The sequence below is a fragment of the Vairimorpha necatrix genome, chromosome 5, assembly GCF_036630325.1.
Source record: "Vairimorpha necatrix chromosome 5, complete sequence".
In the NCBI taxonomy this organism is placed as follows: Eukaryota; Fungi; Microsporidia; family Nosematidae; genus Vairimorpha; species Vairimorpha necatrix.
Window position 1 is genome coordinate 630,440 of NC_088820.1, and position 104,724 is coordinate 735,163.

General features: G+C 28.3%; 44 protein-coding genes and 2 non-coding genes across 46 annotated transcripts; 29 read left to right on the forward strand and 17 right to left on the reverse strand.

The window, feature by feature from the left end:
• Positions 1-3,447: 3,447 nt before the first annotated feature.
• Positions 3,448-4,473, reverse strand: VNE69_05089 (ribosome biogenesis protein YTM1; the record flags this gene model as incomplete). The annotated part of the gene is made up of 1 exon (XM_065473571.1): positions 3,448-4,473. One exon carries the CDS (start codon positions 4,471-4,473, stop codon positions 3,448-3,450), a length of 1,026 nt encoding a protein of 341 aa, XP_065329643.1.
• A 167-nt stretch (positions 4,474-4,640) lies between these two features.
• VNE69_05090 (ribosome biogenesis protein FCF1) lies at positions 4,641-5,171 on the forward strand (the record flags this gene model as incomplete). The annotated part of the gene is made up of 1 exon (XM_065473572.1): positions 4,641-5,171. One exon carries the CDS (start codon positions 4,641-4,643, stop codon positions 5,169-5,171), a length of 531 nt encoding a protein of 176 aa, XP_065329644.1.
• A 359-nt stretch (positions 5,172-5,530) lies between these two features.
• VNE69_05091 (spore wall protein 26) lies at positions 5,531-6,178 on the forward strand (the record flags this gene model as incomplete). Its single annotated transcript, XM_065473573.1, has 1 exon — positions 5,531-6,178. The coding sequence occupies one exon, from the start codon at positions 5,531-5,533 to the stop codon at positions 6,176-6,178; it is 648 nt and encodes a 215-aa protein (XP_065329645.1).
• Positions 6,179-6,334: 156 nt separating this feature from the next.
• On the reverse strand, positions 6,335-7,921 carry VNE69_05092 (gamma-tubulin complex component 2; the record flags this gene model as incomplete). Its single annotated transcript, XM_065473574.1, has 1 exon — positions 6,335-7,921. One exon carries the CDS (start codon positions 7,919-7,921, stop codon positions 6,335-6,337), a length of 1,587 nt encoding a protein of 528 aa, XP_065329646.1.
• A 255-nt stretch (positions 7,922-8,176) lies between these two features.
• On the forward strand, positions 8,177-8,848 carry VNE69_05093 (origin recognition complex subunit 4; the record flags this gene model as incomplete). Its single annotated transcript, XM_065473575.1, has 1 exon — positions 8,177-8,848. The coding sequence occupies one exon, from the start codon at positions 8,177-8,179 to the stop codon at positions 8,846-8,848; it is 672 nt and encodes a 223-aa protein (XP_065329647.1).
• A 378-nt stretch (positions 8,849-9,226) lies between these two features.
• On the reverse strand, positions 9,227-9,841 carry VNE69_05094 (ubiquitin thioesterase OTUB1; the record flags this gene model as incomplete). The annotated part of the gene is made up of 1 exon (XM_065473576.1): positions 9,227-9,841. One exon carries the CDS (start codon positions 9,839-9,841, stop codon positions 9,227-9,229), a length of 615 nt encoding a protein of 204 aa, XP_065329648.1.
• Positions 9,842-10,016: 175 nt separating this feature from the next.
• VNE69_05095 (Rho GTPase-activating protein 12) lies at positions 10,017-10,721 on the reverse strand (the record flags this gene model as incomplete). The annotated part of the gene is made up of 1 exon (XM_065473577.1): positions 10,017-10,721. The coding sequence occupies one exon, from the start codon at positions 10,719-10,721 to the stop codon at positions 10,017-10,019; it is 705 nt and encodes a 234-aa protein (XP_065329649.1).
• Positions 10,722-11,000: 279 nt separating this feature from the next.
• On the forward strand, positions 11,001-11,651 carry VNE69_05096 (ribosomal protein L1; the record flags this gene model as incomplete). Its single annotated transcript, XM_065473578.1, has 1 exon — positions 11,001-11,651. The coding sequence occupies one exon, from the start codon at positions 11,001-11,003 to the stop codon at positions 11,649-11,651; it is 651 nt and encodes a 216-aa protein (XP_065329650.1).
• Positions 11,652-13,642: 1,991 nt separating this feature from the next.
• On the forward strand, positions 13,643-16,642 carry VNE69_05097 (uncharacterized protein; the record flags this gene model as incomplete). The annotated part of the gene is made up of 1 exon (XM_065473579.1): positions 13,643-16,642. One exon carries the CDS (start codon positions 13,643-13,645, stop codon positions 16,640-16,642), a length of 3,000 nt encoding a protein of 999 aa, XP_065329651.1.
• A 2,816-nt stretch (positions 16,643-19,458) lies between these two features.
• On the reverse strand, positions 19,459-20,814 carry VNE69_05098 (HECT domain-containing protein; the record flags this gene model as incomplete). The annotated part of the gene is made up of 1 exon (XM_065473580.1): positions 19,459-20,814. One exon carries the CDS (start codon positions 20,812-20,814, stop codon positions 19,459-19,461), a length of 1,356 nt encoding a protein of 451 aa, XP_065329652.1.
• A 5,753-nt stretch (positions 20,815-26,567) lies between these two features.
• VNE69_05099 (putative GPI-anchored wall transfer protein) lies at positions 26,568-27,872 on the reverse strand (the record flags this gene model as incomplete). The annotated part of the gene is made up of 1 exon (XM_065473581.1): positions 26,568-27,872. The coding sequence occupies one exon, from the start codon at positions 27,870-27,872 to the stop codon at positions 26,568-26,570; it is 1,305 nt and encodes a 434-aa protein (XP_065329653.1).
• A 132-nt stretch (positions 27,873-28,004) lies between these two features.
• VNE69_05100 (ribosomal large subunit pseudouridine synthase) lies at positions 28,005-28,933 on the forward strand (the record flags this gene model as incomplete). Its single annotated transcript, XM_065473582.1, has 2 exons — positions 28,005-28,146; positions 28,200-28,933. 2 exons carry the CDS (start codon positions 28,005-28,007, stop codon positions 28,931-28,933), a joined length of 876 nt encoding a protein of 291 aa, XP_065329654.1.
• Positions 28,934-29,103: 170 nt separating this feature from the next.
• Positions 29,104-29,757, forward strand: VNE69_05101 (ribosomal protein eS6; the record flags this gene model as incomplete). Its single annotated transcript, XM_065473583.1, has 1 exon — positions 29,104-29,757. The coding sequence occupies one exon, from the start codon at positions 29,104-29,106 to the stop codon at positions 29,755-29,757; it is 654 nt and encodes a 217-aa protein (XP_065329655.1).
• Positions 29,758-29,782: 25 nt separating this feature from the next.
• On the reverse strand, positions 29,783-30,418 carry VNE69_05102 (Baculoviral IAP repeat-containing protein 5 (BIRC5); the record flags this gene model as incomplete). Its single annotated transcript, XM_065473584.1, has 1 exon — positions 29,783-30,418. One exon carries the CDS (start codon positions 30,416-30,418, stop codon positions 29,783-29,785), a length of 636 nt encoding a protein of 211 aa, XP_065329656.1.
• A 144-nt stretch (positions 30,419-30,562) lies between these two features.
• On the reverse strand, positions 30,563-31,510 carry VNE69_05103 (U4/U6 snRNA-associated-splicing factor (PRP24); the record flags this gene model as incomplete). The annotated part of the gene is made up of 1 exon (XM_065473585.1): positions 30,563-31,510. The coding sequence occupies one exon, from the start codon at positions 31,508-31,510 to the stop codon at positions 30,563-30,565; it is 948 nt and encodes a 315-aa protein (XP_065329657.1).
• A 41-nt stretch (positions 31,511-31,551) lies between these two features.
• VNE69_05903 lies at positions 31,552-31,633 on the forward strand. Its single transcript has one exon. It is a non-coding gene; the product is annotated as a tRNA-Ser (tRNA).
• An 873-nt stretch (positions 31,634-32,506) lies between these two features.
• Positions 32,507-34,030, forward strand: VNE69_05104 (glucose-6-phosphate isomerase (pgi); the record flags this gene model as incomplete). Its single annotated transcript, XM_065473586.1, has 1 exon — positions 32,507-34,030. One exon carries the CDS (start codon positions 32,507-32,509, stop codon positions 34,028-34,030), a length of 1,524 nt encoding a protein of 507 aa, XP_065329658.1.
• Positions 34,031-34,283: 253 nt separating this feature from the next.
• VNE69_05904 lies at positions 34,284-34,354 on the forward strand. The gene has a single exon. It is a non-coding gene; the product is annotated as a tRNA-Asp (tRNA).
• A 271-nt stretch (positions 34,355-34,625) lies between these two features.
• On the forward strand, positions 34,626-36,719 carry VNE69_05105 (serine/threonine-protein kinase WNK3; the record flags this gene model as incomplete). The annotated part of the gene is made up of 1 exon (XM_065473587.1): positions 34,626-36,719. The coding sequence occupies one exon, from the start codon at positions 34,626-34,628 to the stop codon at positions 36,717-36,719; it is 2,094 nt and encodes a 697-aa protein (XP_065329659.1).
• A 284-nt stretch (positions 36,720-37,003) lies between these two features.
• On the forward strand, positions 37,004-37,483 carry VNE69_05106 (N-alpha-acetlytransferase 50 (NAT5); the record flags this gene model as incomplete). Its single annotated transcript, XM_065473588.1, has 1 exon — positions 37,004-37,483. One exon carries the CDS (start codon positions 37,004-37,006, stop codon positions 37,481-37,483), a length of 480 nt encoding a protein of 159 aa, XP_065329660.1.
• Positions 37,484-37,714: 231 nt separating this feature from the next.
• Positions 37,715-37,918, forward strand: VNE69_05107 (uncharacterized protein; the record flags this gene model as incomplete). Its single annotated transcript, XM_065473589.1, has 1 exon — positions 37,715-37,918. One exon carries the CDS (start codon positions 37,715-37,717, stop codon positions 37,916-37,918), a length of 204 nt encoding a protein of 67 aa, XP_065329661.1.
• Positions 37,919-38,054: 136 nt separating this feature from the next.
• Positions 38,055-39,119, forward strand: VNE69_05108 (Ran GTPase-activating protein 1 (rna1); the record flags this gene model as incomplete). Its single annotated transcript, XM_065473590.1, has 1 exon — positions 38,055-39,119. One exon carries the CDS (start codon positions 38,055-38,057, stop codon positions 39,117-39,119), a length of 1,065 nt encoding a protein of 354 aa, XP_065329662.1.
• A 2,193-nt stretch (positions 39,120-41,312) lies between these two features.
• Positions 41,313-42,158, forward strand: VNE69_05109 (zinc finger C2H2 protein; the record flags this gene model as incomplete). Its single annotated transcript, XM_065473591.1, has 1 exon — positions 41,313-42,158. One exon carries the CDS (start codon positions 41,313-41,315, stop codon positions 42,156-42,158), a length of 846 nt encoding a protein of 281 aa, XP_065329663.1.
• A 1,056-nt stretch (positions 42,159-43,214) lies between these two features.
• On the forward strand, positions 43,215-44,213 carry VNE69_05110 (zinc finger C2H2 domain-containing protein; the record flags this gene model as incomplete). The annotated part of the gene is made up of 1 exon (XM_065473592.1): positions 43,215-44,213. One exon carries the CDS (start codon positions 43,215-43,217, stop codon positions 44,211-44,213), a length of 999 nt encoding a protein of 332 aa, XP_065329664.1.
• A 16,050-nt stretch (positions 44,214-60,263) lies between these two features.
• Positions 60,264-61,100, forward strand: VNE69_05111 (zinc finger C2H2 domain-containing protein; the record flags this gene model as incomplete). Its single annotated transcript, XM_065473593.1, has 1 exon — positions 60,264-61,100. One exon carries the CDS (start codon positions 60,264-60,266, stop codon positions 61,098-61,100), a length of 837 nt encoding a protein of 278 aa, XP_065329665.1.
• A 2,328-nt stretch (positions 61,101-63,428) lies between these two features.
• Positions 63,429-63,932, forward strand: VNE69_05112 (uncharacterized protein; the record flags this gene model as incomplete). Its single annotated transcript, XM_065473594.1, has 1 exon — positions 63,429-63,932. One exon carries the CDS (start codon positions 63,429-63,431, stop codon positions 63,930-63,932), a length of 504 nt encoding a protein of 167 aa, XP_065329666.1.
• Positions 63,933-64,378: 446 nt separating this feature from the next.
• VNE69_05113 (Rho GTPase activating protein) lies at positions 64,379-65,227 on the reverse strand (the record flags this gene model as incomplete). The annotated part of the gene is made up of 1 exon (XM_065473595.1): positions 64,379-65,227. The coding sequence occupies one exon, from the start codon at positions 65,225-65,227 to the stop codon at positions 64,379-64,381; it is 849 nt and encodes a 282-aa protein (XP_065329667.1).
• A 911-nt stretch (positions 65,228-66,138) lies between these two features.
• Positions 66,139-66,369, reverse strand: VNE69_05114 (uncharacterized protein; the record flags this gene model as incomplete). The annotated part of the gene is made up of 1 exon (XM_065473596.1): positions 66,139-66,369. One exon carries the CDS (start codon positions 66,367-66,369, stop codon positions 66,139-66,141), a length of 231 nt encoding a protein of 76 aa, XP_065329668.1.
• A 130-nt stretch (positions 66,370-66,499) lies between these two features.
• VNE69_05115 (uncharacterized protein) lies at positions 66,500-66,763 on the forward strand (the record flags this gene model as incomplete). Its single annotated transcript, XM_065473597.1, has 1 exon — positions 66,500-66,763. One exon carries the CDS (start codon positions 66,500-66,502, stop codon positions 66,761-66,763), a length of 264 nt encoding a protein of 87 aa, XP_065329669.1.
• Positions 66,764-67,018: 255 nt separating this feature from the next.
• VNE69_05116 (sumo-specific peptidase 1 (SENP1)) lies at positions 67,019-68,224 on the reverse strand (the record flags this gene model as incomplete). Its single annotated transcript, XM_065473598.1, has 1 exon — positions 67,019-68,224. The coding sequence occupies one exon, from the start codon at positions 68,222-68,224 to the stop codon at positions 67,019-67,021; it is 1,206 nt and encodes a 401-aa protein (XP_065329670.1).
• A 653-nt stretch (positions 68,225-68,877) lies between these two features.
• Positions 68,878-71,004, reverse strand: VNE69_05117 (DNA replication licensing factor MCM6; the record flags this gene model as incomplete). Its single annotated transcript, XM_065473599.1, has 1 exon — positions 68,878-71,004. One exon carries the CDS (start codon positions 71,002-71,004, stop codon positions 68,878-68,880), a length of 2,127 nt encoding a protein of 708 aa, XP_065329671.1.
• A 502-nt stretch (positions 71,005-71,506) lies between these two features.
• Positions 71,507-73,117, forward strand: VNE69_05118 (nucleolar GTP-binding protein 1 (GTPBP4); the record flags this gene model as incomplete). The annotated part of the gene is made up of 1 exon (XM_065473600.1): positions 71,507-73,117. One exon carries the CDS (start codon positions 71,507-71,509, stop codon positions 73,115-73,117), a length of 1,611 nt encoding a protein of 536 aa, XP_065329672.1.
• An 83-nt stretch (positions 73,118-73,200) lies between these two features.
• On the reverse strand, positions 73,201-73,617 carry VNE69_05119 (anaphase-promoting complex subunit 10; the record flags this gene model as incomplete). The annotated part of the gene is made up of 1 exon (XM_065473601.1): positions 73,201-73,617. The coding sequence occupies one exon, from the start codon at positions 73,615-73,617 to the stop codon at positions 73,201-73,203; it is 417 nt and encodes a 138-aa protein (XP_065329673.1).
• Positions 73,618-73,917: 300 nt separating this feature from the next.
• VNE69_05120 (retrovirus-related pol polyprotein from transposon Pr125pol) lies at positions 73,918-77,547 on the forward strand (the record flags this gene model as incomplete). Its single annotated transcript, XM_065473602.1, has 2 exons — positions 73,918-77,061; positions 77,122-77,547. 2 exons carry the CDS (start codon positions 73,918-73,920, stop codon positions 77,545-77,547), a joined length of 3,570 nt encoding a protein of 1,189 aa, XP_065329674.1.
• Positions 77,548-77,904: 357 nt separating this feature from the next.
• Positions 77,905-80,808, forward strand: VNE69_05121 (DNA polymerase alpha catalytic subunit (pol1); the record flags this gene model as incomplete). The annotated part of the gene is made up of 1 exon (XM_065473603.1): positions 77,905-80,808. One exon carries the CDS (start codon positions 77,905-77,907, stop codon positions 80,806-80,808), a length of 2,904 nt encoding a protein of 967 aa, XP_065329675.1.
• Positions 80,809-80,890: 82 nt separating this feature from the next.
• Positions 80,891-81,907, reverse strand: VNE69_05122 (asparagine synthetase a (ASNA); the record flags this gene model as incomplete). Its single annotated transcript, XM_065473604.1, has 1 exon — positions 80,891-81,907. The coding sequence occupies one exon, from the start codon at positions 81,905-81,907 to the stop codon at positions 80,891-80,893; it is 1,017 nt and encodes a 338-aa protein (XP_065329676.1).
• A 2,622-nt stretch (positions 81,908-84,529) lies between these two features.
• VNE69_05123 (ADP-ribosylation factor-like protein) lies at positions 84,530-85,111 on the forward strand (the record flags this gene model as incomplete). Its single annotated transcript, XM_065473605.1, has 1 exon — positions 84,530-85,111. One exon carries the CDS (start codon positions 84,530-84,532, stop codon positions 85,109-85,111), a length of 582 nt encoding a protein of 193 aa, XP_065329677.1.
• A 176-nt stretch (positions 85,112-85,287) lies between these two features.
• Positions 85,288-86,223, forward strand: VNE69_05124 (uncharacterized protein; the record flags this gene model as incomplete). Its single annotated transcript, XM_065473606.1, has 1 exon — positions 85,288-86,223. One exon carries the CDS (start codon positions 85,288-85,290, stop codon positions 86,221-86,223), a length of 936 nt encoding a protein of 311 aa, XP_065329678.1.
• A 12-nt stretch (positions 86,224-86,235) lies between these two features.
• Positions 86,236-86,526, forward strand: VNE69_05125 (DNA-directed RNA polymerase III subunit (RPC9); the record flags this gene model as incomplete). Its single annotated transcript, XM_065473607.1, has 1 exon — positions 86,236-86,526. The coding sequence occupies one exon, from the start codon at positions 86,236-86,238 to the stop codon at positions 86,524-86,526; it is 291 nt and encodes a 96-aa protein (XP_065329679.1).
• Positions 86,527-86,750: 224 nt separating this feature from the next.
• On the forward strand, positions 86,751-87,740 carry VNE69_05126 (WD40 repeat domain-containing protein; the record flags this gene model as incomplete). The annotated part of the gene is made up of 1 exon (XM_065473608.1): positions 86,751-87,740. One exon carries the CDS (start codon positions 86,751-86,753, stop codon positions 87,738-87,740), a length of 990 nt encoding a protein of 329 aa, XP_065329680.1.
• A 141-nt stretch (positions 87,741-87,881) lies between these two features.
• VNE69_05127 (H/ACA ribonucleoprotein complex subunit CBF5) lies at positions 87,882-88,919 on the forward strand (the record flags this gene model as incomplete). The annotated part of the gene is made up of 1 exon (XM_065473609.1): positions 87,882-88,919. The coding sequence occupies one exon, from the start codon at positions 87,882-87,884 to the stop codon at positions 88,917-88,919; it is 1,038 nt and encodes a 345-aa protein (XP_065329681.1).
• A 205-nt stretch (positions 88,920-89,124) lies between these two features.
• VNE69_05128 (proliferating cellular nuclear antigen 1 (PCNA)) lies at positions 89,125-90,090 on the reverse strand (the record flags this gene model as incomplete). The annotated part of the gene is made up of 1 exon (XM_065473610.1): positions 89,125-90,090. The coding sequence occupies one exon, from the start codon at positions 90,088-90,090 to the stop codon at positions 89,125-89,127; it is 966 nt and encodes a 321-aa protein (XP_065329682.1).
• An 82-nt stretch (positions 90,091-90,172) lies between these two features.
• VNE69_05129 (ribonuclease Z) lies at positions 90,173-91,891 on the forward strand (the record flags this gene model as incomplete). Its single annotated transcript, XM_065473611.1, has 1 exon — positions 90,173-91,891. The coding sequence occupies one exon, from the start codon at positions 90,173-90,175 to the stop codon at positions 91,889-91,891; it is 1,719 nt and encodes a 572-aa protein (XP_065329683.1).
• Positions 91,892-92,232: 341 nt separating this feature from the next.
• Positions 92,233-93,582, reverse strand: VNE69_05130 (serine/threonine-protein kinase (RIO1); the record flags this gene model as incomplete). The annotated part of the gene is made up of 1 exon (XM_065473612.1): positions 92,233-93,582. One exon carries the CDS (start codon positions 93,580-93,582, stop codon positions 92,233-92,235), a length of 1,350 nt encoding a protein of 449 aa, XP_065329684.1.
• Positions 93,583-93,990: 408 nt separating this feature from the next.
• VNE69_05131 (uncharacterized protein) lies at positions 93,991-95,199 on the reverse strand (the record flags this gene model as incomplete). Its single annotated transcript, XM_065473613.1, has 1 exon — positions 93,991-95,199. The coding sequence occupies one exon, from the start codon at positions 95,197-95,199 to the stop codon at positions 93,991-93,993; it is 1,209 nt and encodes a 402-aa protein (XP_065329685.1).
• A 2,850-nt stretch (positions 95,200-98,049) lies between these two features.
• Positions 98,050-104,511, forward strand: VNE69_05132 (RNA-dependent RNA polymerase; the record flags this gene model as incomplete). Its single annotated transcript, XM_065473614.1, has 1 exon — positions 98,050-104,511. One exon carries the CDS (start codon positions 98,050-98,052, stop codon positions 104,509-104,511), a length of 6,462 nt encoding a protein of 2,153 aa, XP_065329686.1.
• Positions 104,512-104,724: the final 213 nt, after the last annotated feature.

Sequence of the window (104,724 nt, forward strand, 5' to 3'; positions counted from 1 at the left end):
ACATTCGATCACACTTGGTAGCTAAATGATCCACGGTCTTCCTATGAGATCCACAATGGGGACATTGTCCCTCTTGTCCACAGAAGATATTTCTATCCTGTAGGAAGCAGTAAATTGCTTCGGATCTAGCCTGATTGTTTCCTTTAACCAGCCAGGTAGAAGAGTCCCTAATGCTTACTAAATCATTGTCCCTAGCTTTAAACAACTTTCCATGGTTTGTCCTTATGTTAATTTTGTTGTAAAGCGCCTCTTTTTGGGATTCTATTAGCATCTTCTGGGTTATCTCTCCTACAAAGCTATACCTAATCCTTAGATACTCGTTTTAATATATATATATATATATATATATATATAAAATTTGGAAAATATTGTTTTAAATTTCTAAAATTTGCGAAGCGAGAAATATACATTAAAAATAGAAAAGATGTTAAAAAAATTCTGAAATGAGCATATTTGTAAAAATTATGATAAGAATTGAGTTAATATAGCATTATATTAGAGATTGATTTTTTTTGACAAAATATAGAAATCGCTTGACTAAATGATTAATTGTAAAATAACCTCTTTTTCCCAACTAAAGTGAAGAACGCTAAACTACAATATCTAAAAAAAACTTAATAATACGCTGCGATTAAAAATTAATTGCATCAATAATAGCGCATAATTTACAATTAGTAAATAATGTATTTAACGAACATTGAAAAATTCTTTATTTTATTCTTAGAAAAATTATATTATTTATATATTAAACAAAATAATGAACTAATTCTTAGTATCAACTTTTTTAATCATTGAATTTGCCACTATAATTTTATGTTTTCTGTGTTTTTGTTTATGTTATTTAGCTAAAATTTTAGCATCATCATCATCTATTACACACTTAACTTTTAACGCGATCTTACAGGTTTTTTAATTTTTCATCTCTTAGCATTTTACTTGTTATATGATCGTCGTCATTTCTTAAAGATTGAATTTCATATCTTCTCAAAAAATGTTAATGAACGTATGATTTAAGATATCCACTTCGTCTCCGATTTATCATGTATTTATGTTCTGTTAAAAAAAACTGTGCAATTGATATCGTTTAATCGCAATAAATATAAATATACTAAATTTTACTAAAATGACATAAAAACATATTACCTTATACCTACTTTCAGATCTCAATCAGGTGTTACAATTACATGTTTTTAAACAGAAAAAAATACAGTTTTTAAAGTTTATTTAGGGTATGATATGATTGTTTACAAACTTCTCAAGATGTATAAATTGTGATTTTAACCCCGGAGCACATTCTAAATTTTTTAAGAGAGTTTCCAAATATCTAGTACTGATCAGCGCCAAAAAACATATGTTCAACAAGATAAGCCTTTTATGAGTCATTTTAAGGACCTTTATACATATATAAGCTTCGGCCGGATTTATTTGTTACATCCTTTTGCATACGCTGTATAAATAATATAAATATTTTAAAACATCTAATATGTATGCTCTAACTTGTATTTGTAAGAAAAACTGTAGTATGTCCGCAATATATACTTTTTCTGCTTACGTCTCCATCGTATGCAGATTATAAAATCAGTAATATTGTCTTTAGATATGTTTATAGCCTCAATTTGTCTAAGAAATATCTTCCCAACAATCTATTAATAAATTACTCCAAAATCGATCCGTATCGCACGTTTCCTTACCTATATATGCCAAGATTGATTTGCTTAGCTAATTTAAATCATAGATCGAAATATAATTTGTGTTAATTTAGCGCGTTGTCGTGTATAATCAAAGTAGTAATTTATGCGATGAAGCCCACATGGCTCACAGTATTTGTTGCTTCACGACAGCTTTATAATTTTGTTTGCTTGTCGAGATAAATTTAAGTCCTGAAGTTCGGAAATTGGCTTTCTCTTATAAAAACTAGAAACTTACATTTTAAATTGATCGTAACATAAATTAATATTTTTTCTACTTTTGCGAAAATTGTGTGAAAAATATATAAAGAAGACTAGCGAGAGAGCTTCTTGAAAGATCATACATTAAAATGATCGAAATGAGAAAATTTTTAAGAAATTCGTCATTATGGGCGAAATTTCTACTATTTATATCACAACACCTAATCATCGTAAAGATCTCATATTATAAAAACCTTAGAGCTATTTACATGAAGTGAATTGTCAATACATTTAAATTTATCAATATATAAATGAAAACGACAAATGACCGTCTGAAACCCGCTTTGAAATTTAAAAGGACTCCATTTAAAAAATGGCAAAATTGGCAAAACCAATGTTTGTTGAAGCAGATGAGCTCTTTTGTGATGAAATGTAGTTATACATGGGAAACAAAGAAAAGTTCATTTTGGAAACATTTGATGCTGAATCGGCGAGCGCCTTGCTCACTTCTGTAACTAGTAGAAATACTGCTTTTTCTTGAGGTAATACAAGATAATGTTTAACCTGTTTCTATTATGATCTCTAATCAATGGGTAGCATATGGGGCCACATTAGACAAGCAAATGGATGAAGCACAGTACTATGAATTACTCCATCAATGCCGTAACCCCTAGCAATTCTGAGACACAATACCAAATAATTTAGTTGGTGTAGGTCAATTATAAAAGAAATATTCGATATATGCATGGAATAAACCAGGACGAACACTATGAGCACCTTTTACAGTTCCTCTGGGCTTTCAAAAATCGACGAATAAATCGTCTTCTTTCATTATTTAAAATAAATCGTTAAGTCCCTTTTTTTATCATTTATTTTATTTTTCTCTTTTTTGAATTTTTTAAAGCGTGTTCATTTTCCCAAAGCGGGTTTCAGACGGTCATGTATCATGTAAACTTATTACCGGGGTATAAGATTTACCCCAAAGTTGAATTTTACGATTTTTAAAGGAAGAATTGTTATGCTAGTTGAAGAGACTCGCCCATAGATAAAATCCCCATAGCCAAATGGTAAAAATTCAATTTTTTAAAAAAAAACCTCTAATATAATGACCCTTTAATTTTCCCAGTAATCTGCAACTTGAAAGTAGTCATACTTATGTTGCCATTGTTTTCACACAATTTTTGTAATCCTTTTAATTTTTCTTTAGCGTGTAAGATTTTTTTTTCATGGGGGTAAAGTTCAAAAAATTTTAAATATTTTATATCAATAGATAAGATCACATGGTTTTTTCTATGGGTAGATTTCTAGACCCGGAAACCCCGGTACTAAAAGCCTCATAAAAGAAATACGTAAAAAACTAAGTGGGGTGTTGTATTTAATCAATTTAAGACAATTAGATGTATTTTATAGGCGCCTGAAATTTTTAAAATAATTAAAAAAAAAAGAGTAGATGTTCTCCCCAAATAAAGAATTTAAAATGTTAATTAAATTTTTTTAATAAAATTTATGTATGACTTATTGTTGTAAATAAATTACATTTGTCAATATATTATTTTTTTCATTTAAGTAGTTGCCTTTTCTTATATATTTTACTACCCGTACTTATAAACATTTCCCCCTCAAAATACTCAATTCCACTCACCTCTTCACGAAATTTGAACTCGTTTATCAACCTATACGGCTCCAATTGTACAACTTGTACAATATACTGTCCCGATATTATCAACACATTCTCATTTATAACTCGTATATGATCAATATACCTTATATCAACATTATAACCCATTTCTTCATTCTCAACTCTTTTAATCAATTTATTAGTAGACGTACCTATAAAAATTTTATCTTGGTATATTTCTGCAGTTGTAATTTGGTAATCGTGTTTTATACATTTAGTATGATCATTAAAAATGTGTAGATCGCCATTTTGTACGAAAACTAAAAGAGATTGAGATGTTGACAATATTTTAACTATTTTGGCTTTAGAAGTTAATAAAAGCTTAGTGGTGTCTGATAATTCGTATAATTCGCCATTTTCGAGACCATAAAAAATTTTATCATTTTTTTTATGTATAGCAGTTATATTGCCTTGTACTAATTTTTCACAAGATTCGAAATCTATAAGTCCATGTTTTTTACTATAAGCAATTCCTTGTTCGATTATTCGTATATCATATCCAACTTTGTTTTCATCAAATTGGGTTGTAAAATTTTTTATTTCGTTTTTTTCATAAATCTTCATATCGTCTTTATAAATCCCTAAAACTACACCATTCCTTTTCTTACACACTCCCATACACGAAATATGTCCTTCTAAATCTATTTCTTCATCATATTTATTTTTTTCAATTTCGTATTCTACAAAAATTTTTGTCTCGTCGGTTATATTTTTATTTGTCATAAATGTCTCCAGATTTGTTTTTAATATTTCTTTATCAATATAGAATGTGTACAATTCGTTAGTATTGTTTATTGTGTTTAAATATGTTTGTAAATCTTCTGTTTTAAAAGATTTGTCAATATGAAGAGTATGAGAATTGTCTAGATTATTTATTTCAGATAATTGGACTAGAACATTGACCATAAATTAAAGGGGGGAAATGTAGTATTAAAATTTAACATATAATTTTATAATTATTTGCATTTTTCTTCTTACAATATATGCATTAGCTAGTAATTTTATAAAATATTTAATATTATTAATATACTTATAAATATTAGACATTTTAATATTTTTTTATCGTCACCCCAATGGGAAAATCGAAAAAATTAAAGAAGAAATATTTAAACATAAATTCCAATAGATCTGATAATTCCAAACAGCGTAAAGATAGATCTATAAATCTTCCTGTTTTTGATGAGAAATTCGCCTTTTCTCATTCCTTAAGGCCTCCTTACTCTGTTCTTCTTGATACTAATTATATAAATGACTGTATTCGTAAGAAGAAAGATATGAAGAATGAGTTATGGACAGTCTTAGATGGAAATATAAAGATGCATGTCACAGATTGTGTCATCTCAGAATTAGAGAAGCTTGGGCGTCCTTACAGAGTCGCCCTAGCTTTAGTAAGGAATGATGATATTATAAGATTAAGATGTGATCACAAGGGGTCTTATGCTGATGACTGTATAGTTAACAGGGTCAGTGAGCACAGATGCTATGTAGTGGCCACTAGTGATGTGGGCTTAAAGCAAAGGATAAAGAATATTCAAGGAGTGCCTATTGTATCATTTAGAGGACAAAGGTCTACAGTCGAGAGATTTATACCAGCCACATATTAAATAATAACTAATTTCATTATGATTTTACATTCTTAAAATCTAGTATTTTACATTTCTAAAATACAGTATTTTAGAAAGATAAAATTATATTTCACGCTATATGGTTTTAGTTCTTAATTTTGTTTACTCTTCTTTATTATTGTTTCATATTATTTTCTTTTGATTTTTATTTGTCTTTAGATTTGTGTATATTTTATTATACATTACCATATTCTTCATATTCTATTAAGATCTCCCATTATATTTAAAACTCTTTGGTTTTTCTTTTTTTTATTGATTTGATCTGTTACAATGTTTCATCTTTTTATATATATTTTTTCTTGAATATCTTTTTCTTTATGTTCAGTTTATATCTCTCAATGATATTTTCTTTCAGAGACCTTGACAAGACAGAAGCCAGTTTATTATTTGACAAAGAGGCACAATTAACAATCCCTACTAAATTTAAGGAGAATCCTTATGCAGATCCCTTAGATTCGACTGGTGAGGCTGATGCCCTAGTAGGGGAGATTTATTCCGAGTTAAGGAAAATATTAAGTCACTACTACGAGTTCTTTAAACAGAATTCTGAGGAGTTTAAAGCTTGGTATAATTCTGGAGATTTTGAGATGAATGATGACACTAAGATTAAGATCCTGAATATTCTCCTGGTACATGTCAAGTCCATAAAAGATCTCGAACCTTTCTGGCTATTCACAGAGGGGCCTTTTCTTAAGGGGAGACTGGCTTCTATTTCTAGTGGTATAAGGAAGTTACAGGCAATTATAAATTCCCAGAGTCCTACTTATAATAAGATTGAGGATACAGCTCTATTCAGTACTATCCCCCCTGAGAAGAGAAATATCTGGCTAATGAATAAGGCTATTTATATAGTCGAGAACTTCAGAGCGGGACTGAATAATTATGAAGGAAATGATCACACTCACGTACTTAAGAATTTCCTGACTGGGGTAGTGGAGAAGAAGAAGCTTGATAAAATCCTTGGGACACTAATACTAAGTCTATAAAATAAATAATAACTTAATAAAGTATTCCACAATATATGTATTCTATTTATGTAGTATCATATCTATAATCCCTTATACTATTTTATATATATTCTTTATACCTTTACTCTATATAATTGGAATATCATATCTTATTCTTAATTCTGTTCTATATAATTATTTGTGGATTAAAAGTGCTTCAAGTGTGTTAAAAAACCACCAATCATAATTCCCATTCCTTAACTTATTATACAATCTATTAATTATCAAATAAAACTTACTCTCAAATTCCTCAATATTGAGACACTCTTCTTTCTTGTCTAGTCCTATAAAATTAAAAGATAAATCTATAATCTCTGATAATATCAAATATATATCATCAGATACTAAAAAGAGACTACTAATATAATGCATAATAGTACTATTAAGATCATCAACAAGTCTGTCTACATTAGTAAAGACAATATTGTCTATATTGGAAAATATAGAAAACTTGAAATTCTGGATAAAGCAGAGCATTAATCTGCTAAATCTAAACTTGAGATCTTTCTGTAGAAAAAATTGAATAACAGAAAAAGCGAAGAGAAATCTGAAGATCAAGTCCAACTCTAAGAACTGCTTCTTAGTCAGAAGAAACCTCAAGATCTTCGGAGTAAACTCAATGGTAAGGAACTCTAAAATAGATTGGTTGTTCTTCATGTGAAGGGGCTTATTTATAATCTTATAGATTGTATTATTTAGATCTAAATCTGTAATTTTGAAATTTATCATGTCTATTTTCTTAAATAAATTTATCTTACGGAGAAACTTCTTATTCTCCTTAGAATAAATTATTATATCAAAGGACTTGTCATTATACAAGTCTGTAAATAAGTCACTGAAGAAGGACATGTCTCTCATGAGGATAAATCTCTCAAGAATAGACAATTCATAATTTATATTATGAGATAACAAATTGTAAATGAGATCATTAAGGTATAATAATGTACCAGATATCCCTCTAGTCTTAATAATTTCCAAATTGATTAGTGACTCATAATTAATATCTAGTTCGTTCAGTAAACTCGTCAATTTCCCGCATTTCAGAATAGTCATGTTATAATGATCTTTAGAGGAAAATTCAGAAGGCATATAACTTTCTTTAGACTCCCCTGTGTTATTCGATATTTTATTCTTAATGTTATATTTTGATTTCCAATATCCTTCGTCTAAATTCTCAGGATCATAATTCCTCGTCTCTATAAAAAATGAAGAAGGGGTTTCACCTCGCATGATCCAATTGATAATTTCTACATCATTTTGATCTTCTAATTCTTTCTTAAGTTTCTCGTAAAATGGTCCATCTAAGATGCTTTTTATATTATTAAATATTTCTGAGTCATTATTCTTCCTACATGTGTCAATTATATTTCTGAATTCTCTAAAATGCTCTATATCTTCTTGTATGCTCACATAAAGTGTCTCTATGTCTTTTGTATTTCTCAGTTTATTAATCTTCTGTAAATATCTCATTTTATATTCCAGTAGGAAATTACTAATAATCTTCTTAATAGAATTTTCTGATGAAATATTCTTAAAGATAAATTTATGGACTATTCTGACATTAATACAGATTTCCTCAAAAGGAAGTAGTAAATCCACAGAGAAACCTCCTTCATGTAGCAGAGAATATTTCTTATTCTTCATTCCTATGGACATCAGTGATGTGTCTATGCCGCATAGGAGAAATATCAGATTATCGATCAAGGGATTTGAATCATTCATTTAAGGGTATCGAAATAAAACAGGGAAAAGAGACCACATTTAGGATCCTCAATAAATATCTAATTGTAATATGCTGAATAAAGTCAATTATATGTGATCTAATCATGTGACATGTTATATAATTATCTTAACTTTCTTGTTTCCACATTAAAAATATCTATGTGGTGTATTATTAAACATATCTATATGGTGTATTATTCCAAATAATTTTATGTCATTTCAATGTCTTATTATATTTTCAAATAATCCCCAAATATGTTCCTGGAATCTTCTGAGAAATTATTAAACATCTTAAAAACAGAGAAGAACTTTAAAATCCAGGTAATAAGCAGAGAAGATATCAAAATATTCTTGGAAATCTTAGACTACAATGATATTGTCTACTCTTTCGTCTGTTGGAATTCCTTAGATGATAATCCAGATACAATACAAGTCTGTACATCTTCTAAGTACTTGTCCCCTGAAAACCATAAGTCTATTTTATATTCTAACTTAGTAAACACGGACTTCATTCAATTGTCCTTTGTGCCAACTTACAATGATAAACTAAAATATCTTACAAAGCCAAGAAATAAGAAAGAAGTCAAGAGAATACTAGACGCCTATAAATATTCATCCATACACGAATTACAGAGTAAAATACAAAGACCCCACTCTGTAATTGAGAAATATATTTCGGAATATTTTGACTATCTAGAAATTCTTCTAATTTATACAATATCTAAGTATTCTAATCTGATTGATATAATTAAACATGTGAAGAGTATGGAAGACACAGTAAAGAGCTCATTTGTCTTGAGGATGAAATTAAATGGACTGGTATCGAGGAAAATAGTTTCTGTTAAGTCGAATAATTATAGATTAAATATCAGTCACCATACTCTGTCATTAATATGCAAGAAAGTAGAAATAAATATTAATGCATAAAAACATAAGCAGCGCTTTTAAACGTGCACTTAAAAAGATTGACTACATTATTGAACAATGTCTTATTAATGCACTATGTTAAGTATAGAAAAGGCATAATATTCTTCATGCACTAATGTAAGTATAGAAGAGGCATAATATTCTTCATGCACTTGATTTATAATTTATAACGATGCCTTAAAAATGCATAATACCATATTAGATAAAACCACATGCCATGTGTCTATAGTTACTATACTCCTTTTCTCTTAACATATAAATTAAATCTACTCATATAAAATGATGACTCTCTTTTAATTCATATAAATTCATGCAAATTTTTTTATTTTATATTTTTAAAAAGTACTTTGTTTGTTAACAAACAAACTCCTTTAATTTTCAATACACAGGCTCAAAATGATTAGGAGTATGCAAGATCTCTATAAATTCTTCATTCTCCCCATAAATTCTATATTTATTACTTTCCTCTGTAGTATCATACATTTTCACATTTATTGGCATTATATTTACTAATGCTCCTATTTCTATATACCCTGCCTCCATAAAAAGAGGCTCAATACAATTTTTACAATATTTCTCTACACTCATGTCTACAATATAAGGCTGATATTCTTCAGAATTAAGTCTCATATGAGTTGATATAGCCAATCTGAATATGTATAATATTTCGTACCATGTATAAAGATCTATATCTTCTATTTTAGTATTATTATTTATTAAGTCACTGAATGTTTCTAAGTTGTCAATATAAACAAATTCTTCTATGTTTAGTTTAGTACAATAAGATTTTAAAGAAGTAGTAAATGTTTCCCATTTGTAAATTTGATCTTTTTTAGATCTAAAAAATTCGAGGATTTTTATAGAAATGCTTAAATACATGCAGTTTCCATCTCTTGGGATTTCTCTGTAAGAAGATAGAGATTTGAGTTTATCAGAATAAAATTCATGATTTGTAATTTGTAATTTTCCTGAGACGGCCGAAGATTTCTCCATTTTGGGTTACAAAAATAAGAAAGAATTTATATTTCAATATGATTTATATTTATTTATGCATACACACTAAATTATTTATGCAAGTATTTTATTTATGCTAAAAATGCATAAACTTAATTTTAAATATGAATAACTTATATTTAAGTTATGTTTAAATTATGTTTAAATATTTAAGTTAATTTTTATATATTTCTTCTTCTATGTGGTCGAAATCTGTATTTAAGACATCTTCTAATATTACCATTCTATGATATCCATGAATCTGTTTATCTTCAAGTTCCCCTTTAAAAACCATAGGCCCAAAAATGTGCAGTAAATCATTCCTTGAAGTTTTATTAATTTCTTTATTTTCTTCAATTTTATTAAAAAGTTCTTGTAATAATTTTAAGAATATTCTATTTCTTTTATTAATTATAAAAGGTATTCTTTTTACAATTTCTTTTTGTTTATTTGGATTATAACGAACATAAGAATTTAATAATTCTTTATTAATTTTCTCTGGTAACATTAATTTCTGATTATTATTTACAATTCTAATAAATATTTGGCCTACTAAATAAATATTAAGATTTTCTAAATTTATTTCTTCTTTTTTTATTAAGTCGCAGTTTTTTTGAATTTCTTGTTCCTCGAAATTTCCATAAAATATTTTGTAAGTCTTGCTTTTTTCTATGAGTTTGTTCATCATTTTGATGACTGCGTCAGTGCAAAAGGACTCATCTTTATTTATGCAGAAAATGTATTCTAGACAGATTAGTGGGCAGAATATTTCATAATTGTTTCCTGTGATGTCGTCTATACATTTCTGTTTTAGATCTTGTTTTTCTGTTTCTGAGAGTGTGTCGTAGACTGCGTGATTTTGATCAGTTTGGTTTTCCATATTTGAAACATTTTAATGATTTTAAATATTGATGTTACAAGTTGAAAATATAAAACAAGAAAAAAGCCAACGAACTAAAGGAAGAATTTATGTATAAGTACATTATTTACTATGTATAATTTATTTATTGCATAAGAATTATATTAATTATGTATAAGTAATTTAACTATGTATGATTTATTATAATAGTTGAACTATAGAAAGATAAAATTTCTTGCATAAAAAAAGAAATCAAAATTATTTTTTTCTATAAATAATTTTTTTTCTTGGAGGGGTCAAATGGCCGGAGAAGAGCAAAACCAATTGTTGTTTGTTGAAAGAACAAAAATTGACAGACTGTTGGAAGAAATAAAAGAAGAAAACAAAGACTTCACTGACACTATCCAAGTACAAGTAAGTCTAAAAGGCTTAGACGCCAGAAGGGACAACAAGATCACTAAAGACATTACCATGCCTTACAAGTCAAGATACTTAGGAAAGACTATCGTCTTAGCCGACAAGGACACTGCTCTCGTATGCGAAGAGAAACAAATCCCTTATGTCTTAATTGACGACCTCATGCAGGACAAAATGATAGCAGAAAAAAAGAGAATCTTTAAGACAAACAAGTACTTCATCTTGTGCAAAGGGTCTAATAAAATATTCCAGACTAAAATATTCTTAAGAGCTGGTAAGATTCCTTACATGCTTAAAGATGATGATAAAGTGGATGTCATCTACAATAATGCATTGAAGATGTACAGAATGAGAGTAAAAGACATGAGTGTCACATCCTTCCCAGTAGGGCATACTAAAATGGACAACTTGGAAATATTCGAGAATATTAAACATGGCATGACGATCATGACAGCAGCACTTAAAAAAGGAGAAGAGAATATTAAGAATGTTTATTTGAAGGGAGCACAAAAGGCACCAAAGAAACTTTATTAATAAATTATTTCTTTAAGATGCCATTGAACCTTTTTATAAATTATAAGAAACATTTTATATTTACATTTACATTTATAAAAGAATTAGTCTTTATGGGACGAAATTGTACCTAAAAAATAGACTCTGAACTGAAGCATATATACAGACAAGAAAACATTACTAAATATAAAACATAGTCTTGATAGCGACTAAATAGTGTGCATATTGTGAAATGTGTTATCATTATATTTATAATTATAATATTTCATTGGGGATCTTTTTAGTATTCTTTTTAAGCTGCTTGCCGGACTAGATGAAAAAGACTAGAGCACAGGCCCTTAAAGGAAGGACGCCTTGAACTAGTCATATTTTCTTGTGGTTATATAATAAGCGATACTAAAAAACAGTTAGGGTTTATTAGATATTTAAATATCTACAATTAAATCTGGGGTGCGCTTACTCCAGGCCAGCCCTTGGATATAAAAATACACATTTTTATTTTAGTCTGTTTTTTGAAAGTCTGTGTGTAAAAATAAAATCATAATAATTAACAATGTACACTAATAAATATTTTTATATTACTTTCTTGTTTATTGTGCATACCACAGACTTTGGAATCTATCGATTTTTCGTGTGGTCCAGGCGGGATGCAATAGCTGTAAATGCTTGGAATGTAAAGGCAACTGCCGAATAAAAGGTGTATGTAGACGAAAATGCTAGTAAAAAACGACCACTCTAGACATAAAAAATGATGATCTACAATGTCTCTTAAGAGTAAAATTCTACATGCATCGCAGGGATATTTATTGCTTATACATATAAAATTAAGATAAATTGGCATTTTGGTTGTTTAAATAGATTGTGTTTTTCAACTATTAGTTTCTTCCACTTATTGAAAAATAATTCGCTTGAGCGTGTATTTAAATGTATGATAAAGATGTGTTGATTAATTTGAACATAATAAATCTTTTATATATAAATTACAATATTCTAATTGAACTAATTCAAGAAATAAGTAATTATATAATAGACGAAAATGTACTTAATTTATGTGCTTGTGGCCAATGAATTCTTATAAAAACGTAGTCGTATGCTCTTTCTTTAAGTGTGACGGAAACCCAAATAAATGTTCTTAAAAAAAATTAATTTAATATTGTATAAAACAAGTAAGAAATCCTGAAATGCGTAAAAACATGATAAAAAAAGTAACGAACAATTTTAGATCAGTTTGAACAAAAATAATATAAATAGCTAAAAAAACATATTAAACGTTCATAGTGTGAACAACAACATTAAAAAGCTTGAATTGTATGTGAATTACAATAAATATCTTTTTTTAGCGCAGAGTACTTATTTTTTTATTTTTTTATTTTTTTTCTCCACGTCATTTGCGCCTCGACTTCCAAGAAACAAAACTAAAAATACAATATTTAGTATTTGTATCTAGAGAAGAAATTGAAGGTGAGTCTTAACATGGCATCCGGTTAAAAATATTCAAAACTATAAATAAAATATTTAATATTATATCTGGTGAATAAAAAGAAGCCAAGTATAAACATGGCATTCAGTTGAAAATATTCAAAAATAAAATATTTAGTTTTTAGAGAGAATAAATTGAAGGTAAGTCTAAACATGTCATCTAGTTAGAAATGTTTGATTTTTTTTTCAAAAAAATCAGAACTAAATTTATATTAAAATGACAGATCAAAATTACAATCACTGAGAACAGTATCTTAATAAATTGTGATTCATCACCATATGCCACTACTTAATTTCAATCAAAAATTAAATTCTATATTTTTCAAAGAAGTTCTCATTTCTTTATTGAATTTTTATTCGCAAATTTTTAAAAAATTTCATATATCAAAATTGATGACAAAAAAATGGAAAAAAATCGTAAGAAAAAAGTTCTTAGCTCTTTTTAACACATATACATATTCTCTGACTTTTTAATAAATCATTTCAATATGCTATGAAAATATAAATATTATTTTTTTCTTACCCCTTATATAATGTTCTACATATTAAACGTATTAGCATCATTCAATATTCTAGAACTAAGTGATTTAGAAGAAAACATAAAAGACGTGATAGTATTAAAAGAAAAAGATTTAATTTTTACAAAATACAAATTTTTAGAAAATAAAAAATCTTTTAACCTAAACTTATACGAACTTGAAAAAAACAATACGAAAAAAAAATATTTATTTTTCGAATCTTTAAATTCTACACCAGAATATCAAAATATTATAATTGTAATAAAATATCAAAACAGAAGAATTTCTACGATTGAAAACGTAAAATATAGAAAAAAAGATTGGCTTGATAAAAATATTTCTATACATAATTTTAAAAACGTAAGAGAGTTTGGTAAATATATAAGTAAAAAACATTTAAACAAAAGTGATATGTCACTTGACGAGTCTATGATAAAAGATTGTGTTGAATTTGAAAGTTTTGAAGAATTGAACAAAATAAATCTGAATAATTCGTTGCAAGAAGATGTAGAAAATAGGAGAATTTATAAGTTTAAAAAAAGTTATAGACAGAGATTGAGAAAGTTGGAGCCGGTTGGAAGTATAAAACAAAATGTAAATAATTTTTTGACTAAATATGCAAGAAATCAAATTCGATCACCTGATGAACAAAGCAATAAGACTTGTAGTACAGGTGATAATAGTGATCAAAGTACGGATATAGAAGATGAATTTACAGATCATGAAAGTTCTAAAGAAGAAAATATTAATGAGTCGGAAAACGAATATTCAGATGAAACTTCAAATATTTCTGACGAGAATACAGATAAAAAAAGCGAGAAACATGACGAAAAAAAAGATTTAAATGAAGAAAATCAAATTAGTATAAATTTGGATAAAAAATTGAAACCATCTGATGTAACAAACGAAGCCAAGCAAATGAGTCGGAATTTGGATGATAATATAAAAACACTTATTGCTTTAAAGTATACAAACGAAGACAGCAAAACAAGTTTGAATTTGGACGATAACTCAAAAACAACGGCTATGTTAAAAAATATACTTGAACCTTGCCAAATCAGTCCAAAATTGGAAGAAAACATAAAGAAAACTGATGTATCAAAAGATGAACACGAAGCCAGCCAAATAAGTCGAAATTTGGATGATATCATAAAAACAACTGATGTAAGAGATGTTAATGAAGTTAAAACAATAAATTTGAATGCTAATGAAAATACAAAGATACTTGACGAATCCAACACCGACTTGCCAAAAACCTTTAACGAAGTAAAGGAAATTAATGAAAATTCAGAAGAAAAGTCAAATTCAACTGATGAGGTAAAATTTTTAATCAAAGATTATAAAAAACCGTTAAAATTGGACAAAAACCTAAAAACAATTGACGAGACAAGCCTAGAAAATGACACAACTAATACGGAAAAAGTCCCAGTTTTACATGACGAGAAACAAAAAAGTCCCATCAATGACGAAAAATCAAAACTTTTTGAGGTAAAATTTGTAAACAAAGAAGATATAAAAAGAATGAAATTCTATAAAAGTGCAAAATCAATAGATGAGATAAAAGCCGGGATTGGAGACAAAAATCATAACACGGAAGAAGTACCAATGATTAACGACGACAAACTAAAAAAGCCCGATGATGACGAAACACCAAAGCCTTTTGAGCCAAAAAATGTAAACAAAGATAATGAAAAAAATTTGAAAACGGACGCAAAAATAATCGATGAGATAGAAATTGAGAACGGAGAAAAAACTATTAATAAGGAAGAAGTGCCAAAAATTCATGACAAGAAACAACAAAATCTTGATTATGACGAGACATTAAAGCCTTTTGAGGTGAAAAATGTGAACAAAGAGAATGAAAAAAATTTGAAATTGTCCAAAAAAATAAATATAAACGAGGAGATTATTTTGGGCCTTGAGAAAAGAGATAAAACTCACAAAAAGGAGGAAGTATCAATTGAGCACGACGAGAAACAAAATAGTCCGGATCCTGATAAAATATTAAAGCCAATTAAGATGAAAAAATTAAATAATGAAAATGAAAAAATTTTGAAATCGGTTGAAAAAATAAAAACAAATGAAGTGAGGACCATTGCTACCGAGAATGGAGAAAATACTCCTAAGAAGGAAGAGATATTGAAGATTTATGACAAAAAACAAATCAATCCAGATTTTGATAAAATATTAAAGCCTTTTGAAGTAAAAAAATTAATTAATGAAAATGAAAAAAATTTAAAACTGAACGAATTTGATAACATGGTAGACGAAAAAAATTATGAAAAGAAAAAGAAACTTAAGGTCTCAAATTTTGATGAATCATTCAAGACATCTGATGAGAAAAAACTTGTAACTGAAGCTCATAAAAGAAGTTTGAAATTTGAAGAAATGTCAAGTATGAATGACGAAACAAATTTTGTGAATGAACGTAATAAAAAAAATTTGCAACTTAATACAATGTTAAAGAAGACAAAAAATATTGTGGATGAGAATGGGGTAAGTTCGAGTTATATCAATATTAATAAGACAGACGAAGCGGACGAAATCAAGAAGGGATATAATCAAATCAAAACATACCCGCAGCTACACAAAGAATTTAATTTGCTCAGAGTAGAAGCACAGAAAGAAGATTTAAATATCTACAAAAAGCCATTAAATCTTTCTAAAGATTCTTCTGATCCAAATATGGATTTAGAGAGTTTAGAGGAAGACAGCATTAAGGCAAAAGAAGAGAATACTATTAAACGTAAATTGCCTGAAATTAATACAAGCAACCGAGCGGGCGCGAAATTAAATAATATAAATGATGAAAATAGAAGTGAGAGTCCTTCAGAAGACAGCGATGACGGAAATAGTAATAAAAAGGTAGAAAATAACAACGAAAAAAACGAATCTTATTCTGCGATCTTAGTCTATGGCATGATAGGGATAATGATAATAATATGTTTTGTATACAAGAAAACTATTACAAATAAGGCTAAATTATATTTTTCTAAGATGAATGGTAAAGATTAAAATTTTTAATATTATGTAAATTATATGAAAAAGTATAGTGTACTATATTTTTTTACAGGGAAAAACTTGATAAAAGTGTTAATTAAATTTTAATTTATAAAATGGGCATAATTGTTTAATTCAAAACTTTTATTTTTAGACGTTCTGGACCAGGTCTCGACATAAAGGAATAAAATGTTTATTGTGAAATACATGACAAGATGTTAAAATTTAACGGAGTTCTCTAAAATTAATTGAATTATAAACTTTTTGCTTTTTAGATGTTTTATTAAATATTTTACCCCATATGATACCTGACAATAAGTCAAAAAAATTCCAAGACCTACATCAGGCAATATGTTGGCTAATGGAGTTTTCCTAAAAAACGACGAAATATATGTATGACTCGTATAATTCATTAATTTATGAAATCCATTCATCGACTGTTACAGGTTTAAACGTATATCAAAACGGGATGTTGAAAAATACTTCAGGTTTCGACTCTCACAATACCACTACATAAACATTTAAACATTTTTATATTCTCTAAAACCCCAAACCCATTTAATCCTACAAAACTTCTTGTATGTCAGCCTACAATGTCATTAACCATAAAAAAAAAGGATCATGGGTATAATACGACATATTGCCACCTAGTGGGTATAATACGACATATCAAAAAAATAAAATTTTCGCAGATTTAGATATAAAATAAAAAATAAAGTAAAGAATTTATTCAAAAACAAACAGTAACCCAAGCAAAATAGTTAGAGTCCGGCTTCTATATTTATCTTTAAACATAATTTCATCTAGATAATATTGTAATACTTCTTTTTTTATACCTTTCATTTTTTTTATGTTGTATTTCTGTTTAGCCCAATATTCTTCTACATGTTGGGTATGAACTCCTGTGTTAGATTTTACAAAGTTAAGAGAATGGTTTACTGTGTGATGCTCGAAGCTTAATATTTCCTCTATTTTTTTGTAAGCCGCCCATTCATCGCTATATATAATAGTCCCCTCTTTACAAACACTTTTAATTATAGGCAGTAGAGTTTCGGCAGATCTATTAAGTAACTACCTTCATATATCCTTTTGCCGGTATGAGGCTTGTATCGACTATACCGAATACCCATACTTGATGATCTGACACCCTACCAACATGATATTTCTGCTTGTGACAAAATAATAATTCATCCACTTGACATACAATTCCAGTTCCCCCAAGCAAAACAGGATCCTCTAATAAGTGGTTTGATACTAAAATACGTAATTTAGAATATATTTTAGAAACAGTCTTTCGATTAATTCCATAACTATGAGAAACTGACATTATATTTTTATTCTCTAGCCACAAAATTATAACTGTCCAGACATTAGGTAAACTCAATTTAACATCATAAAAAAAAGAATTAGTGCGTATGCTATAGGTCGATAATGCTTTAACACATTTAGAATTATAACATACCCAAGCTCTTCCATCGATTACATCTTTTTTAATTCTTTCTGACATATATTCATGACAATACTTACACTTTAAACACGTAAGTAACAAATTTTTTCTTCTTAATATCTCGATCACATATTCTACTTCGAAGCTTCGAATTCTTAAAATTTGTTCCAATCTTGAAGTTCTATTTCTCATTTTGAGGGTAAAAAATAAAAACTATTTTTAACGGGTATAATACGACATAATATGTCGTATTATACCCATGATCCAAAAAAAATTTAAAAAGTATATGAAAGGATGACAAGAAACATCAAAAAAAATATAAGGAGCCGAGACATTTCACACGACCCTAAAGGGGTTTAAAAAAGATAAACTTTACATATTCCATCATAAAAATACGACATTGTTAAAAATTGTACTTGGACGTTATGTACTATAGACCTTTGAACCTTAGAAATAAGAATCGAAACAATACCTTGCCGTATAATTTTCAAAAAAAACAAGATTTTAAAAAATATATAAAAAACGAAACTATTTGTAATAATACTAAATGTTAAATTATTTCTAGAAAATATGATGCCTGATTTTCACCGAATCAAGTAAGGACGAGGATGTCCTATTTCTAAAAAATCAAAATTTGGATTATTTTTTTTAACAAATAATCAAAATTTTTAAACAATTAATTTTTTTTATTATATTTAAATAAGACTTGCTTGCATATCATATGGATTCTCTCTATAAATACAGACCGAAAATTATTCCTTACGCAATGACTTGGGATGGAATAGTAACTAATTTTCACCGCGCGCATATCAAAGAGCTCCGATTAGAACTCAGAACATAAGCATATATACAATCAACAGTCCTTAAAATGACTCTGGAAAGCCTAACTATGTCAATTAGGCATGGCCTTGATACAGAGCTGGAAGGGGGTATTCGAGGGCCCAATATGTGAATTACAAAAAGAAATCCAGGAACTGTCAGAAGAGATTGTGAGTGCATTTTATAAAAAGTAATTAGTAAGTAAGATATTATACACATATAAATTATATTTTTTTTATTGTTATTTACACGTAGGACAAGAAATCCCAGCCTCAGGACTTTGGCAAAAAAATTTATTTTAGCCCATCGAGATGGTATATAAAGTATGAAAATACTGTTGAAAATTTTATATATCACGAAATAAATTTTATAAATTAAACATTTATTGTTTTGATATATATTACAAAAATTATATTCTATAGTATAAAAAAGTTTAATAAACAGCTAAATGTGATTATAAAATCATAGTATGTTAATAACTTGACGCCGGTGGTTTCCCCCGATGGCTATATCTAAACAAATAATTTTTATAAAATTAATATTTTATTGGCTGCTTACTAAATCTTTAAATGATCAAAAAACCTTCTTGGCATTCAATAATTGCTTTAAATAGCTTCTCTTCTAATATCTTCTTGCTTTTATAAACGGGAAGTGATAAGATTTTGTTGCAAGTCCAAGCACTTGGCAATATTTTATCATCATCCGATAGACATTTTTGAATTGTGAATTTCCATGTTTTCTTGTCAGAATTTGATATGTTTCTAAACCCACCAGCGGGAAGCCTACGAGATCCCGTCACAAAATTTAATAATAAAACTTTTTTTTCTTGCGAAAAATTTTGTACAATTTCCCAAAACCACTTGATAATTAAATCCTCTTTTTTGTAATTTTTATATTTCGTAAATTTCTTCCAGTGTTCAACACTTATATCTTGTGTCCCACAAATCAAAAGTTCCAGATTTTCTGGTGAAAAATAATTTAATAAATCCCGGGGGATGATTTCATTCAATCCTTCTTTGATGGATTGACACTGAATATTTATCTTTGCATCGTATTTGTATTTTAACACTCTGTCAATATACAATTCCACGTTTTCTTCATCTACGTATATTTTTTTTCCATTTCTAATTAAATTCATTCCATCGTATTCAAATGTCAATGATAAATCTTCAAACTGTACATCATCTTCTTTTAAAGATAATAAGTTTCTATAAAAAACTGGATCTATATTTTTATAGTCGGAATCGGCACATGGCAAATCTAATATAAATTTCCATATAATTCCATGTAATCTAACATCTGCATTTACTTTACTTACAATCATTCGGCCTAAAACTCTACCTAAAAATTTATAGTATAACAAATCGGCGGTACTTAGATTTTTATCGACAGGAATCATCTTTGACAAATCTCCATTAGTGCATTCAAATAAATTAGTTTTTGCATCAAAAATTTCATCTATAATTAAAGAGATCCATTCTCTAGTTAAACCACCCTCGTCGGCGCCAATTTCATCTTTAAACCTAATACATAGTTTAATGTTCGGCAATAATTGATTTTCTTTAAGGTTCATTAATTTTTTAATCGATGTATTTAATAAATCTTTTCTATCTACTGTTATTTCCGTAGAAAAGTATTGATATGGTCTAAATCTACTTTTTAGATCTTCATAAAAAACATCAGTGCAAGATATATAATCATTAAACTTTCTTTCATTACTTTTAAATGAATTTTCGATTTCTATAATTGCATTATGTTGTCTTTCATTATTTCCAAAGAATCTTCTTAGTTCTCTAATTACATTTAAAAGGTATTCAGCAGGGCGTCGGATAGGATATAGTACCGTAAAACAAAATATGATTATAAAAGATAAAATTTGAATTATTAAAAAAAATAGTAATATAAAAAAAAGAGATCTCATCGTAATAAATACAGGGGGTGTTTTTAAAAACTTTTATACATCAAAGACATGATGACGTATATTTTTTTTTAAAAAAATTTGTTTTATTTAACTTAAAACTTTATACTTATTTATGTGGTACCCCGGCCTAACCTTCCCGATAAGTAAAAACACTCTGTCAGGGGACAAGCCCAGGTGCATACTGAGGCTTGCCCTGCCCAAGGAATGAAGTGTGTTTTGACAGGTCATTAGAGACCAACACAATAATTTAGATATGACAGGGGAATGTGCAAAGGCCTAGTTATGTAATTATGGCCCAAACCGCCATGTTTGGTCAACTGTACTTTTGTTGTCAAAACTGTCATTCTCGACTATTTAAGCAAGATCACTCCGAGGGGATGAAACGTAGGATTGAAAAGGAGATGGAAAACTCCACACCATGAAACCACAATAAAAGTATTTTAAATAAAAAGCATTTAAAGCAGGCAGGTAGAAGCCAGCCTCACACTCTCTATGATTTTTAAGAGATAAATATCGTTATTATTATCGTTCGCTTCTCTAGCTATTTTAAATCTATTTTTAACATTTTCTTCCGTTTGTACTTTTCTTTTTATGAAAAATTATAATTTTTTAATTAATATGAGAAAATTGACATGTCGTTGAAATACAGTCTTTGACAATTTATTGAAAAATAGGTTTTACGGGTTAATAGTCGTCTAAATCTGATTTTATTTAAAGTCGTTGAATTATAGATATAAAGTAAAAACTATGGCTAAAGTAACCTTTAGCTAATAATTTTCGATAAAAGTTTTTATTTTTTGCTCCTTTTTTCAAAAAAGAGGAAAGAATTTGATGAGGAAGAATCAAAAATAAAAAGTAGAATAATATTGAAAAGCGCGTCAAATACTGAAGTTTTGGGGGGTTTCTTTGTATCATATATCTAAAAAATGAAGTTTGGCGCTATAAGACAACCTTTTTCTCGTGGTATAAAATTTTTTTAAGATCTTCATTTACCTTCTATGGTATTGGTCTGAACGCCTGTATCCAGCATTCTAAAATGTAATGTATGATTAACCATTTAATGTTGGTTAAATATTGTTTTTAAAGAATGATATGCTCTCCACATATCGCAATATATTACACTGCTTCTACTTACATATTTAGTAGAAGTTCAGTAAGTGTTCTTTTATCTCTTTTCTTAATAAAAACTAATTTAACTCTACATTGGATGGTACGTTCAATTATTCCAAAACACCGAAATTCTTTTACTAATTTCCCTATTCAATTTATTTTTCTCGATCTTAGTCTCATCGATTTCCACTATAATATTATCACCTCCAATATTCCCCATACTATATAAATCTTATCAAAAATACTCATTTGTTTTAACTTTTTTAGCTTGTAAGTATAAGAAACAATAGTACAACCTTAAAACTTGTGAAAAAGACTTACGTGGATAATCTAGAATCCCCATATTTAGTATTTGCAATATTTTAATGTTAAAAGCCTAAAATACTTGAAGAATTTAATCCAAATTGAGTTTGTAATTGTACTTGAGCTCGATGGACAAGTTGTAAGGCTTAAATTTTCCCTTCTTTGTTTAATTTTTCCATTACATACGCTAAATTTATTATTTTGTTTTTTAATTATTAGATCATTTACATGATAGACAATTCAATTCTTGATTAAATTCTTCTCCATTTTTAAAATAAAGGGGCAAAAAAGCCCTATATCAATTTTTTGTAGCTAATGTTTACGTTAGCCTTAAATTTATTCCATAGGATTAGGAAATGCTCAAACTTTGGATTTTACATGTAGAAAATCTTAGAGTTTAAAAACTATATGTTTTTTTTTCTTGCCAGCAAGAGGTCGGGAGAAACATTGGATATGGATCAGGGATTATGATTGATCCTTATCGAACTAGCATGTATAATTTATATTGACAAGAACTCCCTCTATGCAACTTGCCGGCGCAAGAAGTTACGCCGGATCCATCCTGACTTTATCTAGGAGAACCTTTTCAATTTATCCTTAAATCTAGTCCATATTAATCCCACGCGGATTTCCTTACGGGCATAGTTAAATAACCTGAAGAGAGACATCATCGTAACAGCTCAAAGATTCTTAGAATCATTTGCATCGCACACACGGCTCCTTACACTGCCGCATCGCCCTGGCGGTTTATTAGCTACGTGGACAACCAGTCAACGCTTGTTTCTGCTACCGTGTCACAGAATTATGTAAGATGGGGTCTACAAAATCTTCAATTGCTCTACTTCGTCTAGTATTTTAGTTGCTTTAGGATTCTCCTCTGAGTGCACCAGCCATGGGCTCAAACTCTGCAGTACTCACAGATACTTTTATGCATCATTAAGATATAACAAACTGATCCTGTTATTAAGTATTAAGGAGCATTTATGCACTAGATCCTGGCCCCTGTAGCTACACACAATCGTTTAATAGATCAACTTAATAATTATTGTTGCATTTTCATCATAAATAATTGTTCAACGGCACCATAGAAAGTACAAGTTTTTAATCTTCTAGGATACGAATCCAGCTACAAAAGTAAAAAAACTCTAACTTCAAACACGAGGCTAAGTGCCAATTTTGATCTCTTTATAAGAAAAAATACTGTTTCTTCTAAGAAGGTGGTATTTTTTATTGCCTCTAGGCTTTTTTCATTCAAAAAATTTATTTACTATTCACTGAAAAGTCTAGCGTAGTTTTTTCGTTCTCTTTACTTTTCTTACGCAACTACAGAAAGCTGATTTATAAATCAATTTTTTGCTCATCGATTGATTTTTAAAATTGTAAATTGTAATAAAACATAAAAAAATGTTACATATCAATTTGAAACTCTTTAATGAAATTTTGTTTATGTATTTTATTTATTAAGCTTGCAAAAATATATTCTTTTGGATTTTTGTAATAATTTTTGTGATTTTTATTTCACCCATCAGTTTAAAAATTGCATCAACTACCCTATGCAGAATTAATCCTAATCGAAAAGTTACTTTACCTTTAATTTAAAATCGTATAAGATTTTTTTAAATACCTTAAAAGATAATTTGGAGGGGGGGGATAAGCAAACTACTGATTGCTGTCTTTTTTTAATTTCTCCAATTTTTCAGTTAATTTTAGTAAGGTAATATTTGTTTAACGGTAGAACCTCTAGTTGCGACTTATTTTTAGTATTAATATCCATTTTATTACAAATACCGTGTTTAAATGATATAATATAAATAAAAAGAATTAACGGAAATTTTTTATTTAAATTATAAGAGAAAGTTGAAGTATACATTATAGCAATAATAAATGTACTCTAAACAAACAAAATTGGTTTAGTTTTTTCTATTGCATTTTTTGACCAAAACTTATAACTATATATTTTTAAAAGAAAATTTTTTTTTTGGGAGGGGTTAAAAAAAATTATTTATACCCCAAATCAGTACCAGTCGTGATCTTTGCCAAATGGACATATTTGAGAATCTCCGGCCCATAATAAATATATTATAATTTAAAGCGATAATATGTCTTATTTATCGACCGGATCAATGTGTAAGAGATATTACTGCGACATTTTTTATACACATGTCTATAACGCAAAAAAAAATTATTATTTTAAAAATTTAAATACGGGGATCGGATAACATAAAGTCTTTGAAACATAGTATAACAAGAATTTGACCTACAACCTTACATGATCTATTGTAGATTAACATGCCGATAAGTCTTTACTTGAAAATATTTGTGGTGGTATTTAGTTTTTTTCGAGCTTGACGTCAGAAAATTTGATTTTAAAATGAATGCGAAAAGTTAGGGCGAGAAAGCATGAAAACTGTTATAATATATAAATTTATTGTTTATTTGGCGAATTCTAAATATAGTTCAAAACTTATGTATTAAATCCATCAGTCAACCCATCATGAAGTTATAACAGTAACTTTCAACACTCGAGTGGAATCTTTTGTTTTGATTTATTAACTCGTTCCACAATTACATAGCTCTTTAATTTTTAAATACTAGATAAATATTCAGATACAAAAAATTTTATTCAACTTAGTGCATTACAGTATCCCATCATAAAAGCAAAATATTGGAGTTTTATGATGTTTCTTGTATACATAAAAATTTTCTTATATTAACTGTGTCTTTAACTAAACAAATACTAAATTTGAATGTTTATTTATCTATTGTTTTCTTAAAACAAAATATTAATTACAGCAGCATAAAATAAAAGTTTAAAAAATGTAGAATATAATGAATAATTAACAAGTATGTGCAGAAAAAAAATATGTATACATGTTAGTCAAAGCCAAGCTGTTTTCAATATTCATAAAAAAATGATAAAATTTTTTTAAATTTCTCATTTCAACTTTCTTTTCTATGTTTAGTAGATTTTTTAGTCTTAAATGCTCAATTTTTTCATATAACACCATTCGTAAATCTATGTTACTCCACATAAAAAAATTTTATTTTTATAGGATAATCAATGTCATATTGTTTTCTTCATAATATTCAGAAAAGACCCCGCACAATCTTAAATTATGCCTTACCAAGATAAAAACTTGTTTTTCGATCTGACTATTTTTATAAATACAATAAAAATTTTGTAGAGAATAGTATTTCAACACTAGGCACCAATGCATTTTTTAAGAAAAAACAAACAATGGTCGAAGCGCATATATTGGCATAATTATCGGCTTTAATTTCGTTTTCTTGTTCATATATAATTAATTATGAATGTGCCCAAACAAAATTCTTAAAACAAAAGACATAAAATTTGATGTGAAGATAAAATTTTAAGAGGTCATTTACATCCCTCAAACTTTTTATATTGTTAGTTTGACATATATATTACCTATATATAACTTTAGATTTAATAGCGTATGTTTATTTCTATATCAAAGCTGGCCCATCATAATATTTGTCTCTCTGTTGTCAGAATAAGTGGAAATGCGATTAGCAAGCAGGATAAAATTGCTTCATTTTTACTTTTTTGTGTATTTTTTCACAATAAATTAATCAAAAGTTGTTCAAATGAATAAATTTATCAAAAAACATCTGAATTTCAAATGTACAAAGCTATCTCAAAGTTTCATTTTTTCAGGAAATATAAGAAAACTTTAATATCAATGGTTAAAAATGATGAGATGTTTACAAAATTTTAATACCAAAAAATACAATAACCTTCTTATAAAATATACGTTTAATTTTTTTCTCATATTGTATGCAACTAAAAAAGTTCTTATTACACGTTTTCATTAATAATGTTGAATCTTAGCACCATAACGCGTTGTCAAGTACAGATTATTCAATTATGAGTGATGCTTATTATAAGCATATTAGATGTTCTTATATGTATAGGTTTTTTATAAATTATAAATTATATTTAACATATATATTACGTTGATGGGGGTTTACAATAATAATATTTCGTCGTTTTTGAAATGAAATTCTTCTTTTTGATTTTAAACATCTTATGTGCATTGCGGATTGAATAATACAATGCTTTATATACCTTCGTAATTTTTTATCATTATTCTTTGAACTGCGACGTTATCCAAAAAACGAATTTTATTTTTTTTTTTGATTAAAAATTATATTGTCATTTTTTTTTGTAATTACATTACAGATGTATTAATAATATATAATTATACACATACAAAAAATTGTTTTGAAAAACCTTTCAAAACAATTAAAATAGCTTATTCTATTTGTTATATGCATTTCCTCAAGTTTTTTTTAATTTAAATATATTTAATAGTACATCAAATTTTATTAATATTAAATGAGCGAGATATTATTGGTGGCAATGTAAATGACAATATTAGATAAAAGATTATAACCCAATGGCACTGGTTATCTTTAAATTCAATAATTTGTTTAAAAAATAATACCAAAAGATTTGTAAGTAAAAAATTTGTCATCATATTTTTACTGACAAAATCCAAAGTAGTGTAATTTTGAAAATGTGTCAAAATAGATACAAAAATATAAATTAAAAGATGCGCGGTGTGCAAATATAAAATGAAAAATACATACGTTGCATTACACAGTCGTCTACTTGGGTCCTCGAAATATGCGAACATTCTATACAATAGATAAAATATCCCCAAATATTTTGACAAATTTAGTATTTTATATTTTAAGTTATCTAATTTAGCTTCTTTTACGTTATTCTGATTAATTAAAAACGGATAAAATAAAATACGGCTGATGTCTTGTAAAATCATCATCAGACAGAGAAAAGGAATTATTACGAAAAACGTTTCTTTGTTTTGAAATATAAATCCGTGTCTGTTGTTGTTCAATATAAATTTATCAATTTTATAATGCCTTGTTACTATTTGGTATATAATAAGAAGGGGATATCCAAGTTTATTATACGGGAATATTTTGTAAATAAATTGTACAAGAGCGAGAATGAAGTAGAAGTTGCTATGGACGCCGTATTCAGCAACTTCTACTTGTAAATTAAAGACACAAATCGTCATGTATCTGATTAGGCCAAGGATTAAAAGAATAAGAATATTTTTGTTAATTATTCTTTTCACTTTATCTTGTGGTAATGTTTTAATATAATTATTTACATCGGTTTCTTTATTATGATTCGTAGTTATATTGATTTTTAAGTTGGTAGTTACCTTGGTTTTATTTATCATTAGTCCACAGTTATAAATATATGACCCGACTCCGATATCCATAAGCTTAAATCCGTAGTCTAATGATTTACCGAACTTAGCAGGAAACATCCTTATAAAGTCTGCTGCAAGTATACAAATGGCCGTTTGACATGCTAAATACGATCTTAATATTCTTATAATACTAAAATTCATATCTTTACATAATAAAGTAGGTTGTTTAGCTTTTATTTTATTAAAATTAATTAACAAAATTAATAAACATATGAGTTCGGTCTTTTGATTAGGATACATGATAATATAATACTGAGGACATATCCAAAACACGAAATCTAAAATAATATTATGACAAGGAAATGTATTATACGCAAGAAGAGACAAATTCGAAATGCCGGTTACAATAAAAATCTCCGATTCGCTAGAAAAAGACATAAGGGGTTAACTGTTTTAAATAAATAAAAATAATATTTTGTTTAAGTTTGTTAAAATTCTAATTTTATACATTATTTTTTTTATTAATCGTAAAGTTTACTTTATTTGTCAGTTATAATGTTATAACCCCTCATGACAGAATCTACGCTTGTATATTTCCATACGTACAGAACTAATGTAAAAGAAAGATGGAAAAATAAATCATTAGTCGATATATTAGAATATGAATTTAGAACCAGAACAAGAGAATATTTTATTGAAGCTATAGAAAGTGGTGTTATAACTGTAAATGATAAAAAAGTTAGACCGACCTACAAATTACATTAGTTGATTACATAAAACACATTGTCCACATGCACGAACCACAAGTTCCGAAAATACATGTGATCGCCCACGAGGAGGAATATTGGGTAATTCATAAACCAGCAGGGGTACCTTGTCATCCTACCGGAGGATACAGAGAATATTCAGTCACTAGAAAATTATTTGGTGATAAGAAAGTTGCATGTGTAAACAGACTTGACATGCCTGTGTCTGGTGTTTTAATAATAACTTTTGAAAATTTTAAAAATAATATGATGAAAATTTCTGAAGCTGAAAAAATTTATGTGGCTAAAGTCGAAGGCGAATTTCCAGACTATGTCGATTGCCAAGAAAGAATTTTTTGTGAAGAAGGAAGACGAAGATTTGTAAGTGAACGGGGCAAGGAATGCCAAACACTTTTTAAAAAAATAGAATATAAAAATGGGTATAGTCTTGTAGAATGCAAGCCTATCACAGGTAGGACACATCAAATTAGAATTCATTTACAGAGTCTTGGGTTTTCAATAGTAAATGATTATATTTATGGAAACTACACTAAAGAAGAAAACACGTTTAAAAAAGATTGTACAAGTAAATGTGAAGAAGATCCAGTTTACAATTGTGTATTAAGAAATTGCAAAGGGGAGAATAATAGAGGATTTGAGCTTAGAGATAAACATATTTGTCTTCATGCTTATGCTTATAAATTTAATAATGTTTGGTACAAAGCAGACTGGCCTGAGTGGACAAAATTATAGAAAAATAAATTTTAAAAAATATAATGAATTTAAAATAATGTGGTTATATAATAAAAAAAAATTATTATTGAATTCTATCATAATTGTATGCACTTATTATAGCTAAAAAAAGACTAATAAATTTACTAATGTTTTTTTGTTTTCTTTTTCTTAAATTTCTACCCCAAAAAATGAAGCTCAACATTGCTGACCCAGTAAATGGCACACAGAAAATGTATGAAATTGAGCACAAGGCCCAATTGAAACTTTATAATAAAAAAATCGGGGATCAATTCAATGGTGACATTTTGGATGAAAAATTCAATGGTTACGTTTTTGAAATAACTGGCGGAGATGACGCCCAAGGATTTCCAATGTCAAAGAAATATTTGACACCAAACAGAATTAGACCACTTCTCAGCAAAGGAGACGTAGGCTACAGATGTAGAAGAAAAGGTGTAAGAATGAGAAAAAGTGTTAGGGGAGCTATTGTGTCTGAAGAAACTAATGTCTTGGCTATAATAGTAATTAAGAAAGGAGACAATGAATTAGAAGGCCTTACTGACAGAAGCAACCCAAGAACTCATTTACCAAAGAAAGATAAAAAATTGAGAAGCATGTTTAATATTCCTGAAGGAGAAGACATTGTCACTTATCTTAAGGATCTTTTAAGTAAGAACTTACCAGAAGGGGCTAAGCTCCCAAACATCAAGCCCACTGGCCATATTCACGAGCGCAAAAGAGCCCAAAAGGAGGCTTCTAAAAAAGCGCACGCCGAGAGGAAAGCAAGGAATGAAGCACAAAGGCAACAATGGCTTAAGACCTACAATATAAAACAAGATTAAAAATTTTAATTTATTTTTTACATTTCTAAGTTTCACTGTTCTGTAAATATTTCTCTATGTCCTTGTCCATTTTGTCTTTTAAGTTTTTTACTTCTTTTTCTATGTAGTCGCCAATTAGCGCGCGCACTGTCGTCAAAGGCGACATGTTAAATTTTGTTGATTCAAAAATGTATCCGAAAATATCTTTGATATTTTTCGGCAAATACAAATTTATTTGCATGTATAAATCTATTGTTTCTTTATATTCACCACTTATCAATTTTATAAAAAAGAAATCTGATGGTTTTTTTAAATTTAAACTAAATCTTTTAGTTACTAAGCATTTGTGAGATTTGTCTGTTGACCCGCATTTATAGCAAAATATAAAAGGAATTCCTTCTTTAAGATCGAATCTTATGAAAGAATTTGATCTTTTGTCTGTCATTTTGTTAGGTGTGAAAATGCTGCAATCTTTTTTATGTGCAAAATGTTCTAAAATTGGCACATCTGACTCCTCCCAACCTTCAAGGTGTTTTTTACAGTACACACACATAGCAGATTGTTCTAGTGTATTTGATTTACAAATAAATCCGCATATGGCGAGTAAATGCGGGTTACTTGCGTAGCCTGAGAGCCATTTCATATTTGTAAATGTTTTATACCTTTGCTCGTAGGAAAACATAAGGGGAGAAGATCCGAAAAAAATGATCAAAAAAGTTTCGGTCTTTAAAAATATACTTTTAAAACTAATATAATATATAATTTAATGTAATTCTAAGCATAAGCAATAAGAATAAAAAATTATTTTTGCAAGACTCAGTTTTTATTAATAGTCACCTATTTCAAAATTGAATTCTGGAAAATATCCAGAAATAATTGTACTTTCGTAATAACCTAGTCCACCAAATTTATCATAAATTTGCGCACTTAACTCAAGCGTAGAGCATTTTATTAAAGTCAAATATTTAAGCGTAACTATTTGGAGATTTTCATTTGGAAAATTGTCCAATATAAAAGATTTCGGAACATTTGCATTAAATAAAAACACGACCCTGGTGGGTTCCATCGAACTAACAAATGGAATATTAAATATTTCTGGTATGTCAGTTATTAAACAATTTTCATATGCAAATTTGATACTAAATTTTTCATTATTTTTTATCTTGATTTTTGATAAAACTTCTACTATTCGCTCTACTAAAGGCTGTTCTTTGAATATTACAGCAACATATAACTTATTTATACATCTTTTTAGACCAAACAAAGGTGAAATATCATTAAGAGATTTTTTTAATAAATTAAATCTAATTTCATTAGTATCATTTTCTAAAGGTCCAATGATAAGCTTATAATAATCTAAAGGTAAGTTTTCATTGTAAAAACCATTAACAGGAATTTTTTTCTTGATTGCAAGTTCTTTTAAAATATCAAAAGATGTAAAAATGAAAACTTTTTTAAATAAAAAAAATTCATTTGACGATATGGCGCATAAATCTGCATCTTGTATATTTTTAAATGTTATTTCATATTCTTCATATTGTCTTATTGATTCATATTCTCCAAATTTGGAAATATAGTCTAGTAACTGTCTTTTACTACATTGAGTTTTGCAATACACCACGCTGGTATCTCTTATATAATTTATATTTGGGAAATTTAGTAGATCAGAGTCTATATTTTTGTATTGAACATATTTAACATTAGATTGTATAATTTGTTCAATGTATTTTATTCTTCGATCTATCGTGGCATCATAGCGAGTTCTCTTCTGCATTTCTAGGGATGAATATTATAAAAATAAAACGAAACTTATGAGGCAACGTGGCCGAGTGGTTAAGGCGTCAGTCTAGAAAACTGATAGGTTCATCCTGCACAGGTTCAAATCCTGTCGTTGTCGTTTTTTATAAAAAATGTGGCTCGTAAAAAAAATATTAAATTTTTTAAATTTGCTTTAACAGTAAAGATTTAGTAGAATATTTATCGAATTGGCATTTACATTGCGACGGTCCTAATATGAATTTACATAAGAAAATTCACAATGTCGATATTTAAGGAACAAATGATTTTTTAGGCAAAAAACCAATTCTTTTATTCCTAACTTTCGCTTTGTTTTTTAAAGACATTATTACATTATTTACGATCTTATTGCAACGAAAAATTTTTTAAACTATCTACAAGCAACATAATTTATATTATATCTTGTTTACAATCTAATTATAACAATAACTGAACATATGAAGAATAAATTCTAAGAATTGATAGTATAGTGTAAAAAATTATATATTCAAAGCTGTATATAGATACAAGATTAAAATGCTTAGAAAATAAAAATGTTTTTAAATTTTTTTTTCTATTTTACAAATAGTCATAGGTTTTTATTTTTAATATAAATCTTAAAAACAATATTCGTTATTAATAAATCAAAAATTTAAAACTAATGATTTGTTTAAATTGTCGATCGAACTTCAATAATTTTTAGTGTTTTCTGCTTACTAAATAATTATAAAAATATGATAACTATTAATATAATGATAATAAATATTTTTACATTAAAAAAGATTATTAATTAAGTTCAATTCCCCTTTCAAGCCTCTCAGTATTTTTTAATTCATTGATGCTTTTAAAAATGATTGGTGCCTTTAAAAATAAAATCTCGTAAATATCAAATAGTTCATTTTTATTGATAATTGATTCTAAAATACAATTTTCTCATATTATTTGTCTTTTTTATTTTTTTACTATAAATAAATTTTTTTTTATAATTTTTTAAATGAAAGATTTATTCAAACAAGATAAAGACCGTATAAATAATTTTACTAGGGAAATAAAAATAGATGATGAGTTCATATACTTTGATTTTTCCAAAACACATGTAAATCTTGAATCTAAAAAGGACTATATACAAAAAATAGAAGAATCCAAAATATATGAAAAAATTCAAGACATGTTTTCTGGTAAAAAAATCAATTACACAGAAAACAGAGAAGTTTTACACACGATTTTAAGAAATAAAGATGTGATTCAAGCAGTAAAAAGTAGTGAACCAAGCAATTTAGATAAAAATAAAAAACTCGTTTATGACGAATTAAATAAAATTAAAAATTTTTCTAATGATCTAAATAGTAAAAAATTACTTGGGTGTACAGGTAAAGTGATAAATACAATAGTAAATATTGGTATAGGAGGAAGTGATCTAGGCCCGAAAATGGTATGCGACACTTTAAGTGAATATTCACAAGGCGATTTACAAGTTCATTTTATTTCAAATATTGACGCTACTGCTACTATTAAAGTTTTTAAAGATATTAATCCAGAGACAAGTTTATTTATAATTTGTAGTAAAACTTTTACTACGTTAGAGACTATACAAAACATGAAATTGGCTTACAAATACATGGAAAAAAGTTTTAATAATCATAAGAAATCTGATATTTTTGAGAAACATTTTGTAGCTGTAAGTTCTAATATTGAAGAAGTAAAAAAATATAATATACAAAATATTTTTGCTATGTGGGATTTCGTAGGTGGACGATATTCTTTATGGTCTGCCGTCGGGTTGTCTATAGCCTGTTATATTGGATTTACAAATTTCCTAGAAATGCTCGAAGGTGCTTCATTAGTCGACGAAGAATTTAAAACCAATAAAGGCTGCGCCAATGTCGAGATATTTCATGCCGCGATAGAATGTTTTTATTCGGATCGTGATTATAATAATAAATGTATTGTCAGTTATGACCAATACATGGAAAAATTTTATTTATATTTACAACAAGCAGAGATGGAAAGCAATGGCAAATATTCTTCTGACACTAATACAGGACTTATTATATGGGGTGGAATAGGTACAGACACACAACATTCTTTTTTTCAATTATGTCATCAAGGGACTCGTAAGATATTATTAGAGTTTTTATTTCCATTTAAACCACTTCACAATGAATTAGTTCATCATGAAATGCTTCTTAGCAATTGTTTCGCACAATCTCGTGCACTTATGGAAGGTAAAGAAGGTAGAAAAGGTATTGATGATTTTGAAGGGAATAGGCCGTCTATTAGTATTGGGTATTCTAAATTGTGTCCTAAGATATTAGGAGCTTTGATAGCTCATTATGAGCATAAAATATTTGTACAAGGTGTTTTATGGAAGATAAATTCATTTGACCAATTTGGCGTTACATTGGGCAAATCAATAGCGACAGATTTATTAAAATCAATTAAAGGAGAGAGTGAAACATCTTATGATGAAAGTACGAATGAATTGCTAAGAAGATTTAAGAGTGTAAAAAATGAATAAAAATTTTTATTTGTTATTTTCATGTTTCATTTTCAATCTATAGAATTAAAAAAATAAAAATTTTATATGTAAAATTTAAATATATCTTTATAAAATTTTTTAATATGTATAATTATGTGTATTTTACATGTAGCTTAAGTATAAGTAAATATTAAAAATACACTTAATTTCGATGATGACGTAAATCAGTAAATAATGAGTACATAACTTAATAGCATCCACTTTATTTTATTTTTGTAATTTTATAATTACATCTCCTATGGTGCAGTGGTAGCATGCTAGTCTGTCACGCTGGTGGCCCGGGTTCGAGTCCCGGTGGGAGAGTTTTTTATGTTTGTTTATAATTTTTGACAGTTTCTCTTAATTTTGTTTATTTAAATAAAATATTTATTATAAACAATTATACATCATTCTTTTACATTATTATTTTACTATATCTTGAATATTTTTTTTTTATTAAATAATTTATTTTAATTAAACTTTTATTAAACTAGACTTCATTCGTATTGGTGTAAATTAAAACATTTACTGGTGTTATAAATTTTTATGTTTTATGCAAATTTCTATAAATAAAATGAAAATTTGATCCCTCTGCATGAATGAAAATAACCAAGAAGAAGTAAAAAATATTCCTTTTGAAAATATGTTACTTGACGCCGAAGAAGTCATTTCCCGAAATGAAAAGGGTCTTCCTGTTTATATTGAGCCAGAAATAAATATTTCTCAAGATGAATTACGAGGAATAGAAAGATATAAAAAATTAGGAATTTTATTAGGCGAAGGAGGATATAAGAAAGTTTATAAGGCTGTTGATCAAATAGAAGGAAAAGAAGTTGCATGGAATGAAGTTAAAATTTCCCAAAATGATTATGCAAATAAAGAACAGAATATTTTTAGTAAAGAGATTTCTTTACTTAAAAAGATCAAGCACCCGTCAATTTTGACAATTTTAGATTATTGGTTTTCTAAAGATAATTTTATTTTTATTACTGAGATTATGTCTGGTGGGACACTTAGAGAATATATTGGGAAGATAGGAGAAGTAAATATTAAAATTATAAAGAAATGGGCCAAGCAAATTTTAGAAGGATTAAATTATTTGCATACGCAGAATCCTCCTATAATTCACAGAGATATAAAATGTGAGAATATTTTCGTAGATTCGTCAAATGGAGAAGTGAAAATTGGCGATCTTGGAGTAGCAAAAGAAAGAAGATTAAAAAGGTACACTGTGGTAGGCACACCCCAGTTTATGGCCAGAGAGATGTTTGAGGGAGATGGGTACAATGAGAAAGTTGATATTTACGCATTTGGAATGTGCCTCATGGAAATGGCCACTGGTCTGTACCCGTACAAGGAATGTGATGATTCTACAGATGTTTACAGGTCGATTTTACAGGGAGTCCCCCCTGAGGCGCTTTACAATATTCGAGACCCTTGTCTTAAGAATTTGATTTTAAGATGTTTAGTCCTTGAAAAAGACAGACTTGACGCCAGTGCGGCCTTGAGTCATCATTTCCTTGATTTTAATTCTGACTGCCCAGGGGACTGCATTCCTAAGGAGTCCATTTTAGTGAAGCCCCTTACTACTCCTGGCTATGATATGGAGATTTCTCTTATTGGTTTTAAAGGAGATGTCATAATTTTCCAATTATTTTTCATGTCTGAGGCCAAATTTATTAAGTTTGATTTTAATACCAAAGAAGATACAATTGAGACATTAGCCAATGAAATGTTAAATGAGAATGTGGTAGAATATTCCAAGAAAGAAGTACTTATAAAAATGTTAACTAGGGGATTAGAAAGGGCCATAGAAAGAAGAGAGACCGAAGAACAAATAAAAGACTTTATAAAAAACGAAGAGGAACAAATACAAGATTTAGTTAAGGCCGATGACGAGGCGGAATTAGTAAATACAGATAATATTAATTTTATAAATAGTTCAAAGATACCAGAGAATACGATAAATACGATAAATGAGATTAATACGACAAATAATATAAATGAGATTAATACGACAAATGAGATTAATACGACAAATAATATAAATACGACAAATGAGATTAAAGATACAATATTTACAGATAATACAGTGGAAATAGAAATAAGTAATTTAAAATTAAAGAATACAGAAGAAGACACAGTACAGTCAAATGAAGAAATGACGTGTAAGACGATGGTCTACCCAAACAAGAAATACGAGTCAAATATTTTCATAGAAGAATTTTGTAATGACGCGGCAGAGATCACCCGGAGATCTCAGGAGACTGCGAATAATTGGATCAAAATTTTAAGATCTAATGATATTTACAATACCACAGATCTCAAAGTTCTAGTAGAAGAAGACTGGGACAAATTAGGCCTCTCAGTCTTCATCTCCAGGGCTATGAAAAATATGCTTTATGGACTTGAGCAGCACCCCCTGAAGGAAAGGCAGCTGCCTGACAATATTAAGATAAAAATGTATGACGGAGAAATGAGTATTGGTGATTTCCTTCTAGAAATTACAGACATTTGTAATAAAAAGGAATGCCTTACTATTTGGGAGAATAAATTACTAGCCCAAGATATCCGGACAGTAGAAGAATTAAAAAGTCTCCATCAGGAAGATTGGGACAGATTAGGGTTGTCTATATTTTCGTATAGGGTTCTTAAGAATATAATATTTAGAAAAGGCAAATTCGTATAAATAAATCAAAAAGGCAAAGAAAAATAAATCATTTTACTCCATAAAATAAAACTAATATTTATGTTCTATATTTATAAAGCATAAATTTGTTTAAGTTTTGTTTGTTTTTGCTATTTAAGTTTGTTTATGCAGCATAAATTGAAAATGACTCAATTAAATGCTGCGTTATAAAATCTGTATAGTTCAAACATATAATATCATTATTTATTATGTTTTATGTTATTTAATTACAGTTGACTCAATTATATTTTACACTTTATTTATTCCCTTATAAATAAATTAGCATGTCTCATCAAATAGAGCCTAAAATAATTCAGAATATTTTTTTAGAGCCCATCTCTTCTCATAATATAAATATGGCCAGGAATATTAATAATATCTTATTTCCTCTAAGATATTCTCCTTCTTTTTATGAGCATATTTTAGGGTCTACTCTATCTAAGGGATTCTTCTTTAAATATAAAAATGTCATAATTGGCATATGCTCATTTAATATTAAAAATAATACGGAGTGTTATATTATGACATTTGGTATATTAGAAATGTACAGGAATATGGGACTAGGAAGTCAATGCATTAAAATATTAGAAGAATATGTAGTGAGACAGTACAGGGTGACTTATCTGAGGCTGCATGTGCACACTGGGAATATTAAAGGAATAAATTTCTATAAAAAGAATTCTTATAAAATTATAAAGATAGAAGAAGTTTATTATAAAAATATAGAGCCGACATCAGCCTACATATTATATAAATATATGTAATAAATAACACAAGGCAATACAAGATAATATAAATATATGTAATAAATAATACAAGATAATATAAATATATGTAAAAAATAATACAAGATAATTTAAGTACAAGATGATTTAGTACAATATTTAATAAACCCCTTATGCTTGTTAACTCCTTCAACAAAATTGTAAACATTATCTTGTTTCTCGGTGACCAATAAATTTATTAAATATTTAAGAAATTATATCTCCCATCTTATGGGTAGAAGATACGACATATTTCAAACTCCAAAAGGCATCAACCAGAAAGATCTACCAAAAAAAATGGACATAGGAGTGCCCTTTCAGATAAATGGAGAGACTTATGTATGTGAGAAAGTAGACCAGAATAATTTCAGAATATACAATAATGAAGAAGATAGAGGAAGTAATAAACATTACTACGTAGTAAGAAAACTATAAATAAAACATTCAAAAACTAAATTAATACAATATATTTTTAAAATATATTAAAAACATCCAGTAATATAATATATATAAACTCATTATATATGTATCAAAAATCATAAAAACATCTTTTTATTTTTTTGACCCTAAAATGTTGTACAGCTTGAAAAATGAAGAAAAAAAATACGAAAAAAAAGAAGATCTACAGAAAATACTTAAATACTTAGAAAATAATCAAGAAACTATAAAAGAACTAGACCTATCTTCAAACGTCTTCTTACCAGATGCAATGGCAGAACTCTGCAAATATATAAAAAAAATAAAAAATTTAAAAACAATAATACTAGACGGAATATTCACTACTCTAACAAAAGAAGAAATGTTAGAATGTTTTAAACTCATTTCTTTATCTATAACAGGAAAAGACATCATTTTACTGGACTTAAGTAACAACGCTTTATCCTCCGAATTACCTATCGAATTTATAAACTTATTATCAAATCTCAATAGTCTAAAATTTTTAAACATTCGAAATTGTGGATTGGGGAAAAAAGGTGGGGACATAATTGGAGAATGCTTTGTAAACTTGAAAACGAAAGATAACTTGGAATATTTAGACATCGCTCAGAATAGATTTTTCGTATTTCCCGAAAAACTCATTTTAGGTATAAACAGTCTAAAAAATCTTAATGTACTCAAACTTGAGTACAACACCATCGAAAAAATTACAATGACGAAAGCTTTAGAAATATTAAAAAATCATCCATTAGAAATATTGGATATTAGAGATAACTTCCTAAATATCGAAGGATGTAAAATATTAGGGGAAATATTTGCTACTTGGAACATAAGAGAACTTTATATGGGAGATTGTCTGTGTCAAAACGAAGGAATTCTTGAATTTATAAAAAATGCCAATAAAAAATTTACAAGTATGAATTTACCAGGAGATTGTAAAGAAGATAATGATATTGTATTAGATATTAGTTATAATGACTGGGAACAAGATTGTGTTGAGGAGCTGACAGATTTCTGTGATAAATATAATATTAAAAAACTAATAATTACAGGGAATTTTTATGAGGACGAAAGTCAACTGAACAAAGTTATGAGAGAATATGGAGGAGAACTTGTGAGTCAAGAAGAAGAAAATGAAGAAGAGAAAAAAGGAGAAGTAGACGAGACATTAATTAGTATGCTAAAAAATATACATTAATAAAAAAAGAATATTATTATTTATTCTGTAAAATTTTTTCATATGTTTGGTGAAAAATTGATTTATATTTGGTAAAAAATTAATTTATCTTTGGTAAAAATAATTGTAGGTTAAGAGTTAAATTTATATTCTAAACATATTTATTGTGTAAAAAAATTATTTATTATTATGATCAAAAATTATCATATAATTATTTTATATTATAAAGTAAGTATTTAAAAGATCAAATACAAAAAATTAAACATTAGGCTAACATTAACTTCGATAGTAATCACTGTTTTAACTTCAACTATCCTAAAGCGCTCGTACAAAACTCATTTATTAAACGACTTTAGGGGTAAAAATTTTTAGAGTTATTATATGTATTTTTAGAAGTAAACATGCTTTTAATTTGCATCACAGCTTTAGTTCGTTTTTATTGTGTAAATTTAAATAAAACATTTCATTCTACAAACCAATTCCAGACTTGGTGACAATTAGAAACAGTGTGATTTGCTAAGAGATCGTATTTATACTTCTTTTCTAAGATTTAAAGCCGACTAATATAGTTCCAAAAATTTTGATTTATAAAACATCAAAACTATTATATTGCAGTCTGTATCCTAATGTTCGCCATATCCGCACGCCTTTATGAGTTTGCAAAGAGTTACTTATGTATTTTTGTACTTTAACAACCAAAAATTTCAAAAAAATTGAAAAAATGCATCTTTAAACTTCTACATGCTTTCACATATGAACATTTTATAATTTAATTAATAATCATTAAAAAAACAAATTTTTTACAAAAATGTACATCAAGAAAAAATTATATTAAGATTTATTTGGGTTGGCTTATTGTTCATCTTAGATAATGTAGCTGATCATGTAACCTTGAAAATTTTTATATGTTCTGATATTAAATTTTAGTAAATTTATGAATTTATTTTTCTGTGTCTTCTTAATGTTTTAAATGAAAAAAGATATAGTTTTGATGATCCTGATGATTTATATGATAGACGATTTAGAGTAGACTTTGAGAATAAAATTTCTATTTGCGATATAGATGACAAAGTACAGCAATTTACATATTCAAAATTACATAATTGAGAATTTGTATTATATTTGAATAATGAAACTTTGAAATGGAATGTTTATTCTGCAAAACTTCATCTACATTGTCAAGACTCTGTCAATCATTTTGAGTATTTATTAAGAGATTATCTCGTCAAATCCCATGCCTATCTACTTGTAGAATTTTGTTATTATGCAGTCAAATAATATATATGTAATAGCACTTGTTTTACTTTTATGTGTTTAAATGTGGCTAGAATATCATATTTCAATTATATATATACTTTATTTTAAATTTTTTCAATTAATTTTTCTTATATTGTCTATTGTGTATATATCTAGTTTATAACATTTAATTTTCTTTAACTTTGAACAAAGAACATTACGAATAGTTTATAATTTAGTAGATAACAATTATAGGTCAATTGTTTACCTTTTAGATTAGTAACACAATAAGATACTGAGGACCAATAAAAATATGATCAATAAAAAAAAAATTAAATGATCAATTTATTAATAATCATGGAAAATTACAAAAAATATTTGTAACTTAAAAATGGGCACTAAGTCGGTTTCATAAAATATGAAATTTTTTTTAAAAAATATTTAATATTGCTTTTATATTTTGTTAGTATATGAAAGCCGTTCTTGCGAAACAAAGAATTTTTTATATTTTAAATGACTTCCTAGATTGAATGATGCAGAATGTATCTTTATGAAGCCCCTGATATAGTTAAAGGAGAATTTTCAAGGTCAGCAAGATTAAATTCATTTGCATGTATAATTATATGGCATAAGTTAAACAACAAAAAAATACTTTTAGTTACTTTTACAACAATCAATATAAGTTTATATAATATTAACATTGTGATGAGGTAAAAAACGAATTTTTATAATGAACAAATATCATATCAGAGTATTAATTAAAAAGTTGATTTTTTACATTAAATTGATTTTTTAACACACAACTATAGAATTTTCGATAATAACATAAATTTTATATTATTGCATTTTTAACACTTATAAAAAATACTAAAATTTTTAATGTGATTGGTATTTAAAAAATATACCTTACTAATATATAAGGAGTGACCCCTTTTCTCCTTTTTTTACATAAAAATAAAAAAAAATATTCAGGATACGATGTCTAGTAAAAAATCAGACAAATGGATGAAACCAGATAATCTGGATGAAACGGCAGGCGATGTTTTTGCTGATGACAGGTCTAGTTCCGATTGTGACATTAGAAATGAAAAAAATGTCAATAAGTCTAATCAAAATCATGAAAATGGTAAACATAAAAGGGCTTTACCATACGGCTATTCACATGAAGGAAGCCAAAAAACAGGTTTAGATTACTTAAGAGAAATAGCAGAAGAAGAAAGTTCTAAACATAAAAAAAGCAAAATGCCATTAGAATATTTGATAGAAGAAGCACGAAATGAATATAATAAGCTAAAAGATTCTCGGGGCGGGAAAGATATATCAGATGAAGAATGGATTAAGATTCGAGGCAAAATGATCCAAAAATTAAGAAAAATGGAAGTAGATCAAATAAGCAGGGATATAACCAGTTTTAGACAGCAAAATTCCTCTGCTGAAACAAATAAGCATGTCTCGGAAGAAAAACCAAGAAAGAAAAGGGAATGTGTAGCACGTTTAGAAGACGATGTCTCATTAGACAATGTAGACGAGGATAACCAGGCAGAAGTGGCTTCCACAGAGGAAAAATTTATAAGAAGCTATTCAGAATTCCCAAACAGCATGTTTGCTACCGTAGATAGAAATGGAGTAAAAATGTTTTGTTGTGCGAAAGCCGATTGCGATGTGGAGTTTCGAACAATAAGTCAAATAAAAAGACACTACTTAATTCACACTGATCTTAAACCAGTCAAATGTAAGAGATCAAAATGTAAAAAGATATTTGGAAGACGTGACAATATGCTCTACCATTATCGAAATAACTGCAAATATAGAAAAAAGAAGTAAGTGTATTGAATTTTGAGTTTCAAAACACAATAAATAGTTGAGTTTAGTCAATAAGTTTTATTTTTTTAATGAAATGGTATATTTTTATTATACGTTACACAGTAAACATATATTAAAATGTTGTACAGAATTAAGTTGGAATTTTAGTAATACGATTCTTAAAAAAGGCTTGACATAATTTTTGTCGTAATATATTTTAGCATGTTCGTAACGCAAGTACAATTGACGTCAACCAAGGGATTAAAGGAGACATAATGACTATTGATTTTGTGCAATTCTATCTACAAGTGAAAGTGTTTATAAAACATCATTAATTATGAAAGAAATATCATGTATCTATTTATCTATAAAAGTATAGTAATATGTAAATCTTACATTATAGGTACATAAATTAGAGATATTCTCATGAATTTATTGATGTTTATAATAACTAAAAAGACCTGTGGAAACATATTTGATACCATTTAGTTATATCTTCCTTCTATGATAATATTTATGCCGGCAATGACTCTTTGACGTAAAAGATTTTTTTGACATATTGACTCAAACTTACTAATTTAATCATCACGAATACGATTTTTACGACTTTAATCCAGATGTAGATGGGTTTTTAGGTTACCTTATTGCTTAAATCTGCAAATTCTTTCAATACGCCTAATAATTTAAAGTTATAGGCTTGTTTGTTTTTTTGTAAAAATTAAATGAAAATTTTCAGTCAACAAGAATTATGTAATTAATAATAAAATAAGAGAATTAAACAATATAATTTTTCAGTTTAAATGTATAATGTGTATTTTTTTTTGTATATACGATTTATATGAAAAAATATAAAAAATGAAATGGTTTAATATATCATATATATATATATATATATATAAATATCTTAAGCTATTTTTGGTATCTGCATTAAGCACAAAAAAATATAATAAAAGTTATGGTCTTGCGTAATATCAGCAAATATGACGACAATTTTAATATTATACAAAATATTATTAATATATTAGGAGAATTCCCCCCTTTAATACACAAAAATAAAAATCTTGAAGTAAGGATATAATGCCGCATAAAAAATCTAACTCTAAATCAAAAAGCCAAAGTCGTAGAAAAAACAAAAGGAGTCCTGGAAACGCAGTCATAAGGATCCCCAAGCCAAAAACTATTGATCGGCTTAACCCAAAAATAAGATTAAAAGTACCAGATTTAGTGACACCATATAGCCATTTTTTGCGATATCATCAGAGAGAGTTACCGTACTCAGATTTAGATCTGTACAGAGAAATGGCTGCAAGAACAGAATATTATATAAACAGAAATAGAACAGCTTTGGACTATCTAGTAGAAAGGGCGCAACAAGAAAATTATCTGCTGGAAAGAGAAAAAACTGGTTTAGATTATCTGGCTGAAATGGCGAAACAAGAAAACTTATTACTAGACAGAGAAAAAAGCGGATTAGAATGGTTGCAAGAGTTGGCTAAACAAGAAAGTCAACAGATAGAAAAGCAAAAAACGGCCTTGGAGTGTCTACAAGAAATAGCCGCAAAAGAAAGTTCTATGATAAACAGCACAATGGGCGAATCAAAAATGTCAGATGAAAGTTTGCAGGTTAAAAACGTTAACAATACTGAAGTAAGCAAAAATAATAGCAATTTAAACTTTTCGAATACTTTGACTTCTTCTGTTGAATCAAATTCAAAATCAGAGAATGGTGAAATACCTACGGATACTGTCGAAGTGTTAAATCATGGAGATGATTCAACGGCCATAAGAAGATTTTCAGATTTGCCAAATAGTATGTTCGAATGTACTACAAGGAATGGCGGAAATTTCTATAAATGTCCGTATGCAAATTGCAACAAGGGATTCTCCAAATTATCCCCTATAAAAAGACATTACATGATACACACAGGTATAAAACCATTCAAATGTTGGAACAAAAAATGTAATAGGAGATTTCCAAGAAAAGATAATATGATAAAGCATTTTAAATATCATTGCAAAGGTAAAAAAACTGTTTGCTATCGATTTAATAGTGCAAGAAGAAATATAACAAAATAAAACAATAGTTAATATTTTTTATTTATACTTTATTTATACAATTATAAGGTTGTAAGGCAAAAATAAAATTTTCACCCTACCGGGGTTATCGGGTTAATGACCTCCCGTAAAAAGTCGAATTTTTATACTAGTAAGAGAACCACCCCATAGCCAAATGGTAAAAATTTTAATAAAAAATAAGATGCCCTTGAATCTAATGACCCTTTAATTTATTAGTAATCTGCAACTCGAAAGCGGCCATACGTATGTTGTCATTGTTCTCACGCAATTTTTGTAATCCTTCTAATTTTTCTCGTAGCTTGTAAGATTTTTTTTTTAATGGGAGTGAATTTTCAAAAAATTTTAAAAGAAATTTCAAATATTTTATAATAGAAAAGATCCACCCATAGAAGAGATCCATGGCCTTTTCTATGAGTAGATCGATTAACCCGAAACCCTCGGTAATATTCGAGGAACTTTTTTTACAAATCAAAATAATTCAACCATTATTCTTAAATTTTTAATATAAGACAACCAATTGTTTAAAATTTATGTATTAATATACGAATAAAAGTTCTTTAAATTTTTTTAGGTTAGATTTTCTTTAGGTTAAGTTAGCATAAAAACTTTAATATTATCGTTGATTTTCAACTATGAAAGCTTTTGTGAGCATTATATTAAATTCTGGTTTTAAATTACAATTTAAGACAGCTATAGAAGTGATTAATCGAGAAATCGCTTCTGTTTGCATTATAGTTCCAAATATAATTTAATTTTGTATATGTGGGACAAAAACTATTGCGCTAAAACGTTTCTATTTTTAGCCCAGAACACCAAATTTTTACAGATTATTTTTTGTATCGCAATGAGATCATATAAATGTGTTGACGTTTTAGAAACAACTTTTATTAATGAAAATACATATTATAGCGGCATTAATAGATAAAAACATACGAAAATAAAGAAATGTACATTATTTGATTTTAGTGAAAAATGCATTTTAATAATTTTTAGATTAATCTTTAAAATGAGCAATCTTCTAATAGCTCGTATGACTTTTTGTCAATACATTTCATTATAACCCTTTTGTCGAGCAACATCTTGTTAATTTAAATCTATTAAATTTTTCGCATTTTTTGTTTTGATTGGACAATTAAGACTTTTCAATACACAAATAAGACTATTTTTTCTATTAAATCAATACTATACGCTAAAATAAGCAATTAAACAAAAAATTAGTTACTTTCTGTTTTTATTATTAACACATTGAGACGATGTCTACGCTGGTAAATAAGCATGGATATTTATTTATTTATCATTTAAGTTTTGCAATAAGTCATTTAATTTTATACACAAATATATGTTTTATATTTAAAATACCACTATGATGATTAAATGTATTTTTATAGACATAAAAGAAGTTAATAGTCTAGCAAGCTTTAATCTAAAATTCATGTTATTTAAAATTTATGCATTCAAAATGGGGGTTTATTCAATATTACATTATAACTGTTCTAATTTTTATTTAGTATTACAAATACCTGTCTATCATAAGTGATACACGTTTCTCTATGAAGTTAATAAAACTAAAATCAGGCTTTTAGTATCATGATTATCTTCCAACGCTTAAAAAGGTATAAAACAAAGTGTATATTATTTTTTTATCGTAATATTGATAAGTTTTTTTTATGTATACGTAGTAAATCATTAATTAAATATTTAAAAAACAGTATAGAAGAGCAAAATTATAACATGAAATAAACAACGTTATTATAACAACTTTTTTTAGAAATAGAAAAATGTAATTAGATTATGTAAAAATATTGTAAAAAACGAGTGTTTAATAGTAATTAAACATATGTAATACCAAGAAGTATCAAAATGAAAATTTTTTACATTATATATCTGATTTATGATAATGTAATTTTTAGTATTGCCGAATAAACTTTAGCTACTTTTATCAAATAATAAATATCAATTGATATGTATGGACAAATTTTCTGATCATTGTGTAAGTTTTTTTCATTGGTATATGCTAGAATAGTTTTTTGTTTTAAAATCATTATATAAATTCTTCTATGGGTGCTTAACACGTTAAACGCGATGGAAAATACATAAATCGTAAAAATTTATTATCGTAATTTGTTTATTATGTTACGATACGTATAGAACATAAGTTTTGTTAAATTCTGTACATGGTTTACATAGTTACAGGCAAATACATAGCTGAGGTTTTGCGACCCGTGGCGTTGACATGTTAACAATTTTGTCAAATTTTTCACTTTAAAAATATAAACTTATAGGAAGAAATGACAAGCGTATAAAATCTAAGAATCAATTTTTTTTTACCTTAGAACATCCGGAATTTTATAATTTTATATTTTTAGCAACCTCTGTTTAGCAGTTTGTTTGAATTATCCTTCTTCATTGTGAGATTTTTCATAATTATAAAAATACATATTAACTAAGACATATTTTTTATGTTTTTTCATTTTCAGGGGGAGGGAGGTTTAGCAGCATTCTATAAATATTTAGAATGTTGTTTTTATTTGAAGAACTGATTTTTGGGATAAAACCACTTCTTGTATTTAAAATGCTTCTTAAAGACAGAATTCTTGTGAGGATAATTTATTAAGTTTAACTAAGAATTACGTTAAACGAAATTTTATAAAAATCTATCATTTTGTATATATTCTATCATTTCTTTATAAATTGCATAAAAACGAATGATTTTTTCCTTCTCATATTTATTTTTTATATACATTCATAGACGTTTTATTTATTGCAATAAATTATATTTTTATTAAAATCATTTTACGGGATAAATTAAAAAACTTCAGCTTATCTCTTCTATTGTAATGTGTTTTCATTAAGTTCTTTTATGTTAATAACAATTATTGTGAATATAATAAAAGCGATAGTGTATTTTATTGCATTATAATATTATAATTATTTCTATAAGCCGAAAAGACCATTAATATGAAATTTTAAGATGAGTATGTATAGATTTTTAAAGCTAATAAATCATGATACGATGGTAACGATTTACAAAAAAATTCCACGAAAAATTATGCAAAAACGTGATAAATGAGAAGAAAAAAAAATTTGTCTATAAAGTATTTCTTCTTTTTTTTGAGAAACACATATTACATTCATTATACTTAAGAATCAAAAAATTTCAAGAACTAGTTTATATAAATAAATTACAGGTTTTTTTTATTAGATCTACAAATTCTATAAACGCCTCTTATTATCACAAAAATTATGTTCAAATGTGATGCAGATCTGCTGTAATTGAAAACAATCATGCAACGATGATTTTTCTGCAGAGAAATTTATACAAAAGATTAATTATTCTGTAAATACTCTTTTAAGATATTATTTTCTAAATCTAACTACTAAAAAAAATTAAATAAATATAAATAAATGGAAATTACACCCCCAAACGCATCAATTTTTTTGTTTTGGTAAATTGCTGATTTCAGTAACTTATATAATATAAGCAAGCGAGAATCTAGTTAATAATTTGAATTTAACCATCAATAACAATGCTAGTTACACCAATGAAGTGGAGGATATAAATGCCGGATATACGACATTTGCACAATACGCGTATAGTGCTCCATATGCTTTGATGGTGATCGTAACTATATGTATTCTTCTTTACATTATTTATAGACATATAAGAAGTAAAGAAATATCTAGAGATGCGAGGACAGATATAAATACAAATGAAATGGAAACCTTAAATAAACAATTAAAATATTTATGGTGTTTTTTAAAATGATAATATCATATCAAATAGGTACATGACCGTTTGGAACCCGCTTTGGGAATATGAACCCGCATTGGGAATATGAATCCGCTTTGGGAAAATGAACCCGCATTGAAATTTTAAAGGACCCCCCTTTAAAAAAATGGCAAAATTGGCAAAAACAATGTTTGTTATAGAATATGAGCTTTTTAGTGATGAAATGTTTTTAAACATGGAAATAAATGAAAATTTTATTTTGGAAACATTTGATGCTAAAGAGGCGTCGCCTTGCTCGTTTCTGTAACTAGTAGGCATACTGCTTTTTCCTTGAGGTAATACAAGAAAATGTATAACCTGTTTCTATTATGATCTCTAATTAATGGATAGCATATGATGCCACATTAGCTAAGTAAAGGGATGGAGCACAGTTCTAAGAATCACTCCATAAATGCTATAACTTCTAGCGATTCTAATTCACAACATCATATAATTTAGTTGATTTTCGCTCATTTCTATAAGAGATATTCGATCTTAACATAAACAAAGAAGAACAATATGAGTACCTTTTACAGTTTCACTGGGCTTCCAAATTTCCAAAAAATATCGGATAAATTGTCTTCTGTCATTATTTAAAATAAATCGTTAAGTCCCTTTTTTATAATTTTTTTTATTTTTCCCTTTTTTTGAATTTTTTCAATGCGGGTTCATTTTCCCAAAGCGGGTTCCAAACGGTCATGTACCATCATATATATTACTAATATATTAACGAACCAATCGTCTACTTTTTAAGTAATAACTTAAAAAAGCATAAATTTTAGAAAATGCGTAGAAAGATTTTTAAGACTAAAAGTAAAAAAAGCATCGTTTTACTGATATGTGTTTTTAATAAATCCTTTTTCTTTAGAATACTTAAATTATTATTGAAAAATAGATATGTTTCAACCAAAAATAAACATTTACTTATACGTTGTGTAGAGCGTAATTTATCATTTTAAATACTGAAAAAAAACAAATTGTGATCAATAATGTTTTTGATATTTTTTGTGGTTTTTTACTTCATAATATAATAGTATACTTTATAAAAATATATTTTATTGTTTTTAAATCAAATTTTTCTAAAATTATAAGGAATAAATGCAAAATAATTATTTTTTAAATTACTTAATCTTATATTATGACTAATCTTTAAACCTCGCCTTGTAATTTGTCTTTTTTAGTCTAAAGCGGGGTATATAAAAAATACATCGTATTTTATAACTACTGTGTTTTTATTATTCAATGGCTATTGCTTTGATCAGATGATAATCAACTTATTTTGAGAAATTGTTATATCATTATGCTCTATCTTTCTAAACTTTATATAAAATCATATTTATTGAACATGAAACTATACACCTATTTTCTCAAAAAAAAAAAATACGTGTGAGGAAATTGGCTTAATGCCAAAATAAAGTTTATACATAGACAAAAAGTTTATTGTAAAAAACAAGATTTTTTTATTACTTGACTTGTTAGTTCATCCAAAGTTGTAAAGTTGTGCCCTGTTATTTATGTTGGCAACCACATTATATTATCCGGTTAAAAAGAAATATTTTTAACGTGTATGAGCTTGTCTAAGCCCATAAGAGTGTAGATAGATGCTACTTTAACTGTTTGAAAAGGTTTATAGGTAACCTCTTTTGATATGGAATCTGAAGAGAAATCTGAGCAAAATCTTGGGAACAGACAAAACATTACAAGGAAAGCTCAATATTTATAGGAACCTGTTCCGCTTTCTAATGGCCATAGTACACGTGTATAACCTGATAAAATTTAGAATTGGTGAAGTATTTGTGGAGATGTATTAACGATATATATATATAGAGCAAAAGTAAGTCTGCAACTAACTGTAGTGATTGTAGTGAAGGTGCAGTGGCAATAGAATGGCATCAAAGATACAAATATAATGGAATAACAGAGGATCCCTCTAGTGCTGTCAGAAGAGAGACTTTTGAAAAAGTAAGAAGTGAGATTTTACAGAGGGTTGAAAAACTAAACAAGACTCAAATAAATGAAAAGAATATGATTCGACTATAAACGAGCTTGCAATATCAGTTTTAAACTATCATGTAGGATTATTAAAATTAGAACCAATATATTTCAATAGTCTCAACTTTGATATCCGACGGGTACTTATCAAGTACCAGGTCCATCTACTGCCAACCTGTAAGAAAAGACTATACCTACCTAGTTCCGAAATGGGCAGAGGCCCCATAAGTATCGAAGATAAAGACAAAAGTATGCGTTGAATTTAAATAAAACATTAGATGAGTGTAGAAGTAGCTCACTAAGATGGGCAGAGATACATAAAGTAGAGGCAGAGAGCAAATCCCACTTGTTTACAATTTACGAGTATCTAAGGATTAGGTATAGCTTTGTGGGAGAGATAACCCCGAAGATGCTAATAAATTCACAGAAAGAGGGGTTTCACAACAAAATTTACACAAGACAAACAATGGAAAGTTGTTTACAAAGGTTTGCATTTCTATATTCCCATAAAAATAAGAAATTTTTAAATAATAAAAAATTTAATTAAAAAATTTTCTCTTGCCCTTGCCTTTTCTAGCCAGCCTATCATATTTCTGTAAAACGCAGGATATTCCCGGTTATAATCTAAACTCAAAACATTCTCAATAATTGTTTCAATTAGACTTTCTGATGAATGAAATGATGAAAATCTTGCCTTGAGCATCAAAAAAACTCTTTAATGGGATTTAGTTGTGGTGAATAAGGAGGCAGAAATTTATGATTAATGCCTAGATTATTTATTTTTGTAATTTTCCCTCGAATGATAAAAACTGGCAGCGAGGTGTCCTTATCACAGTGGTAGAATGCTTTGCTTCCATTGAGCAATGGCTGGGTTCGATTCCCAGGGGCACCAAAATTGTTTCTACTTTCTATGATGCAGTTGGAACAACTCAGATGATGAAAATGTCCACGATAATCATTAAGTTGATTAGATGAAACTTGTGTGTGTCCAGCCACAAGGGGATTAGCATCTAGTGTAGAAACGCACCTCAAGGGCAAAAAGCAGTATCGCCCTTTGGTGACTTAATGATACATAAAAGTATCTAATGGGTACGGCCTAGTTGGAGCCCATGGCTGGTGCACTCTAAAGTAAGATTCTAGAGCTAACTAAGAGACTAGACGAAGTAGGGCAATAAAAGGTCTCGTGGACCCTATCCTACAAGATTCTGTAACACGGTGGCCGAAACTAGTGGGAGAATGGTGGTCAACGCAGCCCAATAAAAACGCCGGGCTGGGGATGTGGTCGTGTAAGGAGCCGTGTGTGCAATACAGATGATTGTAGGGACCTTTGAGTCAGTACGATAATGTCTCTCCTCGGGTTATAGATAACCATGCCCGTTAAGTATATCCGCTGTGAGTTCACTCTGGACGCGATTTGAGGTATAAATGGAAAGTGTTCTCCTGGAGCCAAAGTCCGGCGCTACTTCATTTTCTTGCCCCCCCCCTAAAAAAAACATACATAAAAAGATACAAAATCGTGTTATTTTTCAAATCTAAATATTTTTTTTTTGAGGGGGGCAAGAAAATGAAGTTAAGGTATTTTTTGTCGATTTGAGAATTTTTAAATGCCTCCTTCAGATTCCTCATTAAGGGGTTAAAAAATTTTAATTTTTTAATCCTTAATAAGAAATTTAAAGGAAGCTATTCGGGAGCTAAATATCTGCGAAGATGCGTGCTTTAGGCACAATGAAGCAGCAATTGATTTTTTTTAGATAATGGTCTTCTTAAAAGATCGATTGCTTGCAAACATTGTTCGACATCAGAACGAACTGTTCTTATGAACATTAATGGATGTTCCGGCTAAATTGACGGTAAAGCTTATCGTTGTGTTAATAAAAAGTGTGGTTCGAAGAGTTCACTAAAAAATGGTACGATGTTTAAAGGGATAAGCGTTCAATTTCACAAAATTCTTAGAGCATTCTATGGCTGGGTATTAAATTATACTACTTACCAAGCAATAGATCTTTGCAAAATATGTGAATATTCATATATTTAAAACAAGGATACAGTGATGGAAGTCATTGCTTCTAAAAGCGATAAAAGCTACCAAATATGAGGAACTTCTGTTTGTGTACAATTTGATGAAACCGCCATATGCAACGGGTAATTGTATCCAATCCTTCTTCAACTTTGGATTCCATGTCTGGAATTCAATGGATTATAGGCGGCATAGTAGAAGGTAACTGTAGAGAATTTGTTCTTGAATTGCTACCGAATCGACAATCTGGTACTATTGAAGAGTTTATTAGACACAGAGTAAAACATGGCTCTATTATAATTTCTGATGGATACCCTTCATGCCCTCCAGCCTCTAGAAATTTTGGGAGTGAACATTACAAAGTAAATCATTCGCTTGGGTTTATAAATGCAGAAGGAGACCACACAAATAATATAGAAAATTTGTGGTCCCATTTGAAGAATGAATATAGATTGAGAATGAGGCTTTAAAGGCATAGGATAAATTTTTTTCTAAAAGAATTCGCTTGGAAAAAAAAAATATCAATCATTTCAATAATGATGATCATATGTGTGCTTATATAAAAATTTTAAAACTTTGTAGGTTGAAATAATTAAAATTTCTTCTAAATAATTTTTTTTTCTAGGGGGGGGGGGGCAAGAAAATGAAGTAGCGCCCAAAGTCCAATGGATACGGCGGAGCTTGCTGCACCGGCAAGTTGTATGGAGGGAGTTTTAGTGAGTAAGAATCTCACAGTACCAGTTGGATGAGGATCACACCCAAATCCCCTGGTCCCTATGCAAGGTTTCTCCCTACCTCTTACTTGCAAGGAAAAAAAAAAAGAAAAAAAAATGAAAACTGGCATTATCCATTATAAGAACTTCACCGGGATTATTCCAAATAAACATAGAGCATTCAATTTAAAATTCATTAAACTCTCGGAATTATATGCTCCACGTTTATACTAAAATGCCAATAATCCATTTATAGTAATTACACATATACAGCTTATATTTTGGCCACGATTTGCCGCAACATTATTATAGGCCTTGGTATTCTTTTCTGAATATTCTTAACTTCGCGTAGTATAGCGTTGAACCCAGTTTCATCAAGAAAAACTAGGTTTTCGGCCGAGTACCTACTAATTTCGGAGGCAAAATACTCCTTTGGTTTATTTTGTAATACAAGTTACGTTCAACAGGAATCAAACTGTGCCTTTTTCTTGTTATACCGAGTTTTTTGAGTTTTCTCGATATTGAAGATTTTGACAAATTTACATTTGTTCGTAAATTTAACTCATTAGAAATTTCCTGTAAAGTCATATCGTTTGCACAATCGACTATGTTTTTTACAACCCGGTCTGTATCCGAAAGCATTTCACTTTGATTCAACTGCCGAATAGACCTTGTAGGTTGGTTGTGCTGGTTTCGAATAATAGATGCAACGGTTTTACGATGTAAATCAATCATAGTCGATATTTCGGCTATGTATCGTTTTTCATCTTTTGTTAATTCTAAAATGATATTCTTCAATTCGTTGATTATTGTTTTCCTTATTTTTCTTACCATTGAGGGGAATATAGAAATGCAAACATGGGAATATAAAAATGCAAACATTGGAATATAAAAATGCAAACCCCCGCAAAGCTAAGGGTAATGATCAAGTAAGCACCAAGAACTCTTCTACTTGGCTGGTTAAAGGAAACAACCAGCTAGATCCGAAGCAATTTACTGCTTTCTACAGGAAAGAAATGTTTTCTGTGGACAAGAGGAACAATGTCCTCATTTTGATCCTCATATGAGGAACGTGGATCGGTTAAAAGGGCCACTTTGGTCAAAAAAATGGTATAAATATTTTTTTTAAAAAAAGACCCTTTTTGGAAAGTCAAAACGGCAAAAAAAGGAAGAAAAAATAAATTTAATAATATTCGTAAATAAATCACCTTCAAAGTTCCTTCTTAACATATATCTCATCAACGAACCAGTAATCAATGTTATGGCTCTGTGTCTTGCCGAAGTCTCATTTTTTAATCCACTCCAATTTCCTTCAATTGTGTTAGTATGACATCTATTGGAATTATTTACAAACTCCAATGAATGATTAACAGTTTTGTGTTCAGCAAAATAGTCTTTTAACTTAAAATAAGACTTGAAGCATTCATTGTGTGTAATTGATTCGGAGTGAACATAAATTTTTAATTATTTCTTTATGTGTTTTGGCTTTCCTATCGTCGACTGGAATCATAACTATCTTTCTTTGGATGGTTCTTTCAACCATCCCAAAAACCCATACACCTTCAACCCGATGTCCTCTGTGGTATTTTACTTTACCAAATTTGCTTTCATCTATTTCTACTATTATTCCTGGTCCACCGATTTTACCAGTTCGTTCGTATACTTTATTTTCAATTATAGAAATTGTTTTTTTTATGATATGTCGAATACATCTTTTACCAATATCAATAAATTCTCCTATATCAGTCTGGTTAACCTTACAAGACCACAATTTTATTACCGGGGTTTCCGGGTTAGGAGATCCACCCCAAAAGTCGAATTTGGCAACTTTTTAAAAAGAAATTATTATACTAGTATAAGAGATCCACCTCCAGCCAAATGGTAAAAAAATTATATTAGAAAAAATGAACCCTTTATTACAATAAACATTTAAATTTCTATAAAATCTTCAAATAAATTTTCACAGTCTAGGCCTTCGTCTTCAATTTCAGCACAATTAAGAACATCTTGAAGTTTATTGTTTAAATTAAAAGTATTGTTTTCATGAAAAATTGAATCTGTTCCACACAATCTAAAAGCCTTAGAAGCCATTTCAGGAGTTATTTTTTTTAATGCATCCGCCATTGAATTCAAAATATATTCCCAGCTCGGTCTACGCCTATAACCTTTATTTGTATATTCCGAGAGGCCCGAGAGCAAGCCATTCCTGCCATTTTCTTTTTAATTCGGCCTTAAATGAAGAATTTAATAAAACATCTAATGGTTGTAGACAAGACGTAGTTTTAGGGGAAATTAAAACGGTTTCAATGTTATTATTAGCAAAACTTTCCATAACTTTTTCAGTATAGTGAGATTTATAGGTGTCAAGAATAAGAAGTTTTTTTTCTATTTTCAAATGGCACATATTTGTTTAAACATGCACGAATCCATATAAACATCAGATTTTGATCCATGTTCCCTGATTTAGGTGTAACTACAAAAAGATTATTTGGCACAAAGCATTTTGGCGGTTTTTTAAGGCCTTTTAAAATGGGCATTCCCCTTAAAACAGTACCTTCTGAGTAAATAGTAATAACAACGAAAATTTTAGTCTTAGAATTTTTAGTTGTATATGCCTCAGTGTTTTTTTTCGTCGGTAAATGATAATGTCCGCGATTGCATCATATCAATGTAAACAGGAGTTTCATCCATATTATACACCACTGTTTGGCTGTCCATACAGTTAAATTTATGATTAAAGGCTTCAAAATAATTCAACACGGTTTCTTTAATCTCCTGAGGCCTTCTGTTGTCTTCCTGTCCAAAAGATGTTATTTTTCTAAATGAAAAATGATTTCTTCTTTTGAATCCCATCAACCAACTCATACTTGCCTAAAAATCTGTAATGGACAACTTCTCTGCTATTTCAAAAGCCTTATCTCTAATATTATAAGTTGAGATAATTCGCTTCTTTTCACCTCGCTCTACCTTCACCCAATCCATCAACATTTTTTCTAGAGGAGGCCATTTGGCAGAAGTGCCGGCACGCATTCTTTTGATATTTTTAATAATGCTTTGGCCTACCATTTTAACTTCGGCCTTTTTTCAATCACATAGCATTTTCCGTGTAATCTGGAACTCTAGAGCAGTCATACTTAAATTTTCATTGTTTTCACGTAATCTTTGTAATCCTGCTAATTTTTCTTTTAAAATGTAAGATTTCTTTTTCATGGGGGTAAATTTAGAAAAAAAATATAAATGAAATTTCAAATATTTTATATCCTTATAAGAGATCCATAGTCTCTTATATGGGTGGATCTCTTAACCCGGAAACCCCGGTATTAACAAAACATCTAAAATATTTGTTTTTTGTAATAAAATGGAGAGTCTTTTAATAATGACACTTTCCTAACACATTTAGTCATTAATTTATTTTTATTACTTACTTTACAGTAAGCATCGCATTTTGGACACTTTACAGTCTTATTTTAAATTGCTGTTGTAAAGATGTTCAAGAGCTCTTCCACTTGACTTTTCATTTTTGGGGTAAAAAAAACAAATTCGCTTAAATACCATTTTTTTGACCAAAGTGGCCCCCTGCTCCACGTGGATCATTTAAATACCAAGTGTGATCGAATGTTGGGGGTTGATTACATGAAAATACTCAACGAGGTAGTTAGATCCATTCATCTCTTACTATGCATTAAACATGGGTTTAAAAAGACAAAGATAATACGTGGACACACAGTACAAGAGATCATGGAAAATGATTGTGCAAAAATAAGAGAGACACGAGAATATCCACCAATATAAAGGTGACTCATAATAAGCTTGATATTCATGTGTTTACAAGGAGAAGAAGGAGATTTTAATATTTGAAGTTGGTAGAACCACTCAGGATCGACTTACTCTAGTCGATATGAAAATAAAAAATATGACCTTTTGCAAATGAGTTGGGATTAATACATAACCCCGCAAAAAATTGTTATTTATGGACTTACATGGGATGTGGTGACCGAACATTACAAAAAGCAAATGACTAGCTGGAAACCAACCCTACCTGGAAGCATTCCCGCCAGTTTATTATGAAGAAGAAGACTCTAGAGTCGATATCTTTGGAACGACGACGAGGATACGATCAGGAGGATGCAGGAGAGGAAGAAGGGCTAGAGCTGAAAGCGCACTAGCAAATATGGCGACTGTTAAAGAAGTGTTTGCGAAGATTAATGAAGCTGGAAATTTAGTGTTGAAAAACATAAAAGTTCTTACAGAAACCAAAGTCTGTGAAGAGCAAAATTCCATGAGCGATTTCCGGGAAAGATGTCCTATGAAAATCTAGGCTTAATGATAAATTAACTCAATAAATCTGATTTAAATCGGTTTTATGTATTAAAACAACTTGTCTGAATTGTACAAGCTATGTTAGATGCAATCTAGAAAAAAACAGAAAATTTTATAAAGACGTCCTTAGTTGCAAACTTAAAAAGGAGTTGTGGCTATTTCAATAGGATGACACATTGAAGTTGCATTGTAATGGAAAGATACAAGAGGTGTTTGAGTTTGTTTAGAAATTTTGCGCCCATAATGATTCCGATTACATAAAACCTACATATCAATAATAGCTATCATAATCTGTGCCTATGATGTAAAAATGTTTGGCCGTTGTTTAATATAACAAAGAAAAATTGGCATATATTATTATACCAACTGGCATCAATTCCAGTAAAAAAATATCAAAATGGCAAAGAAGTCTTTTATACAATCACTGTTAGGAATTATAATTGCAAAAGTTACTACATTCTACTAATTTGTGATTATGAAAAATATAAATAATATGAGATTCAAAGAAATATGTTATAAGACGTATATGGATTTTATTTAACAGCATCGATACAGTTTATATTTGTAACAAACAAAATGCATACAGTTTGAAATTAAAATCCGGAGCCCTTATCGAGCGTGGATGCACTAAGCGAAAACAAAAAAACGTCTGGTTCAAATTTTTTAAAAAAATAATGCAAAAACGAGTCATACTGCCTAATATATCCTGGTCGACCTCAAATTCGTTTAGAATGTTTACAGCATTGCATTATTTTTAATCTTTTTTATATGCATTTGCTATTTTTGCTACCGCGCGTAAAATTTTATCTCAAAAGTTTATTTACTAATTAGCATGAATTTTAGAAACCGCCGTTAGTATTTGTATATTTCCTGTTTATAACTTTTTTTAGTTTTTTGTTTTTTCCCGAACAAAAAAATATCGCCATGCAAGCTAGTAACGCTTGCCTGACCATGAGACTTTCCGTGGCCCAAATATGGGAGACATAACTTTCATGTGTTTTTAAACCACTTAAGTCTTTTAATCTAAGTAAAAATGTTATTTACCATTTTTTGTGTAACTATGGATCTACGGCTTCTCATTCAAACAAATTTACTTTGTAATATAAAAATTTCCGCTATGATTTCGCTAAAATCTATTCACAGTATGTCCTAAAAGATAATTACATCATAGTTTATGTAAAAGAAAACATTTTTAAAAATTTCCGTTTGCCTGTATGGCATAAAATATATGCCATCAAATCTTTTTGCACAATCAAAAAATCTAAAATAATTGTCGTAATATACAAACATTTTCGCACTTAAAGTTTTCCCTTGAGTTCTGATTGTACCGGGAATGTACATTGATTATTTGCAATTTCTTTGGACAAAATTTAAATACTTTTTGCCACTTTTGTCGATAGAAAAGCTCACCTTTGGTGTAATTAATAATTTATCTTCATTCTTGATAACAATTGACTTTTTTAAATCTTTAGAATCTGCAGTTATTGCTTACAGAAATTAATCTAGTTAATCCAAAAATTTTATCATATTTGTTAGCAAAATATGCTTTGAACAAGTGCACACATGAGTTTAAACTCAACAGTGTTGATTATACAATAGTGTTAATTTTAAAATATATCGTAACATTGTAAGTAGTGAAATATACATTTAAATGTATTTTGGACACAAATACTTATGGTCTATTATGAGTAAAGCGAACTGAAGAATTCAATCTCAAATCGATCTTGCAAGTTATAATCTTAGATTTGGTGTATATATATGTTTATAATTTATTTAAGAATCTATTGACTGAATTTTATATAGTAAAAATGGCGAAACATCAACATGTGTCATGTAACAAACTCCGGTTCCCACACTGATCATCAAATACTCTATGAAGCTTCTCCTCTAGCAACTTTTTAAAAAAATTTTGTGTTAAAATTAAAAATAAAGCTTGTTGCAATCTAATTGTCATACATTTTCAGTTTAAATGCTTTGGATGTCTTTTGTTGATAAGTCGTCGAGTGTGTTGATTAACTGTGAAAATTACTAGATAGATGATTTATTATTGGTTATGAATTAAATTTTTTTTTACTTCTTAAAATTAGCATAAACGTCAGACATTATTATAAGATTTTGTTTTGGATATGATTCATAACTTGTAATTTATATTAAAGACACGATTGAAAAAAAAATCTATATTGTTAATGGTTTATATTTTTAAGATATATTTTTTTTAATTTATGAAAAATCCTATTTAGATCAAAATTGCATTATCTATTCCTTAATACGCATGAAAAGATTATAAAATTCTGCCTTCTAAGACATATTAATTTTATTTTTTGACCTTCAGAGATATAATATTGAAAAAAAATTGTACTTTTCTTTGATTTATTAACTAACATATAATATTGTATTTAAAAATTGCTTAATTTTTTGTGTATTAAGTGAAAATTTTATCACATATTAAATCAATAAATATAATATGTTTTTGACAAATTGAAAATGTTACATATATATGTACAGAAAATCTTGTATGCTTTAAATGCAATTATTTTCTCTTTCTCCTTTATAGACAAAAAAATAATAATTTATATTTATTAGAGAGATGATTATTGGCTAATATAGTAATATTCACTTATTTATATGAAAGTTTATTATAATTCATTTGTTAATGTCAATTTAACAAGATACCAAATCTTTTATAATAATTATAGGTTGATAAATATTATCATATCTATAAGTTGTGTAGTAAACCAATAAAGCATCAAGGATTAAAAAACCATTTACTATATTTACTTGTAATTATATTTAGTAAAAAACATAAAAATAACAATTTTTCTATAATTAAGTGAATTTATAAGTAGAGCATTTATTTATTTTTTTATAAAGTAGCTAGTTTATATAATTAAATTTAAAATATAAAATAAGAACATAATAAGAGCTCATTGGATATCATAAACAACTAATAAACATAAATTAATTTTTTTTGCTAAATTTTTTTTATATAAAATTGATTTATTGATTTTATTTTTTTCATTGATTAATCAAAAATGACGAGTAAAAAAGAACTGTAAAAACAAATTTTATGTACAAAATTTTAAAAATATACTTTTTAACGGTGAAAAAAACAGAAATGTATATTATTAGACTTTCAATTAATTTTGTCATTGGTGTTTAAAGTAACATTATTTGAATTTATAAGGGAACCTCTCCTATTCCCCTTTATATACATAAAAATATTTTTTTGTCTGTTTGGTATGGTCGGTAGAAGAAGATCGGAAAAAACGCATATAAACAAACCAAAATCAAATCCTTCGTCCGACGATGTTTCTAATGATGAATCTGATGGTAAAAACGGCACTATGAAGATTAAAAACTATGAAAATTCAAATATATATGTCCCTAGGAGGAATTTTAGATCTCATCCCCCTTACCCAGTCCCGAATAGTAGAGAGCAATTAGCAACGCCAACTAACATTAATTGTCGGCGGCATTTTTACCAAAGAAGAAACAAAATTGGATTAGATTATTTAAAAGAAGCGGCCGAATTAAATAAGTATGTTTACAGAAAAAAAACTGCCTTAGAATATTTGTGTGAATTAGCGAAGGAAGAGGTTATTAAGATGCAGATCCAACACGTTTATGAAAAACAAATCAATTCCGAAAATTTTAATCAAAAAAATGCAAAACTTATCGGTGGTGATATAAATCAAACAGATATTATGCAAAATAAACTTAATAGAGACGATCCAGAAATACATTTACCCTATGTTGTTCCACCAAAACGGAGGTCATACAAAAAAATAGAAAATATAGAAAAAATTTTGCCTGAGAATGAGACCATACAAAGTTTCACAGATTTTCCAGACGATTTATTCACTACAAAGGTCAGAAATGGGGTCACAGTGTTCTGCTGTGCAGACGACGATTGTGATATGGAACTGCCTTCCTTGACTCGAATAAAAAGGCACTACTTGGTCCACACGAACTTAAAACCCTTTAAATGTCTAAATAAGCATTGTAATAAGAGGTACTCAAGAAGGGATAACATGCTTCATCATTATAAAAGCCACTGTAAACACAACAGAAACTAATGGGAAATATTAATTGTATAAAAATAAGGTCTAGACCTATATTATTATGATGTAAAATTAAAACAATAAATATTTTTTAAAATAATTTCTATTTGTAATTTCGTATTTTTTTCAAATTTTTTCATGCTATTTTTTATGTTGAAATTTGACAGGATAAAAATTTTCATAAAATGGATAAATTTTTCGTAAATATTCATTGCTCATGCAATTGAATAAAATAATATAACGAACCAGCTAAATAGTTATTCAAAAGCTATAAATTATATTTTATAATCAATTTTTTTTTTTGAAAAAAACAGTTTTTGATTTAGGTTTTAAGCTTATGATTTTACAATTATAGAATATCGGACTAATGAAAATATATAAAACTCATTTTCGTTAGTATTTAATGCAATATCAAGAAATTTTTATATTATTTTTGCTAAAGAATTATTAAAATCAATTTTGTTACTTTTCTGTTTTGAAATTAATCTGATTTTTATAGTAATCACAATTGTTTTCTAGGTCGCTTCTAGTTTTCAGGTTTCATAGTTTTCTGTAGACTAGGAGGTATTACAATCTTCTTTTTCGTAACTAGAAATCAAAAATGCAAATCATTTCTCCCTATATTACAGCAATATTTTGACAGTATATTAGTACGTCATTTAAAACAAAAAGAATTAAGCTATACATTAATGTATACTAACAGTTAATCTTCAGAAGGTGTTTTTTATACATAAACTGTTGCTATCATACATTAGAATAGGATTTTACATCTCCGCCATATATATACGTTTCTAGTTAGTAGTTTTCAAATCTTTTGAATTATCTATAATTGCACATCACAAAAAGGTGGGCTTTTATAAAAATTATATTTCACAACGAAGAATAGGAATCACGCTACAGAAAAATGATCTAGTTTTTTATAATATTTCGTTTACGCATAATCTAACTTTTTTTGATAACAGCAAAGACGATATGGCTTTTAGGTGTTATCCCGCATTTTGAAATGTATTGAGTTTTTACACCGTCTTGTTAATGTAAACTCATAAAAACTTTAAAAGTATTAATTTAAGGTTCTAACCGATGATAAATTATCTATTATAACATTGCAGCATTTAAATTTACAACAATTCCAATATTCATTTTCAACTAAATAAAATAAGACAAATTGAAGTAAATAGCATTTCATAGCTAAAGATTGTAATGAAGATTATAATATGCAGGGTTTATTATCATTTAAGCTTTGTTGCATTTATTCCAAATTGCTTTTTGTTGCATAAGATTTTATAGGTTAGGCCGAGATATATTGTCTTGAGACTTAAAAAATTTATGCTATCTTCCTATATCAAAATATACTGCTTTTTATATACATAATATTTGCTTAATTATCAATCTTGATTAAGGATATACCTACATTTCTTTTCAAAATAAAAATGAAGGTTTTCAATTTTTTCATAAATAAAAATTTTATAAGGGCTCTTAGAAAGATTAAGAACATTGCAATATTATAAATATTTTGTTAGGAATTATGACTAGATATTTAATAGTACTTGTTTTACGGTATATTATGGACTTTTCTGATTGAGATCTAAATTTTAATATTTTTTACTATAATAAACTCGAGAGCTCATTCTTTAATTTCAGACATAAGACATGATTAATGAGTTATATAATCAATAAATATAATTATTAGTCTAGGTAGAAGACATTTAATATAATCTTACGAGATATAATATTACTAGAAAGAAAATTACAGATTTTGATAAGAAACAAATGCAAATTTTTTAAAGGATGAAGTTAAAGGTTAAAGCAGAAAACAGCTTTATGAACATTTACAAATAAAAAGTAAACTTTTTATGAATTTTTTTGTTATAACTCAGATCAAATTTTAATAAATAAGTTTTTTTAAAAATTTATTTGTTAATTTATTTCTTATTTGTCGTAGTTTCAAAAAACAATTTATTCTCATTAAAAACGAAGATGCTGGGTATTAAATGTTTTTTAATTGCAATTTTGACAGATAAATCATATTTACGTAAATAAAGAAGAGGGATTCGTAGATCGCACATATAAATGATATATTCTATAATTTGTTATTATAATACTTGATCTAATTATATTTGAACAATCCTTTCAAAAAAATGATATTTTATTTATCTTATAAATTTTTATTATATTTTTTAATTAGCACAATACCTCATATTTTTAACTAATTTGAAAGTGTATTTTTTATTTACACATTTTTTTTATTTTTTTGTTCATTTACCCGAAACGGAGTGATGTAAATCCTCCATATCGTGACTTATAACTTTTTTAAAAAAAAAATTAAAAAAATTTGGGGTTATAATGGGGAACAAGACAAAGTCGAAACAGAAAAAAAATAAAAAATCTCTCAATAAAGAACATGAATACAAAGGAGATATTAATAATTTTGATGATTTCGCTGCATTTTATAGAAGACGAAATCGGATGATGAGTAATCCCATCCCACAGAGTACTAAAAAAGATGATTTGTATATGGAATGTACTGATGAATACAATACTTATTATAACAACATTCTTTATCTTGGTAAGAAAAAGAGTCCACTCAGAATTTTATCTGAATTGGCTTATTTAGATTATTATAGAAATAATTTAGTTAAAGAAGAGGAGTTTGAAAAAAGAATTTGTGTTTTTGGTCATAAAGGATGTAAAAAAAAGGAATGTTGGGTTGAAAAATGTAGGAATTGCAGCGATAAAGCGTGTCCTACGTGTGCTTCAAATAAAGTTAATATTATTAACGAGTATTTTAGTGCTAATGATGATGATGATTTAGATATTGAACATTATAAGAAAAGACATCTTGATTAAATTTAGAAAATATTTTTCTGATAAATTAAAAAAAACTATTTAGACTTTAAAAAGTCCCCTAAAAATATATTTTAGTATATTTTGATAAATTAAAAAGTACATAAATGAACATTTTTTTGTTAAAAATTTTAATTTATTTTTAGTATTTAGATCATAAATGATAAATTAATATTTATTAAAATTGTCAAATTTATTATAGAATTAAATTTTAGATATTATTTTAAGATAGATTTGACTTTTCAAATTAAGTATCTTAAATAAAGCACAAAATTCATGACCCAAAATAAATACGGGTAGGATATAATACCTTTTAAAGTACGATTAATAATTAAAATAATATTGAATATAAATAAATAATATCTTTTAAGAAAAGAATATGCCGAATTTGTTTTTTATAAACAAATTGTTGTCGTTAATTTCCTAAGTTAAAATTTTTTATTCTATTATTATAAAAGGGTATTTTTCTGTACAATAACTGAAAAATTCAGTATAAATTCCTTCATAAACTCTACTAATATTGAAACCTCTTCTAAATTTACCTCGTTATTATTCTTTAAAAGTATATTAGGCATCATCACAGTAGAAATTCCTTCCATGTCCATATTTGTGGTATAATCTTTTCCGTCATTTGTTGCAATATCGTGTACCAAATATAAAAAGTAAATGGTAGCCTCTAAGAGATGCCTATTATATTTTGGTAAAGATAAATATAAATAATGGTATAGACTAAGTCTCTCATTTTTGTCTTCTAATTTACTAAATTTCAAGATTATAGGTAGAAAAGACTCTGGTATAACTGTCTGCTTATAACTTCTTAATACTTCCTTAAAAGCAGTAGTCAAATCTATAACATTAAAATTTTCTGCGAGATTATCTCTTATTTCTTTAAATGAGACTCTATTATAAATACCTTCTTCTAACATATTTACACATTCTTTGACTGTAGCCATAGAATTTCGTACTCTAAATAAACCTCCCACTTTTATGTCCAACGAGAGAATTGTCTCTGTCAAAGTATAAAAATTTAAAGGAACGAAAACATTCCTCTGGCCATATTTCAAAGTTGTCGCTATCCAGAATTTTATATCATCTTTAGCAAATGAAACTACTGGATACATCCACCTTCCTAAAATTGTCTGGTTCAATTTAGAAATTTCAATGTAACTTAATGAATTGAAAATTGTAGTTTTATGCGTATTTAAGAAGTCTTTTTTGTATGTAATAAATTCAATGTCTTCTAAATCATTAATTGTTGTCATGTCTTTTTTCTCTAACCTGGTTTTTATTTCATCCATCATCCTATTTCAAATTTCCTTTTTGTTTACAATTTTGCAAAATTGTAAAATATTGGAAAAAAATAATTTTATGCAAATTTTCTTTATTTATATTTTTAAAAATGAGTTTGTTTGTCAAACAACAAATTACTAGAAAATATATTTTCTCTGTAAACCTGTAAAATAAATCAATTATTGTTTTTCGAAACATTAAACAACATTTTCAATAAACTTTTATATTACTAAAGATGCAGTCTAGATTTGAGAAATAAGAAAATATGACTTTCTTACAAATATAATGGGACTAAAACATAAATTAATCCACAAGAATAGCTCCTTATGTAATTACATGGGTTGGAGTGGTGACCAAATATCACAGAAAGTACATCAGGAAGCTGGAAATCCAACCTTATCTAGAAGCATACATCCAGTCTTTTGTTTGCTAAACTCTAGAATCCATCTTCTCTTATTACGACGAAGATACGATTAAAGAGATGCAGGAGAGGACGAAATAACCAGAGCAGTGTGCACTTTAGCAAATATGGCAACTGTCAAAGGAAACGTGTCGTTGAAGAAGAATGAAGCAGAAAAATCGTAGTTACAAAACGAAAATAATTCCGCAGAAACTTTAGTCTTGAAGAGCTAAATCCCATGAGCGATATCAGGACAAGCCGTCCTACAAATATCTTAAGACGAAATTTAACTTCATAAACAATTTATTGTTAATTAAGACTACCTAAATTACCCTTGTGGGTCTGAACATGAGAATTTGCGACATAAACCGAAGAATGCGCCTAAAAAGGCTGCATTTTATGACATAAGTGCTTCACTTAGTATAATAAGGCGTAGTTCCTTAATATTGTGCATGAGGCCCTGCATGCACATCCCCCTTACTAAATTTTGCATATTTATTTAGATTCTGAATTATTATTTTATTTCTTATTTATATATTCGACCATGCTCTTAATTTCTTTCTTAGTAATTTTAAGATTAAATTTACCCACAAGTTTATTTAAATTTTCTTCATTTATCTCCAAATTTAAGATGTCTTCCTCTTTAAATTTATAATTTCTTTTAAATATTTCGTATATTTCGCTTTCTTCTTTTGTTAAAAAGCCTTTTTTCTCTGTATCAAATAATTCGTGATAATCTTCGTCGTTCATTTTTGATTTTTTCTCGATATTTTTTTCGTCGTTCAATTTTGATTTTTTTTCATCATTTCTTTGTTCGCCTAATTTTTTTTCCTTATTTCTTTCCTCTTTTAATTTTGCTTTTCTTTTCATCCCCCAGGACATGAAAAGGATAATTAAAAATAAAGAATACGAAGAAAATAAAAAGAAAGAATTAGAGTTTGAAGAAGTCACTTCCAAATTTATAGCAGAAGAAAGAATTAAAATGGAAGGAAGAATCTGTAATAGTTATGATAAGATATTTGATGATGAAGTAAAAGAAATAAGAATGTATAAGCAGTTTTTATCAGATTATGAGTATAACAATAAATTTAAGATTGATAATGCGGAAGTAGAAGACGACATAGAAATAATAAGCAAATTGTAAATTAATAAATAATTTTTATAAAATTGTAGTGTGCATCATGGCAATTTTTTTATTATTTTATGCATTTAAAAATTTTGGATTATAAAATTTCTGCATGACTTTTTGTTGTGCCTAATAAAATTTTTGCATAAAAAGTTTGTTTCGTTTTAAAAAAGTTTATGCGTAAAATAATTTTTTTATGCATTATAAAAATTCTGCATGAATTTTTTATTGCACTATAAATTTTTTTGTTCAGGTACTTTAGTTTATTTTTTTTTAATCATATTCAAAATACTCTATCTTTTTCTCTATAAATATCTCATACAAGATTATTCTTCTATAATTCTTCATGTCTTTATAAATAAAATTATTATAATCCTTTACTCTCTGCTTAGCGTACATCAGTGTAAACACCCCACAATCATGTCCATTATCTTGTTTTCTTATATTTTCTATATAAATTTGAGACACTGATAATTCTTCATTATAAATTCTCTTATATTCTGACTCTATAAATTCAGAAAGATTTTCTAGTACCGAATCACTAGAGCCGCCTAAGGAATCTCTGTATTCTAATTTCTTCTTTAAGACATCATAACACACAAAGACCCAGTGATTATGTAAATGAACAGGGAAAAATAATAATCTATACTCAAATATATTAATATTAGATGTATATTTCGACACTCGCTCTATGCCGCCCTTCCTTAAATTTGTGTAAAAATACGAGCTGAAAATGTAAATTTCAGGATCGTACTCGTGTAGAAATTCCATGTAAGAATTTATAATCTTGTCATTTAACCAATGCGGGCCTAAAAGCAGAGAGACGTCTTCATGGCGCATTTCATAATTCTGGATATTTACAGGGAGCTTGAGAGTAGGCAAAATTGCCTTAATTTTGACAATCATTTTGTCGTACTTTTCTTTTTTATCGCTGCGATCTTTTATATCTTTTTTTGAAAATTTTTTATTTAGCATTGATTTCTCGAAGTCACTGGTGAAACTTGTAGATTTATTAGTACAGTTTTTTAAAGGAGAATTATAATTTGACGACGATTGACTTTCCAAAATCGAATCATCATTAGTTTTTAAAAGAGAATTATTGGTTTTCAATAATGAATCATTATTATCAGAAAATTCTGTGCCTTTTATTGACTCGTCTGCATTTATAAATTCATCATGTTTCAATTCTATTTCTGTAGAGGATTCTGTAGTAGACATTGTTTGTTTTTCATCTGATAATATTATTGTTTTATCATTACAATCATACTCTGAACTTTCATTGTGTTCAATAGGCTCCAATTCTTCAAGAGAAGATTTTTTATTTGGATTGTACAACTCAGAAGAAAAAGAATCAGAATCAAAAAATCGCGGAATATTTTTATCAAAATTGACAATATTATTTGCATTATTTTTTGAACTTAAAGATTCAAAAACATTGTATTTTTTTATATTTCTTTTAGCTTCGTCTTTATTATTCATAAAAAGGATAATTTCAAGGGCCCTTTTTAAAAAGTCAACAAGAACAAAATGCGTCCGATGAGGAGAAATTTTGAATAATAAAATAGACTTGTACTGTGAGATTCTTACTCCCAATAAACTTATTGGAATGTTTATTTTCTGATTTAAGGAAAATATATACCAACAATTTAAAAATTCCGCCCAGAAATTTTAAGCATAATAAATAAAGACACGGTTAATAACCCGAGGAGAGACATCATCGTACTGACACAAAATAGCCTACATTGTTATAAACATAGCCCCTTGCATCACCAGCCCGGCATTTTATGGTCAATTTTGACAATTTTATTTTTAACAGCTTGTTAAAATAGAACTAGGTGGATGGTCAAACTATCTAGTTGCTTCATTGATTTTGCTCAAAAATCTTATGAATCATGCCAAGGCTCTTTATATTTATATCAAACCTAATAAATGAGAGTAACATTGAGACTGTTAAATTTATGGTTTACAGGTGCATTTTCTAATTAGACATTAATCTATCTATGGAAAACCATACATGTTTTTATAAAAAATAATATCGAGACTTTAATACGCCTTAATAACAAGGTACGCAGCTTTTTATATAGCAAAAATGAAATATAATTAAAATATTATTTTTAATAAATTAGTTTATTTTAAACATCAAAGTTTGGATGAATAAAATAAATATTTTCACTTATAAATAAAACTCCTTCATGACTTACCAAATAATCAATCACTTTATCTGCTAGTTCTTTCTCAGCGTAAAATTCATCTTCTGTCTCCAAAGTATCTTCAATTTGTTCAATATAACAACTTATCAAATCTTCTTTATTCATTCCTTCCCTAGTCTTAATTAAATAAACAATCTGATTGGTAATTCGCACCAAATCATTAGAATTTATTTTAGTCTGTCCAGTCTCCTTTGATTCAACTCCTATTTCAATGTCTTCGCCTTTTATCTCGATCACGCTACTAGAAATTAGACGGAAAGCTTCTTCAACATAACATTCTCTAACTTCAGAGTCGCAGTGTAACTTGGCCAAGGCTTCACTAAGTCTTATCATACTTTCTAAATGACGTACTGTCATTTTATAATTACTATTATTTATCAAACTATCTTGTCTGATTTTTATATATTTCTCTACTAATTTCTTATGAACTTCTTCGTTCAAAAGAGGTTTCTGTTTCCTTGCGTAGCGAATGAACAATTTGACTTGTTCAAGTGTAAAATAACTGTCACTCATGTTAATTTCAGAAGAAAGAAGATGATTATTTAAAATGTGCATACTGACATTTCTATCATTTTCCAAGTCTACATCGTCTATTAAGACGAAATATAAATCAAATCTGCTCATAATAGGCTGACTCAAATTTATATTCTGTTTTAATGTCTTACGCTTGTCGTATCTTCCTTTGATAGGATTTGCGGCCGCCAAAATACTAGTACGAGAATTTAGAGTGGCATTTATACCTGCTTTGGCTATCGTAATAGTCTGCTGTTCCATAGCTTCATGAATACTCACTTGATCTTTATAATTCATTTTATCAAATTCGTCTATACAACAAATACCATTATCACTTAACATTAGAGCACCCGCTTCTATTGACATTTCCCCCGTTTCGCCGTCTCTTATGACGCAGGCCGTTAGACCGGCGGCGCTGCTACTTTTGCCAGAAGTGTAAACACTTCTTGATAAAATCCCCGATGTTTGTTTAAGGAACTGCGATTTCGCAGTTCCTGGATCTCCGACCAGTAAAATGTTAATATCTCCTCTTAATTTGACACCACTTTCAGTTTTTTTTGTAACTCCACCTATTAAAAGTAAAAGTATCCCATTTTTTATCGAAAAATGTCCATGTATCGAAGGAAACAAACTCTGAGACAATTTGTAATACAAATTTTTAGTAGATTTCATTTCTTCTATAACTTTCAATTCTTCATTAGTAAAATTATTAGTATCATCTTCTTCTTTCGTATTGACGTGTGTACACATAAAACTTAACTTATAGTTCAAATCTTTAATATTTATATTTCTTTTAGATCTCATGTTGTCGGCCACGCCTTCCTGCACGGGCATACTTTTAGATTGTGGTAACATTAATTGGATAACATCAGGAACAACTATCAAATATCCAGTAAAAATTAATTTTTCACCAGCTCTGATTTTTTCTACTAAATCATTTCGTACAATGACGTCTATATTTCTAGGCAGTGAACCCGGTGGTATTTCGTCAGTATTTTCTTGTACGTGTATTCGTTGCCAATTTGAAAATTCACTTTCGTCGATGTCAAGTCGCCACAATTTACGATTAGTACAAAGATGATTTGGACAAACAAGTGGTTCAGTATATTTAAATTCTTGTTCTACTTCTGGTACAACAGAATTACATTCTTTACAAATAAATGTACCAGAAACTAATTCTGGTCTAACTTGTGTAGTTCTTGTTGATGTGCCACTAAAAGAAACAAGTTGGCCTAGTTTGTTAGATTTTAGATCTCGGATTTTATAACAAAAATCCAAGTTACAAAAAGAATGATTTTTGATTTTTTTGTTAAAATTTTTTAAAGAAAATTTTTCCAAAGATTTGTTGATGGATGGGATTACTTGGCCATATTTCTGCATTATATTTACGTATAAGTCTTCATTAAAATCGTGTAGATCTTGTGTGTCGATTACTAGGGTTTGTTCATTTTTTTGTATAACATTTTCTAAAAGAATTTTATTTTTTGGAATTGCTTCTAGAAATTCAAGAAAAGAGTTTTCTACGTTTACAGACATTTAAAGAAGGACAAAAAAATAATTAAAAAAAGGAGATTACTTTTTTTAACTAGATTTAACAGAATTCAAAAGAAAAATATTGTTTATAGAAAAAAAAATTGATCAAATAAAACATCATAAAAAACAAGGGAATATGTCAAATGAATGATCAAATTAAACATTAGACAATAAAAAATACAATCAATTAATCTTCTTTATTTTTAAGATATGGAATAACATACATTTGATTAAAACACAATAAAACTATAAAAGTATAAATGACTGTATAAAGCACAAGAGCTGGAGCTCTTACAAAAAACATAGTAGGAATAAAAGGTATAGAAACAAAATGACCAATAAAACTTAATATGAAAAATATTGTTACAATCTGTAAAATAAAAAATCCCATAAAACTTCTCATTTTCGTATGACATTCCAATGGACAAATTTTTTTGTTTTTCATTTTTTTTTATTGACGGTTATTAATTTCTTTTTTTTTTTAATTTTTTTTTTTGCCCTCTAAATGAAAGTAAATTTTAATTACATAACTCCTGTACCACAAAACACTTCTTTAATTGACATTGCTCTTAGTAAAACTCAAAAACGATCTCCTACCGTAGTACATCCCCAATATTCAATAGTAAGAATCCGAAAATTTTACATGCACAAAGTTAAAAAAGCCGGCGAAGAATTCAAATTGAGACTTGAAACAATAGTCAAGGAATTTCCTAGACTTGAAGATATTCATCCATTTTATTCTGATCTTATAAATGTTTTATATGATAAAGATCATTACAAATTGGCACTTGGCCACGTGAGCTCAACTAGAAAAGTTTGCGAAGGAATTGTTAAAGAATTTGTTAAGTTATTGAAATATGGAGACACGCTTTACAGATGTAAACAACTTAAAAGAGGAGCACTTGGAAGAATGGCCAGTGCATGTAAAAAATTAGATAAGACTCTTACTTATCTAGAAGAGGTAAGAATGCATTTGGGACGTCTTCCTTCTATAGATCCGAATTCTAGATCTTTACTAATTTGTGGATTTCCTAATGTTGGAAAAAGTTCTTTTATAAATAAAATTAGTCGGGCTGACGTAGAAGTCCAGCCGTACGCTTTTACTACTAAAAGTTTGTATGTTGGCCATTTTGATTATAATTATTTGAATTGGCAAGTTATTGATACGCCGGGGATTTTAGATCACGAGTTAGAAGATAGAAATACGATAGAAATGTTGTCTATTACTGCTTTGGCTCATATAAAAGCAGTAGTTTTATATTTTTTCGACTTAAGTGGCAATTGTGGTCATAATATTGATGAACAAATTTCTTTATTTAACACACTCAGTCCACTTTTAGATTCTAAAATTGTGATTGTTTTAAGCAAATGCGATTTATTAAAACTTGATAATGTCCAAGATTTAAAAGATAAAGATCTTCTTAAAAATTTTTTACAAGATAAAATTTTTATAGAAATTTCTACACAAGATGAATTTAATGTAGAAAGAGCCAAGAAGTTAGCTTGTGACATTTTATTAGAAGAAAGAGTAGATAGGAAATTAGAAAATGAGAAGATAAAAGAATATATAAATAGAATTACTATGTCAAAATCCAGATATCAAAAAGAAAAAGAACCACCCAGAGAAATTAAAAGGGAAATAGAAGAGTTAAATAATGAACAAGAAAGATATTTTTGTAAAGAAGAATATAAATATGATCAAATTCCCGAAATTATAAATGGTAAAAATTTTTGCGATTTTATAGATGACGACATAGTAAGGAAATTGAATGAAATGGAAGAAGAAGAAGATAAAATGTTTGCGATTTATACTAAGAATTATGATATTTTGACTAAAGAACAAAGAGAAGATATGAAGAAGATTTATGATAAAATAGAAGAAAAAAAGATAGAGAGAGAATTAAGGAAGACAAACAAAGTCCCGAGATCCAAACAAATTAATCGTAAGAATACACAAATTGTGAAGGTTAATCGAAGAGACAGAATACCAGTGCATTTGGCGAATGATAAGAAGCCTGACAGGAGTAAAGAGAAGTCTAGATTTGACACTAAAGGGCATTATGAAAGGAAGCCCAAGCATTTCTTCAGATTTAAGGGCAAGAACAACAGGAGATAAAATAAAAATTTAATTTTAAATAATATTATATGTATTGCACACATTTATTTATACATCAACATTGTAAAAATATAATATGTTCTTTATTCGGGTATTTTAATGTACATTTCTTTGTTTTTAGATTCCATTATCTTTAAGTTTCTTATGTGTGAATCTTTTCCTTCTTGATGATTTGACAAAATGATTATTTGTAAATAAAAGCACACTTGTTTGACACTCAGAGAGAGAAGTCCCTCTGGCTCCATAAGTGTGACTACTAAGATACTCTCCATAGTGCTCAGGGTCATGCCTGTTCTTATTTCTATTTCCTTGGGTGTGTAACTATCATCTTGAGAGAAGCTAAGGAAGAGTCTTATTTCTTCTACATAAGTCAATTTATGGAATTTTATTTGGATGCCGTGGGGGAGGGAGTCGTCAGTGGCCCAGTACTCGCTCATTTCATTTGAGATGAGCTCTTTTAAAGAGTTGTTTTTTTTATAAGAACTAAGGCGACAATCCATAAGGGGGTAAACAGTAATATAATATCTATTATAGAGATACTATATCAAATAATTTGCGATTTGACTTAAAAAGACAAGATAAGTTAATATAATATATAAATTTATACCAAACATGTATAAATTTATTAGATTTATCTATACTGTAATTTGTAAATTTTGACTAAAGTGCACTTTGGCCTAAATTTTTAAAGTTTTAAAATATCTTGTCGTAGCCGATCAAATGCTGACCAATCATATTCTTACAAATGGACAGATTTGATTGGCTACAAAAAGTATTTAAAAACATTTCCGAAAGAGGGGATGGAAAATCCAAATAAAACATTTGACATGGCGACAACGACAAACAATGTCGGATGCTTCACAGGAGAAGCAGGTGAGGATGTAAATGTCTGGCTGAGAGACATAATGTTGGTAGGGGAAGTTTCGAAATGGACCAATGATCAATTCAAAGCGGCATTGGTGAGCAAGCTCAGGGGGAAAGCATTATCATGGGCTTCCCAGACATTAGGCGGGAAAATGGAGACAGTCAGCTTAGAGGAAATACTTCATTTAATAAAGAAAAGATTTGGATCGTATAAGAACAACGATATAACACTAAGCAGGTTCCTCTCAATAATGGTCCCGGAAACGAGAGAAGATTACTCGCAGATGCTACAGGAAGCTACTGTAATATATGAGAGATCTCTTATAAATTTGGACGCTTTGTGCCAAATGGTAATTAATAAATCACCAATGGAGATAAAAGCTCTGTTATACCAGACCGCAACTACAGTCCAGACGTGGCAAGGATTTATACAAAAGGCGGAGGAGATATCGTGGATTCCATATCCCGATAAGATGTTAGCTAGGACTAAGCTACACGACAACGCGGGCAGAGGGCCCCACACTAATTTTTACAAAGAAAAAGGATTTAAAAGAAACATAACCCATGAAAAACTACCGCGGCATACTAATAAACGGTGCACACTCCACGGGGAATGTAACCATTCCACAAGAGACTGCAAAGCACTTACCATAATACTCAATAGAGAAAGAAACAACTTGAAGAGAAAAAATATAAATGCCGTTGAAGAATACGAAAGTGACGAGAAAGATCATGACAATAAAGAAATTGAATTCTATTTACATCATATACAAAATAGTTTTAACCCATTTTTTGTGGAAAGCCGTCTCTTTAATAAAAATACGAAAGTACTACTAGACACTGGGGCCGATGTTTCGGTCATAAATTACAATGATATTCCACAAGAAGAACGTAATAAGATTATTAGATATAATGGCGTAGTAAAAGGTATAGGAAATGAAATATTAAAAATAGAAGGCTATTTAAAAGACTGTATAATCGAAATCAATGGAAAAGGTGTGATCTTCTCACCCTTAATAATCAAAGACATAAAATATGTTATAATAGGAGCAAATGTAATATGCGACAATAGAAAACTGATTTTAGATATTCTAAATGCACCAAAATATAGAATCAACCAAATGTCGAATTCCGCATGTGATTTAGAAGAGAACAAAATTTTGAAAGAGTACGAGGACGTCTTCAAAACAGAAATAAGCGACTATAACCTCTGCACTGCAGGTAGTCATCGTATACAGACGAACAGTACGAAGATAATTTGCCAAAGGAACGGAAGAATACCAGTATCACAAGAAGAAGCCGTAAATGAAGAAATCAACAAACTCCTAGAACTTGGAATTTTAAGGGAAAGCAGAAGTCCCTGGTGTAGCAGAATACTGATGGTACCGAAGCCTGACAAAACATGGAGAATGTGCGTAGACTATAGAGGTCTGAATAGCATAACAGTAAAGGACGCATACATGACACCTAGAATCGACGAGATTTTTGACAGTCTATCAACTGCAACTATTTTTACAATACTGGACGCGACTAGTGGATTCCATCAAATTCCTTTACAAGAAGAAGACAAGGAAAAGACAGCATTTTCGTATAGGGGGAAATTATACGAATTTAATCGTATGCCGTTCGGACTATGTAACGCCCCAGCAACATTTCAAAGGGCAATGGACAATATATTCAGGAAAGAAAACCATAATTTTGTGATCCCATACTTAGACGATATTATAATATATTCAAGGAACAAGGAAGAACATAAGAAACATGTGAGAATAGTATTGGGAAAAATAAGAGCGGCAAATCTATCGCTTAATAAGAAAAAGTGTAAATTCTTTAGATCGGAAATAAAGATCTTGGGGAACGTCATTGGAAACGGAATCATAAAGGTAGACGAAACGCGCATTAAGGATATACAAGCGTACCCAATTCCTACCACCATAAAGGAATTAAGGAGTTTTCTAGGAATGGCCAACTATTGCAGGGATTTTGTGACAAAGATGGCAGAAATTACGGGACCCTTGTATGATGTACTTAAGGGCGAAAAACAGACATCTGGTAAAAAAATTAAACTTACTGACAAACAGCTGGATACGTTTAAAACCGTTAAAAAAGTACTAAGCCAAAATACAATACGTACACAGCCAAATTTTAAAGCTCCATTCATTCTGGTTACTGACGCATCTGAAACGGGAATAGGAGCGGTGCTGCTGCAAAAGAACAAAACTGGAGCTGAAAAAATGATAGCCGCCTTTAGCAAAAGACTAGATAATTGTCAGAAGAATTATTCAGTTACCGATAAAGAACTTCTTGGCTTGGTTAAAGGAATAGAACATTTTAGACATTACCTTTTGGGAAGCAAATTTACGCTCAGAACGGACCACAAAGCCTTAATCTATCTATGGACAGTGAAGGATCCAACTAGTAGGATTCTCAGATGGGCACTCAAATTGGCGGAATACGACTTCGAATTGGAGTATATAAAAGGAGAGCATAACATTGCTGATGGCTTTAGTAGATTTCACCAAGAGTGTGAAACATGTAACATTGATTTACATCAGTTATCGAATAATAACATCAACGACATACTAGAGGAGTACCATAAAATATCAGGGCATGGGACATCAAATACCATGAAATTTATGATTTCACAGGCACATAAGTGGAAAACAATGCACCAAGACATTTCGAAATTCGTAAGCAATTGCAAAACATGTCTTCGTTCGGGATATCAACGCGTGAAGACAAAGAACAAAGTAATACTTTCAGAAAGACCCAATCAGCTGTGGGAATTTGATCTGCTTGGAAAACTTTCGGACAACAGCGGAAGCGGATACATATTTGTAGCGATCGATCACTACTCTAAATGGATAGAAACCAAGATCTTACGAAGCAAAAAGAGCTGTGAAATATATAAGGCGATCGAAGAATTAATCATTAGTAAGCATGGGATACCCGAAAGAATCTTGACAGACAACGGCTTAGAGTTTGACAACAGCGTGGTACAAGCATTAGGTTCAAAGTATAATATATCATGGGAATTTTGTTCGCCATACCATCACCAGACTACAGGCGCGGTTGAGAGGGTCATACAAACATTGACGAACAAAATTAGAAAATTAGCAAACTATGGCGAAATTGGCTAGAGGAAAGTTGTCAAAGAAGCTACATTGGCAGTAAATCTATCGTTTAACCGATCAATAGGAACATCGCCGTACATTCTAAAATACGGTCAGCAAATAACAACAGCCATAGATGAGAGAATAGGAGTTACCCCTAAGACCTATACGAAGCAAGAACTTTTACGGAAGAGGGACTTAAACTTTAAAAAATACAGCAAATACATCGTTAAAGGGAAAAAAGATATAAAGCAAAAGTTTAAAATAGGAGAAGATGTTTTAGTTTACAGAGATTACCCAGGAAGTGGAAAGTTAGAAGCTAAATGGTCACCTGGTTATATTATTGTCAAAATTTTAAGTGAAGACGCATTTCTGGTAAAAAGGAAAAATTCAGCAGGCGTATTGAGAGTTAACATAAGTCATATTAAGAAGGACACGTCGAAGACTGATTGAGGGGGTGTCGTAGCCGATCAAATGCTGACCAATCATATTCTTACAAATGGACAGATTTGATTGGCTACAAAAAGTATTTAAAAACATTTCCGAAAGAGGGGATGGAAAATCCAAATAAAACATTTGACATATCTTATTTATAAATTTGATCTATACTGTATTTTGTAAATTTAAAATTTTTTCTATAAATTGTTTTTTTCTTTAGCCCCCAATTCGAAAGCTACAGAGAATATTTTCTGTGATATTTCTCTGCCATTTTGAATAACATCAAAATAATAAAACCAGAAACAGTCTTTGTCTTTACATCGATTGTGACAGTTTTATTTACATTTTCTTATAATTTCTTTTTTACCCCACATGTATTTTTATTGTTACAACTTACAAAGCTTCTTACCAAACACAATTTATTTGTACGGTAGAAAACTGGAAACAGACTCAGAGAAAGATCTCGACAATATAGAAACATTAAAATCTACACAACTGAAACTTACAGTAGATCTAGTAGACTCTCCTCTTTTAGCAGTCTACAATAATAATAAAGAAATTTCTTGTTTAAAACAAGATCTTATAAATTATTACGGGACTATGAAATTTATAGAAGAAGACAAACTTGTAAATATTTTCTACGATGATTTGGGTAGAGAAATCTCAGTACTGAGATTTCTACCAGAAAAAAAATCAAATCTAAATTTCAAGAGTGAATTTTGTAGTAAAATATTTTATGAATTTCTGAATCCTCTGGAGACAGCTTTAATTTCGAAAGATATCAAACTTCCTTGTGTATTGAAAATTAAAGGGAATAAGACTTATATAAAATTTACAGATTTGGAAAAGAGGATTAAATGTAATATGCCAAGATTAAATTATGCAAGTATAAGCATAAAAATGGAGAATTATGAAATTATAAATTTCGTAATTTGCATAAATGGCATAAAATATTATTCAGGGAAATCGCAAAATATGAAAAATGAAAGACCTAAATCTAAGGATAAAATCAATAAAGAAAATGATATCAAACAAGAGCAAATTATATTTAAAGATAATAATGATTTGATAAATAAAATAAAAGATATCATTTCTATGGAACAAATAGACTGCTTAATTTATTTTAATAACTTAGGCCCTTTGAAACTTGAATTCCCTAAACAAATCATCTGCGACATGTTCCAATACGCCACTGCTAACATAAAATCTAGAGACTTCTCAATATTAGAATTATGTAAATACTTTAAACTTCCTTATGAACACACCACTGACCTATTTATAATTTCCAAAATCTTATACGATTTATTTATAAAATCAAATGCCTTGATTTTATCTAAAGAATTATCCGAATTATCAGGCTACACAATAAACAAAGTATTAAACAACAACAGAGCCGAAATTATAGAATACGCTTTATTACACGAATTGTATAATAATAAATATTTACTGCCACCAGAGACGACAAATAAAAGTGAGAAATATTTGGGAGGACTTGTACTTGATCCAGAGACAGGAGTTTATGATGAATTGGTCTTGTTATTAGATTTTAATTCTTTGTATCCTAGTATTATACAAGAATATAATGTGTGTTTTTCTAATCCAGAGATATTTAGAAAATTAAACTCGACAACTTACAAATATGATTCAATAACTGACACAACAACTATCTATGACGATAAACAAGATGCTATTGATAAATCTATGGGAATTTTACCTAAAATATTATCAAACTTGATAAAAAGAAGAAAAGAAGTCAAAAAACTTATGAAATCAAATACACACTCGAATATTTACAATATAAGACAACTAGCCTTAAAAATCCTTGCAAATAGTATCTACGGATCCTTGGGATACCCAAACAGTAGATTCTGTAATTACAATATGGCGTCATTTATAACAGAAAAAGGAAGGGAAATATTACAAGATACTAAGAAATCTATAGAAGAAGATTTAAAATATAAAGTAATTTATGGAGACACAGACTCGATAATGATAAACACGGGATTAAAATGTACAGAAGAGAATATTAATAAAGCCAAAGGGATATCTAATAAAGTTATAGAATTGATAAATGGGAAATATAAAAATGTAGAGATTGAGTTAGAGAAGATATTTGTTAAATTGTTGATATATAAAAAGAAGAAATATATAGGCAGATATATAAATATTAAAGACACTTCTCCCGACATGAAAGATGCATTATTTAATAGTGAAAAATCTGATTATAATAAAGATGCACTAAATTCTAATTACGATAACAGTGGGTTATCTTATTACAATAACAGTGCGTTATCTATTGAGAAAATTGCACTAAATTCTAAATACAATAAAGATGCACTATCTAATGATAATAGTCAAAATGACAGATTTAATACTCCCTTAGATAGTTTGTATGATATAAAAGAAGAATATAAAGGCACTGATAGTGTAAAAAGAAACTTCTGCCAAGCATCTGTCGACATACTAAACAAAGTCAATAAGATTTTGTTGGGTACAGACAAATCAGACTTATACAAAGTCTTAAAAGAAGAATTTGAATTATTAAAACACAGAGACAAAAAGGACTTTATAATCCACAATATGTTAAACAAACCCTTGTCCCATTACGCTTCTAATGTACCCCTCCCTTTCATACACCTCTGTAAAAGACTCAAAGAAAAAGGAATTATTTACAAGACACATGACATGATTTCTTATATTATAGGCGAATCAGACAAAGAGAAAGATTTTTATAAGAGGGCATTTCTCCCCACGGAGAAGTGTAAGGTAGATATAAATTATTATATTAATAACCAGATACTTCCTCCTCTACTAAGGGCCTTGTCTATTAGTCATTATTCCATAGAGAGGATTTATAGAATATTCAATATTGAGTACAAGAAGACGCACTCCCAGAAGATATTACAAATTAAGACGGAGTGCTGTCAGTATACACAAAATCCCAGTATTACATGCGGCCAGTGTGGGAATAAACTAGAAGAGGGTGTTTATTTGAGGAATATAAGGGAAGTTATATGCGTAGAAATAGAGAGGAAGTTTTCTCTGTGTTTTGAGTGTGAAGATTGTAAATTACAATTTGAAGGGTATTTTGATAATTGCCTGTACTGCATGAGCGAGTTGAAGTTTAAGCCTAAGAATGAAGAATTTGATACATTCCTTGAATATTTAGTGGGGAAGTTTACTAGTTTGGGATATTTTGAAGTAGTGAAATATGTGAAAATGCATTTAGACAATTCTGAATTTCGTATGTACGACATATCACAGTATTTTACATAATAAAGTTAACATTTAAAAATAAATACTATTTAATATAGAAATAAAATTATAATAATAATAAAATTTATTTATTAAATTTCATTTATAAAAGATTGATGTTTCTAGTGGCACAATATTTTTTTGTTTTCTCGTCCCATTCTGAAACTTGTACTTCGCCTATGTGAAGTTTATCAAGCAGAAACATGCACACCCTTGACTGGCCAATACCCCCGCCTATTGTAAAAGGGAGCTCATCATTCAATAACATGCTATGAAACTTGAGACTAGTCCTGTCTAGTGCGCCGGCTTCTTCTAATTGTCTCATGAGGCTCTCTTTGCTCACTCGTATTCCCATAGAAGATATTTCATAAGGAATGTCTAGTAGCTCATTGTAAAGAAGAATATCTCCATTTAATTCCCAGTCGTCATAATCGGGCGCCCTTCCATCGTGGCGAGTGCCTGAGCGGAGTACTCCGCCTATTTTCATTAAGAAGACGGCCTTGTGCTTCTTGACACACTCGTATTCTCTTTCTTTTGGGTCAAGATCGGGATACTCGTCCTCTAAATCTTGTGTAAAGATGAACTGTATGTCTTCTGGTAACTTATGAGTCAGCTCTTGGTATTCACTTCTTATTAAGAAATCTGTCTCTTTTAGACTCTTGTAAATATCCTTGACTGTCTTCTTAAGGTACTCAATGTTCCTGTCTTCTTCTTTTATTACTTTCTCCCAGTCCCATTGATCCACATAGTACGAGTGTATGTTAGACAAATCTTCATCAATACGCAGTGCATTCATGTTTGTGTATAAACCACTGTACATATCAAAATTGTACTTCTTAAGGGCGTGTCTCTTCCATTTGGCCAAGGAGTGTACGATCGTAGTAGTCGGGCCAGTCTTGAGATCAATCTTGATCTTCCTCTCTGTGCCATTTAAGTCGTCATTGAAGCCCGAGGAAGAAGTGACCATAAGAGGAGCAGAGACGCGTCTGAGATTGAGATTCTTACAAAGAGCATCTTGGAAAAAAGTACGAACTTTAGTGATCTGGTCTTCAGTGAGTATGAAATTGGTTTTTTTGTCTTGTGGTTTGACCTTGTCAAACTTTGATTGATAAAACGACATTGGGGGATTAAACAAAATTTGACTTTTTATACTTGGAGATGTCAAACAACATGTCAAACACTTTTTTTATCCGTAAATTTGTATTTTCTCGTAAAATGAAAATTTTAAATTTGAGTTGAAATTTTGACATCTATCAGTTTTTATTTAGTAAAATTCGTTTTTTTTGTATCTTAATATTTATTAGATCAAAATGTGGTCTAATAATGGTAGTCATTATTTTTAAATATAATAATAACTTCATAATTTAAGATAATAATGTATTACAAGGTTTATTTCGTTATTTTATGCATTTACAGTACCATGTTTATATTGAATAATCGCCACCTTATATAAATTCAAAAAAAAATTCATTGAAAAAAATCTTCTCTTGCTCTTTTTTCTAGCATGTCTATCATATTTCAGTACACCGCAAGGCAAAAATATCTATTATCTAGACATATAATAGCCAAAATACTTGTTTTGATTAGACAATCTACAAAATAAAAAGAAAAAAACACATCTTGGTCATGAAAAGAATACTTTGATGAAATAAAACTGTTAAGAATAAGAAGTTATGTCTATAATTGATGTCAAGACCATTTATCTTCTTTAAACTTTCCGCGGATAATGAAAAATGACCTTATCCATTATGAAAACTTATCAAGATTAGGCTGAAGTAAGCATTAGCTACAAAAAATCGATAATGGGTTTTTTTGCCCCTTTTTTTTAAAAATGGAGGAAAGAATTCGGACAAGAGAAGAATTGGAGATCATGTATAATGATTTAATAATAAAGAAACAAAATAAAAAATGTAGCGTCTGTAATCAATAATGAAGCAAAGAGGGGAGCAAAGAAGTCTCATAAGGTGTCCATGGAGCTCATGTAAAAACACAATTTTAATTTGGAATGGAACTTTCTTTCAGCAGTCAAACTAAATCACATTACAATATTACAAATACTAAATTTATGGATTTTAGGTTATTCGCGTAAGTCCATTTCTCATGTTTTAGGTTGTACTAAACCTTCTATATCTTTCGTGCTAAAAAAAGTAAAAGAAATGAGTCTTTATGATAAGTATTTATCTAGTATAGGGACTATTGGAGGCGATAATACTATAATGGAAATTGATGAGACTAAGATTGGGAAGAATAAATACAATAGGGGGAAGTAAGTAAAAGGATTTTGGTGTTTTGGAATGGTCGAACGTACCATCCAACGTAAAATCATAGTAGTATATATTAAGAAAAGAAACAAAAGGACACTTACTGAACTTCTTTTAAAATATGTAAGTAGAAGCAGTATTATATATAGCGATATGTGGAGAGCGTATCATTCTTTAAATACAATATTTAACCAACATCATATGGTTAATCATACATTACATTTTAGAGATCCGAATACAGGAGTACATACCAATACCATAGAAGGTAATTGGAGATCTTTAAAACAATCTATACCAAATAGAAATAGATCATCAAATAGCGCTAAACTTTATTTATTTAGATATATGATCCAAAGAAACTCCACAACTTCAGTGTTTGAAGATTTATTAAAATATTTATTCTAGTTTTTATTTTTGTTCCTTCCTCATCATTTTCTTTCCTCCATTTTTTAAAAAAAGGGGCAAAAAAAAACAAAAAAACCCTATATCGATTTTTTGTAGCTAATGCTTACTTCAGCCCAAGATTATTTCAAAAGAACATAATAGTTTATTTTTAATCCAGTTCATGCTCCTCTCGGATTATACGCTACGTCTTAATCAAATAAATATGTTCCATTTATTGTAATTGCGAAATGCAGTTAATATATTGGCCACAACATGATGGTATATCCTAATATGCTTCGGTATTATTTCCTAAATATCCTCAACCTAGTGTCGTATGAGTGTTTATAGGTTATCAAGAAAAAAACTAGATTTTTTAATTAGTACCTACCAATTACAATTAATATATATATATTCAACTTGTATATTTTGTCCAGAGAATTCTGTTCAGCTGGAATCGAAGAAAGCCTTTTTTTTGTTACATGAGCTTTTTTCGATATTGAAGATATAGTCAAATTTATATTGTTTGAGTATTTAACTCGTTAGAAATTCATTTAAGGGTGAGGTGGTTTGCACAATCATCTATGTTTTCATAACACTATTTGTATTCATGAGTATATCGCTTTCACTTAATGCTAAGTTGGCCTAGTAAATTTATTGTGCTGTTTTTTTATGATGGATGCAACGGTTTTACAATGTAAATCAAATACATTCGACTATGAATCGTTTTTATCTTTTGTCAACTCTAAACGATGTTTAAATTCCGATAGATTGGTTTTCTTTCTTTTATACCATTAGATGGCTTTTAATTTCAAACTTTTATTGCTCTATAGAGTTTCAAACATGATAATTTAAAATCAAATATAGCGATCTGAAAATATTACATTGTAAAATTCAAACATCCCATACGGAATTTCTTCTCCTGTAATATTCATATAATTATAAAATAAATATCTAATTATTACATTATTATTAGTAATTTGTCATAAATCAATTCTGTCATGTTCCATGTACCAGTAGATTTTATCCATTTTTTATGTACCAATAAATGTCGGAGATCATATTTTTTATATTAAAAGTTATTTTTTCACAATCAAATTATGTCAATTTGTTCGCAGACTAAACAACTCTTAATAAATTATTATCAGAAATTATTTGTCCCCAAATTCAGAGTTTGTGTCTTAGGCCTAACTAATTCTGCTAAATCTTCTACAATATCTTCTGTATTCAATATTTCTAATTATGACAATACTAAAGAAATAAATAAAGTAGATTATAAAACTGATAATGTCATCTTCCACATATACGATATAAAAGGCGGAAGAAAACAGAGAAGATTCTGGGACTACTTCTATAAGAGATGTGATGTCTTGGTATACTGTGTAGACCTCAGTGCATCAGAAGAAGTCTGGGAAGAAAGTAAATTCGAATTAAAACAATTAATTCATAGAAATAGAAGGAATATGAAGAACATGCTAGTACTGGGCACTAAGAATGATAAAGGCCGGGCTATGGAAATAGGGGAGATGATCATGAAATTAGACCTTACATCTATATTTGAGGTAGAAATTGCCTGTTTTTCTATATCTACGAAAGATAATACGAATATTTCACTTGTAGAGCCTTGGCTTTTTGAGCAGTACAAAATTAAAGGCACACAGTCGGCATTTCAGTTATTCTAAAATAAATTTTGTATATTTATAATATCTCTAACTGTTCTTATACAATCAATACATGTACATTTATATAATGATCTTGAAATGTCTTAATTGTTTTCTCAAAATGACTCTTGTTCTTAGTTATATAATCAAATCTAATTTGGTTTTATAATATCTTGTTTTTTATCTTAATACCCTTAATGGCATTTCTTTATAAAGGCTCAATTATTGAATTCAAGGATGATTTAGAATATGACTACGTAAATATAAATGGAAAGAGAGTCGATAACACACATTATTACATTCCTCTAGAATATAAAGAAATTAAGACGTGGGATAATTACACTAAATTTGTACCTTCAGAAGATAATCTGCTTTTTATAGACTACATAAAGAAAGTCAAGTGCGATGATCAAATAGGAATCTTAAAATACAGAGAATTCGAAGGTCCTTTTTACAAAGAAGAAATTGTACTACAAGAAACCTGTAAATTAGAATATCCTTTCTTATTTTCGCAGTATTCTGATGGAGTCAGTGTCTATCTTAAACTTACAAATGTAAAGATAGAATATAATTTAACTAGTGACGGGTTTCTAAGGAAATATGAAGACAATCTTTATAAATTGACTGACTCGACTACCTTTTTGATAGATGGCGAAAATGGAAGAATACACTTTTCTTATACAACAAAATCCACTTGTAAATACAAATTCAATATAACACAAAGTCAAGTGATAATATTCCCAGATTTACTAATTGATAAATACATGACACTAGAAGATAAAAAGAAGAATGAAGTAGTAGAAATGTACAATGAAATGATAAACAGTAAAGAATTAATTCTCTATAGAACATCAGAGAAAGGATTAGAATCAAAATATCAAGAAAAAAGTGCATACAAAATTCACGACACAATAATCTACAACATAAAAAACAAGAAACAAAAAGTAGATCTAGAAAAAATAGATCTAAAAGAAGATCGACATTTGTTACGGGAAAATGACACAGAAACTTGCAAAAATATTAGCGAAAAAATAGAACTGGGAGAAGACCTACAATTGGTACGGGAAAATGACACAGTAACTTACAAAAACATGAAATTACTGATAAATTTCTTGGATTTACCAAAAAATTGATCCCCTTGAAAGATGAAAATTTTGAAAAAAAATATCAAATTTTTTGCAAATTATGAAATAAATCAAGCATTAGAAAATGACACTAGTAAATTCGTAGATCAAGTCAAGACATTTTGTACTTCTAAAGAATACAAACCAGACATATACACCAAATTAAAGGAATACAATTTGGTAGAATTTGAAATATTACAGTTATTAAATTTGTGTCCTAAGCAGCTAATTGATTTATCTCTGGTTATAGAAGAAATTGAAGAAAGATACACAGAAGAGAAGCTTGAGGAGATTTTAGAATTATTCAAATAAACAATTATGAAAATAAATTGTATACTATTATTTGGCCTGTTGTAATTACAACGTGCTATAAGATTAAATATTTTTCATATAAATTTTACGATTTTCTTATGTCATCCTATTGTGCTGAATATTATGTGTTCTTTAGGTTAAATCATGATCTTAACTTTGAGTCTGTCTTTTTACGGACTTATTTATCTCATCATAATATTTTAAATTATCTCTACCCTTTTAGTATGACGAAGGACACTGAAATAGAAGATATTTCAAATGAGGATATAACTAATATGGATGAAGTGGAGACAGTAATTTATACTCCTAATCTGGAAGATGAAGATCTAGAATGCAGTGACGAGGTCTATGACAGTCTTGATTATTATGACATGGACTGGCCTTCACAGACAGTGACAACATTTAAAAATAAATATGTTTTAGTGGGCACAAATCCAGACAACGAGCCGGGAAAACTCAAAGTATTTGATCTTAATAAAATGGGACAAGAAGATTTTGAGGTCAATTCACTGACTGCCAGTGTCTCTTACAATAGAATAAGGACTAATGAAAATATAAATTGTGTCTCTGATACCACGTTCGACATTTACAATGAGGATCTGAAATTATTAGAGTCTCTTTCTTATGACAATGTGGATTATGGACTGTGTTCTACTTCAGAATCTTCAATATTCTCTCACGATAAAGGAAATGTTTCTATTTTCACTGACAGAGTAACTGAAACAAGATTTGTTCACTCAGATTCTATAAATTCTCTAAATTTCCATAATTCTCTAATTTACTCTGCTTCTTCCGATAAATCGTCCAAGATCACAGATTTAAGATCTAAAGATGTCGTGTTTCATAAAATTGAAAAGGCAGAAATAAATGCAATAGACACAAATAAAGACAATCTTTTTGCCATGGGGGATGATCTCGGATCTATAAAAGTCATCGACATGAGAATGCCAAAAAATGAAATAGGAATATTCTGGCATAAATCAAGTATCTCATCTTTAACTTGGAAAGATTCAGACATTTTCTTAAGCACAAGTGATGAACAATTGTGCATTTTTGACACTTCACTTGAGGACGAATGGGAATATGAAAAATATCTTCTTTTTGTACACCAAGGACAAAGGTATTACAAAGATGTGTGTCTAGTAAATAATCTGGTAATTACTACGTCAGTGGATGGACTGTGCTTTTTTACTCCGATCTCATTTTCAGAATAAAAATATTTTTTTTTATTTTATGCTATTTCAAATTTCTTTTATACTTTTAAATTTCATGCAAAACAAACAAACTGCTTAAAACAAACAAACTCATGAATAAATGTCTCTTAGACAGTATTAATTTTTTTAAGCCCCTTCTAAATGACATTAGATTCCGAAAATACGTCGCCTCTTCTCAAAAATTTTGATTCTATGATTATTAAAAGTACTGATTTCACACCTATGAGTTGTGGCTTTTTACCATACCAAAGGCCATTAGATCAACATTTAAATTATGGCATTGTTCATGTTGATAAAAGTTCGAATCCCAGTTCCCATGAAGTTGTCACTTGGGTCAAAAATATTTTGAATTGTGAAAAAACTGGTCATTGCGGAACACTCGACCCAAAAGTGAGTGGTGTCCTTACAATATGTTTAAATAGAGCCACAAGACTTACTAAAAGCCAACAGACACTTGGTAAAGAATATGTCTGTGTTATAGAATTTGAAGACAAACCAAGTAGAAAAGCTTTTAATAAAGCAGTAGAAAAACTTACTGGTCTTTTGTACCAAAGGCCGCCTTTAATGTGTGCAGTTAAACGAGATCTCAGATTGAGAAATATTTACAAAATTGAAATTATAGAATTTTCAAAGAGTAAAAAACAAGCTCTTTTCAAAGTTTCTTGTGAAGCTGGAACTTATATTCGTACTTTGTGTGTTCACATTGGTCTTATGATGGGTTGCCCCGCTACTATGGCGGCTCTGCGTCGAATTAGAAGTGGGCTGACTGAAGAAAGTGAATGTTTTACTTTGCACGACTTAAAAGATGCGAAATATGTTTTTGATCGAAATAATGAAGAAATTTATTTAAGACGAGTAATTCGACCATTAGAAGAAATTCTGGTAGAATATCCGAAAATTATTGTAAAAGATAGTTGCATAAATGCGCTTTGTTATGGAGCCAAACTATGCGTGAGTGGAATATTAAGATTAGATCCTAATATAAATATAGGGCAGACTATAGTTGTGGTTTCTGTCAAGGGTGAAGCAATTTGCCTTGCTGACACAATTGTAAGCAGTGCAGAAATATTAATGATGGATCATGGGTATGTTGCACAGACAAAACGAGTCATCATGGAGAAAGATCTGTACCTTAGAGGGTGGGGAACAAGAAAAGAATACGAACTTTTGTGCGAATAAAAAAAATTAAAAAATTGAAATAAAAAAACTTAGCTTTTAAAAAAAATTAAGCTTTAAAAATTTTTAGTTATAAAAAAAATTTAGTTTTTAACTTTGACTACTCTTAAAGCCACGCAAACAATCTTTAACTAAAAATATGTCTAAACTATCCCGACAAAAAAATAAAGCATATAAAATTCAACATTTCAAATTAATTTAAACTTATTTAATTATCTGTTTCTGTTTTGGGGGCAATATAAAATCTCATATGTCCCAAATCAAATAAATTAAAATCAAAAAACACTGGTGTCTCTTCACCAAGATGTAATTTAATCTTAGAACATAATCCCGCAACTTTCCCAATTATTACAATATATTTCATAGCCATTTCTTTTTTAATTTCTGACAAGACATTTATTTCTACTTCCTTGTCGTCGCCTTCTTCTAGCGTCATAGCCGCGGCAGTTGTGTCGCCTTTTTGTTTGAAAGTTATCATGTTTTTTCTTGCTTCAATTGTAATAAATTCGCCGAAAATACCAATAAGCTTAGGTAAGACCATAAATTGTTGAGCGTACATCGTCACTTCTGCCTGGAAATCAAAAGCAGGCATTTCAAAAACTTCATTGTCAAATGAATAAAGACTCAATTCCCAATTTAAAGTATATTGAGAAGATTTATAACAAATAGACAAGTTTTCTGGGTCGTCATTACAAGAAAGATGAAGACTAGAATCAGCAGGAAAACTTAAATCTTTTAAAATTGTAATCAAGCTTTTGACTTTTACACCAAGTGTAATGTCTCTGTCACACCTGTATTTATCAAATAAATTTTTACTTAAAAAAATGTCAACAAAGACTACATGTAAAGAATCCATGACTTGCATTTCTAGACCTTCAGCACGTGCTTTGATTTCTACGTGATCAACAACTTCAGAAATACTTTCTAAAGTTTTTCTTAATAAACCGATTTTACCACCAGGGAAAACAACTTGATTTTCTATTTTTACTGCTGCCTTTGTTTGGTCAGTACTTGTCAAATTATTATCTGTTTCCTCGTTCCCATCCGAGTCTTGTAAATTATTTCCATTTTCGTCGGTGTCATGATTTTTTTTTGTAATTTTCTTTGTTATTACATTATTGTTCTTGTCACGACCTTTTTGCACTTGCGGGTGTGAAATTTCCAATTCGAACATTGAGGGGAATAAAAACTCGAATTTGAAAATTCTGAAAAAACATGAATCAATAAAAAAATCTTGCATTTTCCATACCCTTTAAATGATTTGTTCTTTAAAATGTTTGTCGACGAAAAGTGGTAAATCAATTTTATTAATTTTAGAAAAAAAAACTTACGTTTTTAATATATTTGAAGGGTTTCAGAGATATTGTATAGAAGCAAATATTTCATTGAAATTTATTACTACTGTATTTATTCCTAATAGAGAAGGCATTCCTCCTTTGTGTGGTCTTTATCTTACCCTGAGGGATATGAATGTTAACTCTTTGAATATTGTGTGTTCAGAAGATGTAGAAAATCTCATCAAAAAAGCGTTCTCGTTTTGTCCACCGAATTCTTTGAAAATATTGTTTATTAGAGATTTTTATGATGATGAATTTATCACTGTAACTGACCAGTACATTTTACAAATAAAAAAATTTAGAGGCAAATTCAAAATAGAAAATATTCCGGAAAATATCCCGAAAAAATTTTACAAAGAACTTGTTCTTGGTAAGAAAATAACTGTTGAGGGTCAAACTTATGAAGGGTCTGATTTTTTAGAACCAAGTATTAATTTTAAGAAAATTTTTATTTTATATAACGGTAAATTAAAAATTGAAGAAGGCAGTAAAGTGCTGTGTTTAAGGATGTCTGACTATAAAAGATTAAAATCTGAAGATACTTGGTATGTTTGTGGGTCAGCTGGCATAGATTTTGTCTCACAATATAATTTACTAAGAGGCCTTCGTGATATTTCAAAGGATTACCACCTGCCTAGGCTTTTAAAACAAAGACAAAAAATACGACGAACACGACAAGTCAACAAAAAGTTAACGTACGACATTTTAGAACCTTGTAGATTTTTTAAATATTTACAATCAACTGATTGTTTCACGTATAAAAAAGAGGCGCTTGGATTTGTTTTAAACAGAGGCGTACGAAATGTTCCTTTGGTAAATTATCAAGATTCTGATAATTTTTTAACAACAGACGAGAATTTCGCTCTTATTCTCGGATCGGGCTGTGCTATTCCTTCAAAATACAGAAATGTCACTGGTATTTTCGTTTTTATAGAAAACAAAGGTTTTTTACTGGACTGTGGGGAAGATACGGTCAATCAGCTTTTAAGACTTAAAGGTTCTCAATGTCTGCTTGATAGTCTTGATGTTATATTTATTAGTCATTCACACGGAGATCATAATCTAGGATTGATAAATTTGCTTGCCAAACTAAACCACAAAGTTATATTAATCGCTCCTCAGTGTATTATTGATTTTGTAAGTTCTTTTTGCGAAAATGTAGTCACATTCGCTACTAATAAAGCCAAAGAATTAGAATACGAACATGGCGTATCATCTTTTAACTTTCCTGATGATCTCGAAATAAATGTGTGTGGTTGTGTTCACAATTTAGACTCGTGTTCTGTTTCTATAAAATATAAAAATGTCAAGTTTTCATATTCTGGTGACACAAGACCATCTGAACTATTTGCATGTATGGCTTTTAACTCTGATCTGATGATTCACGAATCAACATTTGAAGACGATAACTTAGATAAAGCCTTAAAGACAAAGCATAGCACATTGGGAGAAGCGTATTATATTTTCAAGAAATCGCAATCTAAAGAACTTCTTCTTACACATTTTAGTCAAAGGTATTCTAAAAATTTTATGGCGAATAATTTAGGAATACCTTGTCATGATTTTTACAAATATAGAATTGGTAAAAGCGAGTACAAAGACAAAGATATAAATGAATATTTAAAGAATTTACAATAATAAAATTTGGGCAATTTTTTTTTGAAATTTTTTGTTTTTTTACAACAAAGAAAGATATTTAAAAAAAAATTAAATTGTTTAGTTTTATTTGAGGTAAAGGCGTAGGCAGTATAGTGGTATAATTAATATAAGATACCCTAATATTTAAATTTTTAATTTATAGAAAAAAATAAATTTTTTTTTAGTTTAAAATAAATAAACAAAACAAGATTCCCACAAAAATTTTATTATATTATTGCGTAACAAAGTTATTGTTTGCAGAACTTTATACTTTTAGAAAACTTTTAAAATTTTTTTATTTAGATAAATTTGTTTATAAAGATAAATTTTATTTGTTTTTATTAGTTTTTCTTTTTTTTTCCTAAATATTTTTTTAAGATTCTTTTTTTCTCTACTTTACTTATTTTGTAAGCTCTTCTTTCTTTATTAAATTCTTTGACTATCTTCTTCTTCTCTTTTTTACTTAACATTTCTTCTTCATTATTATTTTTTTCTTCACTAATATTACTTTCTAAATCTTCTTCACTAATCGAATAAGAATCATCATCAGACATTTTCGAATCCATAAACATTTTTACATCTTCGAAATTTGTAACATCATCTAGTTTTGATGGTATAAATGTGTTTTTTGTTATTTCAAAATTTTTTAAGTATTCAGGTATTTCTGTATCTGTAATTCTAGTAAAAAGATCATTAATATTTTCTACTTCTACTCCTAACTTTGTAAAGAAGTTATTTACATTGGTTATATCAGTAATAAGAAATTCTTTCGCATTTATATGATCTCTCTCTACACTTTGTGATACATCTATAACATACACAATATTCTCGAAATATAATAAATTCCACTCACTTAAATCTGCGTGGATGAGATTACATTTATTGTACATATCGAATATTATTTGTATGACTTGGTTGTAAACTTCCACTGGATCTTCAAACGAAGCGTCTCTAAGGCGGGGAGCTGGAGATCCTATTAGATTCATAATCAAAACATTCCTTTTTAAATAAATTGGTATAGGAGACGGAATATTAAATTTATTCAATCTTTTAAGATTTCTCACTTCTTTTTCTGCCCACAATTTTATTAATTTTCTACTATTTTTAGTACAAAAATTTTTAAATCTTTTTTCACTTTCCAAATATCTTTCTCTATCTTTAAAATTCATAGCAGAAGTTTTATAAATTTTTATAGCGACTTTTACGATTTCTTCTGTTGGTTCATTTTTGTCTAAAATTTTTTCTTCGATGATTTTTTCGGTATTTTTGATTTCTTCTTTATTTATTATGACATTTTTATCTTTTTTTACTTTTTTTCTTAATTTTCTTTTACTTAAAGTAAGAGGTGAATTTTTGTCAATGAATAAATTTTTTATTTCGTTTTCTACTTTATTAATTTTAGTATTTTTTATAATTTCTTGCAATTTTTTAGGACAGAAAATATTTTTATTAGTATTTTTTTCATCTAACAAATGAATATTTTTTACATATTTGGAATAAATTTCTGTACTGGCGTATGCCAAATAAACATTGGCCTCTTTACCAGTAAAAATACTTCCTTGTAAATCTATAATTTTTTTGCGTGCTACAAGTTTATTTAGAATTGAGATTGTTTTTTTGTCTAGTACTTTGTCTATTGTATTTCTATCAGATTTGTCTTTTTTCTGTTTTATTTCTTTGCACTTTGTCATGGGGGCAAAGAAAGTTTTAATTTGTCAGTTATTAAAAATCATGATAAATTATAAAAAGAAAATCAATGTGTAATAGAGCTACGATTTTATTTATTTTTTTGTGGAAATTTATTAATACCGTTTTTAATTAGTATAATTGATAGTTTATTAATACCGTTATTAATTCAAATTAGTAAAATTTATTAATACCGTTATTAATTTAAGTTAAATAATTTTTTAATATCATCATGTAACTAGTAAAATTAAGTTTGTTATAATGTTTTTAATAAATAGTAAAAATTTTTAAATATACTGTTTTTTTTTACACAATTTATATGTTGTCATAAACAAACAAATACTTCGCAATTTTGTTTAATACAAATAAATTTTAATTTGCTACTAAAGTGAAGAATAAATGCTTTTTTACATTTAATTTTTTTTATTTATCAAATTATCTACCGTTGTCTTCAACATATTTATTTCTTTTAATAAACTCACATTCTTCTTTTTTTCTATCCCAATTTCTTCTTTAAACTCGTTTTCTTGCATTTTAATTTCATCTCTCAAATTTTTCAATACATTTTTACATGTCTCTATTATTTTATCAGATTCATTTTTCGGTAATGTTCTCGTTCTGAGCATTTCTATCTCAAATTTTTGTAATCTTACTGTTGTTTCAAGTTTTATTATTTCTTTTTTTAGTTTTATTTCGTTTTCGATTTTATAGTTCAGGTCTTGTAAAATTTTTTCATTTTCCCAGTTTTCAGATGTTTTTTTCTCTTTTTTTGATGATTTTAAAAGTTCTTCGGTTAGTTTTCTTTTTATAGATTTATTAGAAGTCTCTGATGATGTGCTAGATGTTTCTTGTTTTATTAGTGCGTCAGTGAGATCTTGTTTTACTTGTTGTAGGTTTGATTTAATATTTGGAACAGGGTCGATTATCTTTTTACGTGGGGTTACGATAGTACTGAATCTTTCTTTAAGAATGTTTACTAATTCTTTTTTATTAAGTTCAGGGTTATTATTATTATCAAATTGTCTTATACCTAAATTTGTAGTATCTAATTGTCTTATACCTATATTGGTATTGTCTAATTTCGCAGTCTCATTTTTATTTATAACCAGATTTGAATTATCTAAATTACTTGTCTCTAATTTTGTACTATCTAATTTACTTATATGCAATTTTGTATTATCAATATTATTCATACCTAAATTTGTTGTATCAATTTTACTAATACACGATTTTGTATTATCTATTTTACTTTTCTTTAGTTTTGTTTTATTTATACTTGTTTTAGTATTATCATCATTTAAGTTTATATTCTGTTTTATAATATCTTTTCTTAGTTCTGATTTGTTAATTGTTGTGCTATCACTTATGTCGCTAATATTAACTTCTTCAATATAAAAAGACTCTCGCTTTGGTTTCTGGAATATATTTTTATATCTTTGATATGAAATATTATTATCAAGATCAGAAGTCTTTTCCACTAATGTGTTCTCTTTGTTTTTTATACTTGTTGATTTTTCTTCTGTATTTTGGTTATAAGTCTTCCACTGTAAATCAGAAGTCTCTTGGTTTTTATGAATATTCAGAATGCTGTATTCGTCATCTGTGTTTTCATTTTCTTTCATCTTAGGGCACAAAAAGGCAAGGAAAAAAAATATTGAATTTTGTTATAGACAACTTAGGTAGATGACGAAAACAAAGTGTTCCAGAACATAATAAAAAATAATCAATTGAAAACATCCATTGTGACTTTCAATCGTGTTATTTTATTTTTGGACGGAGTATATATAAAATTTGTTTTGATTTATTCTATCTACATTATAGAGATATCTTTTTTATGATATACCTTCTTAAATTGTTGTTTACATGGTCGCCTTTAATTGTAAATTGACTGTGGCAGAACATGGTCAATTCTCTAAGATTTCCACCTGAAGTTCATAAAAGGTTTTTATTACTATAATGATAATTTTTAAAAAGTTGTATTTAAGTCCCTCGTGGAATAAGTCTAGACATCGCTTTCCTTCTTAAGGTGCATTGTATTCATGTTTTATCTCCATTTTGAAAGGAGACAGAGCGTCAATTTAGCATGGCTAGGTTTAGCCCCAGGCTACCAAAAGTTTGTATACTTCAAAATTCAGTTGGTACAACTCAGGCGATATAAATTTCGACGGCAGTCATTTAGTTGATTCAATGAAACTTGTGTGGATCACCCATAAGGAGATTAGCATCTAGTGTATAACCCCAACTTAAGGCCAAAAAACTGTGTCGCCCATGTGGTGTTTAATGATACATAAAAAAAATCTGATGGGTATGGTAATAAAAACCCATGGCTGGTGCATTCTAGAGCTAAATAAGAGACTGGACTAAGTATCGTAATATAAAGTCTCATAGGCCCTATAATAAGAATTCTGTAACACGGTGGCTGAAATTAATAGATGTCTGGCGTTGAACCAAGGCCAATAAAAATGCCGGCCTGTGTCAAGAACCGTGTTTGGAATACAGATGATTGTGGGGACCATAAGTTAGTAGGGTAATGTATCTACTCGTGTTATAGATAATTATGCCCGTTTAGTATATCCGCTGTGGGGTTGCTCTTGACGCGATTTGAGGTATAAATGGAAAAAAGATTCCTGAAGCTAAAATTCATTGAATTCGGTGCTGCTTGCTACGTTAGCAAGTTATATATGGGAGTTTAATGAGTAAGAATTATACAATACCAGTTAGACAAAATTTACACTAGATACTTCTGCAATGTAAGGGTTCCATATTAATCATACTTGTTAAGAAAATTAGTATTTAAGATTTTTTCTAATTTCTTTAGTTTCAGATCATTATCGATTTGTACTGTAATTCAATTCCATTCTTATGATTGGCGTATGAAGACAATGCTAATATTCACAATGTGATATAATATACCAGAACATATTCCTTAGATTTAATTATTTAAAGTTAGATGACTATACACACGATGTCTGTTAATTACATAGTTTTTACTTTCTATTATATCGTCTTATAAATTATATTTATAGTTACAAAATTATGAATTACCTATAAATTTATCATGCGTTTGTAAAATAAACAAGAACTCCATCCTTAAATTTCTATATATGCGATTGTTCAATTATTTGATCTCTTCTTTTCATTTGAATCGAACTCTATTATTTTGGGTGAGACAAGACTTTTTAATTTCTAATTATTGATAAAAGAAAATTTTATCGAAAAGAGTAGTAAAAAGTAGTAGGATTTTTCCGTTTTGCTAGAACCAAGGTGTAAAATATGATTTTTCACATTAGACACTCTTCTTTTAAATTTAAATCTAAAAAGATCTTTTTTTCTTTAGGTTAAACTGTTTTTGGGTATATGGCCGTTTGGAACCCGCATTGAGAATTCAAATTAAGGGAAAAAAAACAAGACTTAGCAATTTATTTTGAAAAATACAAGAAGATGATTTAAAGGTCGATTTTCGGTATTTGATAAGAACAGAGGAACAGTAAAAGGTACTTATAGTGTAGTCCCGGGGTTGTTCCATGTCTAGACCAAAAATCTCTCTTGGAAAGAAACCAAAATCTCTCAATTTGTGTGGTATTGTTTTTGAATCGTTAAATTTCCAAAAAAGACGACGCAATCCACAGTCCTGTGCTCCATCCCACTGATTTGTCCAATGCGGCATCATATGCTACCATTGATAATGATCACAATGTAACTGGTAATACATGATGTTGTATCAACCAGGAGAATATCCGCATTTCTACTAGACACAGGACAAATAATACACTGATTCTGCATTATTCAATTTTTGACTAAACTTTTATTTATTTCCATATTCAAAAACATTCACTTTTTGACAAGTTTTGTTCTTACCAATTTTGTCATTTTTTTAAGAAAAGTTTTTTCAAATTTTCAATATGGATTCATTTTTCCAAAGCGGGTTCCAAACGGCCATGTTACTATTTTTATAATTCTACTTTCAAAAGCTCTTTGAGTTTTTCAAAGTATTCTTTTTATCTTGATGTGTCCCGTGGTGGAAGGTGTCTATATGCTGGAGGGGCCTAAAATGTTTAATCTTTACACACTTGTCATATTGTTCGGTCGCCTCGTCTGAGATAATGTTTTACCATAAATCTTTAAATTCATTTTTTGCTTAAATAAATGTTTTATCGTAAGAAATAAAAAAACCCTGGCCTTTTTCTCAGCAATTTCAAATAAATTGGGCAATTCGTATTATTTTTCTTCTATTGATTTATCAATAATCTTCTTTTGCAAGCACTTTATCTCTGGTTCCATTTACATTGAATTATTCGTTTATAACTTAGGCACTATCTAATTTTAATTCAGATATTCAAGTTTCTTTAAGAGTCACAGGAATGATGTCGTATGATATACTTAATTTTATTTATGCTCAACTTTATTTTTTTTCTAGATACAGTTGATCTAAATTCATGCACATATTTTTTTTATATTTTTTTACCCATAACATGCATAGACAAAATTCAAGATTCATCTCTGACCTCACTCATCGTCTTTCCCTTGACCCATCCTCTTCTCCTTTAAATCTCGAGCTCTTATTAAAATCTCTTGATTCTGATGTTATCTTTTATTTACCAGATCCTTTTTTAATTACAGACTTCATAAAATTTTACCATAAAACACTAGTACAAGATTACAGAAAGATAGACAATATTTATATTTACACAGATGAAATATTAAATCTCGATATTGGCATTTTATGCACTAGTAATATGATACCAGATAATTCTGTATTAATATTTTATGATCTGAAAGATATAACATTATTTACTAATAATTCATCTAAATTTAAGTTTGGATTTATTACTTGTCCACTTGTATTTTATGAGATTTATAATTCTAAATTTAGAGATTTAATTTATGCGCCTGTAGAAAATCAAGATTTGATTTTTTACTACAAAAAAGCATATGAAAATTCAGAAATAAAAAAATATAAAAAATTAGAAGATGAAATTTATAAAAATGAAGATAAAAAAGAATTTAATTTGGAATTAATGAATATTTTGAAGATTATAAAAATTATGCTTAATAGTGGAAATAAAGAAGAAAATGAAATATCTAAGAAATTGATGTTTTTATTGGAAAATGGAATATTTGAGACTGAGTATGTTTTAAATGAAATATTAAAAGATAAGAAATATAGAAATTTACAAGGCAAATTTAAAGAATATAAATTTGTATCAAATAAACTGAGTGTATTACTGAAAGAAATAAGAAACACAAGATATAAAGATATAGAAATATATTGTAAGTCACCAGAAATATTAGAAATAGTCCATAATATTTGCTATAATCAATCAAGTATAAATGACAAAGAATATGAAAATATAGATCATATAAATGACAAAACCACTTATAATATTAAGAATGAAAGAAAGAACATTAAATTTTCAAATTTCGAAAATTTAAATAATAATTTTGAGTTGACAATTTGTTTCAATTACAAACAAATTCATTCCAAATCAAAAAAGGTCTTTTTAATTGAAGAATCAAATTTTGATAATTTTCTAGAAAAAGAAAAATTAATAGAATTAGAAATCAGAAACAAATCCAAATCTCCCATAAACAAACCTAAAAAGACTTATTCTATCAAAATTCACTCAGATAAAATTACAGATCTAAATTTAGAAAATTTAAAAATTTCTAATTTCGACAAGAAAAAGAAACTCGTTTTTATTGAAAGTTCGTCTAATTTTTCACATGTCGGTTTCAATTTAAATTCACAAATTGATGCTCCTTTAGAATTTGATTTTCTAAATTTATTTACTGAAAATATAAATTTTTCAGGCACAAATTTGGAATTTGGCACAATTTCAAGCATGAAGAATTTTGTAAATTCTCATGTTCTTTTTTGTGACACATTTATTTTTCTTAAAGGAGATTTTTTAATAATTTATTGTTTAGGAGAAAGATTTTTAAAAATCAAATTGACAAGTTTAAATTTGGAAGATTTTATTTTCGTAGAAATGACGAATAATATTTTGAATTTTTATTTTTGTTTAAATAAGAAGCCTGAGATTTACGGGACAGAAGATAAAAAAATGAATATTAAGAAATTTAGAGATAATGAAAAATTTAAATTTTTAGAAGGATTAGAATGGGATAGATTGACGATAAATGAAGTGGAATTTATAAAAAATAGAAATGATATAAAAATATCTTTTGATATTACTACTAGTAATATCAATACTACTAATACTAATAAGAAAGATTCTATAAATAATTATCTTAACTTTGATAAAGTGGATTCAAATAATATTACTACTACTACTACAAATATTACTACAAATATTAATAGTAGTACTACTACTACAAATATTAATACTACTAATATTAATAGTACTCATATTTATAATTATCTTAACTTTGATAAAGTGGATTTTTTGATCAAATGCTTCGCTAGATTTCAAAATGTAAAATTAATTTTTACAAAATTTAGAAATTTTAACAAGGGGAATTTCTTGAGCTATGAAGAAATTTACGAATATTTCAAGACTAAAAATTTCGATGATTTTTATTTTTTAATGTGTTTTTTAACACAAAAAAGTAGATTTATAAATTACAACCTAACAAAAGAAGACTTAGAATTTATGTCCAAATTTGAAACATTAAACTTAGTAAAATATTTACTAAGTTTAATTAACAGAAGATTTCTTAATATTTCCAAAATATTAAGAAATTATAAAGAAATAATTATCACAGAAGAAATGAAAAAAATCAGACAAGTATTTATCACGCCTCTAGAAATAATTTACAAAATTCCATGCATTTTTGAAAGTAACAGAGTTTTAAGGGAATTTGATTTTGAGAAATTCTTAAGAATTTCTCTAAGAGAAGAAAACTTAAAATCAAAAATCAAAGAGACAAACCAACAAGACCAAGAATTAATTTACAATTATTATAGAAATATTCTTAATGATGGAATATTCCTAGGAAATAAGAAATATTTCTTTGTTGCTATGACGACTTCTCAAATGAAATGTCATAATGCTTTATTTTTGACTCCTTATTTTTCTAATAATAAATTAATAGGCCCAGATTATATAAGAAATTGGTTAGGAGATTTCTCAAATATAAAGAATATAGGGAAATATGCTATGAGATTAGGACAAGCTTTAAGTAGTACAATTCCTACAGTAGAAATTAAGGATTTTTTACAGATAAAAGATAATTTAAAATTTAATTATAATTTTACTGATGGGGTAGGAATTATTTCATTAATTTTTGGGAAAATTATAGCGCATAAATTGGGACTAGAAGAAATTCCCAGTGCGTATCAAATTAGATTTGGGGGATATAAAGGAGTTATAGTTGGATATCCAATAAATGAAAGAGATTTAGAATATTATAAGGAATTTAATATTCAATCAAATCTATTAGAAGGAGTATATGGAATATTAAAACCAAGTCAATTATATATATTAGATAATAATCAATTGCGTATTGAAGATATTAATCATAGTTCAGATAATAATATTCTAATTGATTCTTTGCGTATGGAAGATAATAATCAATTGCGTATTGAAGATATTAATCATAGTTCAGATAATAATATTCTAATTGACGCTTTGCGTATGGAAAAAGATGTAAATTTAGTCTTAAGAGATAGCATGAAGAAATTCCATTCTAATCATAGAATTATGGAATGTATTTCTTATTCTACTACAAATCCATGTCATTTAAATAGACAAATCATAAATTTACTAGAAGGCCTTGGTATAAAACCAGAAATATTCTTAGAAATCCAAGACAATTTAATTTTAAATTTACTAGATGAAATTTCCAAAAACCCAATAAACTTCCTAAGGAAGTTTATTGGGTTAATTCCCAAAAATCCAAATTTCAAAGATCTGAAAATATTCAAGAAATTATTAATCCAAATTAGTAACAAATTGATTAAAGATTTATATAAAAAAAACAAAATCTTAATAAACCGAGGAGCAGTCCTCATGGGAGTAGTAGACGAATTAAAAATACTTAAAGAAAAAGAAGTATTTATAAAAGTCAAGAAAGATTTAGTAGGAATTTATGATAATTTTATTATAGAAGGAGAATATTGTATTATTCTCGGCCCTTGTCTTATTGTAAAGAATCCTTGTCTTCATCCTGGGGATATTCAACATGTTAGAGCAGTAAATAAACCAGAACTGGGTTTCTTAAGAAGTGTCTTGGTTTTTAATCAAATGGGCCTTCGGCCCATTTCAAATATGTGCTCTGGTTCAGATTTAGACGGAGATATGTATACTGTAATTTGGGAGAAGAAATTAATACCTCTTAATTTTCATGAACCTAGTTCTTATGAAGATGAGACATTTTTAAGTAAAGAAATAGTAAGTTTAAAAGATATAGTAAATTTCTATATAAAATATATAAGAAATTATCATCTTGGAGATATTGCTTATGCTCACATGGTCCAGTGTGATTTAGAAGATTGTAAAAGTGAGAATTCTAAATTATTAGCAGAATTATTTAATAAAAGCATAGATTTCCCTCGGACTGGATTTGTGGCCTCAGTGCCTGAGTCTCTGGTACCAGAGAAATATCCAGATTTCTTACAGAAAAGTGGGAATTCTTATCCAAGTTATAAAATATTGGGAGTACTTTATAGAAGATCTCTGTCATTATTAATAGAAGATAAAGTGAAATGTGAATGTAAAGAATGTATTAAAAGATTTGTAGAGACATTACCTGAAAGACAGAGATTAATATTTGAAGGTAGTCAAATAAAATACAAGCTACTTGTAAAAATGGATGAAATATATTTAAATGATAGATCAAATATAAATGATAGATCTAATAATAACTCAAGTATAAATAGATCAAATATTTTTGATAATTCAAATATTTACTTCTTTGATAAATTCAAAAAAGATTTAAAAGTTTTACTGAAGAAATTTAATGTCAAAAATGAAGAAGATCTTTTTGTTCAGGCTCCCACGGAAGATGAGGGCCCTTCTAATGACAATATTCTTGTAGAGACAGCCTCATTTTATAGAAAAATAAGACAAGATTTAAAAGATAATAAAATTGATAATATGAGCTTATTACAGAAAAGTGAAGAATGTAATGAAAACATGAACTCACTGCCTATGGCATTTATAGATCATAAATACAAATTTGAATATAAAAAAGTATATAAAAATAAAGAAGAAAGAGATAATTTCATATATAACAATAATATAAAAATCAACCAAACTAAAATGCAAGAAGATTATAAAATTATAAGAGAAAGCTATAGGGTACAAGAAGATAATAATATTATAGGAGAAGATTCAAATTTACAAGAAAATAATAAACGAAATAAAATTCAAGACACACAAGACAAATATAAAACCCAAGACACACAAGACAATCATAAAATCCAAGACAAATATAAAATAAAAGACACATATCAATCTTTGATACAAGGTTACACAGATGTCAAAATCTATAAAAAATTCATGGAAAATATTAACAGATCTTTAGATGACGCATTCTCGGAAATATTCAACATTTTATTCCTCGTCGAATTCTTCGACTCTTCTTTCGATTTAACTTGCGTCTTCTTTTTATTTTTACAATCAAAAATAAAAAGTCATAAAAAATTAGACATAGTCCACGGTCTACAGAAAATATCAAGAGAATTTTATCAAAATCCAACTAACCCGACTTTATATTATTTTATATACAAAAATATAAAAAAACCAAAAGGTATTATATATTTAATAAATATAAAAGACGATTTGGAAATACAAAATCAATATTCAGAAAACACTTTAGAAATAAAACAAGTCATAGATAAAATATCAAGAACAATATCAAATGTAGCTTATCTTTACATTTTTGATATAAATTTAATACAGAAATATTTAACAATAAAAAATCAGAAATATGAACAAGTTCATATTTCTAAACCAGAACAAATTTATAAAAAACGAAATATAGGAAATTTAATAATAAAAGGAATGTTTGATACATCAGATGAATTAAAATTAGAAATTTATAAAGGTATCAAAAACCAAATACATAGGAAACAGAAAGTATATGTCCCGAAATTAATTAACAAAGGATTTTGTGATATAGAAACACACAAAATTAATGTAAAAGAATTCTTTACAAATTCGTATTTTAATTTTATAAATTCGAAAATACAGAAAAATCAGAATTATAAAGTGACAATCACAATATTACCAGGGAAATTTTATATTTGTGATGTACCAAATAAATTTATAAACAAATTGACGACGATAGAAAAACTATCGTCGTCTTTACAATTTTATAGACCTTTAAATAATGAGAATACTTTTAAAAGTTATTTCTTTAATAATAACGAATTATTTAAAGAAAATAGAGACGAGTATATGAAGAAAAAGAATATAAATTTCAAGACTAAAGTAATATTTTATACATTCTCAATGATGTATAAAAATATAAGATATCAAATATATTATAAAAAGAAAAATGATAAATTAAAAATAAAACTAATAACAAAAGGTAGGAGTGTGTACGGGAAACTGTATATAATAAATGATACAGAAGAAATAGGCAAAGATACTTCATTTGAACTTATGTATGAAGAAATAATAAAAAAACGAAATTATGAGAATATGAACGAAGAAGAACTAGAAATGTTTAAAGAAGACGTGTTTACTGAGAAAAGAGAATATTTTAAAATATCAAAGAGACTGAAAGATTGTCATAATCTTAGAATTGAAATTGATACGAAATTACAAACAGAAGAAAAAGATATAGAACTAATAAATAGAGAAGTTTATCAAAATAGAGGAGAAAGAAATAAATTAGAGAAAATACAGGAGAGATTGGTGGTATCGAGTACAGCTGAAAATGAGAAAAGTGGAGTGAGAAATGTAAGCGAATTTATAAAGATATTTGAGAAAGCATGGGGGATATTTAAAAAATATTATGTTTGATTTAAAAAAAAATATTTATATTGGAAGACACGTCATCCTAAATAAACAAAATTACAGTAAAAAAATAAACATCTAATTTATAACGTTTTCATAATTTGGTCTCTTTTAGAGTTCTTTGGGGAATATCTGAGTATGTGTCATATCATTTGAGTTCTTGTATTTTTTTGTATGTTTTTTATTTATAGCCGAAAATTTTTAAAGATGCAAAAAATA